The sequence below is a fragment of the Camelus ferus genome, chromosome 21 (assembly GCF_009834535.1).
Source record: "Camelus ferus isolate YT-003-E chromosome 21, BCGSAC_Cfer_1.0, whole genome shotgun sequence".
In the NCBI taxonomy this organism is placed as follows: domain Eukaryota; kingdom Metazoa; phylum Chordata; class Mammalia; order Artiodactyla; family Camelidae; genus Camelus; species Camelus ferus.
In genome coordinates, this window is record NC_045716.1 from 23,193,432 (window position 1) to 23,333,886 (window position 140,455).

A 140,455-nucleotide genomic window follows, 5' to 3' on the forward strand; every position below is an offset into this window, starting at 1 on the left:
ATGGGAAAGGGTATCTCTGGGGAAGGGAAAGGCGAGATATTGTGGCTGCACATTATAGAGTAAAAGAAGCTTAGAGGTAACAATAGCAGATGGACACAGAACAACATGGATACAAGTGGCAGTTCCGCTATAAACTTCTTTGAGTTTGCTTTGTTGGACAGCATAAGCTAAGGGCTCTCATGCTCTTTCTTCTATGCGATTTTCACAGAAGCTGGTTAGTTCAACTACACTGCATTAATTTAGCTTCTGACTCTCATTTGGGAGGTCATGGTAAGTGTCATAATAGAAGCTGTTAAATCGTTTTTGCATTACTCTTTTTAGCCTGGCTTTACTTTCTGGGGTCCTTTCCCAAGCTTCCCGGCCACCTCTGGGACTGGAAATTTTTAGATTTTGAATTGCTGTTAACTCTGAACCACAATTTGGACAAATACACTTTAATGAAAAATGATTTCAGGGTACTTATTCTGTGCTAGGACACTGCCAGGTACTAGGGGTCAGTGATGCCGAAGCAACAGTGTTTCCCCGCCATAAACTCAAGGTCTGGTTGGAATACAGGCACACGGGGAGGGGGACGCGGAATGATGTGATGTTATAATAGGACTGGGCTTAGGGGGAGGGGAGGTGCAAAAGAGGGAGAGGGCTTGTCTTCAGGGAGAAGGGAGGGGTGTTTCCTTCCAAAAAGAATCACTAAAGAGAAGCTGACATTTAAGCTCAGTCAAGTAATGTGATGTTAACCAGCAGACAAGGCATTGAAAGACATATCTCATAGAGGAGGAAACTAAAAAAATTGACATTGAGGCAGGAAACAAGGTATGTTAAGGTAGAGGCTGCAGTTCCTTGGACTCTCAGGAGCTAGGGTCTTAGGATGGGTACAGAGAGGAAATCAGACATCCACTCTTGGAAGCCAATCTGTTTCTCTTGGAAACATCTAGCGTGATGTTTCCTAGCAGGGACCTGCAGCCTTGGTGCAGGAGGAGAAGACAAGCGGAGGGGTTGGCTCAGGGTTGGAGGGTTGCAGAGAAGCTACGGCCCAAGAAAAGTAGGCAGCAGAGTTGAGAGCAGGTGGAAAGCTATTGCTGGGGTGGGTTTCGGGATGCAGGCTGCGTGGAGACGGAGCAGAGGCTTCTGATAGGAGAGAGAATGACAGGGCCCAGGGACTGCAGGTCTTCCTGAGTTTGAGGACAGGTGGAAATTTCCTAATTTCCCTTTTAGGTAGTTTGTTGTTTGTGTATAGGAACACGATTGATTTTGTATGTTTACTTTGTGTCCACAGCCTTGCTGAACTGATTTATTATTTATAACAGGGTTTCTTGTTGTTGTTTCGTCTTTAGGGTTTTCTATGTATATAATCATGTCATCTGCAAACAGAGATAGTTTTATTCCTTCTTTTCCTATTGGGGTGCCTTTTATTTCTTTCTCTTGTCCAGTCTCTCTAGCTAGGACTTCCATTATTATGTTGAAAAGTAGTGGCAAGAGTAAGCATCCTTGTCTTATGCCAGATCTTCGAGGGAAAGCTTTCAGCTTTTCCCCCATTGACTGTGAAGTTGCCTGTGGGCTTTCCAGATGTGGCCTTTATTGTGTTGAGATAAGATGCCTCTGTACCTATTTTGCTGAGAGTTTTCATCATGAACGGGTGTTGAACTTTGTCAAATGCCTTTTCTGTGTCTATTGAGGTAATCATGTGTTTTTTCCTTTCATTTTGTTAATGTGTTATATCACCTTGATTGATTTGTATATGTTGAACCATCCTTGCACCCCTGGGGTAAATCCCACTTAGACTTGGTGCACGATCCTTTTAAAGGCTATTGAATTCAGTTTGCTGGGATTTTATTGAGGATTTTTGCATCTGTATTCATCAGGGAGATTGGACTGTAATTTTATTTTCTTGTAGAATCTTTGCCTGGTTTTGGTATCAGGATGATGCTGGTCTCAAGAACTGAGTTTGAAAGTGTTCCTCCTTCAATTTTTTGAAAGCATTTAAGAAGCATTGGTATTCTGTTTTGGGTGTTTGGTAGATTTCACCCATGAAGCCATAGGCCCTGGGCTTTTTTTTTTTCTTTTCCCAGACAAACAAAAATCTGAGGGGGTTTTTTGCCACTAGACCTGCCTCACAAGAAATGCTTAAGAGAGTTCTTCAGATTGAAATAAAAAACCCCACTAAACAGCAATGGGAAACCATAGGAAAGCATTAATCTCACAGGTAGAGGTAACTATCTGGACACACATAGACTGATGTCATACCATAGAGGTATCTGCTGACTTCTGTGTTAGGGTGGAGAAGGCTGTTGGGTACTCCTGGTCTCCCTTCCTCCTGCAGAAGGAAGTCATGGCTGAAGGCATCCCTCTTGGTTCTGGCATATGGGTGTTCTTAGCGCAGTGGTGCTGCACGGGTCCGGGCATGGGTGTGTGGGCTGGCTGTGGAGCTGGTGTTTTGGGGACTTACATGTGGTAATGAGAGGTTGGTGGCAGCTGTGGCGTGGGGCTTTGGGGGAGTGTACATTGGCGGCTCTGGCAGGGGAAGGGGGTGTCAGGTCTTTTCTGTTCCCCTTCTCTCCAGCACCTAGCACACATGGTAAACTCCTGAAGAAATACTAATATTAAGGAATTGGTGAAAGTGTATACATTTAAAGTAATTTAAATGTCTACCAATAATGGATTAATAAAACAAATTTTGATACATGCAAACAAGTGATCACTACACATTCATTAAAAAGTAGGGTAACATTGATTAATGGTGTGAGAAGATGTCCACAGCATTAACAGTAAGTGAAAAGGGTAGTTACAGCACAGCTGTAATGCACCGTCGTGCACTGGGCTGGTGCGGGGAGTCATTTTTGTCCCAGACTGAATAAATGCAGGATGAAGAGGGACGCAATATGTCCTCCTATCCCCTTTAAGCTATGGGACAAAAATGGAATTCCTTTTGAGTGACAAATTATTATGCAGCAATTGTCCATGACGCATCAGCATGCAAAATTTGTTAATTAGTTGGCTTCAAGGTTTTTATTTTTATCTTGTTGCTCAGCAATAGATATTGTACTTGTGAACATTTTCCTACTTATTGCTTTTAAAAATCTGTTTAATTACTTTCTCAGGATAAATTCCCAGGGGAAAATGATTGAATCAAAGGTATCCAATAACATTCTCTGTGACTCTAGCCTGGCATTGCCACATTGTTTTACCATTTAGAAATCTGAGCCCTATTTTTTAAAATTGAAGTGTAGTCAGTTTACAATGTTGTGTTCATTTCTGGTGTACAGTATAGTGATTCAGATATATATGTATGTGTATATATATATATAATACATATATATATATTCATTTTCATATTCTTTTTCATTATAGACTATTATAAGGAATTGAATATAGTTCCCTGTGCTATACAGTAGGACCTTGCTGTTTATCTATTTTATATATAGGAGTTAATATCTGCAAATCTTGATTTCTCAATTTATCCCTCCACCTCACCCTCCTTTACCCCCGGTAACCGCAAGTTTGTTTCCTATGTCTGTGAGTCTGTTTCCATTTTGCAAATAAGTTCATTTGTCTCATTTTTTTAGATTCCACATGTAAGTGATATCATATGGTATTTCTCTTTCTCTTTCTAGTTGTTTTTATTTTAGAAACTCAAAAGCATTGATGAACCTCTCGTTTGCTGAGGAAATCCTTAGGTTGGGTAGATGAAGACTCAACCTGCAAATTGGAAAAGGTTTTGCCTTAAGGGTTTACCTATTTTCCCCCAAATCTTCAGGGGTGCCCAGACATACTCTCGAGTTGAATTACCTGTCCTTTAGCGCCCTCTTCTGGGAGATTTACTCATCAGCCTGTGTGGCTCTGCCCAGGGGAGGTAAGAAGGTGGCTGAGAGAACATTGGAGATGGGGTACAGCAGTTTGTCTGTTACCTGAGGACCTATCACCCTGATGTCACCTGTATGGAGGCCAAGCCTACACATCTGGGCTCCCTTAGAGTAGGTCACTGCCACCAGCTGCAGTCGGTTATTTCCTTACAGCAAAGGTGTTCCCATCACTTCGCTCTCATCTCTCATCCATCACCCAACTCGTGAAAAACTCAAGCGAACGTATTTACAAAACAGGAACAGACTTACAGACATAGAAAACAAACTTATGGCTACCAGGGGGGGAAGGGGTAAACTGGGAGTTTGAGATTTGCAGATTCTAACTAATATATATAAAGTAGATAAACAGCAAGTTTATACTGTACAGCACAGGGAACCATATTCAGTATCTTGTAGTAACTTATGGTAAAAAGAATATGAAAATGAATATAGGTATGTTCTGTATGACTGAAGCATTGTGCTGTACACCAGAAGCTGACACAGCATTGTAAACTGACTATACTTCAATAAAAATATATTTTAAAAAAACTCCTCTATAAGCGACTTTCTTTGCACAGGAGGAAGTGGTAGCTCTAGCCTGGCCCACAAGGCCCTTCACGTCTTGTCTCCACCCTGCCTCTCCAGCCTTGCTCTTACTAACTGCTCGGGACGTACCCTGTGGACAGCATCTTCCAAGCAGGCCATTCTCTTCCATGCCCCCGTGCCTTTGTCCGTGCTGTTTTCTCCGTCTGGAGTGCCTGCTCCTCCATGCTTTTCCTTGCAGCCAGATCTTCAAGTGCCACCTCAAACAGCACCTCCTGCAGGAAATGTTCCACAACTGCCCAGGCAGAAGGTGCTCCTTCCTGGGTTCCCAGGGTATCCTGTTCATGCCTCTTAGTAGTGTTCCCAGTGCATTGTGCCCTTGCATAACTGTCCCCCGACTTGTCCCCACCCTGTGAGCTGGCCCCACATCTTATTCACATTGCCTAGAGAGGGCCTGGTGCTCGAGAAACATTTGTTGATGATTGAATGTGCTTCATGACTGTAGAGTCTGGGGGTTCACTAATGGAGGGAGGACATTCAAGGCAGAGATATTTAAGTCGTGTGTCTGACCCCACCCAAGCCCTGGAGCTGGGATGATGAGCTCTGAGGCAGGGAGATGGATAACGTGACCCTCTATGGTTCTGAGATGCTTCAGATCAGGCTCTGAGGGCAGGTGGGTCCCTGAAATGGGCTGACTTAACCACAGGACACAACTGAAGTGTGATGTCATCTCAGGAAGGCAGTGAAGACGCAGCCGTGATGCGGAGCACCTGCGGAAAGTCACAGCACTGGCTGCCATAACTGGAGGCACCGAGGGCGGGCAGGATGTAGGACTCGGTGTGGGGCCCCTGCTCCCACAACTGCCTCCTGCCTGAGCACCGGGGAATCTCTGGGATAAAACACTGGTCGGGGCTGAGGACTCGGAGCGGCCTCACCCAACAGCGACAGGTCAGCACCCGGTCCATGACAGCTGGCGGGGGGGTGGGTGGCGGGCTGTGAGGGGTCTGCGCAGGTCCAGGGAAGCAGAGGGGCTGCTTCTCTGTTTGGGAGACGTGTGTTGTGTAGATGGATGTCCCGAGGGCATAACTGTGGGTTGAAGACGTTTAGGGCCTTAAATTAAAAACACGTCTGTTGGGTTGTTCCAAAGGGGTTGGACTCCGGCTCCAGGCGGCGAGTTGTGTGATTTGGGGAAAGCTACCGTAACTTCTCTGAATTCCTTGTCCTCCTGGGAAAATGAGGGGAATGATGCCTGCCTCCTAAGGTCATTGTGAGGGTTACATGGGAAGCTGGACATAAAGTGCTCTGTCCAGTGCCTGGCTGGCTCGGCAAGAGTGGGAACCAGTGGTTGTCATGACTCTTCTCCTTACGGAATCCAGGGAGGCCTGCCGACCCAACGGGACAGCCCTGCCTCCTGAGGACAGGCTCTTATCCCCGCAGGACGGGGGAGGGCACCCGCCATCCACCTTGTGCAGAGCACCGGGGTGGGGCTGCGGGGGCCCCTCCCACCCTGACACTGAACAGCCCAGCGCCCAGAGGCCCGGGGAGGCCCAGGAAGTTGGGGCTGAAGGGCCCGCGCCGGCGGGACGCGGATGCCTTCAGAGAGGGTGAAGGCAGGGGCAGGAGCAAGCTGGGATCCCCCGTGCGGTCTGCACATCGGACTGTGAAAGAGAGACAGTGCTCGAGCAAGCGGGGGCCCGGGCGGTGTAATTCTTTTACTATTCCGTTTGGGGTGTAAAAGTCTATGATAGTGGCAGTCTTGCCTTCTCAAGACGTTTAAACATATTTCCATTGGAAAAATGCTGTCTTGCTTTGAAAAGTCTCGTTTCTTCTCATTCTTGACTTGGGTGATTCCTAGGCAGAGGGCAGGGCCGGGGGGTGGAGGACACAGCTCCCATCCTCAGGGAGGCCGCCGTCTCAGGGAGGGTCAGAGTCCTGTCCTGAGGGCTCGCGGCAAAGCTTCCCGCAGGGCAGGGACTAGCAGCCACATCTGCAAGGGTTCAGGTGGAGGTCAGGGAGGGGGCCTGAGACCAGGTCGGCAGGAGGGAGAGGCCAGGAGGTTCCTGGAAGAAGGGTGCACCTGCTGTGGCCTGGCCTCAGCGTGGCCTGCTGGGCTGTGTTCTCCTCCCAGACTCCCCACTGTCCCCCGCTGCTGCACCCCTGCATCTCCAGAACTACCCCCATCCTGGGCCCAGGCCCAGCCACCACGATGGACACGCCAGTGGAGGGACCCCTCTTCCAAATCATCCACTGCTACCACCAGCACGCGGCCCGGGAGGGGGACATGGAGGCCCTGTTGCTGGAGGAGTTGAAGGCCCTGCTCATGGACAATGTGCCCCACTTCATGGAGAGCTTGGTGCGTGGGGTTTGGGGTCACCTGGGGATTAAGTAGGGGGTTGCTTTTGTGGTTGGAAGTGAGTGGCCAGGGAGTCGGTCACCGCCCAGGAGAATTTCCACTCAGGGGAGGGTGTGTGAGGGAGGGCGGAGGGCAGGATCTGTGAGCAGGGGGAGCACAGGCCTCGCCCTCCTCTCTTACTGCCCTTCCCTCTCCTGAAACTCCCTGCCTGGCCCCACTCCAACCCAAACACAGCTAATCCCTGAAGCTCAGTCCTGACCCCAAACCTGTTTGTTCCCTTACCTGCTTCCTAAATCTCCCCTCTGCCCTCAGGCCGGTGCAGTCAGTGACCCGGCCCCAAACCTGCCCTTCCAATCCCAGCCCCTCCTCCTGGGGTCTACACAGGCCTCCTTCTTCCCCACCCCCTCCATGCCCGGGGAGGACAGGTCGGGCTGTGGTGGCTGCCCAAAGCCTGCTGGGGGTAGGAAAGGTAGCTTCGCCTCCCACCTCCTGTCCGAGGGGCTGAGTCCCTCAGAGCAGGCTGGGCTCAGTCACCCGCGTCAGGCGGCCGCATCTCTGACATCAGGCCCAGCTCTGTGATGACCGGGCTCCTTGGGGACTTCAAGGCCGGCAGGAGTGTCTGTGGGGCACTGCCTCGGCCCTCGGTGCCATGTCCCTGGGGTCTCTGGGCTGTCATGCCCAGGGGGCTTCACGTCATGCCTGACTTGAAGCCCTGCATTCCAGGGGAGGTGCTTCCTGTGGTCACTTCTCATGTCCCCTGCCTGCCTTTGGAACCCATCAGAGGAGACAGCCTTACCCTCAGTTTACTGGAGTGTAGCCATGAGGGTCACAGAGAGGGGACTAAGATGAATGGTTAGTCCCCTGTTTCTAGGGAAATCCTTTCCTGTCTAGAGCCATTGCCTGTACCCTGGGGCTGTGAAAGTACCCTCCAGGCCTGCCCTCGGGGGCTCACAGGGCAGACATAGCAGCCTGGGTTGGGGCTGAGGTGAGGGAAGCAGGGGGAGCCCGCCCAAGGCCGCAGGCCTCCAGTCTCCCGGGTCAACCAGCTTCACAGAGGAGGTAAGATTATAAGGAGTAGATGGTGGTGGGCAGTGGAGTTGACAGAGGGGGCAACCCTGCCACGGGAACGAGGGCCGCCCCCAGGCTCACAGCTGCTTGTGGATGCGGTGACTTTCTTGCCAGACACTGTCTGAGAACTTCACACCGGCTTCCCCATGCCCAGCCGCCAAATCCTGCTGAAACCTGCTTTTCCAGCCCTGCCCAATTCTCCCACCTCGCCTTCGCCTGCCCTCTGACCCCTGACTTCCTCCCTGCTGTCCCTTCCACCTCAAATCTCCTTTCCTCTCCTACACCACCCTTGATTCTCAGCCCTCAGGGTCACCTGCTCAGGGATGTCCTGGCCAGCTCCAGGGCCCATGGCTCTGTCCTTCCCTTTTTCTGCACTTCCCGTAGGCGACACGGGCACAGAGGCCTCATCAGATGTCACAGCACGCAGACGTCCGGTCCCATCTGTGCTGCCCCTGCCACCGTGCTGGGGATGTGGACACGAGGACAGGTGGGCTCTGCCCTGGGGAGCTCCCAGTGTGGAGGGGGAAGGCGCCGCCGTCCACCCAGCAGCCCTGGGCTGGGCTGTCTCTGCGGGGGAGACAGGCTTAAATGGCCACTGACAGTGAGCAGATGTGAATTGTGTCAGCCGGGAAACAGAACCCAGTTGCACCCTCTGTCTGCGCACGCAGCCCCAGGTCCAGTTAGCCGAGGTCCCCACCGCATCTCTGCCTTTTCTGCTGCTGTGTGGTGTCCTGGCCACTGAGTGTCTGAGCGAGAAGTTGTCTCCCACAAGCCCCCGGCAGGCAGGCCCAGGGCGCAGTTCCCCACCCCACCGCCCACCAGCGGGCAGTGGAGGCCTGGACATCGCTGTGGGCCCTGCCTGGGTGCATGGCTGACCCTCTGCCCACTCCTCAGGGCCTGAAGAAGCCGTGCTACCTGACAGAGTGTTCTGGGCAGCAGACGACCAGATCTGCTTTGACGAGCCCCTCTACGTCTTGGGCAAGCTGCTGACGGACGACCACCTGCAGTACCACCGCCAGCTGTGCGCCCACTACCGCGCCCAGCACAGCCTCTATCAGAGGGCGCGCAGGCAGCCTGCAGACGGGCCTGCCGGGGAGCTGCAGGGACAGCTCTGCCTGTGTGCCTGTGCAAAGGATGACTGTGAGGGAAGAGAATAAAGCAACTTCATAAATATGTCTGGGGATTGTTCAGTTCATGGTTCTGGGCATCTTCTCTGGGTCCAGAAAGAGGAAGTTTGGTCCTACCTTGGGGATCATCCACCTTGGGTGAGAGATACCGCTCCTGCCTCCAGACGCCCCTGTCTGATGGGGGAGACAACTCTTGCCCTCAGCTTCCAGCTGAGAGGGAGGGGTCTATTCTTAGGGAGCTGACTCTGATCACTCATTCACTACACATACAGATGGGACTGGAACCAGGAGGGCAGAGGCACACTGGACAACACGGACCCTGCTTTTGTAGTTCTCCCAGACTCAAAAGAGAGTCCCAACAAAGGTAGAGAGTGTTCTGGGCCTGGGGAAGGGCCAGGACAGGGCAGGGAAGATGATGCTGGTAATTGACATCAGGTGGTGGGTGGCGGGGCCGTTCTGAAGGAAGATGGTGAGGTGAGTTTTGTTCATGCTGAGTCAGAGAGGGGACAAGGGCAAAGCTGGCAATGCAGCCTGCCATGGGAAAGATCGATGAGTAGAACCCGGGTGACTGTCAATCAGGGAAGGCTTCCCGGAGACAAGGGTTGGGTCTGGTTTTTACTAATAGAAAATGATGATGAATGTGGGCACTGTTCTGACTCAGGGCTATTTGTGACTCCCTGATTCTTTCCTAATAAGACCTGCCCCTGCCCTGTCTCTGTGTTGTTTGTTTTTGTCTCTCTGTGGGAGCCCAGGAATCTGGTGAAGAATCTTTTGGGGAGGATCTCTCCTGCCTTTAAGCCCTGCTTGGTGGGTTTCTTCTCTGAGGATGGTCTGGAAACCTCTGTACTGAGCTCACTGTGATAGAAACAATGAGTTTTAAGAATAATGGGTGATCTGTGTTGTTTCCCTGTGCAGGTGATTGGGGGTGGGGTCATTTAAGGGACTTGGTTCGATTCCCTCCCCTATCTGGGTCCATGAGCCAAATGTGGGGAGCAGCACCCTGCAGGCTGAGCTGGGGACCTCGGTCCCCTGATCTGCGGAGCTCAGAAGCAGGCCCGCCATGGACGCCCCAACCATACTTGCTGATCCCCAGTGCTCGCCTTTCAGGACTCAGCGGGCCCACCCATCTCCCTCTGGACCTCCTGGGCGCTCCCCAGGTCTGAATCTCCTCTGTGGAGGTACATGTCCTGCTGCACTGCGGTTGTGTGTTGCAATCTATGTCCTCCACCCAGCCAGGGACCACGTCCTGCCATCTCTGTGTCTGGGCACAGTGTGTGCTCAGCGAGGATTAGAGTGAGGGATGTGGGAATGGGGCCTGTGGGTGGGATTCCCAGGACCTGGGTCTGTGCTGCCTCCTGCAGGCCTATTAGTTACTTGGAAACAGTTGGCTGGGTGACCCAGGCCACCCTTGCCCCAGGCCCAGGTGGATGCTCCCTGCCTGTCTCACCTGAAACATGTTGGGCTCCAGAGGCCTTTGAGTCTGAAGGGGAGGCTCAGCCCAGTGCTCCGAGCCCCTTCCTGGGGGGTTTCTCCACTGGCCCTGACTGCTCTGTCCTCATTTCCGCAGCCCCGGGCCTGGCCGGGTCGGGTCTATTGGGACATCCTGGCGGGACCAGGTTCTGCTTCCCGAGGTTGCCCCACATCCGTCAGGCTGATGGCAGACACTGCCCTCCCCTATGTGCTTGCCCAACTCCCGACACCTTCTCCTGCCGGGTCAGCCCACCCTGGCCCCTGCTCTCCCTGAAGCCCCCAAGGCAGTCTGTCCAGGGAGAGCGTCTCCGGGGACGGTGTTTCAGCAGGTCCACTGACAAGCACATGGTGCTGGAGGAGGTCAAGGCTTGTGTCTCCCTCGCTGGACCTGGGACCTGTTTCCCTTACTCTCTGGGCGAAGAAAGCTGTCTCCACAAGAACATTCTCAGGGCAGTGGCTTCAAGGGAGGCATTCCTAGGGGGTGGGGGTCCATCAGGCTCATCATCACGCCCCTGAGCGAGGTCAGCGCGAGCGCCCTCCCGGGCTGGTGAACGAACCCTAATTTGAATCTCAGTAAAGCCACCTTGCTTGTGCCAATGTGTGCATTTTTGGCACTTAAGCACCAAGACAAAGAAGAAAACAGGCCCACAGGACTTGGAGTAACTCCCGATGCCTGTTTCCTCATCTGTCCCATGGGGATAATTGTACCTGTGATGTTCAGTTCACAGGGTTATGACATGAGTTAGTGGATATAAAAACACTTTGAGAATTTGATGTGCTGTTTAGGGTAAGATGCTACTGTGCCAGCACATACAGGAGAGGGATTGGTGAATACTAGGTGTGCACCCAGTGCTTGATGGTTGCTTGAAAACTTGTCATGTTAAATGTCAGAAATAGCTTTATTTTCCTGTCAAGGGGTTGACCAGCCAAGGAAGTTAGACTGCATTCGTTTAACGGATGTATATCCTGCCTTGTTCTAAAAATGATTTAAAGCGGCTGATTACAATGAAGGAAATTCCTGCATTGGATCAAGGATAGACCATTGTTCAATTTTGCATTCATTTTTCCCCTCAGTAAGTATTAATTGAGCACCTAGTATGTAACCAGGCCCTGAGGTGTGATGTGGTTTATGCTCTAAAGGGGCTCCCAGTCTTAAATAAAAGGCAGACAGACAATGAACGGGTGAGCCACACTGTAGTGCGGCAAATGTTGCAATGTAGAAGCATTGGGCAGCATGGAGGAGAGAGGAATTAACTCAGTGCGGATAAGAGTCGGGGAAGGAGAGCCAGGATGGACGAGGAGGACTTTACCGGCAGAGGGGCATTCCAGGCAGCCGCAGCAGGGGGATGACATCAAAGCGGGTCATAAGTCACCCAAGGCACTTGATGCCCCCATTGTTGTGTCTCTCTGCTGGCCTCAGTTTCCTCACCAGAAAAGTGGGATTTATGACCGTTCCTACCTCATAGGATTATTGTGGGAATTAAACGGATTGATGTAAGTAAAGAACTTACAACAGTCCCCGGCACGTGGCAAAAGCCCATTACATCTTGGCTATTATTTTGTTACTGTTTGTCCTTGTTGATTGTGTGGCTGTTGTTGTGAACATCAGCCACTGTGCTGGGTCCTGGGGAGGCAGAGGTGGATGACCCAGTCTGGGTCCTGGAGGACTCACCGTCCAGCTGGGGAATCAGACACATTTACAAGGCAGTAGTCACGCTCACACCGTGCTCGCTTGCTATGAGCTGCCCTAAGCACACGTTTTTTGCCTAAACTTTTAATTAAAATAGAATACATATTTTAAAACCTTTTATTTTTATTATTTTAAAAAACTTATTTATTAAAATTTTTTGGGGGGGACAGGTAATTAGGTTTATTTTATTTATTTATTTTCCTGGAGGTACTGGGGATTGAACCTAGGACCTTGTACGTGCTAAGCACGTATTCTGCCACTGAGCTGTAGTCACCCTCCCCAGAATACATATTAATAAAAGCCCACAAATCATAAATATTTTGCATCTATTATTAATCCCCACAATGATACCATAAGGTAGATTTTATTATTTTTTTAGCTGAAATCATTTAGAATTTTAAAACATTTTAAATCGTGGTACTAGACATGTGACATAAATTTACCTTCGCAACCATTTTAGGCGTCCAGGTCAGTGGTGTCAAAGGGTCAAGGGTATTCACATTGCTGTGTAACCAGTCTCCAGCGCTGTCATCATCTGGTAACTGAAGTCTGGACCCAATAAACAATAACCGCCCCCCCCGACCATCAGCCACATTCTACTTTCAGTCTCTGAGTCTGAGTACTCCAGGTACCCTGTGTAAGTGAGACCACACCGTATTTGTCTTTTTGTGTCTGGCTTCTTTCACTTAGAATAGCACCCTCGAGTTTCATCCACGTGGTAGCACGTGTCTGAATTTCCTTCCTTTTTTAAGGCTGAATAACATTCCATTGTATGTGTAGACTCCATTTTATTTATCCATTCATCTGTGAGTGGACACGTGGGTTATTTCCACATTTTGGCTATTGTGAATAATGCTGCTGTCAACGTGGGTGTGCCAATATCTTTTTTGAGACTCTCTTTTCAATTGTTTTGGATACATATCCAAAAGTGGAATTGCTGGATCATATGGTGATTCTGTTTTTAATTTTTTGAGGAGCTACCATCCTTTTTTCCCACAGTGGCTGCACTTTTACCTTCCCATCTGCAGTGCACAGGGGTTCCAATTTCTCTACATCCTTTCCACACTTGTTATCTTCTGTTTTTGTTGACAGTAGACATTCTAATGGGTGTGAACTGGTATCGCATTATGGTTTTGATTTGCATTTCCCTAATGATTAGTGATGCGGAGCATCTTCCCGTGTGCTTACTGGTCATTTGTACGTCTTCTTTGGAGAAATGTCTATTCAAGTCCTTTGCCCAGTTTTCAATTGAGTTGTTTGTTTTTTTGTAATTGAGTTGTAGGAGTTTAGATATTCTGGATATTAATACCTCACCAGATATATGATTTGCACATATTCTCTCATATTCTGTAAGTTGAAGGTTGTTGACTCTATTTTCAACCTCTACTTAACAATTGAGGCAACTAAAGCACAGAGAGGGCAAGTAATTGGCTCAAGGTCACACAGCTATAAAGGTAAAGATATAATGAAGCCCCAAAGGCTGTAGAAACATGGAGAGAGAGGCTAATCCCTCTACTTCCACCAGGAGGCGATAATGGCCTAGGACTTGGAGAAGGGCAGGGTAAATATCTGTTGAATGCATCAAGGAAGGAGAGAGGAAAGGAGTTTTCTCAGCAGAGTCATGTTCCTGTCAGATCATGCTCTGGAGGCCGATGCTCTGGGATCCTGTGCGGGCTCGGACGCATCCACCCTGGGAAACTATGTGTGAATCACTTCACCTTTCTGGGCCTTGGCTTCCATGTGCGTAGACTGAGTGGGTTCTGTGCCCCACATTTCTGGTTAGGCTCTTAACAGTTTATGTGAGTGTGAAGTGCTTCATAACAAGAGAAATGCACCACAAATCTTCAGTGTTGGAAACCGGTTCGTCAGAGTGGCCTTTTGTTGGGTGGGGGAGGGGCTTGCTCTTGCTGAAACCCACCGACCGAGAGCTGGGATGGGTCGGGTGATTGGCCACCTCCTCTTCTCCTCCTGGACATGAAGCACTTCTCCGAAGATCCCCTCATCCTCGACCCCCACCCCCACAGACGGGGTTCCTCTTCAGCCCAGCCTCCACAGTCATCCCAGGGAGGGCTGGAGGGTCCCTGCTGCGTTTATGCAGTGGCTCAGTGCCTCATGCATGCGGAGGGACCCCAAGGCAGCCTCCGTCTCCCTGGACACAGCGCACCCCCAGCTTCACAGAGCAGGAGAGCTGCGAAGGGATGTGGAGAGAAATCAGGAGAGAAACTGATTTAGCCCTTAGCAGCACTAGTCCCCCGCTTCCTGTGCCCCCGGTCCAACCATGCACAATACAACAACAGAAACACTCCACATTTCATTACTGGGACAAGTGTTCCTAATCTATTAAGGGTCTTTGGACACTTTTTAGAAAGCAATGAAAGCTATAAAGGAATGAGATTATACACCTGCACTCAAACTGATGCGCTCAACTTCAATTCCATTTCAGGGAGGCGCAGACAAGCCACAAGGCATGGGATTAACCACAGCCATAGTGGGAAGGACTGAGGAGTGGGCATCCTGGTTGGCCAAGCCAGGGGAAGCGAGCAGCCCACAAGAGGGGTCCTCACCATGCCCTCTTCCTGGCTTCTCCTGCTGGGCATCCCTGTCTGGCAAATGCCTTCCTCCTTTCCTCCTCTGGTCCCCCCGCCCCCTGGAATTTCTCATTCTACACTGTGATTGCCCCATTCATCTGGTTGGGAAACCAGAGGCTGTAGCAACCCTGGAAAGGAGCAGATGCCTCCGAACAGCCTGAGGCCTCGGGCAGCTGGCCAAGTCTAGCTGCTATAAAAGGGAGCGGACACTCAGCCGGGCATATCCTCTGGCAGCTCTGTTTCGAGTAGACCTGGTAAGTGGGGCTGCCCGGTCTGCCCCACACAATGGGCTTCCCCTGGGGAGGGCCGAGGAGTGCAGCGGCCCTCTCTGCGGGAGGGGAGAGAAAGCTCAGGGAGGTCTGGCCCGAGTCCAGAGCTGAAGAAGGAGCTGAGCGCTCTAGCAATTTTGGGTGAGGGCACATTTGTTTCCCAAGCCTGGCCCTTCTTGGGCAGAGGCTGGGGGCGTGGGGAGAGCCGGTGGGCTCCCGCCCCATGCTTCCCACTGGGGCCTTAGCCATCGGCTGGATTTAGTTATTTAGTTGATGAAGCCCAGGACAAAGCCACTCCCTAGGGTATGAGCCTTCCGAGCGTGCCCCTAGGCACCCCCTCCCCAGGATTCCTCATTTGCTTCTTCTTCCAGGTGGCGCAGATCCTTGGACACCATGCTGACAGATCTGGAGGGCGCCATAAACAACATCATCCAAGTCTACCACAACTACTCCTTGCTGAAGGGCAATCACCACGCCATCTACAGGGATGACTTGAAGAAACTGTTAGAGACGGAGTGTCCTCAGTTTCTGAAGGTGAGGAGGGGCTGGGTGTGGCCAGGGCTCTCTGCGCGGCTCTGAGGATGCCCTGGGTCGCCGGTCCCTGCATTGCCCTATGCAGACAGCCATGCCTTAGCTTCCCTGAGACCTTTACACTCTGGCTTCTTTCTCCCCAATTTTCACAGAAAAAGAATACAGACACCTGGTTCAAAGAGCTGGACATCAATGAGGACGGCGCAGTGAACTTCGAGGAGTTCCTCATCCTGGTGATCAAGGTGGGCCTGGCAGCCCACGAAGACATCCACAAAGACACCCACAAAGAGTAGCGGAGCTCCCACGCCCGGGGGCGGGGCCCGGGGCCTGTCCCCTTAGAGGAATAAAGTAGTTCGTACCTCAGGCCTCTCCTGGTCTCTTGCTTTTTCTCTTGCGGAAGGAGATTGCAGGGGAGAGGAGGCAGATGGAGGGAGGGTTGGAAAACCCAAACGAAAAATAAACTTGTTACTCCGCCTCCCACTCTCCGTGTGTCACGAGCCTCCAGTGCTCCCACTTGTCTGGTTTCCTCCCTGTGTTCTTCCCAAATGATTCCTGAGTCTCTTCCAGGCCCAGGATCCCGCGTTTTTGGTTCTAGGGCTTAAGGATTCTAATAAGTCCATGACACTATCGTGGGTGACTTTCCTGCTTGTTTCTGCCGATTAAAAAAAATGCACAACCTAAAAGTTGAGAGTTATATTTTATTCTGGGGACTTTCTGAGGTCTTGAGCCTGGGAAGTGGCCTCTCAGATCGCTCTAAGGGCCTGCTCCGGAGAGGTTAGGGAGGAGCCAGGATATATAGAAGTTTTTGCAACAAAGACCAGGCAGTCAGCACATTAAAAGATTACTGTCAATTAAGAAAGCTAAGTAGCTCAAGTTAAGGAACTTAGTGCTTTTTAGGTACAGAAGTCGGGGCTCATTAAAATCATTCCTTCGATATGACCTAGCATCTAGGGCCAGGGTCCTGCTCTTTCCCATCCTGAGTTCCCCCAGGGGGCACTGCTGGGGGTGGCTGCAGAGGCCCGGCTGCCTGCTTGTCTGCACCCTGAGTTCCCTCTGCTCATTGTTGGGGGTGGTGGTAGCGACTGGTGACTTGATGGCTGCAGCATCCTTTGTTTACTGATGTGGCAGGCAATATTTTTCATCCACATTTCCAAATGGGTAATATGAGGACAGGGTGATGTAAGGAAAGCTCATACTATTCTCTAAACTAAATTTTAATTTCCAGATAAATGTTTGAGATGAGACGGTGTGTGTGTGTGTGTGTGTGTGAGAGAGAGAGAGAGAGAGAGAGACAGAGACAGAGACAGAGACAGAGAGAGAGTCTGTGTGTGGTGTGACTTTAGATGGATGCTTAGAGTCTTACATTAAGTGACAGTAATGAGACCCCTGGCCCCACACTTATAATTTCTCCTTACGAGATTTTTGGAAGCTGCCCTCTCTCTATTCCCAACTTGATTAAATAATAAAGGAATGGGCAGATAGGCCAATACATTAATAAAGCTCATCTCAAAGAATAGGGCTTTCAAGTGCGGGGGTGAATGCTCTGGTGAGCAGTAGATTACCTAAAATAACCTCCCCATCATTACTGTGGATTTCCCAAGGGGCTGGTGAGGTGGGAGGACTGGAAGATGAATGGGCACCTCTCCCCAGAACCCAGCCCCCAACCTGAGTTTCCATGCTGTGCACTGGGAGATTTCCTGCTGTCCCACTTAGATGATGGGGCAGTGGTGTTAGGAATGGAGAAGGGAGTAGGGAGCTGTCACCAGCATCTCTATACCAGGGTTTTAACTTGGTCTGCCAGGTATCTCTGGAACAGGATCGAAGTTGAGTGCAGTATTTTGAGTGCAAGTGTGTAAACTCATCACTCCGTGTCTTGCACCAGATTCTAAAAAAGGATCCAAAGACCCCTAAAAGGTTAAGAACGCTTGTCCTAACTGCTGGACTTCAGAAATGAAAGGTGGAGTATTTCTGTTATTGCTGTTTTGGGTGTGGTTGCACTTGGGGAGAACGGGGACATGTGCTGCTAAGGGCTGAATCAGTTTCTCTGCTACCCGCACCCCTTCACAGCTCTCCTGCTCTGTGAACCTGGGGGTGCACTGTGTCCAGGGAGATGGGGGCTGCCTTGGGGTCCCTCTGCACGCACAAGGCACTGAGCCACTGCATAAACACAGCAGGGACCCTTCAGCCCTCCCTGGGATGACTGTGGAGCCTAGGCTGAAGAGGAACCCCGTCTGTGGGGTGGGGGTGGAAGAGGAGGGGATCTTTGGAGAAGTGTTTCACGTCCAGGAAAAGAAGAGAAGGTGGCCAATTTCCCCCAGTTTCAAGAGGAGCAAGTCCCTCCCGCACCCAACAAAATGCCACTCAGATGAACTGACTCTCCTCAGTGCTGAAGATTACTCACCTCACGTCGCTGGGCTTTTTGTTTGTAGGAGACTTTACTCATGTGAAATGCAAATGAACCCGGAAAAGTAACAGCTTAAACCCTTGTTCACCAACCAAGGCTCTAATTATCAGCCAGTTTTATTATGAGCTAACATATTAGTGAAAATGGTTTGGCAGCCAGCAGAGAACCAAGGCTGGGACATAACATGGGATGGGGCAGGGGTCTAGTCATCACACGTGGAGATGGGCTCCCGCTGGGCGAGTGTGTGAAGGCCTGGGGACAAAACTGCTTCCTTCTCAGTCTTCAGGAAGGATCGCTTTACCGAATCCCCAAAGCAAGTGCTCCCACCTAATTCAGGAGTGTGAACAAACTCCTGGCATTGAGGAAGCGGAGCTATGCAGCTCTGAGAGGCACCTTAAAAGTGAGCTGTTGGCCCAAATGTGGCCCAAGCCAAAAAGATGTGAAGGATTGGCAGGGTTCACCAAGCCCCATCTCAGATCTCACTCAGCGTTCAGAGAGTTTAATCGGTGAACGCACAAAAGGAGAGAGTGACCTGATTCTGCTTCTCAGTTATATATACCTTAGTGGTGATGATGATGATGATGGGATGTGTGTGTGTGTGTGTGTGTGTGTGTGTGTGTCAGATTCGGAGTGGAGAGCAACATACCCCAGTGAAAATGCCCTTTTGGACTTGGTGTTAATGGATTCCTTGGGGGAGATTTACCAACATTAATTGCTTTGTCTTTAGTTGAAAACTCAGAGTCTGCTTTCTCTGAGCCTGTTCAGAGGACCATGGGGAGAGTAGCCAGAATGCCCTTTGGATGGGCCACTGGTTGTGAAGAATTGCTTTGACCCTGAGCTATCAATGGTTGATACCCGAGCTCATGGTGGACAGGGGAGGTGGCCCAGGAGGCAGTGGCAGCCTGGATGGAGAATGAGGTGGAGGTGAGAGATGCCATCCTTGGAAGGTCCATGGAGGAGGCAGGCTTACAGACTGTAGTTTACACACAAGGCTGTGTTCATTGCAGGACCTACTGGGCAGAGTCAGACAGGCCGGTGGCCTGGAGCAAGGTGATTTATTTTTCTGTTTTCTCAGCTACAAAAGAAGAACAAGGCATTGGGAAGTTGAGAAATAAGTAGTTTAGCAGGAAACCTCATGCAATGTTTGAGCCCACAAGGGAGACCTGGGCTCACCAATTGAGGCAGATCCGGCCACCGAGATTTCCGGGCCCTGTAAGGAGGATCTGGCTGAAATCTTGCTTCTCCACCCAAGGTCCTGACTTCAGCCAAGTTCCTCACAGTTGTGACAAAAGTCTTAAAAGGCATGGAGAGGATCTGGATTGGGCAACTGGTGTCTAACAGCTGAACACAGAGCTTATTCCAGTGGGAAAGACTTCCCCATACATCCTTCTGCTTGGGAACCAGAACCATTCTGGTTGGGTCCAGATACCAGCCTCTTTCTGGTTTCCTGACTTGGAAATTCAGCCGAAGTTCAAACGGGCTGCGAAGGGGAGGGAAAGCTACCAACACTCACTGGGCTTCTGCTGGGTGTCACTGTGAAAAGGGAAAAATCATCTCAGACCTGGAGAAAGACAACATGATGATTCTTAAACCTTTGATCTCATGCTCGAGTCTGTCCAAATGGAAGCAAGTCCTTGCCACTTGTTAATCTTCCATCAGCTGGCACTTTGGGGAAATGTAACATGGTTGGCACAATATATTTGATTAACAAGACACAACACATAAAGAAGCAGGCAGTTGACAGCTGCTTGATGAGGTAATATGATTTTACAGCCCAGGAGAGATGTTAAACCCCTGACTGTAATTTTTATCACCCTGTTGAAAGTTAAGAGTCTTACACTTACCTTGAGTCTTATTTAGGCATTTCTTTCCTGACTGTCTTTATATATTCTCAAATATTCTTCCAACCTACTTTAAAAAATCTTTATTGATTCTTCCGTTACTGAATTACGGAAGAATTTTGACAGGGGCCCACTATGTTTGTTGATAAATTTGCTTTCAAGCACTAGACTTTGTAATTGTTTATCTCGCATTATTTCTCATTGCAACCCCATGAGACAGGTAATTACTGTTCCATTTTGCCTACGAGAAGTTTCAGAGAAGTTAAGAAACTTGACAAAGTTTAATCATCTGGCAAGTGGCGGAGCTGGGATTTGCTCTGCGTCTGTCTCCAGATGAGAAACCCTGGTTAAGACACGAAAGTGATCTCCTCTGGCTGACTTCCATCATGTGGGTGCAGAAGGCCTGCCCTTCCTCTGCTGGCCTTTCTGGTCTCTCCGTCTTCACCCTCTATAGGGTCTCTGCTGTCCAAGGGAGAGGAGCAGGGCCAGTAGATGCCAGAATGAACTTCTCTCTTGGGTCCCTTATTTTCTGTCCAGGACTTCACCCTGCCTTGGGCCTGAATTACTGCAAGTTTTTCTTCCTGGTATGAGCAATCCTCCAGACAATGACAGTAGAAGAGAGGATTAGCATTTTGAGTTCCCTAAGCTCTTAGGGCTTGTCCCTCCTTCTGGGCTGGGGAGACTTCTTTCCAGTCCTAGGAGTGAGGGAAATTCCCATGTGAACAATTTTCTTGTTTGCAAAATCACCATCTGAATTGGCTGCTGAGATCAGGGCATAGATCTTTAGCAACTTTTTCAAATGATCTGTACTCATCCCTCTTTCAGTGCACATAAGCCTCCTCTTCTTCCTCCTCAATGGGCCCTATTTGCAGCAGAAGGCGTGGGACTACCCAGGAGTCAAAGCCCACACAGAAGGTCTTTCTTCATCAGCCTCGCCCAGCAGGGGCTCCAGCCGGTTCAGCCTGCTCAGCATGTGCTTTGCCATGGCACATTTCCCCCCGTGCTTTCTAGAGCAGCACATCTAACCCGCATAGGATGCTCTGGATGTCTTTCCTGCTTTGGTCCTAGAACCCTCCATGATCATGTGTATCTGTTAAGACCTACTCATAATTATTGTACTTAATGGAGAAACATTAGACATTCATCTTTAACGACAGGAAGAAGACAAAGATGCCCCCATTACCGCTTCTATTTAAATCTATAGTGGAGGCCCTAGCCAGTGTTACAAGACAAGAAAAAATAAATGACAAGTGATGGGAGATCTGGAGACATTGACCAAGTAAAGCGCACGAATACCCTGCAGGGCACTCCCATTTCTGTATTTCATTGCCTCTCGTATTTCTTCTTCTGAATAACTGCTACTCTTGTAGATTTTCAGGAATGTGTCCAGCCAAGTTGGACTTAGTTCTTCCTTTGAGGCTATCAGTGTCATTAATGGAAAACACACTGACTTGTTGGTGTCTCAGTTTTCTCAGTAGGCTGAACGGTCTTTTCCATGGCCTGCGTTGGAACTCCCTGGCTTGGAGCAGGATAGAGGGTTCCATGTTCTAGGACCCTGGAGACATCAGATACTATGAGTCCCTCTCCTCTAGGAAAAGGCTTCAGAAATTTAGAAATCCACAGGGACCTAAAAGAATCATTTCTGATGCACTCTCCTTTTCTGTTATCTCTTCTGGGTCTTACAGAGAATTAACCTTTCAGTAAATTTAAAAAATGCTTGATTTTCCTTCTTTTTACTCCAGAATATTCTGCCAACTGCTCTGTGCTATCCAAGAGTTTAGAGGTATCCTGCAGGAATCCTTCAAACTCAGCCCACCTCTGCACTGACGTTTGACAGGTAACGTCACATCCATCCCCAGAAACCATACATTCAACAAAATGACAGCTGCTGTCTCAGAAAGCAGCTGACTCCAATTCCAGGGGAATCAATTGCTCCACACGGTAGATGAGAGGCTCCCAAGGAATCTCCAAATGCCACAGGTATGGTTTGATCAATCATAGTTATGTGTCTTTAATTTTTCCAGTCAGTTGCTCATGCTTCCAACATCCCCTGTAGGAGGATGCCTGGTATCTCCTCCTTGAGCCCAGGGCTCGCTCAGGCCGGTGGGGGCCAGGGGGTCAATTCTGCTCTCATGAACTGGGGGACATCCAGCAGCAGCCCCTTTTGTGGTTGCTTGCGTTTGCTGTGGGAGCTGATGTTGCTGGCCAGGGCACACAATTCCCTAGAGGACACGTCTCTTGCAAGCTGCTGGGGCGCCCTGTACAGGGCCAGGCTCAGCAGCGCTCTGTGCTGGAGAACAAGCTCTGTTGTGTTAAGTCACTACTCTGACGCTCGGGCACTGTCACCGAAAGCACACAGGAAGGCTGGGTCTGGGAGACTTTCCATCCACAGCTCTTATTGCCCCCGTGTCTTCCCTGTCACTGGCACGGCCTCCCCTTTTCCTCATGGTAATCTGACTTCAGGAAGCTTTTCCTGTCTAGGAGTCTGGATAGGGCCGATGCGTCCCTCCCTCTCGCCTCATACCCCCAGGAGACTTCTTTCCCCAAATCAGCCAACAGCGCCAACAGCGCTGCTGACCAGCTGCTGACCAGGGGTCAGAGGGCAGGCATCTCAATGCCGCTGCACAGCAGAGCAGAGCAGAATTACTTCAAGACAGCGCTCTGCCTTCCCTATGCTGAAAACAGGTGAACTGCTCCCATCTCAGGCTTTAAGCCAGTGGTGTGGCGATTTGGATTTGGACACAAAATCCAAACCGGTGGCTGAGGGGCAGATCACATCCTCACTCCATGCTCACTTGCAGGGGTGTGGACCCCCCCAGCCCCTTGCTGGGGGTTGGCTCTGCTCTCTGCAGTGGGGTGCGTCTGGGGGAGTGGAGACGGCTACTGACTTCCTTTTGGATGGCTACTTCTCCCCGCGACCTGAGTTTTTGTCGCCTTCCCCTAGTATTTCGGCAGCTGGGGCAGGGGGAGGCCCTTGTATTAACTAAGCTGAATCTTGTGTGTGTGGGAGCTCCTCAGGAGCCCCCGTCTCCTGTGCACGTTAGCCTTAGTCTCTGGAATGTTGCTACAGGCAGATTCACCGAATGGGGTCGGGTCACAAGGAAATGACCAGCTTTCCTATAGGTAAGGTGAGAGGGTGGCCATTCTCATTTTTTCAAGGCCCTTGGAGGTTGTCTCAGAAACAGTCCCCTTCCTTCAGACCTTTAGGTGACCCCATTGATTGATGCTCTGAGTGGAGCTCAAAGTCCCGCCTGGAGCCTTGGCTGCTTCTCAGATCTGATGTTTCTCTCTTTTCCCTCTTGCTGTGACCAGAGCCTGCCCCACCCCTTCTGGAATTAGCCTCAGTGACTCCAGTCAAGCAGGAAGCCTCCAGCGCCGAGCCTCTTGTGATGGTTCCCCTGCCCTGCCCCCATGACTCAGCCTGGGTGAGCCTGCCTGGCGCACCCTTGGGCTCTGGTGTCTTCTCCAGCAGCTTCTGGAGTGCAAGATCTAGCAATGCTAATCACCTTCCCAGGTTTCTAGGAAATCCACTGGGGCCAGGTAACTCTTCATAGCTTCCCCTTCTCCACTGCGGTCACTGAGGCTTTGTCTACACGGAACCCACGCGAGTCCCGTGGGGGCTCACGACCTCCTCCATCTCTTCTTTCCTCTTACAAATTTCAGCCAGGTTCCCAGTCCTGTCTGGAATGCACGCTGCCCTGAGGCTATAATGTCAACACTTGTCTACCGCACTCCTGGTATCTCGCCAGCTCCACCAACAACCCTGGGGGGTGAGTCGAGCTTTGGGGCGGCCTCCTTCCCAGCACCCTCCACCCAGGCTCTGTGGGCCAGCCCGCCTTCTCCAGGAAAACATTCTGCACCTTAAGAAACTCAGAGTCTAATGAATCATTCTTCTTCTTTTTTGTTTTAATTGAAGTATAGTCAGTTACAATGTGTCAATTTCTGGTGTACAGAACAATGTTCCAGTCATACATATACATAAATATACTTGTTTTCATGTGCTTTTTCATTAAAGTTTATCACAAGACACTGAATACAGTTCCGTGCTACACGGAAGACATATGTTTTTTTAAATCTATTTTATATATAGTAGTTAATATTTGCAAATCTCAAACTCCCAAATTTATCCCTTCCCGCCCCCTTTCCCCTAGTAACCATAAGATTGCTTACTATGTCTGCGAGTCTGTTTCTGGTTTGTAGATGAGTTCATTAGTGTCCTCTTTCCTTTTTTTAGATTCCACATATGAGTGACATCATGTGGTATTTTTCTTTCTTTTTCTGGCTCACTTCATGTACCTGGAGATCGTCATTTTAACGAATCATTCTTGAAGCAGACTTGACTACTCTGCTACCTGGTCTGGGGGCTCTCAGAGAATTTGATTATTTTTAGCAAACAAAAAGTTCTTTACTTTCTTCCTTCTTTGCTCTGTGGAATACATTACCAATAACCTGGTTTCTGTCTGGAGGACTAAAAGCCTCCTGTAGATTCTCATATGTTTTGTTTTGTTTTGTTTTGCCTTAAAATGAACTTATACACTCTCCTTAGTCTTTTCTGTATCTCAAAACAATATAGGGGGTAGGGTATAGCTCAGGTAGTAGAGCGCATGCTTAGCATACACAGGGTCTTTGGTTCAAACCCCAGTACCTCCTCCAAAAATAAAATAAATAAGTAAACCTAATTACCTGCTCTCCCCCCCACCCCAAAACCCAATATGGAATGTATTAGTAAAGGGAGGGAAAGAAAGTCAAACAAAAAGACAGCATTCTGCCAGAGTTCTCCCAGCACAGTCTCGTCCCCTCTGAGTGGCACCCGTAAAGACAGCAGTGACTGTTATTGGTCAGTGGCGTAAAGTTTCAGTACTGCAAGATGGAAAAGACCTGGGGGTCTGCTATGCAACACAGTGCCTACAGCTAGCGAGACGGCATTGTGCACTGAAACTTGTGTTAAGAGAGTAGCCTCACGTTAAGTGTTCTTACCACAAAACCCAAAACCCAAACCGAAGGCACTCAAGGAAACTTTTGGAGGTGATGGCTCTGCTTATGACCTCGATTGTGGTGACACCATCCCGGGTGCTTGCATATGTCCAAACTCATTAATCTGTACACATTAAATGTGTGCAATTTTAAAATACCAATTCTACCTCAACGAAGCTGTAAAAAAAAAAAAAAAAGAGTTAATTTCACCAGAAAAAGAAAAAAGAAAACGAGCAGTGACCTTGGATCGTCTCTGTTTAGGGTTTCCTAGCAGAATCACAGTCGTGGCTCAACATCAGTTCTCTAATTCCAGAGGGAGGGGCGAAGTAACCCAGGATGCTGAGTGAGCTGAATGGCATTTCAAAATCTAACTGTGACATACATGATCTGTTCAGTTCAAGATAAACATACCATTCCAAGGATCTTATTTCCCGCCAATTTGCTCATTCTCCCACCTGTCCAGTTTCTCCTCTCACAGCGTCCCCATCCCTGAATTGTCCAAACACCCAGAGGTTTTCTTGTTCCATTGCTGGGATCTGGTCTTCCTCCACAGGCAGAAGGCGGAGGGGGCTGGGGTCTCACTCGGTCCTCCCCCAAGAGCAGGTGCTTCTTGTGGTTATGCAGTGTGGCCGACAAAGCCTGGCCGTGCAGTTTTAGGTACCAACTGCTAGCCCACTTCTGCGGGGCTGCCCTGCACAGGGTGGTCCTGGCCCACGTCCAGGCCTCGGTGGTGCCCCTCTATGGGGCTTGGGTCCTGCTCTTCTGGTTCATGTTGCCACGGTAACCGGGTTAACACGGAGCATGCAGGGGAGTCCGGGCTATTGAATGGAGGTTGACAGGCTAGACTTTAAAAGATTTTATTTCAGAGACCTTGATAGCCACTTCCCACCTTGGCGCTTGAGTAGTCATCTTCGCCCAACTTGACAGCTCTTTCTAACTGACAAGTTCAGGGATTAGGACGGGAAAGTGAGGGAAGGCACAGAGGGATTGATGTCTCACTTGCTGAAAACCCTGGGATCCCTTTTGAAAGCTGGTCCAGTGACTAGCTTTGCATCCCAGAACAACTGAGGGAAAGGTCTCCCTCCCCACATAGGCATAAAGGATTTTTGACAAAGATATCATACAAAAAAAAGAAAGTTACAGATCAATGTCACGAACATAGGTGTAAAAATTTTCAACAAAATACTGGCAAAGTGGCTGCAACAACACATTAAAAGGATCACACAGCATGACCAATGTGGCTATACACCACATCAACAAACTGAAGCATAAAAACCACATGATCATCTCAATAAATGCAGAAAAAGCTTTTGGTAAAATTCAATATCCATTTATGATAAAAACTCTCCCGAATGCAGGCATAGAGGGAGTAAATGTCAACATGAAAAAGGCTGTATATGACAAACCCACAGCTAACATCATACTCAATGGAGAAAAGCATTTCCTGTAAGTTCAGGAACAAGACAAGGACGCCCTCTCTCACTGCTTTTCAATATAGTTTTGGAATGTTAGCAATCAGAGAAGAGAAAGAAAGAAAAGGAGTGCAAATTGTAAGGGAAGTAGTAAAACTGTCACTGTTTGCAGATGACATGACACTAAAACAGAAAACCCTAAAGACACCACCAGAAAACTACTAGAGCTTATCAATGAATTTGGTAAAGTTGCAGGATACGAAATTAATACACAGGGATACACTGCGTTTCTATACACTAGCAATAAAATATCAGAAAGAGAAATTAAAGAAGCAATTCCACTTACCACTGCATCAAAAAGAATAAAATACCCAGGAATAAACCTACTTAAGGAGGCAAAAGACCTGTACTCTGAAAACTGTAAGATGCTGATGAAAGAAATTGAAGACAATTACAAACAGATGAAAAGATACACCGTGCTCTTGGGTTAGAAGAATCAACATTGTTAATGACCATAATACCCAAGGCAATGTACGGATCCAATGCAATCTGTATCAAACTACCAACGACATTTTTCACAGAACTAGAACAAAAAATTGTTAAATTTTTATGGAAACACAAAAGACCTCCAAATAGCCAAAACAATCTTGTGAAAGAACAGAGCTGGAGGAATCAGGCTCCCTGACTTCAGACTATACTACAAAGCTACAGTAATCAAAACAGCATGGTACTGGCACAAAAACAGACATATCAATCAATGGAACAGAACAGAAAGCCCAGAAATAAACCCACGCACTCATGGTCAATTCATCTCTGACAAAGGAGGCAATAAGTGGTGCTGGGCAAACTGGACAGCTAAGTGCAAAAGACTGAAATTAGAACATTCCCTAACACCATATACAAAAATAAACTCAAAATGGATTAGACCTAAATGTAAGACCAGATACTGTAAAACTCCTAAGAAAAACTTAAGCAGAACTCTTTCTGACATAAATTGCAGCAATATTTTTTTGGATCTGTGTCCTAGAGTAATGGAAATAAAAGCAAAAATAAACAAATGGGACCTAATTAAACTTAAAAGCTTTTGCAAGGCAAAGGAAACCATAAACAAAACAAAAAGACAACCTACAGAATGGGAGAAAATACTTGTGAATAATGTGACCCACAAGGGATTAATTTCCAAAATATACAAGCAGCTCACACAGCTCAATATAAAAAAAAAAGAACAACCCAATAAAAAAAAATAGGTAGAAGATCTAAATAGACATTTCACCAAAGAAGACAGCCAGATGGCCAACAGGCACATGAAAAGGTGCTCAATACCTCTAATTATTTGAGAAATGAGATCAGAACTACAATGAGGTATCACCTCACACTGGTCAGAGTGGCCGTCATCAAAAAGTCTACAAATAATAAATGCTGGAGAGGGTGTGGAGTAAAAGGAACCCTCCTACACTACTGGTAGGAATGTAGGTTGGTGCAGTCACTATGGAGAACAGTACGGAGGTTCCTTAAAAAGCTAAAAATAGACTTACCGTATGATCCAGCAATCCCACTCTTGGGCGTATATCCCGAGAAATCTCTAATTTGAAAAGATACACGCACCCCAATGTTCATAGCAACACTATTTACAATAGCCAAGACATGGAAGCAACTTAAATGTCCATCAACAGATACCAGGATAAAGAAAATGTGGTATATATACACAATGGAATACTACTCAGCACTTAGCCATAAAAAGGAATGAAATAATGCCATTTGCAGCAACATGGATGGACCAGGAGATGGTCATACTAAATGAAGTAAGTCAGACAGAAAAAGACAAATATCCTATGATATCACTTATATGTGGAATCTATTAAAAAAAAAAGAAAGAGACACAAACGATCTTATTTACAAAACAGAGACTGTCAGATGTAGAAAACAAATTTACAGTTACCAAGGGGGAAAGGGGATTGGGAAGCATAAATTGGGAGTTTGGGATTGGCAGATACAAACTATTATGTACAGAATAGATAAACAACAAGATCCTACTGCATAGCAAAGGGAAACTATATTCAGTGGCTTTCAGTAACCTGTAATGAAAATGAAAATGAATATATAAACATATATAAAGAATTGACTGTATTAGGAAAAAAACTGGAAGAAAAAGGTCAGGGTCTGTTATAAGATCGTGTACAGTTACCAAAAATTACGTTTTTTTTAAACAAATAGTATGAGCATGTATTATTTTTTAGAGCAAAAAGCCCACCAATTCTCATTTAAGGGAAAAATTACAATAATGGCAAAGGTTCTGAAAGCAGACAATTTGGAGGCTGACATTTAGATAAGTTACTTAACTTCTCCAAACTCATTTTCTTCATCTGCAAAATGGTCTTACCATTAGCACCCACCCTACGGGACTGTTTGGAGAACTGGGTGAGGATTTGTGTACAGCTGTGTCTGGCATGTTGTGAGTGGCCAATACATGCTCACTTTTTAAAACATACAGTTCCGGTCAAGATGGCGGAGCATTAGGACCACGAACTCGCCTCTCCTTGTGACTACAATGAAACCACAACTAAATGTTAAACAACCATCGAAAAAAGACTGGAACCTAGTGAAAAAGATCTGCAACTGGAAACATAAAGAGGGAGCCACAGCAGGACAGTTGGAGGGGTGTGCTCATGATATAATTGGGCCCCATACCCCCCGTGTGGGCAACACACAAGCTGAAAAATAATTAAGTCGCAGAGGCCCTCCCACAGGAGTGAGAGCTCTGAGCCCCACATCAGGCTCCCCAGCCTGGATCCCAGCATTGGGAGGAGAAAGAGATCCCAGGACATCTGGTTTTGAAGGCCAGGGGAGCTTGGCTCTGGGAGCCCCATGGGACTGGGTGAAATGGAGACTCCATTCCCTTGAGAAGCGTACGCGGAAACTCACGTGCACCAGGTCCAAGGGCAGAGGCAGTGATTTCATAGGAACCTGGGCCAGGCCTGCCTGCTGGATTTAGAGGGTCTCCTGGGGACGTGGGGGATGGCTGCGGCTCACTTAGGGGACGTAAAACCTGGTGGTGGACATTCCTGGAGTGTTAATCTACATGAGCTTTCCTGGAGGCCGACATCTTGATTGGATCATCAGCCCCAAGACCTAGCCCCACCCAACAACCTGTGGGGAAGCCTCAGGTCAAACAACATACTGGGTGGGAACACAGCCACACCCATCAGCAGACTTCCTAAGCCACAAAGACCTCTAGACACAGCCCTACCCACCAGAGGTCCAGGACCAAGCTTCACCCAGCAGTGAGCAGGCACCAGCTCCTCCTGCCAGGAACCCTGCATAAGCCTCTAGTCCAGCCTTATCCACCAGGGGTAGGGTACTAGAAATAAGAAAACAACAATCCCAAAGCCTGTGGAAGGAATCCACAGATACATAAAAGATAGATATGAGGTGGCAAAGGAATATCGCCCAGGACAAGGCATAAGGTAAAATCCCAGAAGAAGAAATAAGTGGTGAGGCGATAGATAATTTATCTGAGAAAGAGTTTAAAGTAATGACAGCCAAGATGTTCAGAGAACTCAAGAGGAGTATAGATGAGCAGAGTGAAGTTTTTAGCAAAGAGTTGGAAAATATAAAGAATACCCAAACAGAGTTGAAGAATAAAATCATTGAAGTGAACAATATATTAGAAAGAACCAAGAATAGACTAAATGAGGCGGAAGAACAGATCAGTGAGCTAGAAGACAGATTAGTGGAAACCACTACTTCAGAACAGAAAAAAGAATAAAAAGGAATGAGGATAATTTAAGATAACTCTGGGACACAAGAAGTGCTCTAATATTCGCATTACAGGGGCCCAGAAAGAGAAGAGAGAGAGAAAGGACCTGAGAAAATTTTTGGAGAGATAACCAAAAACTTCCCCAACCTGGGAAAGGGAACAGTCACCCAAGTCCAGGAAGCACAGAAAGTACCACAGAGGATCGACCCAAAGAGGAACCAAGGCACATAGCAATCAAATTGACAAAAATTAAGGATAAGGAGAAAATATTAAAATTAGCAAAAGAAAAGCAACAAATAATATACAAGGGAACTCCCATAAGGTTATCAGCTGATTTTCCAGCGGAAACTCTACAGGCCAGAAGGGAGTGGCATGATATATTTAAAGTGTTAAAAGGGGGAAATTTACAACCAAGAATACTCTATCCAGCAAGGCTCTCATTCAGACTTGATGGAGAAATCAAAAGCTTTACGGATAAACAAAAGCCAAAAGATTTCAGCACCACCAAACCAGCTTTACAACAAATGTTAAAGGACCTTCTCTAGTCATCAAACTCTAAGAAAACAGAACAAAAAGAAAGAGAGAGAGAGAAAAAAAAAAAGAGGCCTACAGAAGATTGCTTTGGCTGTTCGGGGTTTTTTGTGGTTCCTTATAAATTTTGGAATTGTTTGTTCTAGTTCTGTGAGGAATATTGCGAATATTTTGACGGGGGTTGCATTGGATCTGTGGATTGCTTTGGGTAGTGTGGTCATTTTGATAGTGTTGATTCTTCCAATCCAAGAGCACAAGAAATCTTTCCATTTCTTTGTGTCATTTTGATTTTCAGAGTATAGGGAACCTACTTGGTTAAGCTTATTCCTAGGTATTTTGTTGTTTTTGATGTAATGGAAATGTCTCTGCCAGTTATAAAATTCTGGTTTTTGAAGTGAAAAAAAAAAAAAGTGAATGAAGAACGGCAAATGGCAAAATATCCTCCTTTTTTATGGGTGAGTTGTATTCCATCACATATATATATGCTGCATCATCTTTATCTATTCAACTATTGATGTGCACTTAGGATGCTTCCATATCTTGGCAATTATAAATAATGTTGCTGTTAATAGCAGGGTGTATGTATCTTTTTGAGTTAATTCTTATTTTGTGATTGGCTTTATTCCTTTGATAACTATGTAAGTTTAAAAAGCTAAAAAGCTCTAGAAACAATGAACAGTACATAATATGTAAATTAAAAAATATATGTGCAGCAAAAAAAAAAAAAGACCTATCAAGCCATGAAAGACATGGAAGAAACTTAAAAGACATATTACTAAATGAAAGAAGCCAGTCTGAAAAGGCTACAAACTGTATGATTCCAACCAAATGACATTCTGGAAAAGGCACAGCTATAGAAACAATAAAAAGATCATGGTTTCCAGGGGTTTGGGGAGAGGGAGGGATGGATGAACAGATGGAGCACAAGGGATTTTTAGGGCAATGAAATTATTCTGTATGATACTGTAGTGGTGGCTACATGCCATTATGCATTTGTCAAAACCCATAGAATGTACAACATCAAGGGTGAACCCTAATGTAAACTATGGACTTTGGTTGATAATAATGTGCCCATGTTGGTTCATCGATTGTACCAAATATGCCACACTGATGAGTGGTGTTGAGGGTAGGGGAGTATATATGTATGGGTGGGGAGGGCTATGTGGGAACTCTGTATTTTCTGCTCAATTCTGTTGTGAACTTGAAACTGCTCTAAAAAAATCAAGTCTATTAAGAAAAATAAAGACTTTATTTTTATTTTATTAATTTTTTTTTTTTTTTTTACTGGGGAGAAGTAATTAGGTTAACATTTACTTACTTGTTTTTTAGGGGAGGTACTGGGGATTGAACCTAGGGCCTTGTGTATGCTAAGCATGCGCTTTACCATTTGAGCTATATACCCTCCCCCTTGTTTTAGAGCAGTTTTAGAATTATGGAAAAATTGAGGGAGAGTATAGCTCAGTGGTAGAGTGCGTGCTTAGCATGCACGAGGTCCTGGGTTCAATCCCCAGTACCTAATTACCCACCCCTCATCCCAGAAAAATATCATTAATAGGTAAACAACAAGGTCCTGCTGTAGAGCACAGGGAACTATATTCAATGTCTTGTAATATCCTGTAATGAAAACATCGTCTCCCCTGTTATGAACGTCCTACATTCATGTGGTACATTTGTTACAGGTAGTGAACCGCTCTTGGCACATTATTATCAACTAAATGCCATACTCTATGTTCAGATTTCCCCAGTTTTAAACCAATGTCCTTTTTCTGTTCCAGGATTCCATGTCCACTTGGATTGTTTTTATTATTATTATCATTTTTTGTTGCAGAGACGCTCAGCCAATGCCGCTCCCCAGTCCTTCCCTTTCCGGGTGTGAGCCTTCCAGGCGGTGAAACTTGTTCTCTTAGCCTTAAATTTAGCAGGGAGCAGAGGACGGAGCTAAACCTGAAGGCTGGCTGGGTCCTGCCCGGGAGCTGAGAGGCATGTGGGGCTCCTGGGTGTGCGGGTGGGGTGGGGGCCGAGTTGCAGGATGAGGCAGGGGTGGCACATGGTACGGCTGCAATCTGAGCCGCCTGTGTTGCAGTCAAAGCCACAGTTTTGAAGCTTCTCTTGAGCAACAGGGCATTGTCCTGTGATTGCCCCAAGATGAATCAGAGAAGTTTCTTCATTTGAAGTCAAAGGTGAGGCCCTAAGGGCCTTATAAAAACCTCCCTGGCTCAGAGCTCCTCACCAGTGCTGGCTTCTGCTACCGTTTCACACTCCTGTGCATTGAGGGTAAGTTTTTTCCTTGGCTGGGCCCTCAGGGGGCCACTTGGTAGGCTGTTGGAAGCCGTAGCCCTCTGCCTGCTGGATACCCTCTGGGCTGACTGCCTTCTTGGCCCAAGCAGGCCAGCCCTGGCTGCGCTAGGAAGAGCCGGTCTGAGGACTTGGGGATGGCAAAGGTGGGTGGGGCGGCTGGCATCTGTAAGGGCCCTAAAGTGCTGTTACCTGGGGAATGGGAATAGGCTGGCCAACCAAAGAGCCCTTCCCAGGTGAGCTTGAGTGAGCAGTTCCCTCCGAATTACACTTCCCAGGAGAGAGCAGGGCGTGGGACACGGAGGCACTTAAGGCTGGTTCTCTGAGGTTGGGGTGGTTTATATGCTCTTCTCCCTCCATCCTATCCACAAATGAAAATACTCATCATGGGCCAAACACAGAGCAGAGAGAATAAGAGCAGATGCTGGGGAAGTCACCCCTTGTCCCAAACCCTGATGCAGAAAGAGAGGGGAGAGTGGCTGTGCGGGGTGGGGAAGGAACAGCCTGAGACCTCCTCTGCCTCCTGAAGGTTAGCGTGAGGTGGGAAGATGACGAAGCTGGAGGAGCACCTGGAGGGGATCATCAACATCTTCCATCAGTACTCAGTTCGGGTGGGGCACTACGACACCCTCTCCAAGGGGGAGCTGAAGCAGCTGATCACCAGGCAGCTTGTGAACACCCTCAAGGTAGGTCACGCCCCGTCATGGCAGCCCTGCCCACCCCTCTGCACTGAGGGCAGTACCAAGGCCTGAAAGGGTGATGGTGGGGCAAGGACAGGGGTGGGCTGGCCCCTGCTTGAGCTCTCAAGGGTATCCTCCCCCTGCGGTGGGATGGGGCTCCCTCCATCTCGCAATAACTCGCTCTGTCACCTTGGGCTCTGCTCCCTCCTCTCTCTGTGAAGTGGACAGGGGCAGGGCAGGGTGGAGTTGGATTTGGGGGCCACACAGTACCTTCCAGGTCAAGACTTGATTCTAGGCTGGCTCCTGAGGGCGCTTCTCTCCTGCTTCTGTTTTCTCACATTGGATTCTCCCACATGGTTTTGACTAATGAGTTAAGATTCCTGGGCTCCCTAAGCTGAGCTCTGAGGGATGAGAGGCCTGGAGAACAGGGGAGCTCACTGCCCCTGCTTCCCTTCTCCTAGAACACCAAAGATCAGGCCACCATTGACAAAATATTCCAAGAGCTGGATGCTAATAAGGATGGACAGGTCAACTTTGAAGAATTCATAACCCTGGTGGCCAGAGTGCTGCTGACTGCCCACGAGGAAATACACAAAGAGTAGGAAGCCCCGAGGGGCTCTTCCCAGTGAGCCCCCACGAAGACTCTCCCCACATTAATAAATGTGCCCTTGAGAAGTTCTTAACAGTGTCTGTGCTTTTTTTCTTCCCGCAAACTTGATCCCTCGTTATCCCTGCTATTCCAACAGGCCCCATTTCAGCCCCTGGAACCCCCTCTCCACGTGTTCATTTCTTCACCAATGATGTATTAAATGTAAAATATTTGTTCATTTATTCACTTATTCAACAACTGTTCACTGTGCGTCTATGAGAGCTGGAGGCCAAAGACACAAAGTCCCCGTCCTCTTGAGGCTTGTGTTCTATTGGGGAGGGGATAAAAAAGAAACCAGATAAACCAGTAAAAATATATCATATGATGCACTGGTTGGTAATGATGAGAGGTGTGAAGACAGCTGAAGCAGGGAAGTAAGGTTGGGGCAGAAGGGAAGGTGACCGGTTTCGATGTGATGACCAAGAGATGCATCTGAGCAGAAATCAAACAGAAGGGAGGGAGAGCAGCTTGCAGGTGTCTGGGGGCCGAGAAGTCCCGTCAGAGAGAGGCTGAGGCTCCGAGGTGGGTGTGTGCTGGACCTGCTCAAAGAACAGCATGGCGGTGGGATGCAGGGCTGAGGTGGGGCTGGTGGGAGGGGAACGTCTGCAGGAGACGGGGAACAGGGCGCAGGGGCTACAGCCTGGGGGGAGGAGCTTGGACTTTGTGTCTAGGGTGCTAAGGAAGCCACAGGGGCCTTTGAGGCAGGGAGCGAGATGATTGCACTCACGTTCATTGACGGCTGTGTCTGTAGAGAAGAGATTGCAGGGACAGGTAAGAGAGGGTGCAGGGACCCCAGCCAGGAGGGGTTCCCCAGAGTAGCCCTGGCCAGAGAAATATAACCTGGGCTACCTTTGTAATTTTAAATGTACTTTTAGTCACGTTAAGAGCATTGAAAATAAAGAGGAAATTAATTTTAACAATCTACGTTATTAACCCCATAGATCAAAGTATCATCATACAAAGTTACTGAGCCCATAAAATCTGACAACCCCCCACCTCGTGGCGGCTCTGCCTTCTGAGTGAGATGGGTCACACTCTGTCTATGGCATGTGTAACCACTTTTACTTTAAACTGAGCACCCAAACCCCACACCTCGTGGCCTCTCTCTTGCCTTCTGAGACAGCCTGCACCCTGTCTGTGGAGTATATATCTTCCTGAATAAATCTACTTTTACTCAACTATGGCTCACTCTTGAATTCCTTCCTGAGCAAAACCAAGGACCTACACTTGGCAGGGTGGATCCCAGGGACTCCACCGAGACCTGGGACACGGCCATCCTCTCGCCCCACGTTTCCTGTATCACTGGCAGACCTGCCAGTGGCTGCTCCCTGGCTCGCCTTTCACAGGGTGCAGGAGATAAAGGCAGAGTTTGTGACAAAATTTTAAAAAGATGGGGTAACTCGCTGGAGCCCAGGCATGGCAGATATGAGGAAAGTGAGAAGGGGAACTTAATATTGAGGGAAAAGGTGGGTTTGTCTTTTGGTTTATTTGGTGCCAAGCCTTGGGGAGATGATGTGCAGGAAGCTGGGATTCAGGTCTGAGGCTTGGAAGAGACAAGTGCCAGCCACAGAGGCCCCAGGGTGAGGCTGGGCGGCGCACCAGAGGAAACTACTGCATATGTGAGATGTGAATCGGAGGCCCAGTCGAGGCAGTGGGAAGGTGGGAAGTACTCCAGGAAGCAGGAGCCTGGGGAGACCCTCTCCTGGGGATGGGGCAGGGTGGAGAGGCTGAGCCGGGGTGGAGCGGGATTGGCAGAAGATGGAGGAACTCAGGACCTGGAGAAGGCGGCCTTGGAATGGCCCAAGTCTGGAAGGCTTCCATCACGGAATGAGAAGAGGGGAGCATTCAGAGAAAGCCTTCACTCGCTGAATGACCTTGGGAAAAATCACTTTGCCTTTCCGGATCTCTGTTTTCTTTGTTTTTGAAGAATTCAAAGGAATTCAGGAAATTCATTTGAAGAGTTTAGACTAGATGAACACTCAGGTGTCAACCAGTTTTAATATCCTCAGATGCTTGGACGGAATGGAGGGCTCTGGGTAGGACCTCAAAAGGTGGGAGGGAGGGTGTTCTTGGCACTGAGAGGGTGGTGGTCCAGAGGACGAGGGGGAAGTTATAGTTCCGGATTCAGAACCTGGTTTTACCACTTACTAATTGTCAGACCTCGAACAAGTTACCTAAAGGCTCTAAGCCTCAGTTTCTCCATCAGTAAAATGCAGATCCTGTTACACCTTTCTCAGAGTTGACGTGAGGATCAGCTAATCTAACAGCACGTGCACAGCACTTAGCACAGCCTCTGATGCCAGGTCGGCACTCCGCAGGTACCAGCATTAACGGTCAGATGCTAATTTATATAGGAGGTAGTTAGTTACAGCAAAGATTTAGGTGATTTTTAGGGGTAACTTGGAAAAGTGTTAGGTAAGTAACCGAGGGCAGTCGGGCACTGTCTTTCTCTAAGGGCTTTTGAGCTGGGGCCAAGCTGCTGTTCTGCGAACGGGTGCTCTTGCTCAGTGCACCCACGTGTATCTGTGGCCCCTTCTGACATATACGGTACCGTTAGCATGTGGTGAAAAACAAGCACTGAACCAAGCCCATTTGCTATTCAAATAGCCATGATTTTGTTTCAAAATAGCCACCTGAACCACAAATTGAACTTAAATCGTATTTAGAAAAATTTTAAGGGATCTCACACTTGGTCAAAATCCATCCATCAGAGGCACCAGAGGGCAATGAAAAAAGCCTTCAACCTGGAATCGGATGCACTTGGCTAGCCTCCCAGCTCAACTGCTCCTTGGCTCTGTGAGTTTGAGCAAGTGACCTTCCCTCTGTGAGCCCATATTATCTGTAAAGTGCAGTGGACCAGGTAATCTCTAGGCCCTTCATGAAAATGATGAGCCTGGTCCCCTGACAGTGGCCGCTACCACAAAACAAACAAATGGACCTGAGGACAGTTAGAAGCATGACCACGGGGGCTGGACTTGTCCTCTCCACCATCTCTCCACCAACCCCCTGTCCACCACCAGGAGCCTGAGTCCCCAGCCACTCCAGAACATTCTCCAGTTTCCCCACAGACTTTCAGAGTACTCTGATTTGACATCTGTTCTCTGTCTGAGGTGCCCTCTCTTCCTTTCATTCACAAACCCTTTATTTAATTTATTATTTTTTTAATTTTTAAAATATTTATTTATTCATTTTGTGGAGGGAGGTAATTAGGTTTATTTCCTTACTTTAATTGAGGTACTGGGGATCAAACCCATGATCTCATGCATGCTAAGTGTGCTCTCTACCAGTGAGCTATACCCTCCCCACAACAAACCATTTAAAAGTGCCTTGTACTGGGCTCTAGCTACCAGGCTACTGGTCCTTCTTTGGCTCTGGAACTCCTGCTTACTCACCAGAGCCCGACCCAAACATCAGATCCTCCAGGGAGCAATTCTGCTCACACCCCCTCACGTATTTCCACGTGTCATTCAGAGTGGATTTCAGCCTGGGGACTCTGGGACTTACCGGCCCGTCACGGCGTCAAGCCCCTTTGGGGATGGCTGGTAGACAGAGCCCTCTGAGCGAGAGTTGCTGTGTGATAAGGGGCACTGACGGCAAACGAAGCCAACTGGCCCATCCGGGCTCTGGCAGTCAGGGGGAGGGTCCGGATCTGCTGGGACGGCCCCCGGGAGCCCCTGGTGCAAGAACGGCTAGGACTCGCCATTTAACTCAGCCGGTAAAAACCATCTTCAAAGTTAAAAGGGAGCAAAGCAGACTTGTAAAAATCTGCAGGGCAAGCAAGACCCTGACTTTCTATGCGTCTCTGATTTCTCTCGTTACCTAACCCAGCCCTGCACACACAGAAGTTCAACTCTCGCCCTTTCAGCGTTAACCTGAAGAAGTTTAATCCTTCCTCCCGACAGAGGCCTGCACCCCGCCCGAGAGGACGGAGGAAAAGCTTGTCCTCCGTGCTCGGGGGCATCATCCACCTTTGCTCTTCTTTTGGCCACAACATCATATGAAAATAATTATTTGGGTGTCTGTCGCCCTCATTAGACTGACGGCTCCTTGAGGGCAGGGGACCTAGCAGCGTATTTGGCACAAATGTCGGGCTCAGTCAATCCCTGCACCAGCCTCCCGCCTGGTCCCCACGCTTCTACCCTGGGTCCCCCAAGTTGTCGTCCACACAGCAGCCAGAAGGATGTCTAAACGCGAGTCATACTGGGTCACGACCTGGTGAAGACCCTCTAGAAGTTCTCCGGTGCTCCTTGTCACTCAGGTCTCATTTCCACTGCCACCTCCCTGGGGAGGCCCGGTCTGGTTCCCCACCTCACCTCGCAGTCGCTCCAGCCCATCTTCGTCTTACTGTGGACTCATTGCCCCCTGAAACGTTCTACTCTGTCTCCCTTGGCTTGTTCCTGCCTGAGTCTCCCTGGACGCAAGCTCTAGCGCTGTGGTGACCGGCTGTGCTTTGCTGGCCTGTGACAGTGCCTGCCTGCAGGTGCCCCTCAATGAATGAATACTTGATGAATGTTGGTTTAGTAGAATTGAATTACTGTTTGCTAACTGAGGGAACCCACGGCTGTTATAAAATGAAAGTGCGATGCTTGCAGTGGTGGTGGTGGTGGTGGGGATCGGGGTTGGGGGAGGACCTGGCGGTAAGTACACCCCATCACAGTGGGTTTTGGAGGCCTAGCGGTGGAGTGGCCCCCTCTCCCCAGACCTCAGCGGTATTCGAAGGCAGTTGTCATGATCCTCTCTGCTTCTCTTTTCCAGGCTCAATACTCTCAGCCCGTCAACTATTTCCTCTCATGATCTACTCCTTCCATTGTTAACAGGCATCTCGGAAGCTCAGCATCTTCTGTTTTAGAGGAATCATCCCTGCTGAGACGTGGGCCTGTGTTAAGGCACCCCCCTCCTGGAAGCACCCCAGCTGCTTGGGACTGCGCCTCAACCCTGAGACCAGGGAGGCAGAAAGCAGCAAGTGAGGGAAAGGCTCAGAAGTGAGAAGGGAAGAGAGAGAAAGAGAGGGGCAAAGCAAGAAGGAAAGGAGAGGAGAGGGAGGGGATGGACCGGACCCAGACTGGGCTGCCCCACACCACCTGCCAGCATCCTGCCACCTTGATGCCTCTGCCTCGGGTGCCACCCTCCTCTTCAGCCTTCACTTCGGGTCCTGGCAACAATTGCCCTCCTCACTGTACCATCTCACCACACGTGTGACAATTTTGGGCACATGGCAAAAACAGGAGAGCTCGCAGAGAAGAGGGCAACCCTGAGGCGCTCCCTGGAGGAGGCTAGCCAGCCGCCCACCAGGGTGACCACTTTCCCTGTCCCTTCTGCTCAGGAGGGGACCTCTGAGGACAGGAGTTGGGGGACAGGGAGCTGAGCAGAGGCTCAGGGTAGCAGAATTGTTTCAGGCCGGAGACTCAAGAGGTAACAAAACTTGAGCAACAGATTGTTTCAGTCCTGTTGTCACTTTGGTAATTGGAATGTCAAAATCCATGACACAGGGCTTTCTAAAACATATGTTTTCAGCAACTGCCGGGAGGAGGGGCAGGGCGTTGAGGCTGGATCCTGGTGTTTGCTTCACAGCTGGGCTTGTGTCAGGCTTGTGTAAGGTTGCCTCAGTGGGCTGGCGAAAACAGAGGCCTTTCTTCCCGGCAGGGTCTTGGGAAACAGCACACAATTCTCCTCTTTTTCGTACAGGGGTGGCGGGAAGTGCCTGCCTTGCTGGCCTGGGGCGTGGGGTAGTTTGGGACCCCAGGTGAAAGCAGCTCTTCTCTGAGAAGCACCACGTCTCATCCGCCCTCCCTGGACTATTGCAGCCGTCCCCTAACCGGTCTGATTCCCACCTCAACTCACCCCACAGGCCCCAGACAGACTGCACTAAAATATAAGTATGCTGTGTCGTTTCCGTCCCCAAAGCCCCACGGCTTCCGTTCTCCGTCCTCTCGCTGAGAGTGTAGCTCCAAGGCCAAGCGTCTGCCCCGCTCTCCTCTGTCTCCCACCTGCCCCGCTCACGCCCCCAGGGCTCCTCGTTCCTGCTCACGCCCCACGTCTGACCAGCCCCAGGCCTCTGCACACGTGCTCTCCTCCTTCCGAAGCATCTTCGCATCTGTCCTAGGATGCCTGCAGCCGCCAGCCTCCACTCAGCCCTGCAGGGTTTTAGCCTCACTGAGGGACAGCCCCACCAGACCTTACCCCTCTCTGGCCTTTCATTTCTATGGAGCTGTCTGGTCTGCCCTGCGGTTCTGGGGGCTCCTTAATGACAGGGTGAAGCCTTATTTATCCCGGGGGCCCCTCAGAGCAGTATACAGAGCCCAACACACAGTCAGTTCTCAGTGAACCTCTGTTGAGTGAAGGAAGGGACCAGTAAGTGAGAAAGAATTCATCTCCGCGCCCAGCTCTGGAAGCGTCTCGCAGCACCAGGCCCCCGAGCATGTTCAGGGAGCTGCTAAGCCTCTGGGCAGGATCGGGCAGAATCAGGCTGCCCTGAGTCTCCTCACCCCTCCCAGAAAGGTACCCAAGAGTTCAAGCTTCCCTGCCAAGAGGGCAACTCCCTCTTTCAGGAACCGGGGGATAGGCATCTGATGACAATCAATGACTGGGATGCTGGGGAAACCCCGAAGTTCCTGCTTCCCTCAAAGACTCATTCCTCCTGGAGGCAGCCACCCTTCCTCACCTTGGGAGGGAATCTTAACCCCAACGCCGATGCTCTCCTTCTTTATCTGAAGGAGAAGCCGGCTCCCCTCTCTTCCGTACAACCAGCTTTGTTTTTGTTTTTGTTTTGGAATGGAAGTGCTAGTGGGATGTGAAAAAAAACGCACCACCTAGAAGTCCAGAGCTATGTTTTATCTGGGGGGCTTTCAGGACTCGAGCCCGGGGTCGGGGAGCAGCCTCTCAGATCGCTCCAAGGGACTGCTCCGAAGAGCAGGGCAGACCAGGTGTCCAAACATCAAAAGCTTGCTGTTGATGAAAGAAAACCAGCTCGCTCAAGCTCAGGAACTCAGCGCCCTTCCATGTGTGGGAGGGTGCAAGAGTCTGCGCCCGTCGATGTTGTTCCTTTGAAGTGCACCTTAGCCATCGAGGGCCAGTACTCTGTGCTTCCCACCCTGAGTCTCCTCTGGGTGCCCCACTGGGGGTGGCTGCAGTGGCGGAGGGCTTGGCAGCGGGTGTACTGCTTGTCCCCATCCCGAGTCCCCTGCAGCTCGCTGTGGGTGGCAGTGGCTGTGGTGTCCTTTGGTTCCTAACCTGGCAGGCAATCATTTTCACTCACAGATAGAAGAGGCCTTGGTCAACTCTTTTAAACTATTTTTAAAGAAAACCCCACAAAGCTCTGTGACAGTGGCTTGCTGTCAGACCTTCCCCGGGTTTTAGAACGACCTCCTCCTCTTGGACTGAGCTAGCAGAGAGATGGGGGAAAAGGGAAACCTCTTGGCATCCTGCTTCTCAGCCGCTCCACCATCTCCCGGCCTCCAGGTGGCCAGACCGTGGGCATGCCCCTCACGCCAGAGCTGTCCCCACCTCGCCCTCTCCCCGCCACGAAAGCTCCAGCTTCACCCTCCAGCCCCGCAGGGACGTAGGATCACCCTACCTTTACCTGCTCACGCAGAATGCCCACCGAGAGCTTGTTCCCTGCTGGCACCTGGGGACACGGGGCAAACAGTCATAGTCCCTGCCTCCAGGGCCACTGCCAGACTTGCACCTAAGGAGTGTGAATGAAAAATACAGCTGTCAAGCTGTCACATTGCTTGCGGCTGGGGATAGTGAGCCCTGAGGAAACTCAGGATGGAAAAGCACAGGACACTGGCCTAGAGAGCTAAGGTGCACATCAAAGGAATGACTTCAATGAGCCCAGACTCTTGCATTTCCCATATATAGAAAAGTGCTAAATTCCTTAATTTGAGATATCTGTTTTTTTTTAATTAACAGGAATCTTTTGATGTTCTGACTACCTGATCTTTGTTAGAAAAACTCTTATGTATCCTGGCTCCTCCCTTACCTCTTTGGAACAGTCCCTTAGAGCCATCTGAGAGGCTGTCTCCTGGGCTCAAATTCCTCAGAAAGTCGGCCGAATAAAACACAATTCTTAAATTTTAGGTTGTGCTCCCCCTCCCCCAGTCAACAAGGGTTACAATTCCCTATTGTAAGTGCAAAGGTAGAAGTAACAGAGAGTTCTATGGGCCTGGTGCAGGAAGCCTCTATGTACTTAAGGAAGGTGGGTAGTCAGGGGAGTCTTCATGGAGGTGGTGACAAAGGCTCTGGGCCCTTAAGGACTCCCTGGAGACCCCAGGGTGGGGAAAGCATTCCTGGTGCATGGTGCGGAGCCTGGAGAAAGTCTGGATGTGATTTAGGAAAATGTTTTGAAGAAGTGGATGGGTAGCTATGTGCATGGAAGGAGTTAGATTTATTGTGTGTCCCCAGTGATGTGGGAGGAAATGAGGATAAATGCTTAGTGGCATGAGGAGATAGATTTTGGCTTGGTGTAATGAAGGACTTTGTAAGTGTCAGCACCAGAGGAGGATGCTCCCTTTCATGGAGGAGTTCAGGCAGGGCTGGACTGACTGCTTGCTTGGCAGGAACGTTGGGGAAAATCGCTCAAGCGTGAGGGTGGGGCAGTTTGGGTGAAACCAGTAATTTTCCAACTTCTATCAACACAAATCCCCCTCTCTTCAATGCTTAGCAGATGAAAGCAGAGTGAGTGAGACTGAATCACGCTGGGGAGGGGGCTTCAGATTCCCATCCCCTTGCTGCCGTTCCCTCCAGTTTGAGATGCCAGAATCTTCTATCTGTTTTGTTTTTTCTTTTTCCTGTGGTTGAGGCATTTTATTGGACCTTTGGCGACCAGATGTGGGGACCATCTGCTTCCCACCCCCTCCTCCCGTCTTTCTTCACATCTTGCCCAGAGAAGGGAGTGCGGAACAGGTGAGGAATTTTAGAACATCTGCACCGTCAGCATTTGTTGAGAATTGACTGTGTATCAGCCACTACTCCAGGTGCTGAGACTAAAGCAAGCAGAGAATAAGACGATGCTATGGACTTTGCTCCCATGGAGATCATGGTCTAGTGGGGAGGCAGAGTCATAAACGTGTTTCTGGCACATTGTGATGAGTGATGGTGGGCGGAGGTGGGGGGAGAGCCTACCCTATCTGAGACATCTAGTCCTGGTGAGGCCACTGATGGAACCCAGGCTTCCCACCTCCCAGGCCAAGCTGCACAGTGGGCACATGCTGGTGGGGTAGCAGGGCTGTTAGGAGGTGAGTCACCCCACCCCTCTCTGGGACCCCCCAGTCAGGCAGGGAAGGGACTAGGAGCTTCCAAATTCTGCTCCCTGAGCTGAGCTCACAGCCTGGAGGAGTTCAGGCAGGGCTGGACCGACTGCTTGCTTGGCCAGGTGGTTCCTGGAAACACCCTTATGCCCTCAAGCGGGAGCCCTGACATCCCCGTCCCCACAGTGGAGCCGAGGCCTGCCCAGCCCAGGCAGGGGGGCTGGGGGCCAGGCGAGAGCCAGGCAGTGTGGGGAGAGCTGCACTCTGACCCTAGCTGCTCTTCCTTCATGCTCAGCCCTGGGGAAGGAGCTGGGAGAGCCAGCCCGTGGAGAAGATGTAAGTCAATCTCTCTGCAACATCTCCACAAGCCACCACTGTTTAACCTTGAACTGGCCCCTTCTCCACTTGATGCCTCACTTTCTTCACTTGTTACACGTAGGAGAGATGACTGCTTATCTTTCCTGAGGGCCCCCAAGTCATCTCGTCAGAGTCTTCTCCCTGCTGAAGGCACAGGGCCGGGCAGACAACCCTGATCTGGGCTCTGGTTTTTGGAAGGCCCAGCCCAGCCCGGTGACGCCCTGGGAGAGGGACTTCAAGGGGTTGCTCTCAGGCCGGAGGGCAGGCAGTGAGGGCAGGGGGACCGCTAGGATGTCCCTGAAGTGAGCAGTTGGGTCTGGAGGCCACCTGAGTCAAGGAGATGCAGGGAAGCTGGGAGCCAGGCCTGGCCATGGGTTTGCAGAGAGTGGCAGGTGCTTCCACTGGCCTGAGCCCTCAGCTGCTGACCAGGGCCTGGAGGAACCCTGGCCACCTCAGGGAGGTCAGCTTGCCCTCGAGGCAGAGAATCAGAATCTTCAGGCCTGAGAGGCTCTCTGGACCCAGTGTCCAACCTCCTCATGGCTTTTTAGCTGCAGAACCAGGGTCAGATCTGGTTCCTTCTAATGGGCAGGCAGGCACCCTTCTCATGCTCCGCTCCTCCTGGGGCTGAGCGGGTGCAGGGCCAGACCCCTGACTCCCATCCATGTGCACACCTGCTCCGGTCTCTGTGGTGAGGACGCTAGGTCTGCTAATAGACACCCAGATGCCCCGTGGAGTCAGAATTCAATCTATGGGGAGACACACCCCATCTGCCCTTGCTCCCACTGCCCAGACCCCAGGGTTCCTCCTCAGACCCGGCTCTGTCTGGGTGCACTTCTGTCTGGTGGGGGAGACGGTCGTGAGGACTGCTCTGGGTGAAGAGGGGCCTGGGGCTGGGTCGGGATGGGGCTGGAAGGCTGAGGGGAAGAGGTACCCCCTTTTGCTTTCTGTGGTGACAAGGGCCAATTTGACAGTCTGGACAGGGAGATCCTGAGCTGGGGCAGGGGGACTGGGACCCCAGCAGTGGGGTCTAGAGTCAGAGATGAACCCAAGGAGCCCAGAACAGGCCCATATTTTTGATGCTTCTCATTTTTTTTAAAAATTATTGAATGAAGAGGCTAAGGCCCAGTTAAGGTGCAGGGCTGTCTAATGCCCAGGTTCCCAGGAAGGTCATGCTGGGAAAGGGATCAGGGAAGAAGCAGGCAGAGCACTGGCTTGGAGGAAGACTTTATTTTGCCCCTGATCCTCCTACCCAACAGCAAAGGCACTCCGTGGCCCTAGGTGGGCAGGGGCTGGTGGCCTGGCCTCCTTATTAGTGGCTGTGGCCGTGGCCGTGGCCACCGTGGCTGTGGCCATGGCCGTGGCCGTGGTTGCCTTGGCCTTGGCCACCACGGCTGGGGCATGGGCCCTGGCCACCGTTCCCGAAGCCTGGCCCATGTCTGTGGTCATCTCCTCGGGGGGTGTCCTTGTGCATCTCCTCGTGGGAGGCTACCGTCAGCCTGGCCACCAGCATGCAGAACTCCTGGAAGTTCAGCGTCTCATCTTCATTTGTGTCCATGTCCTGCATGATGTCTTCTATGACTTTGTCATCCTTCTTCTGCTTCTGTGAGGGGGGAGAACAAGGCAGTCAGGGCTGAGTGTGGCCAGGGCTGCGGACGGGGAGCATGGCAAGCGGCCCAACAGCAAACCTGGCTCCTGGACCTCAGGTCAAACATGAGACATGACTGTCTGCTAAGCGCCTACGATGTAGCAGACACTGAGCATCTGCTGGACACGTTCTAACTCCTCCCACAAACAACCGGGCACTAGGACTCTCCGTTTCACAGAAGAGGGACTGAGGTCGAGCGACGTGTCCGAGGTCACACAATGAGAAAGAGCAGAGAGTTCGCCTCGTCTGGTCCTTACAGCAATGTCGGCAGGGGGGCTGGGACTCTTCCTTGAGGAAGGCTTGAGGAAACTGTCTTATGAAGGGTGATTCGTCTGGGTAGAGGAGTGGACATGCCAGTTCTGCTCTAACCCAGAGCCCAGTCTTGTCCCGTTCCCTCCACCCCTGCCAATGTCATATCTCCCCTTCCCGCCTCCCCAGGTTACTAATTAGTGACACTCATCTCAGCCTGCCTGGCGGGGAAGCACCTGAGGGGAATGAGATGGTGTAGGGACAGAGAGCTGTGCTGTGTGATGTGTGCAAGGGGGCCTGAGAGGAGGTGAAGGATCCAGGCCCCGGTGGGTTCCTGCTCTGCCACCCACCAGCTGAGGCCCCTCAGCTGAGTCTCCTCCCAGGAACCTGCAGGTGCCCAGCTCATTGCCCGGGCCCTTCCCCCTCCTGCAATGCTTCAACACAATCTGCTTTGCTGCACCTTTGCCATTGTCCAGGCAGAGCCCTCGCTCCCAAGCAGCCCATGGGCAAGGCGCCCCCTTTTCCTCCTGTCCTATGTCTCTCCTCTGGCAGAGGATGTGAGGGGTGGGGGATGGGGTGGGGTGGGGTAGGGGTCACGCAGAGGAAATTTGTCCACACAACCTCCTGACTGTATTCTCTCTTGTCTACCCTGAGCCAGTGTCCTGCTTGTACAGATCTGCCCCTGCAGGGAGCTGTCAGCATTCCTAGTACCTCCTAGGGGCAGAACTGAGACCGGGACCCAGACGTCCCTTCCTTCTTAGTCCTGGCTTCTGTTTCCCCAAGGTCACCAAATTCATAAGGAAAACAAAAAGATCTGGTGGAATGAATCCTCCTTTTCCTGGAGCAGCCTGATCATTTTCAGATCGGGGAAATGAACATGCTACTGTCAGTGCTGGGCTGGGTCCTGGTCCACACACTGTTTGTTGGTTTCCTACCTTAGGATGAGAAAAGCCCTCTTGGGTCTTCTACTCCAAGTCCATCTGTGGCTTACATTATCCACGGCTTCCTGCCATGGGTCGTCCTCGCTTGCTTCCATCCTCAACATTCAGGTCTCAGCTCAAAGATCACCTCCTCACAGGGGGCTGTGCTTGTCCACCTAACTAGTCATCTCTCCCACAAACAGCCCACATCACCCACAGGGACTGGATTTATCTGTGTTCTTGACTGGTCAACACCTTTGCTGTGTGTCTCTCCCATAGGACACTGGGTCCCTGTTGGCCACTACATGCCCTGCCCAGGACAAGACCTGGCACACAGCACATGCCCAGTCTGTCGGTGCTGCCTAATGTGGAACACCTCTAATGAAGGGGTCCAAATCCCGTCCCAAACATAGAGCCCACTGCCTCTGGAGGCTGAGTTGAAGGAGCTGGAACTTCCCCCTTGAACACTGCAGATCACAGCCCCGTCCTTCATCCTTAGCCCAGGCTGTCATCAGGCTGGGTCGGGTGCGCCGGGAGTCCAGCCTTACCTTGAGAAAGTTTGGCAGCTCTTTTTTCACCAGGTCTTTGAACTCTTTCTTGTTCAGGGTGTCGTAGTGCCCCAGCCGCACAGAGTACTGGTGGAAGATGTTGATGATGGTTTCTATGCTGCATTCCAGCTGCGACATTTGGTCCGCCATGGTCCTGCGCTCTGTCTGAGCAGTGGATAAGCAAGGGTTCAGGTGCTTAGAAGAAAAGGCTGTCAAGCTTCCTTGATACCCCTTACTGGCTGCAGGCAGGTATGAAGGAGGAAACAGAATAAAAAGAAAGCCTGGGCTGCAACCTAACTGGGAGACGACCCTGTTTCACACACGAGAAATGTTTTAGAGAATATCTAGGGGATGCCAGCGAAGCAGAGCATCTGAAGACAGGCGGCTCCAGCAGAACATGACCTAAGAAAATGTGAAATAAGCTTTAAAGTGGGCAGTCAATCAAGGAGGGCTTCCAGCAGGAAGTTTGAAAAGAAAGTAGATGAGAGGGGTAAAGAGTCGGCAGGCAGGCTCCGGCCTGAGAAAGTTGGCCGCTCACTTACCCAAGCTGAGGAGCCACACAGAGGGATTTGACAGTGAGATGCGGGCCCAGCATTTATAGGCCCCTGGCTGAGGCGCTCAGCCCTCTCCCGGGAAGATTGCTTCACAGGTGAGCCATGTGGTAACCCCAGGCTGGGCTGTCACTACCAGGAAGGGGGCTGGGCCAGGACGGGAAGTGTTCACATAGCTCCTTTTGCCTTTTTGTGAAATCCCCAGCCTGGCTTGGAGCTGGTTTGGGAGGAAGCTGGTTGGTTAGTCCACTTCCCCTCCACCCCACACCCCTGCCCTGCCTGAGCAAGCCAGTCAGCTGCCTCTCCTCCAACACCCCCTTCCCCCTGCCCCCGCGGAGGCTGCGCTGGCCCACCTGCGGGAGCCAGTGGCTGATGACAGGCTGAGGACCGGGTGTGTGTGTGTGTGTGTTTGTGTGCGGGGTGCGACCCCCTCTGCCTCCTCCAGGTGGGCAGCCCAGCAAGGAGGGCTGAGCTTTCCCGCACCTGCCTGACTCTGTGATAGTGCTCTCAGGAGTGCAAGGGGTTGACATGGGGTCTTAAATTCCTGGGGTGGGATGCATCGGGGTTAGAGGGGCTCTTGGAGGTGGTCAACCCCTTTGTATTGCGATGAAGAAACTGACACCCAAGCACCCGAGCAAGGTCAGCAAAGTCACATAGCTGGTTGGTGACACAGCAGGGACTGGGCTCAGACATCCTGGTTCCTGGTTAAGACTGATTGTGATTACACCTCCCTACTGCAGTCTGTGAGCTGTCCTTAGGGCCAGACTCTTTCTAGAGGTTCTCTGAATCACGCTTTTAACTGCTCCAAACATGGGAGCCACAGCTTCAAGGACAACCTAAAAGACAACTATTTTTGTGTAGCTTTTGGGTAGGCAAGGCCTGACCCTCCCCTGTTACAAACCTTCCGTGGCTCCCCATTCACCAGGGGAGGAAGTGGAGTTGCCTGGCACACAGAGCCCTGTGACAATGACCCCTCCAGTCCCTCTCCTAGGGGCACACCCAAGGCCCACCTGCACCCCCAGTCTTTTGTCTTTGGTGCTGCCACCCCAGAAGTGCCCTTCCCCCACCATGGGGTGCAGCCCTACCCACCCTCATGGCTCAGTTCAAATGCTACCCTGTCCAGAAGCCTGCTCTGTTTCTCCCAATTGGAAACACTCTCTTCCTCCCAGACAATCGCTCCCACACCGCTTCTGACTCTCAAGGGAGACCTCACACTTGCTGAAGGATGGTGCCCTTGCTGCCCCACCGCCTCGACCTGGGAAGCGTGTCTAAAGGACCTACTGTGGCCCCCTTCCCTTAACCTCCAACCGCCCCCCCCCACCTCCATCAGGCTCTCCCACCTCTGCCAGTCCTTTTGTCCACTCTTCCTGAAACCTTTCTTCCCTGCCCTGGCCCCTTCTGACCTCTCTGCCCTCCGAAAGCCCAAGGCAGCTCCTGTGAGTGCTACATGTTGGCCATGAGTACCTCCTGCTTTGCACTGCACATGGAATAGTGGTTAAGAGTTCAGACCGACAGATACACATTGTGACGTATAAAACATAAAAACAAGGACCTACTGTATAGCCCAGGGAACTATACTCAATATCTTGTAATAACTTATAATGGAAAAAAAAGAGTTCAGACTGGCTGTGTGACCTTAGGTAATTTACTTAACCTCTCTGTGCCTCACTTTCTTAGTGAAATAGGATAACAGGACCTACCGTGAGAAGTGAGACAGTGAAGGTTGGAAGAGCTTAGTAAGTCAGAGATATTACTATTAGTTATCTTTTCATTCATTTGTGCAAGTTATCAGTCTGGTGACCACCTACTATGTGCCAGACACCAATGTTAGACGCTGGGGAACTTGGTGAATGAGCCACAATACGCGAGGGAGACATAACCTCATACCCTAAATTCCTGATCACATTTTAAACTCGAGAGCTAAAGACACGGCCTGACTGGCACAGTGCCAAGCACACAGCAAGTATTTATTAAATGCTTGCTGAATGCATGCTTGAACGAATGAGTACACCATCTGTGAATGAATGATCAGTGCAGGTATAGCCAGGGATACAGGGATGGAAACTTCAGGGCCAGTCCCTTATGACGTCTGCCCTCCATTGTTTGAGCTAATGGAGGAAGCAGAGACTATAGCCTGCGTGCCCTCCCTCCTCAGGCTGTTAGGAAGTTGGGGCAGGTGTCTGGGCTGCCTTTCCCATGTGCTCCCACAGCGCCCTCTGCTGCGTCTACCAAAGCATGCTTCACTCTCCTTGAGACCAAGGATCTCAGACACAAGCTTGCAAAACAAGGGACCTGGAGGAAATCCGTGAAACTGGGCCTGGGAACACCAATGGTACCACCAGAAGCATGACTTGTGGCAACTGACATGGGGCCTCGGGGTTGGGGACACTAGAAAGTGGTGAGGACTGGGACAAATGTGAGAATTCCTCACTTGAAGGGACGGCTGGCACTCAGCCTCAGGTGAAGTCAGCGGCCTGGGAAAGTGGACCAGGTGTCAGTGGACCTCCCAGAGGTCCGGGAAATCTGAATTTTGACATGAGAACTCCTGCTTATAAAATTTGCCCAAATACATGTATGTATATGTACGACTGAAACACTATGCTGTACACCAGAAATTGACACATTGTAAACTGACTATACTTCAATGAAAAAAAGATTGTCAACTCACTTTAAAAGCAAATAAAAACATTAACAATGAAGAACCATGTGTGCTGAACAAAGCATGGCTGCAGGCCAAAGCTCTTGGCTTTCAGGCCTGTCGCCTCTGCTCTGCTGAGGCTCCTCCAGCCCAGGACTCACCTCTGCAGTCCTAAAACTAGCAAGTGCCCAGCTTGGCGGGTGTTGGATGAACACATGTTGAATTAATAAATGCAGAAGTGTGCGAATAAACGAAGAAATGAGTGAGCGTGAAATACACACTGGTCTGTTTGTTGCCCTGTGACTTTGTGCAGAGGCGCCGACTGTGACCATATAGTGTTGATTAGGGTGAAAAGTAAATGGGGAGGGTGAGGAGAACAGGGTCAGGGGCCCCGACCCACCCAGCCCCTTTCACTGTCAGTCAAAGCCAGAGGCTGGAATGAAAGGCGTTGGGGAGTGAGGTCTTCTCCTTGGGGAAACTCGGAGCCTCCTGTAATTAGGGCAATTTTCCCGGTCCGGACAGCGGCTCTGGAGAGTGCCACTGGGAGACAAGGGAACAGTTTCCTTGGCTGCATTAAAAACAAGCAAGCGGACAAGTAAGCAGGCAGAAGCTCCAAAGCTCCAGTCGCACCCGTGTGCTCCGTCCCCGTGCCCAGGACCAGCAGCAGTCTGTGTCTGCCCTCTCGGCCGCGCTGCCCCGTCTGAACACTCCCTGACTCCCCCGGCTGTCTTCACTCTTAATCCTTGTGAGTTCTGGGAAATTCACCTCCCACATCGACAAACCCGGTGTTCCTTTTCTGTTCCCTGGCTCCTGGTTTCCCGTCCTCTCTTGTCTCTTGCGGGACCTGGTTTTTGTTCTCAGTTTGTCCCTGAGCCTTCCAGAAATTCCTGGCTAGCTCCCTGTGGGCTTCCTCTGCCTCACGGGAATCCCTCCGAAATATACCGTCCTTCATAGAAAATAAAGGGCTTTCACATACATCACCGAGTTGCATTCTAAGGGCTGGTCTTTGGGTCCACCTCCCCACTAGATTCTTTTTCCCAGTTTATTTCCCTCATTAGGTTATTAACTCCTTGAGAGCCAGGACCTCTTGCTTACTCCTCCCTGGATGATAAACGGCATCTGAGAAACTCCTGGTAAACAGTAGCAGAATAATATGTGACTGACTTGGTTTTGATGGAAACCATACTCAGAAGATGATCATTTCCTGTAATTAAGAAGTTGTGCAGCACGGGAGAGTGCAGAGAAGGGGAAAAAGGAAGTAGGAAGAAGACGCGGAGGTGGGGGAGATTGCGTGGGTGAACGGCGGCTCTGGGATTATCAGAGTGAGTGCTGCCCCCTTGTGGCCAATCTGCATCAGGACAGCCTGTGGCAGTCCCTGGGCACCGATTCTTAACGTTTTGGTTCTCAAGACATTTTCACGCTTGGAAAACAGTACTGAGTACCGAAAAGAGTTTTTGTTTCTGTGGATTACATTTATTAATATTTACAATATTAGAAATTTTAAAATTTAAAATTCTTATTAATTCACTTAAAATAGTAATAGCCAATCCATTGTATATTAATATATTTTTTAAAGTAAAAAAAATTATATTTCCCCCCAAAAAGGCTAGTGAGAAGAATGTAATTTTTTACATCTTTCACAGCTCTTTAATGTATGCCTGACAAGAAGGCAGCTGGACTCCCCCACCTACCTCTGTATTCCACAGATAAGTGGTTGGGAAGGGGAGAAATACGTTAGTAGTCTTTAAAAATTGTTGTGTGTATTCTTGGATAATTTACCAAAACTCAACAAATGGAGGCTTCATAAAGGTGAGGTGCAATCTAGAACCTGAAACCATATCAATGAACTTTTTTTAAATTGAAGTATAGTCAGTTTACAATGTGTCAGTTTCTGGTGTACAGCATAATGTTTCAGTCATACAGATACATGCATATATTCCTTTTCATTATAGGTTTCTACACGATATCAAATATAGTTCCCTGTGCTATACAGTAGGACCTTGTTGTTTACCTATTTTATATATAGTAGATAGTATCTGCAAATCTCAGTGCTTAATTTACCCCTTCCACTCCCTTCCCCCCTTTGTGAATAAGTTCATTTGTGTCTTTTTTTTAGATTCCACATATAAGTGATATCATATGGTATTATTCTTTCTCTGACTTATTTCACTTAGAATGATGATCTCTAGGTCCATCCATGTTGCTGCAAATGGCATTATTTCATTCTTTTTTATGGCTGAGTTGTATTCCATTGTCTATATATACCACAACTTCTTTAGCTAGTCATTTGCCGATGGACATTTAGGTTGCTTCCATGTCTTGGCTATTGTAAATAGTGCTGCTGTGAATATTGGGGTGCATGCATCTTTTTAAATTAAGGTTCCCTCCTGATCGATGCCCAGGAGTGGGCTTGCTGGATCATAAGGTAAGTCTATTTTTAGTTTTTTTGAGGAATTTCCATACTGTTTTCCATAATGGCTGCACCATCAATGAATTCTTTGTTACATTAGAATCCATTGGCCTATCATGGAACTTGAATGGATCTTGTATGGTTTTGTAACTGACTATATGGGTCATTTGGAAAACATCAATTCACTGACTTATCTGCATCTTCCAAATGCTGACACATTTCATTGTCTAATATGATACACATACATAAAGTCACATTTATTAATATCACCACCGAACTCATCAGAAAAATCTTTAAGTGTTGGGAGACTGTCAAACTCATGATGGCAGACACAGAATTTTCAAATCCTAGTTTTTCTTGAAAGTCCCAACTTTATTACACGAACACATCCTGTTGGTTGTTCTCCTTGCAGTAAAACTTTCACTCTGTTCATTTCCTAGAGAATATCTGCCTTATATAGCCTAGAATGAATATCCATAGTTTAGCTGTTATTTGTTCTTTCAGGTAAAAATGGTGTTTTATGAGAAAAGTGGCTAGTTCAACTCACCTCTTAATCACACAAGTGCTTTTCCTGGAGACAATCATGGTTGAGATTTAATACAATAAATAATTTTCACTTCTTCATCAAGAAGCATTTTCAAGTGAAACTATTTATTTTTTTATGTTTTTTTCAGTTTGAAAGAATACCTGGCGAGGAACACACTGACTGCCGGTGCAGTTTGCTGCCACCGCCTTGGCTCTGGCTAAGATCCTGACAGTCCTTACCTACTGTGGTTTTGTGCCACCAGTGTAAATATCAGCGCCCTGGGGAGGGGGACCTGAGGATTCTTGGTTGGTGGGAGGGAGGCTTCCCGTGGTGGGCGGTTCAGGGTATATTATTCTGGAAATAGTTTTGCCCTCAAGGAGCGCCTGCAGGGTCTCAGGGCCTCCCAGGTTTGAGAACAATGGCCTTGGGCAATGCCATCCTTAAAGCAGCCTGTGTGCCCGCCTGCATTTCTTTTTCCTTTCTTCTTTTCCACGGGAGGCCTCTCAGAAGCAGCCAGGCTGAAGCGGGGCCTCTTGGCCCCGGGGGAGGAGTGAGGCGGGGACCCTCAGGAAGGGAGCTGCTCTAGTGGAGAGAGGCGAGGGCGGGCAGGGGAGGGCGACCAGGGCCGGGCTGCTCAGAACTTAGTGGGTCCTGTTCGGATTTTGGTCCTAAGTGCACAGACCCAGAGAGCAGGGCCCGCCTGCTTCGCTCTCCAGAACAGGGGTTTGCCTCAGGGAGCCCCTCTGCCTGTTAGTCCCTAAGAATTTGTTGGTCTTGGGCTGACCAGGCTCTACCTGCTCCCCCTCCTCTCTTAGGCGGCCACCACCCAGTCCCTCCTCCGGTTCGCCCCCCCAGCCCCTCCGTGAGGGGAACCGAGCTCCTCAGCCCCCTCACTTGACGCCCGCCCGGGGAGCGGCCCGCAGGCCTCACTGACAGATTCCGCGCTGGTCCGAGCGGAGACAGCAGGGCCTGGGAAACCCCGCAGCAGGTTCGGGGAAACTCAGGGCCCTGCAGTCCCCGCCCCCAGGCTACTGCTCCCCACCCCCTCATCTGTCTGCAGGCCTGCTCCCCCGCACCCCTGGCCCAGGCCCCTGCTCTCCATCCTCCCAGCCCCGGGCCTGGGTGGCTCGGCTCAGGAGGAGAGCAGGCTCATTCGAGGGGCCCTTTCCAGGAAGCTATTCTGTCCCCCCAGGGCGACTCTGCAGCTCCGCCAAGGGCAGCTGGCCTGGATTTGGGGCATTCCCTCAGCAGTCTCAGGAGGCTGCCCCACCCACCGGGGGCTGGGAGCCCCTGCAGGTGCCCGGGGAGACACATGACCCACTGCACTGGTGGAAAGCGGCTCGTGGGGTTTCCTCCGTGGAGATGCAAGAGGTCTGGCGGCCAGAGCCACAGACTGCGGGGCCTGGTAGGGGTAGGGGTGACTGTGCCCTCTGCGCTGAGAGTGGCTGAGGGGCTGGGACGTCTCGGTCTGTGGGAGGCTTCCTGGGTGGGTGACTGAGGCTGAGGTGCGGGTGGTGGGTGAATGGCCGAGTTGGCCACTGGGCTGGAAGAAGTTCTAGTAATGAGGACGCAGTGTGTGCTGCCTCCTGGAATGCACTTTTCTATCTCTCTGCCCCCATCCTGCCCCTGCTGGTGAGCCTGGTGGTGGGGATTGGGGGGGGGGGGGACTGGGGGGGAGGCAAGGTGTTGGTGAGTGACCTCCAGCCACAGCCTTCAGACCCCTGGAGCAGATCTGTCCCCACCGGCAGGAAGTTCCCAGAGGTCAGGACACGACCCCCAGGTCCCCAGGTTGGCCGGGCTTCCAGGAAGCTGGGGATGAGGAAGCAGCTCAGCGAGCCTTGGGCAACCGCGTCCTTTCCCAGGGAGGAGGCAGCTGGGCTGATTCACAGGGCGGCGCCCCTGCGGTCAGCACCCGTCTGGTCTCACCTGAGTTCATCTCGGCGCTGTGCACTGTGCCCAGAGCGGCTCAGAGCCTCAGAACCTCAGAGCCTCATAGCCCTGCCCTCCTCCTCCTCTCCTCCTTTTGTTAGGGCTCCTGGCCTTTTCCTTTCTCTCTGGAAAGCCGGGCCGGATGCTCCTTTCCCGGGGAGGGAGTGCCCTCTAGCGGACGGAGAGTGAGGCCGCAGGAGGCGGCAGCTGGAGGAGGAGGGCGGGGCCAGAGGCCGAGACTGAAAGGGAGGCGCCGGCAGCCGATGAGGGGTGAGCCTCCTGCAGCCTGACCCGTGGGGCTAGGACAGCAGGGACCCACAGGTATTTCTGAGTGTGCGTGTGAGTGCGTTTCTTCTTGAGAAGCCCTCTCCCAGCGGAGGGACTGTCAGTGTAAAAGGTTAACATGGTGCAGAAAGTTCCCCTGATCTCCCCTCTTGAATTCTTCTTCCAAGCAAGAAAACGTTCTCTATCCTAAATTCTTCTAAGTGGGTTTGGTTCTATCACTCCTGGATCTTTCTTGCCAAGGCTGTGGGTCCCAGGCTTACCTCTACCAAATTTCTCCCTTTTCTGTCTAACCTGGAAGCCCCATCCATTATGTCTCACTTGTCTCCTGTTGTAATAGTTCGTCTTCATTTTAAGTCTAGAGATTGCACAGCAAGCGGTGTGAGCCGTTGTGTCTGCAGCCTGTCCTGCCTGCTCAGTGTTTGCAGTTGGGGTCGGGGTAGGAGACACCACTGGCTCCTGCTCTGGCATGGTCAGGGGCTGGGCTCAAGCCTGGCAATTCCAGCTGTATGATGTGATAAGCTCGGGACAGTGTTCATCACATTAACACTCATGTTTGGGACACACCATGATCAAGCAACCAGGGTCTCCACCTCCTGTTGTTCAGAATTGATTTCTGGTTTCTAAGTACCTCTGCCAGAGGCCAGCTCCTTTCCTGGGAGGCCAGCCTACAGAGCTTCCATCTTGGGCAAGTTAATCCTGGCCTCTCATTTGGCCAGCGAGGGAGGCTGAACACTCTTCCGTGTGCTCCTTAGGTGCCTGCCCTCCTCTGGGATGGGCTCATTTGTTGTCAGTACACAGTTTTCCTGAATGAATGGATTCCTGGGTGTTATTCGCCAAGAGATTGCTGGCTGGGATACAGGAAACTCCTATATGTTTGTCTAAAACTGAGAGTCTAAACATTTTCCAACTGGGAACTACTGATTATAAAAACTCTGGAGGGCAATGATCTACCCCCATTTTATCTCAAACCTCCCTCTATAATTTCTCTGTAAAATAATTGGGAGAAAAGTTGATGTTTTCGTCTATATCTCCAAGAGCTGATATTTCATTTGGATTGAGCACAAGTAAGCAATTCATTTCTGCCTGGGAGAGCAGAAGATTCCTACAGCTGGAAAGGACCCTAATGATCCTGGAGTTTCACCTCTTGGGGCCTCACTGAGAATCTCCGCAGATTGTGGAGAAGTTCCAGGTGGAAGTTCCTGGGTATGAATCCTGATCCGCCCCTTCTGGTTGGGTAACTCTGGGTGAGTGGCTTCAACTCTCTGAAGTCCCATTTCCTGATGTTGAGTCCAGGTCTCGTGGGTCATTGTAAGGATACTTAATTAAGTAACTGTGAAGCCCTCAGCGAATACTTGGAATGGAGGATGTGATCAGTAAGTGGTAGCCGCTGTTATTATTACTGTACTCACTCAAGAAGAAGTTCGGTGAGCATCTGTCAGGGACCTTTCAGGATGGAGGACCGAACTGGATGCTCTGACTGTCAATAGTGCTGCCCCCAAGTAGTTCACTTCTTTTGAGCCTCAGTGTTCGCACCTGAAATAAAAAGTAGGGATAAGAATGTCTTACAGGAATTTTGTAAGGATTAAATATAAAATTGCAGCACTGGGTGTAAAAATATCTGCACAGGTTTGTTCATAACAGCTACTAAAGGATTTTAGAAATTGTTATTATCTGCGCTGGAAGGTTGAGGATGAGGCCCTGGGCTCCCAGGAGGGACCAGGAGTTCCCAGGGTGATAGGAGGCTGGTGAGGGTGGTGGCTAGACAAGGGTGTTAGCACCCTCACCTTTGCTGAGTACGTGCTGGGGACCCTGAGAAGCCTCGCCAGGTGCTGGTCCCCAGTCTGGTGAAGAGGCAGATGGGGCCCATGCAGTGGGGTGAGGGCCCCGTCTGAAGAGCGAGCATGGTCGGCTTAACTGTCGGTGTCTCTCACAGGGCTGTGGCCCACACTCCCCGTCGGCGTCCTGGGTCCAGTGAGGATGCTGCGGTGGCTTCTCATCTTCTCTGCTCTGGATCTTGGGGCCTGGGGTGAGTTTTCTTTCGTGAGGTCAGAAGTGCTTTTGGAATCTGCTTCAGACGGTTTCATTTGTTAATCATCCTCTCTCGGTCCTCATGCCACCCCACCAGCTGTGTTCCCCTTCAGAGCGTGGCTCAGGTGCCCCCTCCCCTGCTAAGATGGGCTCCAGTCCTCAGCAGCCTCCCCAGCCGGCCCAGCTCACCTTGACCTCAGTGTCGTGGGCATGGATTCGCTCCTGATCATTCCGCAGGAGAGAAGAGTCTCAGAACCATGGGAGAGACCCTTAACAACCTCCCTGTTTTAGAGAAACAGGCCACATTGTGGCAGTGACTTGCCCAAGGTCATCTGACCACCTTGGGGGCGGCTGCAGAATGTCACGGTTATGAACACAGCTCTGGGGGCAGACAGCCTGCGTTGGAATCCAAGTCTGTAGCTTCAAACCACATTGTCTTAGGCGAGTAACTTAACCTTTCTGAGCCTCAGTTTCTCATTTGTATAGAAGGAGTGGTCGTTTTGCTTGGCTTATCTCATAAAGTTGTTTCAAGCCACAGATCTGAGAGGGCCCTTGAAGATGTCTTGTAAATTACAGAGCTAGCCTGTGGGAGGCGATGTTGGTGACGTTGAGGGTTCTAGTGGCTCTGGCTCCCGTGACCTCTGGTACTGAATAGGCAGAGGGGGATAAGCCACGCTGGTGATGATTAATCTTCAGTTAATACTATCTAAAAGGGAGGGCAGGCACCACAATCTGCAATTTTCTGTATTTCAAGAACCTTGTCTGGACCAATAGGCGCTTAATATATGTGTGCATGTTAACATGACGGTGAGCACCTTGGTACCTGACAGTCTGATCTATTAATAAGGCTGAGGTGAACTGGGAAAGGCAGAGCCGCTCAGGTGAGGAGGCAGGAGAGAGTGCGTTGAGCCTGAAATGGGGTAGGGAGGGAGGCCTGGCGAGGGTGGGAAGGGGGAAGGCCTCCCTGGGGCTGATGTGAGAGGCAGAGACAAGCTGAGGCCAGACACATCCGTGGTTCTCCTCTGCGCTGTTCCCCAAAGGAAGTCAGGTGACTTGGGGGAGCCGAGAGGCCTTGAACTGTAGGGTGGGGATGTTGAGCCACGCTTCTGAGCTGGTCCGGGCGCTGCCCGGGGCCCCACACCGAGTGCAGTGTTCCTCCGTAGGGGGGTCCCCACGGTTGCCCTGGAATGAAGCCCAAGCCAGAGGGCTGTCAGAGGGCCTTTGGGACCCGGTTGTTGGCATCTCACAGCTCATTCGCAAGAGTCACAACGGTGAGGTGGTTTAGGGGTCGCCTGGGGCTTCTTAGCGGGCCAGACATGTTTCCCAGGACGTCATTATGGCTGGGCTGGGTGGGTGGGGCGGAACCCCAAGAGGGGCGTCTGCCAGCTACTCCCACGGGCTGTCCTGAGTCCTTAGGCAGAGGTGGGTTCCAGGAAGGAGCAAAAACCCAAGGAGAAAAGACGAGGGCCCTATCCTTGGCTCTCAGTAGCGGGGTGCAGACACTGCATTCCTCAGAGAGCTCCCGGGAGCGCCCAGGTGAGGACAGTGAGGGAACCCTTGGGGTGCTGGTCCTGGGTGGGGCTCTCAGCCCTGCTCACGGTGAGACTTCATCTGAAAGAGGGAGACCCGATGTTCATGGGACTTCCTGTGGGCTCTGGCCAGGAAGCCCCGGGTTTGAGGAGGGCGGAAGAGCTTTCTCAGAGCCGTGTTCTCAAGGCACGGCTGATGGAAGACAGTCAGACACAGGGGCAAATGCCAGTGAGGACCATGCGTCCCAGGGCATCCATGCTGAGATGCTCCTGGAGAAGTCAGCTCAGAGCCCTGGGGTGGGGCGTGGGGTGTTGCTGGGGCTGCTTTCTGAAGGTGGGCGCATGAAGCAGGCCAGAGAGGAGGTGAGGATGGGAAATGCGCTCCAGGAAAGTCCAAGGAGGAAGTGTTTGGAGAACAAGGCAACTTGGTTTCCTAGGCTGAATTCAGGGTCTGCAAGGGGATTTGTTTTAGCCCAAGTGGGATGGGGAGATGCGGAGTGGAGGCTGTGGTGGTGAAGGCCTCCTCCCAGGGCCTCTCCCACCGCAGAGGACTCAGGGCGGCGTGGACAGCCTGTGGAGGGAGTGCCACCCCGCCATCCTCCCCCCACCGCTGCAGGTGCGCCCACCATTGTCTCCCGCGAGGAGTGGGGGGCGAGATCCCTGACCTGCAAAGCACGGCTGACCCTGCCTGTGGCCTACGTCATCACGGACCAGATGGCAGGGATGGAGTGCCAGGGGCCGAACTCGTGTGGCCAGAAGCTGCAGGGCCTTTAGTCCCACTCCGTCTACACCAAAGGCTGGTGTGATGTGGCTTACAAGTAAGAGGCTGGTGGGGACTCTGCAGCCCACATCCATATTACCCCTCGGAGGGGGCCTCTCACTTCCCATCCTCTGTTTTCCTTAATTTCCTGTCCATTTTGCTTTTCTAATGAAGAAAAAAATGTTAATACAAACACAATCCAAAACCCCCCAGGGGTCAAGAGGAGGGTGGCTCGGAGCCATTTATTCAGATGTGGTCGGGGCTGCTGGGGGCTCCCGGAGCTGGAAGAACAGTGCAGTTTACAAAGGTCTTTTCAAGCGTTACTCAAGAGGCTTCCCCAGCCATTCTGACAGATGGGCAGGAGAAATACTGCCACCCGTTTCCCAGATGAGAACGAGGAAGTTAGTGCTCAAAGTCACACAGCGATAGGCCTGGGCCCAGAGCTGTTCCCAGACTGCCTGCTGGTCCTGCCCTGTCCCACCCCCAACACCGACAGGGCTTTTACCCTGAGCAGGGTCTCCACCGGGTACCTTGAAGGGCCTTCGCACAGTGAGACTGGGCTCCCACAGGAGGAGTCCCACTGGGGATGCGGGGGGAGGGCCCGGGTTAAAGCAAGTGTGAGGCAGGGAGGTGCTTCTGCTGTGTTTTGAGTGCCCACTCTGAGGGTTATCAGTGGAGTGGAGGCCCGGCATCTCCCCTTTTCCCTCTGTAGATGAGGATACACATGCATTTGTAGAAGAGAAAGAGAGAGTGGGAATGGTGCTTCCCTCTGAATTCTAAAGACAAACATAAATGCTTTCTTTTTTTAAAGTTTTTATTGGAGGGAAGGGGAAGGGAGGTAATTAGACTTGTTTGTTTAATTTTTAGAGGAGGGACTGGGGATTGAACCCAGGACTTCCTGCATGCTAAGCATGCGCTCTACCACTTGAGCTACACCCTCACCCAAGGAACACTTTCTGAATTATCCACTTTGGAAGAGATAACCTGTGTCTTCTTATTTATTTATTTTTAGCTGCAAATAAGAGTCCCTGGGGACTAGGGTGGGGGCGTCTTCCCGCCCATCCTCTGTGGATGCTGTGTTCACTACAACTCAGCTGCTGTCCCCACCACTAGTGCCCCCCCCCCCGCCATTGTCACTGCTGTGTAGCCGACTTCAGCCATGGCATCTTGAAGTCATGTTTCTGCAGCGGCAGTTTGACACTCTCCGGTTTGCACCATGCAGCTGCTGCAGCCATAGGGACTAGTCACGTAGGACTGACCAAGGGCTGCAGGGGGACAGAGCAGCCTGTTGAAAGCCGGGGACATGCTGAGGCCCCCGCCGGGTCCTCAGGCCGAGGTCAGCGCAGGGTGGGAGGTCGGCCTGGCTCCACTGAGGGTCTTTGACACCTTAAGGGAAATGTTCTTCCTGTGCTCAGTTTGCTGTGGAAATTCATGGTCTATTAAAAGCTGAATACGGCAAGAGTTGTGGAAACAATTTTGAACACTGACTGGAAAGTGGAGGATGAGAAAGTTATAAAGAGGGGGAAAGAAAGGAAGACGGAGAACAAGAGAATAGATACGTTTGTTTTAAAGAATAAATTGAGAAAAGGAACATCCTAAACAAATTTCCATGATAAAGAAGAGCTTAGGAATTCCTACAGAGAAACTGAAGGAAAAAATCAACATAAAGGAGTTCCTGAATTCTGGCTGATTGTGTTCCAGGTTCAAGTACTTGGTCCTCTAATTTAATAACGTGATGAATTCTCATGCCCTTGAAAACTGTTGAACTAATGTTCTCAGGTTCTTAAGAGTCACACATTTGAAATCCACTTTGAACCAAGTGAATGTTTTTCAAGTGAGTTTCTGGGAAACGCAGGTAGGCTAAGTCACAGCAAAGTTACAGTATATTCCCGCATCTCTTGGAAGTCTAAAATGCATTGTCCACCTCCCTCCCACTGTTGTGTCATTGAAGCAGAGCATTTATGAGCCTCTAGAACACTTCTCCCCACTGAGGATGGGTGCGAGGTTTCCTGTTACAGGGGTTTGCCATTAAACCCGTGTTTCCTTGCCCGGCAGCTTCCTGGTTGGGAACGACGGCAGGGTGTATGAAGGTGTCGGCTGGAATGTCCAAGGCATGCACACCCAGGGCTACAACAACATCTCCCTGGGCCTCACCTTCTTTGGCAATGAGATAGGTACTGGACACCCCCACACCCTGGCTCCCCAGCCAGGGGGTTGTCTGCACTCTCTTCCTTCGTTCCCTAGTCTCGGCCCTCACGTCTTTTCAGCCTCCGTCACATTGTCCTCTCCGATATCTGCCCCTCCCTGGAAGCTCTATTTCTCCCTTGGATTCTGGGGCACAGCATGCTTTCCGTCCCCTCTCTCCTCTGGTCTGCGCTCCTGTGAGATTGCCGAGGCCACCACTGACACTGCTTGAGCTCACGGTGGTTGCCGTCTCTTCTGGAGTCTGAGGTTGACATTGAAGCTGGGACTGGCAGAGACAGAGGAACACGGCTTCTGTCTTCCTCCAGTGTCTCCCGTTGGTAGAACCCAAAGGGGAGGCCAGCAGGCAAGGAAGTCTGGGAAATGTAGTTTGCAGGTTTCCAGCCCCCTGCAAGACAGCGAGCTCAGAGCAGGAATGGAGTTGAGAGCTAATAGATAAGTAAGTGTCACCTGCCAGGATCCTCATCTGCCAACTGGGGGCTAGTAATAGTATTTATAAACGCAGAGGTTTTCCGTGAAAATTCCACGAGTTAATGGACGTAAAGAGCGTTTGCCACATGTCTGATTGTGGGAGCTGCTAGGTAAATGCTGTCACCTTTCTCACCATGCTAGGGCAGACCTGACTTGGTCTCTGCGTGTAGCTTTTACTGCCCTTGGGGCCTTCCACTTGGAGATGGAGTGGATAAGTAAAGTTTAGTTTGGCACTTGGAAGAAGTTACCAACTTCGCTTCTAAGAGCTGTGTGCAACTCCTTTCTTGCCCTGGGCCCTCTGTCCTGGCTACTGGCCCAGTTTCCTCTCTTCTCATCCATCAGTTCTTTAGGCTTCGGTGGTCATCTTATCCTCCCTCCAGATCTAGACCAGGTTGGCGTTTCCTGCTGACTGGTTCTGTATTCCGTGTCATCCTTTCTCAGGTAGCAGTCCCAGCCCTGCTGCCTTATCAGCTGCAGAGGACCTGGTCTTCTATGCCATAAAGAAGGGTCAACTGTCACCCAGGTATATTCAGCCACTTCTCTTGAAAGAAGAGAGCTGCCTGGTCCCTCAACAGCCAGTGATGCCCAGAAAAGGTAAAGCCCCTCAGTCCTGCCTCACCCTCCTCCCAGTTACCACCCAGCCATGTTAGGGGATGCTTTTTTCTAGGGGCATTCACTGGCTTCTTGGAACAAGAGCATCTCATGCTGAGATCCGGAACATTCTGAGAGGGCACCTTCCTGGCCTCCTCTCCTTTCCATGAGAGCAAATTGGCTATGAAACCATTCTTGACATAAAAATATATATACACACATTTTCACTCAATCAGCAAATATTTACTGAATACCAGGCAGTCTTCTAGGTACTGAGGATACAGCTGTGAACAAAACTGCACACTTCAGGGGAGGAAGATAGAAAATGAAGAAATCAATGAGTAAAATATGTATGATGTCAGATGGCATGAAGGCCGTGGAGGAAAATGAAGCATGGAAATGGGGGGGGGGGTAAACACATGTACATATTTGTGTACACTACATGAATACACACACAGACATGCACATGATCTCTGTCTTGCTCTCTCTCACACACACACCACACTCCTCTTTCTAAATGCAAAAACCAGCCAACCTTCAGCATGACCATAGCACTGAGAAAAACCTGAGTTCAGATTACACTGACATGAATGTAAATATTCCAAGAAGCTGGGTAATAACAATCAGGCACTGTTTTGGAATGAACAAGCATCAACCCAAAACCAGGACAGTCACAAGTACTTCCAGCCATTTAACTCTCTCTGGCAGAGTGGACCTTTTCTTGGACTCAAGGGTATTTTTCATTAAGCTTTTTAAATTTGTAAATCTCTGATTCAAGTATTTCGTGCTTTTAGACAGGTGCTATGTTCAATCATGATAGATTTTTTAACATTTGTAGAGTTCTTTAGAGATTTCAAATGATCTCCACATTGATGAGATCAGCTCACGAGCCAGCTGATGTCTGCATATTGGCCCTGTTCCGTAAGTCCACACACCTGCATGTATTTGCAATGCATATTCAAGCATGTAGGTGTACTTTGTCTCTTGAACAAAATGGCCATCCCTCTGTACGATCAACAGTCCTTTCCCTCATGCTCATACGCTGGTTTCCATAGTTGTTATCAGACTGTAGATTTTTGCCTCTGCCTCTTAGCTCCAGCCACCTGACCCAGGCAATCCCTGTCCGACCTCAGAATCCCACAGAGTCCCACATGTTATATGTGCCAGTGGGTGCCAGGGGTTGGGGAGATGGAGGAGTAACCAGCTTGCCGTTGTGAGCTGGTCTACCAATGAGCCCAGGCGACTTCCCATCTCCTTGGTTTTTCACCTCATCACAGATTGCCCCAACATCGTCACCCGGTCCGCTTGGAAAGCCAGACAGACACACTGCCCTACAATGAGCCTCCCAGCCAAATATGTGATCATCATCCACACCGCGGGGGCGACCTGCAACGTATCCATGGACTGCCAGATCCATGTCCGGGACATACAGTCCTACCACATAGACGTGATGAACTTCTGCGACATTGGATACCAGTAAGCGGGATCAGTGGAAACTTGACCCTCCTTTTCTTCGGAGCTGTAGGAAGGGAGGCTCAGGGAGGGAGCCAGTATTCACTGAGCCCTTCCTTTGTGCCAGGTGCTTTACATGAGACATCATAGTTTTATTTGCACAAGACTCCGAACTGCGCATCCTTCAGGGCATAGCTGAGGGTTGGATATCTCCCCTGGGCATGTCCTCCATGAGTGTTTGGGAAGACTCTGGAAAGAAGCCATTAAAACAATAGCGATAAAGCAAGACTGTGAGACCCTTATGGAAGGCCATCGAATGGTTGTACCTTGTAAATGCAGTCCCTTCTAACCACCAAACCTGCTCTCTCTAATGTTGGAATCCTGCAATCCTCTGGTATTGTTCACTCCATTTTGTAGACACAGGAACTTTGAACCTCTCTGGACCTCTTTTGCCTCCTCTACTACAGCAGAGACAACAATGCCTTATCTATTTGAAGATATAGAGTGAAATAAAAGTGTTCTCGTTTGGTTCCTTTAATGTCAGGTCTATAATAAAGAAACATATTAAGCTAGTAGAATAGCAGAAGCTACTTGGAAGACGTCTTGGAATTTTCATAGCAGGGATTTTAGGGTTAGAGTATGATTAACTTTCAGTACTTCATCTGTGACGTCAATCACAACAGATTCTACGCAGTCTCAGATGGATTTGCTTTTGCATATGTCTTGTTCTGGGCTGGCTGCCTTTCTCCTCTTAACTCCCATTTTAAAAGCAGCCTTTGCAAACAAGAGGAAACTATTGCTAAAAATTTTGCAAGTTCCCACAGTCTCGCTATGGTTATTAAGCACAGATAATAGAGAATTGACTGTAATGTGGGAACTCCAAATGCAAAATGCCAGAAGCTGAGGGAATGTTAGTTTTCCTCTTCCATTCAGCCTTGGGGGACTTGCTGGATTCCTGTTCCTTGACTTTGGAAGCCTGCTACGGTGCCCCGCTCCCCCTCCAGCCTCTGAGCACAGCATCCCTTACTCCGGTGCTGACTGTAGTCAGTGTGGACACAGCACCCACTTACTCACTATTTTCTAACCTTTTAACCAGTATTTATTGGGTGTCTGCTATGTGCTTGGTGCTTGGCAATATGGATGTGGTTCTTTCCCTTGTGGAGTAGAGAGCGGGGATGGTGAGCTAGTAATGATAATTCAGAGTGCTGGGCCCTGTGACGGGTGAGGAACAGGACATGCCTGGGACGGACTCTAATAAGAATTGAGGGGACTGAATGGTGACAGGGCAGGGCTTCTGGAGGGAGAGGCATCCTAGCTGGGTTAAGGTGTGGAGGTAAGCCCGGCAAAGAAGGATGAGGAGTGTTCTGGGTAACGTACACACGGGGCCTGGAGTCTGCACAGAGCACATATAAAAGAAGCTTAACTCATACCTAAAAATAGATTCCAAAGAGGGGAATGGTGAGAAGTAAGGCTGGAGAGGCCGACAGGAGCCACATCACGAGGGGCTTTGGAACTGGTCCTGACAGATTGACTCTATATGAAAGGCAGCTGGAAGGTCATGCCCTATGAAAGGAATTGTGTTTTAGCAAGACCACTCCAGGTGCTGTTTTGTATTTGGAAGTAAGAGATATTCTGCCAGAGTTCAGTAGGTGTTCTGTGCAAATTGATCCGTCTACAGTTGTGACTTTTGGTGTCTTCGTGGGAGAGGGTGAGCTGGTGTCCTGCTCCTCCACCATCTTGGATTCTCCCCTCCAGGTGCTATTTTAAGGATGAATTGAAAGGAGGTAAAACTCTGAGCAGGGAGCTTTTGCAGTGATCCAGACAGCAGGTGGCAGAGACCTGGAGCAGCGTGGTAGCTGTCGGCAAAGAGAGGAGCGGAGGAATTTGAAGTAGGAGATACAACTGACAAGCTGTAACTGATGGCTGGATGGGGCTGGGAGGGGGGGAGGGAGGCATTCAGGACGATGCCCAACTTTCTGGCCCAGGAAACTGCAGAAGAAGGTGGGTTTGTTTGGGCATGTTGGCTTTTATAGATAGTAACTGAAGTTCTAGGACTGGTTGATTGTCCAGAAAGGATATGTTGAGTGAGAAGAGAGAGGGGGCGAGGCCAGAGTCCCAGGCGAGGAGCACCGCTTTAAAGAAAAGGAGGTGGGAAGACAGAGGGACCCAAGGGAGGGGGCAGAGTGGAGGGACAGCAGGACCCTGTGGGCTTGTGGGAGCCCCGGGAAGACAGCATGTCAAGAAGAGAGTGGCCAACAGGCCAGAGAGAACTGAGGTTTTCATTGTGCTAGTGTCGTCACATTGCAGGGGGTTGACTGTTATCATTGCTTGTCACTGTCTGTCTTCGTTTCTTGGGTTCAGGGACTGTGGTTGTTTTTTTGCTATTGTTTTTCTGTCTCTGTTCACATTGGCACATAAGATAATGGTATTAATAATAACAACAACAATAATAATAAATGGATGAAAGGATGAATTGATGATTAAAGGAGTGAATGAAGCCAATTCTCCTTCCCAGAGTAACTTTCTCCATTTTCCTTTGCCTGATCCTAGCTTCCTGGTGGGTCAGGACGGCAGTGTGTATGAAGGAGTTGGCTGGCATATCCAAGGCTCTCACACTTACGGCTACAACGATATTGGCCTAGGAATTGCCTTCATAGGCAACTTCGTAGGTAAGGGGTGAATGTGGGGCAGAGGGACTCTGGGCGGTGAAGTATTCTGTGAAGCTTCTGGGAAGCAGCGGGGACAAGATGCACTGTGGTGCCTGCCAGTGTCGGTGGGACTCGATACAGGTGGCAGGTCACCCCCCAGGAGTCCCTCTCAGGCAGAACAGTTTCCCCAAATCCACCCGTACCCATTCCAGCCCCATCTCTCCTTATAACCATACCCAGGGCAAGCGTAGAGCAAGAGAGAAAAAATCTTTTGTAAACTTTGTTGCTTTTATGGCTCTGTTGGCAAATGTAGCTTCTTCCTCGGTAACCATGGCAACAGGGTTGGGGAGCACCTTCTGTTACTGCTGAGAAGAGGTGGGTTGAGCTGCAGTTTTCTTCCAGAGCGGTTTTGAACTTTCTGGAAGAAGCACTGCAAGGAGGAATCGGGGAACACGATGACCTTGTTTTCCCTCTGTGCCTGGCTGCCGAAATTTATGTGAATTTGTTGGTTTTGGTGGTGGTGGTGGGGGCGGGGGACAGAAGGAGTCTGGATAGCAGTCTTTTTCTATCCCAAAGCAAGTGACCTTGAGACCCTAATGACTGATGGGCTAAATCTGTTTTGCAGAAAAGCCACCGAATGCCGCAGCCCTGGAGGCAGCCCAGAACCTGATCCGGTGTTCCGTGGTCAAGGGGCACCTGGTTCCCAACTACCTGCTGGTGGGGCACAGTGATGTGGTCAACGTTCTGTCTCCTGGCCGGGCTCTGTACAACATCATTAAGACTTGGCCTCATTTCAGACACTGAGGGAGCCCCTGCTCCTTCTCAGACCCTGGCTGCTGGGCCTCCTCCATCCTCACCCTCCATCCTGGCCCCACACCTGTGTCCCCTCCCTGCCAGCCCCACCCTGTCCCTCTGTCTCGGGTTAGGATGATCCTCTCCTGCCAGCATCCTCCAGAGTCCCCCAGGCCCTGTAGCGGGGCATTCCCAGCCCTCTGCGGCTGGCCCAGCCTTCCCCCTCCTCATCTTCCTCTCCCCTGGGCACCCCCTCCTCAGCCAGGTGAGACAACAGGGTGGCCCTGTGAGACTCTCGCTCAGCAGCCCCCAGCCTCACGGGTGACCCAGGTCAGTGTCCTGGCCCCCCTCTGCTCACACGCTGACTTGTCCGTATTTGGATGCAGCCCTGATTTCAGGGTGGTCATTGTTTACAGAGGTGTCTGTTCTCCCCACTGGCTTGTGAGGCTGTCCGGATTCGTTCATGTCTGTGTCCTCAGTTCTTCAGCCATGTCTGGAGTCCAGTAGGTGCTACAGATGTTTGTTGGAGAAATGGGTGAATAAATGGACGACTGGACCAAGCCCCTGCTCTCCTTTCCAATTTGCTAGCCACCCCCACCTTAGGGGAAGCCTTGCTGGGCGGCCCCTCATCCCCTCAGCATTCTCCCTGTCCCCTTCCCTCCCAGTGCCAGGCTCCGAGCTGGCATTGGTGGCTCCTCTGTAATGTTGCTCTGTCTCTAGGGCCCCATGTCCCCACCCTCCCAGAGCTCCCTGAGGGCAGGGGCTGTGTGCACACAAGCCTCTCGGTGCTGCTCCCTGGCCTGGCCTGGCCTGGCCTGGCCTGGCCTACTGGACATCGGGCCGAGTGTGGACCCCGAGCCCGGGGGCTCTGCTGCCCCGCCTTCTTGGGCTCCTCCTGCCCAGAGGGAAGCCCTGTCCTTTCGCTGGGGGAGGGGACGTGCAGCTGTTCACCAGCAGCATGTGAGCGGGCTCTTGTTCCTCCTGATCTGGAAACGAGGGGAGGAGGAAGACGGGGAGGGAAAAAGGGAAGGAGCCAGAAGTGTGGACTTTTCCCCCCATATACCTTCGGTATTCACACTGTGTCTTGACTTTCAAAGTGTTTCACATCTCTTGGAGCAAGACAGGTTCTAACAGCCTCACATTTTTATAGCTCTTTGTGCTTTTCAAAGACCGTCCCTCTGATCTCACTGGCTTCACTCTGTCCTCAGGCCACCTGGGCATGTAAGCAGGGGATGGGGTGGCTTTCTAGAGAGTCAAGTAGGCCCGGGTGGGTGGGGACTCAGGGCCTCTTGCCAGTGTACACAGCCCAGGGTAGGGGTGGGGAGGAGGGAGGCGGCCCCAGGAGGAGACCCCCTGGGCTGGGAGTCACTTGACCAGACCAGGCGCTCTGGCCAACCCAGTCCTTCCTCGGTGAGGGCTGGCCACAGATTTCCCTGAGGACCCTTCCCCAGCTCGCCGCGTGTGTTCCCTCTTCTGTTACAACATCGAGGGTGAGTTTACCAGCCCTTCGTGCAGGGAGTAGCCACAGTGGTGAATGTGAGGTGATGAGCGATGGTCTCGTGCCTGCCTATGATTTGAAGCACATTCTTGGGCCTCAGGGTCTCATTGGCCTCCTCCCCGCACCCCACGTCCCCTGCCAACCCTGCTCCAGGCAGGCTTTGTGGGGCTGTGGACCCCCATCTCCATCTGCACTCATCAAGGCCTCCTCAGATCAGTGTTATTGCAGGGCCTGGATTATGGTCTTCTCAAAATTATTTACTTTTTTGGTCTTAAAGACACAATCTAAGTGAAATCAGAGCCCTCAGCTGGCAAACGCGTTTTCAAGGTAAATCCTGAGGCAGCCCATTCCATGCAGTTGCCTCTTCTGAGTCCGTCATACAGAGGAATTCTTCCCAGGCCCCCTTTAACCCGTCAAAGTGGGGTTCGTACTAATGCCCTCCCCTCAGAGGGTAGTCGCGAGGATTAAGGGAATTAACGTCTCAGAGTCTTCCTCACGGGTGGCATGTAAGGTGACCCTGTGCGAGTGAGTGGGGGGTCTCGGGATTTGCCGTGCTGCTGCGATTGTTGCGATTCATCGCTCCTGTTTGACCCCGGCAGGAGGATGCACCATCCCGGGTACTGGCCTCAGCTGCCCTGGGAGTTTGGCGCAGGCTGCTGAGAGCAGGGAGGAGCCGGGTGCCCCCCAGGGCGGGCACGTGTGAAGGGGCCCTTGGTGAAGGAGGGACACAGCTCCCCCGTGGCCCTGGGCTGTCAGGGCTGGAGGGCCTCCAACCTCATCTTGTCCACTGTTTTCTACAACTGTAAGCCGGAAAAAAAAAAAAAAAAAAAAGACGTCACACAGACTTCTCTTCAATTCTAGAATAGAATACTAATCTGGTTCAAGCCTATTTTCCAGAAAACTGAACCCAAAGAGGGCAGATGAGCTGCTCAAGCTCCCCCAGTGAGTTGAATAAAAGGAACCCTCAGGTTCTGAGCACGGCACTGTTCCTAGCACCCCTCTGGTCGAAGTCACTTTATGACCCCTCCTTTCCATCAGAGTAAAGTAAAACAGCCTAGCGTGCCATCGAGGGCTTTCGGCCATCACTCCAACCTCCCCGATGGACGAGCCCAGTGAGCAACTTACATGCTCGCCTCCTGGGCTGCCCATCTTGGGGCCTCCGCCCTCTGTCCCCACGTCCTCTTGACTCCCCGACTTGCACCATGTTTCCAGACTTACCAAGGCTCGCTCTTCCAGAGGCTTCCTGCCTCTCCAGACCAGAGATGACATTTCCCTCCCCCAGGTGCCGGGGGACTTTGCCTGGGCCTCTTGGTGGCTCCTCACGTCCCCCCTCCCTTCTCCCTCCCGAGACTGCGCCCACACCTCCCTGGTCCCTGTATTCCCAGGGCCTGGTGCACTGAGGGGCCAGGGGCAAGTCTGTGGGATGGAAGGGGACGAGCCACGCCCAGGTGGGGCAGGGTGAGCAGAGGCAGCGTTCCCACCTGGGAGGGCAGGCCGCTCCTCCCCTGGCTGCTTGGGACCTTCGTTAGAGCGGAAACTCCCAGTGTCTTTATGCTGCCTGAAACCGCCCCCGCTGCTGCAGCCTGTCAGAGTCCTCAGGTTAATTCCAACTTGATTCCTGGCCACCCATCGCCCCCTGACTCTGGTGGCCTCCTCATCCGTGTGAGATTTGGGGGAAGAGATTCTCCGGCAGCAGTGTCCCCCATCCCTTGGGGGCTTCTGTGACCTTCTCACTGGGGGGGTCCCCGAGGCTGCTCCCTCCCAGCTGGCCCATCGGGAGACGCTCTCTCACCCAGGTTCCTTCCCCGCCTCTCCCTGTGCTCTCTGGCCCTTCCTCTGTTTCTTTGGCCTCTTTTGTGTCTCTCTTCCCACACTGTTGTGTCTTTCTCTAGTGTCTCCGACTCCCCCTGTCCTCTTCGTGGCTCTCTATCTCCTTTTTGTTCTTTCTCTCGCTGCCTCCCTCTCTACCTCTCATTGCTTCTCCCTTTCTCCCTGTCGGCCCTCCTGCTTCTGTGTCTCTCCCTGCCTCGGCCCTTTCTCTTCTGCTCTCACCAACGTCTAGGCTGTGACCGCGTGGAAGAGCTGGGGTAGACTCCCACCAGGCCAGTAGGCCCCCAGCCAAGCCCCACCCTGCCCCAGGGCTGCCGGGAGGGGGAGGAGGGGGCAGAAGGTCAAGGGTGGGGTGGCTCTGGGGAAGGCACAGATTTTCCAGAAGCTTAGAGCGCACCCAAGCAGGCAGGTGTGTTTCTGGTCCAGCAGGTTCAGCTGGGGCCGGCTGACTGAGGACCAGGACCTTAATTAGAAGTGCTGACTGTGGACGAGGAAGGTGTTGTTAGCTGGGAGGAGTGGTGGGCGGGGGTGGGAGCTCCTGGGAGGTGTGGCCGGTACCTCTGGGGACTTTCTGCAGCGGGCAGCAAGAAGTGCCTCCCCACGGTGGGGAGCTGGGGGCTCCCTCTCAGGGTGGCCTCGCACCCAAGACTGACACAGCTGCCTGCAAGGGAAGGTGAGCAGGGGCGCATCTCACTCATCCTCCAGCCCTCAGCTCTCCTGTCCCTTCTAAGAGTCTATCTCTTGAGGCCCCCCAATTAGTACTCTCCTCTTCTGGTCTCCTTTGGCAGTCTGTTCATTTGTCATTATTTATTTATGTGTTTCTGTTTGTGTATGTACACATTTTGTTCTCTGTCTTTCCCACTAGATGACAAGCACCCTGAGAGTGGGGACCGTGCGCACCCATTCATGTCTGTCCCTGCTCCCGGTGCCTAGCAGGTGCTCAGTAAACGTCCAGACATGTGGAATCCCAAGGTCTGGGTGACAGGGGCTGTGGCTGTTGACTTGCCTTAGAGCAGGTGGCAAGAGCAGCCGATTTGTCTCCTCTGTCCCCGCCAAGCCCCCACCGGTGCATCGCGTGGAGGTGGTGGTACGAAGAGTGTGCAGATGGAAGCTGCCCTGGGATCAAACCGGATTACAGCAGACCCCCGGAGCAGACACCTGCAAGGGGCTAACAGAGAGGGCTGAGTGCCTAGTGCCAGGCAGCGGTCCCTTCTCTGTGCAGACTCTGCTGGGCATAGGATGTTCGTGATTTCATTTAATTCTCCAGACAGCTCTGGACAGGAGCTGTCATTTCTTTTTGACAGCTGAGGAAACTGAGGCTTGGTTTGGGGAGATTGTGACTTTCTGAAGGTCATGTAGCTCATGCATGGCAGTGCTGAGCTGAACTTCTGTCCCTTTGTCCACACATCAGGATGTCCTCCTGGTTGCTCACACAACTTTCACAACTGGTGACCGGAAGTGGATGAGATACCCAGGGGTCCCTTGACTCAGAGTTCACTGGAGCAGTTATTTCCCTTGATCCAACAATATCTTTCAATTAATCAGGTGATACGTGTAAAACCTCTGTAAGTGGTATAGATCTGAATTCATGTTGTAATAATAATAATAATAGTATTAATAGTAATAATAGCAATGCAGTCCAAGATTGCATTGCCTTTTGGTTACATTGTCAGCCCCACTGGCCCGCTGAGTCTTCCCATCACAACGGCTATTAACTCACCTCTCACCCCACCGCGCCCTCACCAGGCCTGTTTTTCAACCTCAGTGCAGGACTCCAGTGTGTCTTGATTCAGTGTCATGTTAATAGTGTTTCCTCATAGTTAAAATCTGTTGAAATCTTTTTGAATTTTGATTTTTATCCTCATCTGTGAGCCATCGCTCACATCTTCATCTTCAACACTTTAATTCAAATCCTTCATTACCATCCCCCAAACACCCACATGTATTGGACAATGAGCGCCAGGCGCTCCTACAAACGTCACTAAACCTGAGAAGAGATGCTGTGATCCCCATTTCACAGATGAGTAACTGGGGAGACATGGCCACCATCCTAGACTGAGTGCCCACTTCCCTGCAATACCATTGCCTTGCAGTTTCCCCGAAATCGACCACTTTCCAGGAGAAAGTGACCCATTAGCTACAAGCCGCCCAATATTGCTTCCCTTAGGGAGGTCTTCATGCGGAGACGGGCGGGACGAGGCAAGGGAGGAGAGCTGCCAGGGAAACGACATGAGGTGGCTGTGGGCTGTGGACCTCAGGGTCCCCTCCATTTCTTTGCCTGGTCAATTTTTATTTATCTGTCGGTTCCCAGTCTAAATGTCATGTCTTCAGAAAGGACCAGTCCCCGTGCCCGCTGCCCACCAGCTCTACACTTACTCAGAAACTGCCCCTTCCTGGCACTGCATGATTTGGAGCTGTATTTTAATTCTGTTGTTATTTATTCTATACCTGTCTTCCTCACTTGACCTCCCCCGTGTACCCTTAGCTCCTGAGATGCTGTCAGCTACACCAGCACAAAATGGTAGCCTGATACATATTTGTGAATGAATGAAATGTCCTCAGTATCTTGTCTGAAACAATGGGATTGAATCCAGTGACCTGGGCATTTTTCAGATCTAAGACCTGGGCTCAGTTTAAGGGTCTGAGTAAGGCCTCTGACTCCGCAGGTCTTGAGGTGGAAGGTGGGCGAGGGAAGAGCAGGATAAGGGAGCTGGAGTCCCACCCTGGTTGGGCCACTAGGTGGCGCAGGTGAGCTGGCTGCCTGGCCCGGGCTGGGGGCTGGGCAATCCCTGGTGGGTGTGGAGAGGGCGCCTCTTTGCCAGAGCTGACTGCCTGGACCTGCTGGGTGAGGAGGCAGGGTGCCCAGCTGGTGCAGGTGCAGGGAGGAAGCGGGAATGGCTGGAGATGCAAACGTGCCGGGGCAATGGCTGCAGGGGTGAGTCAAGGGTTGGAGTCCCGGTATTTCTGGCCATAAAACTGCTCTTGGCACACCAGGAAGCAGAGTGGCAAGGCAGCCTGTCCTGAGACTGGGAGGTCGGAGAGGAGCCCGCCCCGTCTCCCAGATGGGCTCCCAGCCCTGCCTTGGGATGAGTCTCCTTCTTGCTCCTGGTCAGCTCCTGCTCCCACTGCCCTCGCAAATGTTCCCACATTTCACTCCTTCCCCGGGCTTCGGTCCCAGCCCTCTTACTCTCAGCAGATTAAGTTGAGGCCCATGCCACAGACCCTCTCTCAGCTTCCTGTGACCTTGCAAATGTCCCTGCCACCGCATTCCCAAATGTAGTTCTTTATACTTTTTTCATTCTTCACATCAGCCTCAGAAGGTGATGAGTTCCCTCCTCTGTTTAAGTCCAACTCTCTGCTTCTTCCCTTCATTTCCTCCTGTTCATGCTCTTTTGGGATCCCTCTTTTTAACTCATCACCTTTACTTCCCTAATTTATATTTATAGCCAAAACATCTTTCTTTAACACCTGGTTCAAATTCTAACTCTGTGCTTGTCTCCACTTGTATATTTAGTAGGCATGTAAACCTGTAATGTCCAAAGCTGGGCTCCTGGTCTTTCTTCTGAAACTGCTCCACTGCAGTTGTCCCCGGCTCAGTAATTGGATGCCATTCTTCCAGCTGTTCAGGTAAAAACCTTGGGACCATCGCTCACTCCTTTCGTTCTCTCATTTCTGTCTTCCGGCTGGCTCTGCCTTCAAAATATATTCAGTATTCAGCCATACTCAGTACTTCCCTGGCTACCACTCTGGTTTCAACAACCGTCTTCCATCATTGAAGAGTTGCAGTGGCTTCCTGACTGGTGTCCTTGATTCTTTTCTGTTTATGTATGTACACATTTTGTTCTCCCCCAGCCCTTAAGTCTGTTCTCGACACAGGAGCCAGAGAGAACCTGGTAAAATCCAAGTCAGATCATCTCTCCCCTCTACTCAAAATCCTCTGATGGCTTTCTGCGTCCCTCAAAGTAAGAGCCAACGTCCTTACTATGGCTTAAAAAGTCCTACGCAGTCTGGCTCGTCATATTGCCTCTGACCACATCTCCTGCTGTTTCTCCCCTCTCTCTCCACACTCCAGCCTCACTGGCCTCCCCCTGCACCTCCAACACACATTCCATTCAATTTCATACACTGGTAATACAGTTAGATTAAAAAAAATATATCCTGTGCTCTATCTTGGAATTGCTCCTGCCTCCTAAATGATTGGAAAAAAGACTTGCAAGGATTTGCGATCATTCTTGGTGCTCAGTGGGCTTTGACAAATGCACACTCATGTTTCACAACTGCAATATCATTCAGAGTAGTCTCACTTCCCTGAAAAAACCCTTTGTAGTTCTCTTTGACCTGATTGACCCTGATCTCCTGGCAACCACTGATCTTTTTACTGTCTCCATAGTTTTGCCTCTAACAGGAAGTCATATAATTGGAAGCAAACAGTCTGTAGCCCTTTCGGACTGGCTTCTCTCCCTTACTGATATGTATTTAAGGGTCACCCATGTCTTTTCCTGGCTTGATAGCTCATTTTTAAAAAATTGCTGAATATAGTCCATTGTATGGATGTACCACAGTTTGTTTATCTCTTCCCCTATTGAAGGACATCTTGGTTGCTTCCAGTTTTTGGTGATTATGAATAAAGCTGCTATAAATATTTGCATGCAAGTTTTACATAGAATAAGTTTTCAGATCAGTTGGATAGATCCCTAGACAAATGGTTGCTAGATAATGTGGTAAGACTGTGTTGAGCCTTGTAGGCAACTGCCAAACTATCTTCCAAAAGAGCTATTCCATTTTGTGTTCCCGAAGCAGTCAGCAATGAGTGAAAGTTCCTGTTGCTCCACATCCCCCCCAGCTCAGTTTTTTGGATTCTAGGCATTCCAGTAGATGTGTAGTGGTATCTTATTAATGTTTTGGCTTTCAATTCCCTTTTTTATGTTTATTTGCCATTTGTATATCTTTTTTGGTGAGATGTCTGTTCATATATTTGTCCACTTAAAATTAGATTGTTTGTTTTCTTGTTGAGTTTTAAGAGCTCTTTGCATATTGTGGATATAGGTCCTTTACTGGAGAGATGTTTTGCAGATATTTTCTCCCAGTCTGTGGCTTGTCTTTTCATTCTCTTATCGTTGTCATTCACAGAGTAGACATTTTTAATTTTAATGCAGTCCAATTTATCAATTTATCTTTCATGAATTGTGCTTTTGATGTTGTATCTAAAAACTCATTGCCAAATCCAAGGCCACATAGATTTTTCTCCTGTTTTCTTCTAGAAGCTTTCTAGTTTTGCATTTTACTTCTAGGTCTAAGATCCATTTTGAGTTATTTTTGTAAAAGGTGTTAAGTCTGTATCTAGGTTAATTTTTTTCCATATAGACTGTCCAATGGTTCCAGCACAATTTCTTAAAAGGCTATCTTTTATTCATTGAATTGCCTTCATTCCTTTGTTAAAGATAAGTTGACTATATCTGTGTGGGTCTATTTCTGGGTTCTTTGTTCTGTTCTATTGCTCCATGTGTCTATTCTCTTGCCAATACCACACAGTCTTGATTACTGTAGCTTTATAACCAGTCTTGAAGTTAGGTAGTGTTAAGTCTTCCAATTTTGTTCATCTCCTTCACTATTGTGTTGGCTCTTCTGGGTCTTTTGCCTTTATGTATATACCTTAGAATTAGTTTGGCAATATTTCCAAAATAGCTTGCCAGAATATTGGTTGGTATTATATTAAATCCATAGATAAAATTGGAAAGAATTGACATCTTAACAATATTGAGGCTTTCAATCTATGAACACAGAATCTCTCTCCATTTATTTAGATCTTTTTTGATTTATTTCATCGAAGTTTTGTGTTTTCTACATATACATTCTAAACATGTGTAGTTTGATTTATACCTAAATATTTTCTTGGTTTTGGTGCTATTGTAAATTCTATTATTTCAAGTTTCAAATTCCAATTACTCATTTCTGGTGTATAGGAAAGCAATGAGCTTTTGTGTATTTGTATATTAGCCTTGTGTCCTGTGACTTTGCTATGCTTATTAGTTTCAGGAAGTTTTTTTTTTTTCTTCTTTCAATTCTTTGGGATTTTCTACATGGACAACCCTGCCATTTGTGAACACAGGCAGTTTTATTCCTTCCTGATCTGTATTCTTCTGTATACCTGTGTCTCTCATTCTAAAGGGGTGAATATGCAAGTATAACCTGTGGACTTTGAAACACATGTTGACAGCGTCCTACACCAGTGACTCAGTGTGTGGCACTGGGGCGACTTTTTTGTCACTTGCAAGGGTCTGTCCTAAGTACAGAAATCAAAGCTCTTATGCAAGGCAGAATGTAAAAGGTGGCGTTTTTGAGAGATCAGCCCTAGACTGGTATAATTTCAATGTTTTCATTGAAATTTTATCTTGTGGGTAGCAGAGAACCATCAAGGGACAGACAGGTCACCCGAGTTTTTATGTTCATTTGATTGATAGTTGGGGCTGTATTCTGAAATCCAGGTTTGCAGACTATTCCCAGCTTTCCTTGGCAGAGAAAACCCAAACCGACAGGAACACAGTGAGGGGACATGCTTCTTCTGCTTTTCCTCTTGCCTCACTGGCTGCCTCTTATCACCCTCCTCTTTTCCTCCAGCTGTTTGGAATATTGACGTTCCCCAGAGCCCTGTCCTTGTCCCTCTCCCCTTTTTCCTCTGCTCTTCCACAGATTATCCTATCCGTTGTCATAAGTCTAACCTCTCATCTGTCAAGAGTGCTTAATTCTATGGCTCCAGACAAGCTCCATCTCTGGGCTCCAGATCCACATGGGCAGTGCGATGACCGTCCCAGGGCTCACATGTCCAGCAGTGAAGGCACCCCTCTCCCCAAGAGTCTTTTCCAAGCTGGAAAACTCCACGTCATTCTTTCCTCCTCTTCTTCATCCACATCCAATGAGGGAGGCAGTATTGTTACTTTGGAGATGGACAGAGGTGGGGCCAAATCTAAGCCTCTGTTTCCAGATCTGCAAAATGGGATACACAAGTGCACAACTTATAAAGCTCTTGTGAGGACTGAATGATATAGTGTAGACGCAGTGCTTTGTATTGACCAAGAGCGTAATAAGCCTTAATAAATATGAGCTATTACTAATAAGCAGTTAGCTGCAAGTCTTACGGTTTTGAGCTCAGAAATGTCTCCTGACTCTCATCCCTTTCTCCCTCGCCCATGCCAAGGCCTGAGTTAATGTCATCATTTCTCACCCAAGTGCTTCATTAGTCACATTATTGACTATTTATTTCTCATCCTGCTGCTGATGTAACCTTGCTTAAAAAAAACAAAAGAAAACAGATGAACAAAAAGCACGTCTGACCTGTCAGGCCCTTGCTGGTTCCTTTTGCCCAGAGAATAAAACCGAAACTTCTTGTTCTGGCACAATGAGCCTCTCACTCTCCACGCTCAGCCCTGCTTGTGTGCATCCACTCCCAACCTCGTTTCCTTGGTTCTCTCCTGACTCAGCCAGCACACCCGTTCCCTGACCGCGCCAGACCCATTCTCAGGTCAGTGCCTTTGAATGTGCTGTCCCATCTCCGTGGGTGTTCCTTCCCTTGCTCCTCTGCCTGATAACTGAATGGTTCAAAAACCCAGCCCAAACATCATGTCTTCTTTTATCCTGCCTCAATCCTTCAAGACAGAGACGCCCTAATTTGGGATCCTGGGAGCTCCTGCTTTTTGTATTGTGTTGGGATTTTGGCTTGTTTCTCTGTATCACCTGTGAGGTTGTGAACTTGGAGAGGCTGATACTCGGTCATATTTTGAGATGTACTCCTAACTCCTAAGGGACCAATAAGCATTTGTGGCGCGGTTACTGCATTAATGGTATTGTTGGTCTACCTGGTTGTCTCCGCACTGGAACTTGAGCTCTGAGAGGGCTGGGACCGTGTGCCTTTCATTTTTGTATCTTCAGTGTCTAGTTGGGCTCCTGAATGTCATAGTAGCTTAATAGCTTATGTGAGTGAGTAGGAAAGTCGGAGCTGAATGTTTTCATGGATAAGGGCTCAGGGATCCCTCAGGTTAAAATTGCTTGGCTAATACTTAGAAGGTGGGGACTCCGGCTGAGTTAGACCCCAGCAAGGGCCCCAGCATCTCTCCTGGGGGTTGCCGGAAGCAGAATTGCCTTCTTCCACGGGAAATGACCTCCTGGTTGTCCCTTTGCTCCCCATCCGGCACCTACCCATTCCTCCTCTACAGTAATGGGTTTTTCCTTGAGTTTAAGATGATGATCACAGTTAAAATTAGCAGCAGCAACAATAGAAATAAAAATAACCTTGGAGCCTTTGGCTAGATTAACTAATCTCTCCGAGCCTCAGTTTCTTCATCTGTACCTATAAGATGGTTGCTGTGGGAAATTTATTCTGTTTTCTGCAATAATAATTTTTAGTAATATGAAATTGTTCATTGATCTCAGCTAACACATTTTTCTTTCTCTTAATATTTTGGTATTTTCTTAAAAGATCTAGTGACTTCAGAAAGGGGACAATCAAATGGTTCTCAGTAAGTGTCAGTGAAGAGCCCAAGGTGGTCCAGTTGGTAAGGGCACAGAGTGGGGTCTACAAACTCAAGCCTGTCTGACTTCAAAGCCAGTGCGCTGTCCTCTAGTCTAATGGGACACTGTACCTCTCTTTCGTGGGAACTATGACTCAGCCCAGTGAGCCCTTGTCAGAAAATACTGATTACCCACAGGGCTACCTTTACAGCCCCGAGGCGGAATGAGACACATGCTTGCGGCAATGGGAAGGAAACCAACCTTGCGGGCACCACAGAGATAATGTGTGGTGCCGATGTTCACCAGCAGGGGGCAGGCGAGTCTGTCCTGTTCACCACGTGTGGGGTACAGAAATACTGGAACCTTGAGTCAGGGACACTTAGGTAGATTGAGAACATAAAATGGCAACAATGACCTCTTTCCATCTAGATAGGGATTTGGAACTGTGAACTCCACAGTGGCTGTGTAAGGTGGACTTTATTGTCCCCATTTTACAGAGGCTCTGATAGGTAGAGTGATCCGTCCAAAGTCACACAGCCTTATAAACCCTGGGTCCCCAAATCCAGTTATTTTACTGCACATCTTGGGCTCTTTCTGGAACATCACACTGACTTTTTTTGTAGATCTGACAATTTTACAAATATGTAAACATTTATATATGTAACATTATATATTTATAAAACACTTTCACGTACTTAATTCTACCTCCTATTTAACTGCCCAGTCCACCAAAGAACTGACCCTGTTTGAAATTCCTAGTGACAAGGAACTCACCACTTCCAAATGCTTTCTTCAGCAGCAGAGGGAACGGCTTTGAAGGGAAGTGTTTGGTACTTCGTCTCCTGGGTAAGGCTGCAGAATTTAGGAGAGGCTTTTATATATTCATTTATCAAATATATGCTAGTTATCTACTAAGTAGTCACAAATTCCATGTCTCAGTCAACTTGGGCTGCCATAACAAAATACCATGGACTGGCTTCACCAACAGATACTTATTTTCTCACAGTTCTGAGATCAGGATGCCAGCAAGGTCAGGTTCTGGTGAGAGCTCTCTTCCTGGCTTTCAGACAGCTGCCTTCTTGCTATGTCCTCACTTGGTAGGGAAGGAGAGAGAGAGAGCGAGCACATCTCTTCTCACAAGGGCGCTAAGCCCATCGTGAGGGCTCCATCCTCTTGACCTCATCCAAACCTAATCATCCCCAAAGACCCCATCTCCAAATACCATCACACTGGGAGTTAGGGCTTCAGTATATGAATTTGATGGCGGGGGGCACACAATTCAGCCCATAGCTGTTCAGACGCCAGTTAGTGTGAAGCTGTATCCTGTGACATTGTGATTTATAAGAAATATATTTAGTCTTCATCCCTGATTCTGGCACAGCTTCTAAAAACCTTGGAATTTCCTCTGATGATAGCTACAAAACCTTTTTTGTTATGTTAGTGATGGGATTTTTGGAAAGCACCTAAGGATGGAGGCTGGTTGCCAGTGGAGCCAGCCATGTGATTATTGGAAGGTTGTGACTTTCAGTGCCACCCCATATCTAGAGAGGGGAGAGGGGCTGTAGATTGTGTTCAGTCATCAGTGGCCAATGATTTTAATCAATCATGCTAATGTAATGAAGTCGCCATAAAACCCCAAAGGACCTGAGTTTGGAGAGCCTCTGGGTTGGTGAACACGTGGGGATTCAGGAGAGTGGCACTCCTGGAGAGAGCATGGAAGCTCCACACCCTTTCCCGGTACCTTGCCCAGGGCATGTCTCCCATCTGGCTGTTCTGAGTTATATCTTTTTTAAAATAATAAACTGGTAATCCTAGCAAGTAAAATGTTTCTCTGAGTTCCGTGAGCTGTGCTAGCAAATTAATTGAACCCAAGGAGGAGTTTGTTGGAACCTTTGATCTACAGCACAGGTGACAACCTGAACTTGTAATTGGCATCTCAAGTGGTGGTGGTGGTACAGTCTTACAGGACTGAGCCCTTAACCTGTGGGATCTGACACTACTTCCAGATAGATAGTGTCAGAATTGAGTTGAATTGTCAAAGCACCCAGCTGGTGTCAGAGAATTGCTTGGTGGTGTTGGAAAACTCACCCCTTAGAATTTGTGTTAGACGTTAATTCCCCTTGTTCTTCGTACAAATTTTAACCGTTCCCCCATCTGTGTTTGGACATTTTCCTCTATGCTCTTGAATTAATTAGTCAAGGTAGGCTTTGCTAGCTGTCACGGTCCTCCAAGGTGCAGTGGCTTAAAACAGCAAACATTGACTTCTCACTCATAGCAAGTCCGATATGGGTCAGTGTGGACTCTGTCCTGTCAGTCAGGGATCTAGGCCCCCTTATTCTAAATGACACGACAATTTTAAAATGTAGCTGGTGAATAAAACAAACATCCCAGTGGGCAAACAATGCAGCTTGGTCAGTGCTACCGCAGAGGTCTGTGGGGTCCTAAGGTAACAGCGGTGAGGGGCGGGGGATCGGGAACGGCATCCTATAAGGAACAGGAAGTAACTAGGTGCAGGATGAGAAGGGCTCATATGAAGCCATCAAAGAAAACATCAAGTTTCATGGGATGGGCAGCACTGGACATGATCGGCACGAAGAATGTGAGTGGGAATAATGGGAGATGGGGCAAGTAGGTGGCAGACTGGATGGCTTTCCATGAGAAGCTGAAGAGTTGGGATTAAAGGAAGGGATAGTTCACAATGAAAGTCAAAACATTCTTTCAAACTCTTTTGATAAACTACAATTTTTTTGAGCATCCACAGTGGGCTGGGTACTTGTAGCTACATTATCTCATTTCAGTTTCACATTTTCCTCTACCTAAGAGTGATTATATGCATTTTGTGATTGAAATCACAAAATTAGGGGAATTAGGTGCCATGTCAATTCTCTCACACCACATTCAGAATGCTTTTTGCTGTGTCTCACCACCTTAACACCAAGATGCAAAAACGCTAAAGCAGACAACATCCCTGCCCTGTGATGGTCAAATCTTAGAATTGTCAGAGCTGGAGGATACTTAGATAAAATCTAACTCTGTGTTTTTCATAGAATGCACCTCAGCTCATTCTGCCAGTGAGAATTAATGAACAGAAACCTCAATTAAAATAGAGTCATGAGACCAGAATGGGAGCTCTCATGTCCTACAACAGCAGCTGAGCCTAACAGGGGTGGGGGTGGGGGTGTGGAAAGAAAGACTTCCTCTAGCTTGGCAAGAGCTCAGCCAATGAGAGACTGTCACAACTCAGCCAATGAAAAGACTCTACACTTTGAACTCTGAATTCCTTCAATGGACACTTTTTAACTATATCCCTCCCGACTTCCTTTTCCCCTCTATAAAAGTGTTCTCTTCTTCTTGTGTGGGGATGCGCATGTGGCTCACTGTGACTGCAGACCCCAAATTGCAATTCTTTGCTGATCCTGAATAAATCCACTTTTGCTGGAGAGGTAACTGGCTGTCTTATTAGTTTTAGGTCAATATGCATCAGAAATGCCTTGGGTAATCATTAAAATGCAGATTCCTAGGTTCCACTTCAGACCTATTATCTCAGACTCTCTGAGAGGTGAAGCTTGAAAATCCACAATTAACATTATCATCTCAGGTAAGTTTCATGTGCACACAAAGATTTGGAGGTGCAATTAAGAAATTTAGGTTCAGAGATGACACTGAGCAACTTGCATGAAGACACGCAGCTTTCGCTTGAATTTTCATTGGGATTTGGATCTCTCAAATCACCTCACCCAGTACTCTAGGTCTGACTTCAGCCCTGAGGTGTGACCTTAGGTAAGTGAGTTTAACCACTCTGAACCTCAGTTCTTCATTCATAAAATGGCAATAATTTCCACTCTACCTACGTCACAGGAGTGAAGAGTCAAATAGGATGCTGCTGTGAAAGTGCTCATTTGTCATTGTTATTACATTGCTGTGTGTCTGAAATCAGAGTTCTGGATACAGGTCAAGAAACCAAGGAAGAGTGGCAAGAAAGGTAAAAGCATTCATAATAGGTAGACCCAGAAGAGAAAATGCCTGGAAAGGCTAACCTTTAGCTCTGTGTGTGTGTGTGTGTGTGTGTATGTGAGCCTCTTTTAACCATAGACAATTAAGTTAGATTCTCCTTTCAGCAGGGAGTGGGGGCAAAGCAGATGGAGTCGGACGTCATTACTTCAAAAGAGGTGTGTGGGGGTAGAGTTAGCAGGTTCTACTAGGGTTCCAGAAATAGAGTTTTATAGATAGAGCACTAAAAGAAGCGCTCACATGCCAATGCTTTTTGTAAAGCTAGGTTATTCTTGACACCAAAACCACAGATGGGCAGTAACACCGAAACATTGCAAACCAATCTCTCCTATGTACACAGATGCAAAGTCCTAAACAAAATTATTAGTAACCTAAACCCAGAAATTCATAGAAACAATATGCAGTAACTTGACTTTCACTCCAGGAATGCAAATCCCTGTCCCTTAATCTCTAGAACCCTTATGATTCAACTAGAAAAAGACAGTCAACCTAATAGAAAAATGGGCAAAATATATGAACAAACATTTTGTAATAGAGAAAGTGACTGCCCAATAAATATATGAAAAAGCTTAGTTTTATTAGTGATCGTGCTGATAACTGAGCTGACTATATAATTTGAGAAGTCTGAAAAAGAGCAGTGGAATAAACTCAAAGTTCATGTCAAAACTGTAAGATACTCCACAAATTAGTAAAAATTAAAATGTCTGAAAATATTATGTACTGGTTAGGATGTGGAGGGACAGGAACTCTAATACAATGCTGGTGGAGATAGAAATTGTAACAACCACTTTGAAGACAAATGGAATTGGTAAGACTAAAGCTGAAGATGTGTGTAGTCTAAAACCTGGCAATTTTGCTAATTCCACAGAAACTCTTACACATGTACACAAAGAAATATGTGTTAAAATGCTCATAGTAGCATTGTAAGGCTTGAAAACAATTCAATATCCTCAACAATATGATGAATAAATATACTGTGCTATAGTCACATGTAGAACACCATACAGCAGTGAACATCGATGAAAATTAATTTAATGCTTCATAATTGATGAATCGCAAAAACTTAATGATGTTGAGTGAAATAAGCATATCATAGAAGACTGCATAAAGTATGAATCCACTTACATAAACATTACAGTGTGGTCAAAATGAAACATGTGATTTGGGTATATATTACACATATTGTAAACATTTAAGGAAATGATCTTCACAAATTCAGGATGAGGTGGGACTGGGAAGTTGTGATTGAGATGAGGAATCCAACAGGCTTCTAAAGTACTGGGAATTCTCTATTTCTTAAGATGTGTGTTTGGTATATATTAATTGTTGAGGTATTCATTTTATTATTATTTTTAGACTAACTATACAATGTATACCCTTTGAACATATATGAGATAGTTAACAATTTTTAAAGGAAGACAGAGAAAGGGTATATTTTCCCCATAAAAAGAACTATAATGCAGGGAAAAGAGTTCCACAAAATTAAGGTAGTAATGTAACTGCCTGCCAGAAAGAAACAAACAAAAAAACAAAAACAAAAACAATGACAGTCTTCTAGAGAAAGAAAGTAGAACCCAAAGTCTCAATATTCTTATATGTACTCCCCCCTGCCACTCAAAAAAAGCAGATCAAGAGATGACCAGGTGGTGCAGTTAGCAGACTTTACAGCAGGTAATATGATAAAGAATTGATAGGAAAAGTGGTCCAAATAGGTAATCAGATGTGAAATCTCACTAGTAAAACAGCCTCTTTACAAAAGAAACAAATGGACATTCTAAAATAAAGAGTCCAATATTTGAAATGAAAAATTCAGTGGATCAGCTACCCAGAAGATTGAATTTAGCAGAAGAATCAGAGAACCTAAAAAAAGGTAAGTAGAAATTACTCACACTGAAATAGAAGAGGAAGATAGAATGAACAAAATAGAACAGAGTGTTTAAGACTTGTGAGATAATATCAAATTAACTAACAAAGGTGTTGAGACCCAGAAAGGAAAGAAAAGAGTCAAGAGAGAAAGGGAAGAATAAATCTTTCAGGACATAATGTTAGAAATATTAAAAAATTAATGAAACACATCAAACCATAGATCAAAGAAACTCAGAGAATACCAATCAGGACAAATACAAAGGAGACTACACTCAGCCTACTTTAGTCAAGAACTACGGAAAAACAAACATGGAGAGAACACATGTAAAAAGCAGTCAAAGAAAAGGAAAACATTACACTCAGGGGAACAATCATGATTCTTTACTCTGTCATTTCCATTCTGCTGTTGAGCCTGCCCAGTGAGTTTTATACTTTTCAGCTCTAAAATTAAATTCTATAATTGGTTATTATATGTTTTAGTTCTAAAATTTTTTCCTTGATTTTTAAAAAACATATTCTGTTTCTTTGGCAAGACTTTGTTTTTTCATTTATTTCAAATGTATTTGTAATTTCTTGCTGAAATATTTTTACTATGTTGGATAAAACCCCTGTCAGATAATCCCCCAAGTTGGTATCATTTCAGTGTTAGTATCGATAACATCTTTTCTCATTCAAGTTCTTGGAATGATGAGTAATTCTTGATTGTGTGCTAGACATTGTTGGCATTGTGTTATGAGACTCTGGATCTCCTATTGCAGCAAGCCTCTCTCTGCTAATACTGTACCAGTGAGGCATGGGGGGGTATTATTTCCTTACTACTGGGTACAGGCGGGAGTCCAATATCCCCAATCTTTTTTTCTGAGATGGTTGGCTAAAGTAGGGTGGATATTGTCAAAAAAAAAAAAAATTTCTGCCTTGCTAGGTTACCTCTTTTTTGGTTCTATGAATGGAGAAAGATTTTCTTGGGGCTGCTTTCTGTCCACATTTGCTGGCATTTCTTGGTTGCAGACTATCTAGAGCCCAATCTGGGATATACAGAAGGCAAAAAGAAAACCCAGGAAACTTACCATGGTGTCACTCCTCAAGTCCTGAGGACTCTAGCTACTCTGCCTTCTTCTCCCCACCTTTCAGACTCTGCTTGTGTCTGTGTTATACATTATGACTGGATATTTTAGCTACACTAAGCAGGGGCAGTATGGTGAAATGCATCTACTCTATCTGGTACAGAACTAAAAGTCCTACTTTCATTAAAAAAGATAAAAATAATACAGTGGGTGGACTCTATGATCTTTAAGGCTGGTACCTGTTTTGATTTCCGTAAGTTACTGTTATAAAATGATGAGGGTGGTGGTGACTCTGTAAATGGAAAAGGTGGGGAGGGATCATCTGTCTTTCTGTCTCCAGCAGTGACTGGGTAGAGTGAATATCTTAACTTTTTGAGGTTGCAGGTGTGTTGTTGTTTTGGGTAAATCAATAAGTTAGCATTTACCTAGAGCTGGCAGAGTGCCTGACCAGGCTGATGGTTTACATGTCTTTTGAGGGCTAAGCAATTAACAGAGCAGCTGTAACGTCTTCCTTAATTGGAATGTTTCCTGTGTTTCTCCATGATCTCTCTGGTGCTGGAGTTTAACATCTCACACAGTTATGCTGTATTCCTTAAATGGGGTGAAGCTCCTTCAAGAGACCGGGAAACAGCTCCTCTTCTTCCTCCTGTCCCTGCAGGCGCCTAGTAAGAGGTCTTACACACTGTAGAGGCTCATAAACATCTGATATGATCATTCCTTTTCCTGTGAGTCTGGGTAGCATGAGCTGCTTCTTATGTGCAGTCACCTGCTTTTAGACCTTGCAGACAAGGCTCTGGACTATGAGAAAGCATCTTCCAGGGTAGCCTTGTCTTAAAAAGGTACTGAGCTCAAGGAGGAAACCCATGGTGGCTACCCCAACCGAGCAGGGGTTGTTTGTTGAAGTCTTTCCTCAGGATCTTTGTGTTTTGGAATCGCCTCATGACTTTTAGCCATAAATCAGAGAATTCACATGTTTGGTCCTTGGTTGCTAGCCATTCCCCGCCTCGCTGGTTCCCAGCTATCCACTCACTTTCCCCCGACAGAATAAACACAATTGTTGAATGACTGTTTCAGTGGATGAATGAATGGACGGAAGAGGAATGGAATGGAAGCTACAAAGATGCATGGAAACCCAGAAATTCTCATGAATTGCAAATTTATTGGCTGAGGAGGTACTGGGATTGGGAGGTAGTTGTACGGAAACCAAGGAGGGAAAACTGCAGAACAACAAGCAGTTTGGGAAGTCAGTGGCTTCTGGGCGGATTAAGACGTGAAGGACTGAGAAACCTCAGGGCAATATCATGAGAGCGCTAAGCCCATCGGCGCCCACGGAGCATTACACCTCCAGCTCCTTCCCCTCCGTGGCGTCCAGGAGGCCTTATTTGCATGGCCAGGTAGGCGCTTGCTTCTGCTGGGTCTGGTGGCAGATCGGGACGCCCTTGCCGCTCCCAGAGCCACCCCCGGAGGAGCCCCCTCCGCAGCTGGAGCCGCCGCCGCCCCCGCCCCCGGAGGAGCCACCGCCGCAGCCGCCGCCCCCACCGCTGGAGAAGCAGCCGCCGCCGCCCCCGGAGGAGCCGCCGCCGCAGCCGCCGCCAGACGACCCCTCTCCGTAGCTCTGCTGGGGCAAGCACGAGGACTGGGACTGCTGCGAGGAGGAGAAGTAGCCGGAGCCGCCCCCGGAGGAGCCGCCCCCGGAGGAGCCGCCGCCGCAGCCGGAGCCGCCCCCGGAGTAGCCCCCGCCGCAGCCGGAGCCGCCCCCGGAGGAGCCGCCGCTAGATATGCCTCCATAGCTCTGGCACTGGACCTGCTGCCCGGAGGAGCCGCCCCCGGAGTAGCCCCCGCCGCAGCCGGAGCCGCCCCCGGAGGAGCCGCCGCTAGATATGCCTCCATAGCTCTGGCACTGGACCTGCTGCCCGGAGGAGCCGCCCCCAGAGGAGCCGCCGCCGCAGCCGGAGCCGCCCCCGGAGTAGCCCCCGCCGCAGCCGGAGCCGCCCCCGGAGGAGCCGCCGCTAGATATGCCTCCATAGCTCTGGCACTGGACCTGCTGCCCAGAGGAGCCGCCGCCGCCGCCGCTGGAGTAGCAGCCGCCTCCGGAGGAGCCGCCGCCGCCGCCGCTGGAGTAGCAGCCGCCCCCGGAGCCGCCGCCCCCGCCGGAGTACTTCCCACCAGAACCTCCTCCGCAGCCTCCAGAGCCGCCGCCCCCAGAGGAAGACCCGCCGCAGCTGGAGCCGCCGCCGCCGCCAGAGTAGCCTCCGCAGCCGGAACTGCCGCCTCCGCCGCCGGAGTAGCCTCCGCAGTGGGAGCCGCCGCCGCCGCCGCCCCCCGAATACTTGACGCCTCCGCCCGAGCCGCCTCCGCCCGAAAGCCGCCGCCGCGCCGTCGCCGTCGCCGCCGCCGCCGCCCCCCGAATACTTGACGCCTCCGCCCGAGCCGCCTCCGCCCGAGCCGCCGCCGCAGCTACCGAAGCCGCCACCGCCAGAGTAGCCGCCGCAGACGGAACTGTAGCCTCCTCCGCCGCCGCCAGAGCCTCCGCCGCCGCCGCCGCCGCCGCCGCCGGAGGTCTTCCCGCAGATCACTGGGGGTATGGGGGTGGGCTGCTTTTTCTGGTGAGACATCTGTCTAAGGAAGAAGGGAGCCCTGGAAGGAGAACAGAGAGCATCACTGGACCAGCTGCAAGATGCGGTGGCAGAGGCAGCTGCATCCATGGCAACGCCCATCATCCTCTGAGCAGCGCTGCCTGGGCCAGGCTTGATGCTCTCTCTGATCGGATCTGGGGAAGCTCTCAGCCAGGAATCCCAGGGTTAGAGGTTTTAGGGAAAAGTTGTCTTCCTCCTCCGAAATTCTTTACCAAGCTTCAAATAGCCCACTTAGCAGTGCCCATTTCTCTTTCTCTCCCTCTGGCCTCCGTTGTGTGATCCTGGGGCCAAGTGACCCACACTTTGCCTGTTTCCTCACTTCCTGTGAAATGAGATGGTTCAAGCATTTCACCGCTTAGTTCTCCTCTGATCCTGATACTGATTCTCTGAGTGCAAATAGAAAATTACCACAGCCTCCACCTCGGGTGGAGGATTTTACCCATCCCTGGCACAACGGAGGGAGGTTTGTCTGAATGTCACAGGACTGTTGCACCCCATTCTTTGCAAAATAGAATTAATTCAAACTCTTGGTCTGTTCCACTGAGCTTAGCCATGATTTGGGGCCAATTATCAGAAAAGGCAGCTCCCCCATGGTCCTGTATGGAAACGGGAGAGGACCCCAGTGGGCCTTCAGACCAGCATCTCTGACCAGAAGATATCAGCTTTGCTTATGTCCAAGCTTGGTTGAGGGGACCATAATTAGCAGGAAATTGCATCTGGGCATCTCACAAGCCATTTCCCTCTTAGAACATCTGTGTAAAACAGGCATTGGGTTCCTGTGACTCCTAAAATCTCTCCCATTTGCGTCTCTGAATCATTCATCCTGTTTTCTGAGAGTACACTCAGCTTCTCCTCCTGACAGGTCCGCGGGATCCATCCAGCCCATGCACAGGCTGCCTGGGACAGTCTCTGCAGAATGCCCGTCTGTGCCTAGCACCGGGCAGGCTCCTACAGATGTGCCAGAGAGACAGGAAATGGTCTTGTCTTTGTGCAGTTTACATTCTGGCCAGAAGATCAGAAACATCACCTGCACAGCAGCAGCTTGGCTCTCTTTCCTGCCTGAAGCCCCTCTAAACATGAATGCAATTGGAAAGGCAGAGGTCCTGTAGGTCCCAAAGGGGAGCAAAGCCTTGCCTGTTTGTCCCCTGGTCCACATAGCCCATGCAGGCCTGGGCAAGGCCAGTGGGGAAGATGAGAGCTGGTAGAACCCACACTTACCCAAAGCACTGGGAAGGCTGAATGAGGAGAGGAGATGCTGGCTGTGTGAGGAGCACTGGAGCTCCTGAGGTTTTATACCTTAATTGCTGACTCATCTATTGATCCCGGCCCAGCCTCCCAAGTTTGACCTCAGTTGCATGACCTATGGCTGTCACCCCACCTCCCTGTGATTAAAGCCACAGGATAGCCCATTCATGAAGATTTTGGCATTCTTGAGATGGGCAGCCTCATATGTGACCGGCCCCTTGTCTGATGCAACTGTGTGGCAGGCTGGCCAGCGGGGATGGCCAGTCAGAGTGGATTACAGACATCGTTTCCAAAACCTCTGGTGCAGAGCACATGCTGTAGTCAGAAGGCTGTGCTTGAGGAATAGGTCTCAGACTCTTTAGGCAACCCTAAGAGAGTCACACTGGTTATCTCAGTCCTTGGTGCAAGGAGTAGGACTTTTAAAATCCCGCTGTTTGGCTTCTGATCCTATTGCTTGGAAATTCTCTGAACTTTAGAGAGCTTCCTTTGCCAAAAGTTTCTCCCCCAGGGTTTCATGTGGCCTTCACCAGGCTGCTTCTCTCTTCCTTCCCGGCTTAGAGAGTGACCCTGTAGAAGCCGGTTCTGGGCTGCATACCAGAGACAGTGCTACAACTAATGATTGTGACTACTTTGATTGATTCCTGGAGACAGTGTATGTCTGAAAATCTTGATCATCACTACTGACTTTCTTTGCAGAGGAGCAAGCTAAAGAGAGGGACCATGTGGTCCTTCCTAGCATGGCCCTTTGGTTCTGGGATCCCGCTGTCTTGTGCAGTAAAACTGACCTCAGCCTAAGAGGCAGCCCTGGAATGGAATGGACTTGAGATTAGGTGACTGGGTTTGGGTGCTCTCTATGCTACTTGCCAGCTGTGTCACCTTGGTCAGAGTCACAGCAGCTTACCCGGTGCCAGCACATAGGAAGCACTTAGTAAGGATTTGTTGGCTGTTGAATGAAGAAACCTTCTGATGCTCAGTTACCCCGTCTATCAAATATGAATGGTAATACCTGTCTCAGCAATGCCAGGAGGGCGTCCCCAGATGGCTTGGGGCAAGCTCTTATCTAGGAAAATAACTCAAAAATTTCCGGTTGATGTTGGGCCAGTCGCATCAACTCTGTGTATGAAGATTGGCATTTTGCCCTCTTCTTTCATCACTGGAACTCAGTTGCTGTTGTTCAGATAGCACATTGAACTTTATTCCACCCAACTCTGTGTTGAAATGACAGCACCAATAGTAAGTGGATGGTTAATTATGGTGAAGTTGTAATGATCCAAATGATCCTGATTAGACTGTGACCTTTGGAAGCTGTGGCACTGGTTTTAGCTTGAACAACATGAACCCTGGTGAACTCGGGAGGAGCCCGGGTGCTCCCCTCCTGAGAGAAGAGTCAAGGGAGAAGCCAGGATCTGTGGGAGAAGGCACATTTCAACTTGAAACTGAGCCCCCATGTAGATTTTAAAGGGAACCAGGCTCCAACTAGATGGTGGCCTTGGGTATAACAAAGAACAGTTTATATAGTCGGTTCACTGGAGAAGAGAAGATGTGGTCTATGGTTCCTGCCCTGATCTGTGGGCCCATGTTGACCCACTACTTTGTGTTCCTTAGTCGTTAGGAAAATATAAGTCAAAGGATGTCAGCAGTGCATTCAGGAGAAGCAAGGTCTTTAATTCTGAAATCACGGCTCTCCTACCTTTTTTTGTTTGTTTGTTTATGTGTGTGTGTTAAAATATCATTTCTTTTCTGTATAGCACAGGGAACTATATTCAATATCTTGTAATAACATTTAATGAAGAAGAATATGAAAACCAATATATGTGTGTATATGCATGACTGGGACATTGTGCTGTACACCAGAATTGACACATTGTAAGTGACTGTACTTCAGTTAAAAAAATCATTTCTTTTAAAAATGATGATGACAAGAGGGTGTAGTTGGTCCTTTCATGTCCTTAGTTGTCAAAATGAAAATTTGGCTATCATATAATAGTTATCACTTTTTTTTTGGAGGGTGATATGACTTCTTTATGAGGTCCCAAAGTTTGGGAACCTCAAGTGCAGGTGACTCCAAGAGCTAATAATCTTGAAATGGCCTGTGTCGGTGCAGAAGGTTCCTGTTCTTATAAGAAAGGTATGATCTTTTCTTTCTTTCTATCAGATTTAATGTCCCGATGCTTTATTTGTTAATCCAGCCAACACTAGTGTACTGGGCACAATGCTAAGCATTAGAGAGGAGCTGTATCAGACCTTTGCATGGATCTCCCTGGTAGATTTGGGAGAGGGGTACTTCCTATTTGCCTCTGCCACACTATGTGGGATTTAATAAGGGAAATCTTTGAACTGGTGCATCTACTTTGTTAACATGTAGGAGAGGCTGATGCAGCATGGTCCTGACAGCAGTGCTAGATCCTGTGGCTGTGAGTTAACCTTGCCTGAGGTGTGACTATGGGAACCATTTTCTCTCTCTAGACCAGAAGTGGTGGGTTATCTGTGTGGACGGCAGTTGAAATCACATATTATCTTATCAATGAGGAAATGAGGAAAGTTTGTAGAATTATGACACTTAGGCATTTGGGGTTTTGTAAGACTTGGCATGTCAGGTTTCTAAGATTTGCAGCCTTGAGACACTTAACCCTGCATGTGTGCTTGCTGGCCTGTCTGAGTTCTGCAGCCTCACAGATTGGTAGGTGCTCAGTAAATCTCAATGGAATTGAAGGGAATTTTTTTTTTTTAAATCAAAAAAAAATTTAAACAATTTTAATATATTTATGTATTTATTTTACAATGTCATATTTTTAAAATCGAAGTATAGTTGATGTACAATGTTATATGTTACAGGTATACAGAGTAGTGAGTCACAAATTTTTTAAAGGTTATATTCCATTTATAGTTATTATAAAATATTGGCTGTATTCCCCATGGTGTACAGTACATCCTTGTAGCTTATTTTATACCTGATATTTTGTACCTCTTAATCTTCCACCTCCATCTTGCCCCTCCCTCTTCCCTGTCCTCACTGGTTACCACTAGTTCCTTCTCTACATCTGTGAGTCTGTTTCTTTTCTGTTATATTCACTAGTTTGTTGTATATGTTTAGATTCCACGTGTAAGTGGTATCTTACAGTATTTGTCTTTCTTTGTCTGACATTTCACTTAGCATAATGCCCTCCAAGTCCATCCACGCTGTGCCCCAGAAACTAATACAACATTTTAAATAGACTGTACTTCAATTAAAAAGCAAACAACTAATCAACCCGTTTAAAGTATTGGCAGAAGAACTGAACAGATATTTTTCCAAAAATTTTTTAAAAATTAAAAATTTTAATTTTTATTATTATTTTTCAATGGCAGTACTGGGGATTGAACCCAGGACCTTGGGTATGCTAAGCGTGTGCTCTACCACTGAGCTATAGCCACCCACCCTCCCAAGGGAATTCTTGAGACCCATTAACTAACAGCTCTGTCAGAGGCGGCACATGGTCCGTGTCCCCAGGTCCTCGGTGTGAGGGGAGATTATGGCACTTGAGCTTGGGGAGCCCCCAGTCTGATAGCAGCCTGCTCATCACAGTCCTTACATATCTAAAGCTTCCCACGTGTGTTCTCATGACTGAGTGCTGACGGCCTGCCTAACTGAGGGGAAAACAGCACCGGATGGTTTGTAAAGAGTAAGATGGACACAGGAAGGGGTTTGGGAGCACTGGCAAGGCAGGCATAGAACTTGGAAGCCCTTAGTGTTGTTTCCATTCAATGGGAAAAGTTCTCTCTTAGAGTCCCAGCCCAGGAGGGTCGCAGAGCCCCGGGCACCTCCTGGGCTGCCATGTGCCTTCAGCCCTCCTAGGTCAGCAGTCCCTGGCTGTCACTTAGAGGTCTGGGAGGAGGACAGCTCTATGGTGGCTCCCAGCTGCTGGAATTCCTTCACCAGGAAGCTTCCCTGGGTTATCTCACCGGCTGGTTCCATCTCCCTTACTGCTTTTCCTTTTCAGGACCTTAAGGAACGACTGTACTGTTCCAGCGTGCTAATGACACATCCAGTAGCCTTGTCCTTTTTGTCGAGTTATAACTGTCCTTGAGACCAGGGTCCCCAGGGCTTCTTTATTCTGCATCCTAAGATTTAAAGAGAGTCTATAACCCACTGGGGCCTTATCAGGACGTGTTGACTCTTGAGAAGAGCTTCTTTTGGGTGTTCCTGGAGCCCATCCTTGCAGTGGGAGGACCACAGCTGAGTTGTTCCGCGTTCCTGAAGAGGCCGTAGCTGCGTGCGGGGCGAGCAGTGCACCCAGGGACTGCGCTGGCCTGCTCGCACACTTCCTGTGTGGACAGACTCTTGGGTTTACCGATCGCTGTCTCATATGTGTCTTGTTCATCCCTCACAACAGTCCTTTGTGCTCAGGGAGGTGCTATCCCCATTCCCCAGAGGAAGACGTGGTTCACAGAGGCTAACGCAATTGCCCAAATTCCCATGGGCAGGATTCAGACTCAGTTCCTTTGATTCTAAATCTGGTGTTCTTTCCAATCACTACATACCTCTTCTTTTTGGATCAATATGGACAGAATGAAGGGACGATCTCCCCCCGCCTCAATCAGGCTCAGGGTCATGCCCTGTGGGAGGTGAGGGACAGAGGATGCTCTCATGGGTGCTCCCAGCTCCTCAGGGACCATGCTATGTGTTGGTGGGCGGCAGGAGCTGGAAGGACTGTAGAGATCATCCAATCAGCTTCTATCATTTGTAGAGGTAGATGAAGAACCCAAAGCCCAGAGAGGCTAACCCACTTCCCAAGGCCACACGGCAGGGCCAGGTCTAGAACCCAGGTCTCGGTCTCCCAGCTCAGTATTCCTACTGCAGATTCAGGTTGTGGCTTTCTGCTTCTCCTGAGAAGAGTACCTCCAGGTGTTGGCAGTGAGACTAGGGAGTCAAAATGATAGTAAAAGTATTTCAGAGCTGAGCAGACAGGCTCAAGGAAGCTGCTGGGCCTGGGTGCTCTAGCCTCTGGGCCTGGAAGTAAACTGCTAATGTCACGAGGCCCTTTCATAGACGGGCAGCTGCTCCGTAGCCCGAGGGCTCAGGGCCTACCTCCTGAGCTGACAGAGGAGCTTTACAAGCAGGGAGGGGAAGTGAGCAGCACTTGTGGGCTCCAGTCCTGCTCTGAGGTAGGCAGTGTGGCACGAGCCCTCCCAGGACTCCCATGCGTGGTGGTAGCTGGAGGTCCAAGAACGTTGGCTCCTTGACCGGCCCGTCCATTGGTATTTGCGGGTGGATAATCCATGTTGTTTTAACTGAACCCCAAGTCAGATGGAATCTGGAAATCAATATGACATGAAGGAAGAAGCAAAAGCATTTCAAAGCCATGGACTTTGAGGCTGTTTGGCCTAAAGCTTTAACCTCAGTCCTCAGGTGTGTGTTGCTTTCGGTGACCGCACCACGACGCTTCTCCTTTTCTGCACGCCACTGAAAAGCTGGGCGAGGTAAGTGCGCTTTCCATGTGGGTTTTGAATCCCATTTTGGTGCCTGCGCGCTAGGCAGGGGCCCCTGGGGTGCGGTGGGCCTTGGGTGTGACTCCTCTCTTACCCACAGACTGTTAATAGGATTCACTGCTGAAGATCAGAAGCTGGACCCAGTCTCTGTCTTGGCCAGCAAACCTGGTTATTCTTAATTTTTGTTCATTCTTCAAACTATACTCTTTATTTCAGTAGTTGAACCTGTTGAAATTAGATCTGTGACTTGGGGGTAAACCTTCCCACCAATGAAAAAGCCGAAGTGATCATGATTTGGTTGATGGGTCTCTAGGGACTTCCTCGTTTGGTTCCCTGCATGTGCTCAGAGAATCCCCAGGTGAGGGACGATGGGGCCCTTGTTCACATCTGGTGTAGGTTCCCAGGGCCTTTCCTTCTGGGCCAGGAGCACCACCCAGGCATGACTGCATCCTCCTAAACCTCCGTATCCCCATCTAACTCAGGGCTGGGCCTCAGGGTGAATATTTGACAAATATCTGTTGCTCAGCCAAGCAGATAATCCCAGGAAAGTAGCTCACATAGACTGGCCGTGGCAAGCTCCTCTCCCCGACCGTCCCCCAGCTTTCATCCAAGTACCTGATGCCCCTGTTGTCTCCTGCTTCTTAGTTTTCAGAATATCCCTTGGATCATGACTTCCAGAGACCCTGACCATCCACGGGAGCAGTGGTCAGCTTTTTGGCTGGGCCTGAATCAGCACGAGGGGAGCTACGAGGTTTGCCGGTCTCTAGTCTGTTCTGAACGGTAGGGATCAGGATCTTCTCTGAGGTCTTGGGACCGTGGGGACCTGTGCTCTAAACTGGGCTCAATCACCAATGACCTGTGAGTTTGGCAAGGCACTGTCCTCTCAGACCTCAGTTTCTTCACCCATAAAGTCAATCTCCTTCCTCCTTCCCGGGGCCCCTCTCTGGACAGAGAGAAGGGAGAGATGGGGAGGGTCAGAGGCAATAGAGGGAAAAAAACCAGATGGAATGACAAGAGTCCTGGGCATGGAGGGAACTCTCATACCTCCCTGGATGCCAGCCTCGGGCTCAAATCAGAGGCACTCTGGGAACTTTTCTGCCCCCCAGAGCGTTTCCTCACCTGAGCTGCCTGTGGAGGAGGAGGGAGGGGTAGAGCAGGAGGGCCGGGTGAGGAAAGTGGGCCTGTGTTATGAGTAACCTTTGCAGGGTAACCACCCAGGGTGGGTTTAATTGCACGGGATTAAAACAGGCATGTGGACAGGCTGCGTTGCTTAGATCCTCCTGCAATTAGCATCTAGCAGTTCAGGCTCGGAGGAAGGATTAATTTGGCTCCCGTGTGCTCCTTGGCAGTGAAGCCCCTGGTGGTGGATCTGACCTTCTTACCCTCTAGGAAGTCATCCTGCTGTAAAATGCAAAGGAAAAAAAATTAGCATCACTACAAATAATTTGAAAAGCAAAGCAAAGGAAAAGTCACCTCTAACTCTGGTTTTCAGATACAACTGATGTTAAGGTGTTGGTGAGGATTTTCATCCTGCCCTTTTTTTCTTTTCACGTATCCTTCCCTTTTACATAACTCCCAGTTTTGGGTGCTGATTTCCCATGTGATATTGATGTCATGCACATACCCCCATGTCCCTACGGTCTCTTAACCAATTGGTTTTAGTGGCTGTGCTCCACTGCCCACTCTGAGTCTCACCACTTACACCTTCCAGCTGTCTTCACACCCCTGTACGCTCAAGAACTCATGACTGAATTTTGTTGGGTCTTGATTGTCTCTGTGATGGATGACTGCAGGGTCTTTACCTTCCTTTATAGGCACAGTGTCCCTACATAGTAGCTAAGGAGAAAGGTGTGTTATGTGAGGATGCTCCCACCCACCCCTCCACCTCTCGTCTCCCCTGATGCTCCTTGTGCAGGACCTAGTGCCTCAGTTCCCCGAGACTCTGTCTAACTCCACAGAATCAATATTTCCCCCCAGTGTTTTCATCTTGTCCCCCTAAATGCCATTTTGTCTTTACAGGATTCCGGGCCATGAATCCCTTGGGAATGTGTGGCCTGAAGCAACACTTTAAGTGCATGTGTGAGAGGGTAAGCGGCAAGGGCAGAGGAGTCTGCAGTTTCGTGGGTGTTTGGAAAAGAAGTCACTTGGGATTCTTGAGTGCAGTGGTAACCGAGCGCCCAAGGGGCAAGGGGCTGCTGAGAAGGGAAGCAACTGGAAGACCCTTCTTGGAAGAGGTCAGTTTTCAGTTAGGATCGGACAACAGTGAAAACGGTGGGTAGGTTTCTCCAGATTTGGGCTTTGGCTCTCGTATTGCCTTCATGGGTGCATGGATGTGTGTAGTGGGATGTGTGCACGTTAAGTCCCTGCGTATGTATGTGTTCTGCCTCCTCTCCTCACGCCTGGCTCTTTCTTGCAGAACCTGTTCCGACCCTCCCGGGAAGGCGGACAGGATTTGTGGGCACTCCTCTCTGGCCCGGGGATGGCTCTCTGACCCTCACCTGTCAGTCAGCCCTCCGTGTCCACAGCAGCTTTACTGTGTGTGGAACTGACCCACATCATTCATCATGACCTGCGTGTCTAGCCGTGGCAGTAGATTTGTCCTACTACATCCTTTTTCTGCTAAAAATCTTCAGTGTCCCTACAACAGGATGAAGCCCAGATTTCTTAGTTCAGAGGGCTTTTTGTGGTTCAGTTCCTGCCCACTTCTGACTATTCCTAGAGAGAGGCATTTCGCTCCAGACAAACTCAGTGACCCCCTCCCCGACTGAGCCAGGCTGCGTTGAATGCTTTCATATTCTTTTTTTTTTGGCGGTGCAGGGGAAGTAATTAGTTTTATTTATTTATTTTAATGGAGGTACTGGGGATTGAACGAAGGACCTCGTGCATGCTAAGCACACACTCTACCACTGAGCTACATCCTCCCTCCAATGCCTTCATATTCATCCCAGTGCTTTCCCCCACATCTGTTGAATGCCCCCCTTCCTCTGTTTGTCTAGCTGCTATTTCCCCTTCCATACTCCATCAGACATCACCCCTCCAGGAAAACTTCCCCAACACCCCAGTCTGATGGAGAGAGCACGTCGCCTGTCAGGACAGTGGTCCTGTCTCCCACTGGGCTGAGGTCTCCTTGAAGGGGCTGCCAGGTCTTGCTCATCGTCCTGCACCTCAAGTGTAATCCCTGGCACAGCCCACGGTGAATGCGTATAGAACGGACAAGGCACGAATGAGCCACCGCCCATCTGCCCACTCCTGGGAATGTCAGCGGCCTGGATAGCAGGTGCTTTAGCCTAGGCGGGGAGGAGATTAAGTCTTTGTCCTGTCTTTACCACCTCAACCAGATTGCTTGCTGGGCAGGGATGGCAGCAATTTTTAGTAGACCTGGAGCCTGGGGACACACCAGGCCCTGAGTCAGTGTTTAGTAAAAGAGAAGAAGAAGAAAAAGAATGAAGTATAGAATGAAGGGAAGGAGAGGGAGAGGAATAGAAGAATTGTTTCAGGATTCGTAACCATGCTGGTTTGAGGCTGGTCTGATTGCCTTTCTCTCCCTACCCAAGTTTGGGTTCTCTGATCTAATTCCGGCAACTCCAAGAAATTTTAAGGCCTGTTTGGCCCCCAAAGGGGGAAATAATTGAGATGATATAGTTTTAGAAGTTTTTAAGTGGATGTCAGAACAGGTTTCTGAATTATTGATGTGATTGCATTATCAATATGATCGTGATAATATCTGATTAAATTATTCATGGAATTTAATTGCTCACTGTGATTCACTGGGCCGTATTATTCCTCATAATCCCCACTGGATCTTACATAGATTACAGAAGAGTTGCAGACACGGAGATGTGCTTGCCACTGGTTCACCCCAGACCCTCCTTGTTTTAATAGCTATGCACTACTTTTTTCCCCTGAGAAAAGTACTGAAGTTTGTGCTAGACTGTGTGTTTGGATCCTGAGTTCTTTTCTTTCTAGTCTTGGAATGTGGGGCAAGTCACTTGACCTTACCTCAGAACAGGGGTAAAGTAGTACCAACCTCACAATCACTGGGTTAGCATCTGAGAAGACCAAATTTCAACCCTGGACGGTGGAATGAACATTTTCAATCGGGAGAAAAGACTAAGAAATGTAATCTGGGAATAAATCTACTCACGTGAGTGTTTGAAAATGAACAGCAAAGGAGAAGAGGTACTCGCCCCCCTCCTTTTAAAAAAGAGATGACCTATTTGTGTTTGAAGACTGTGGGTGGAGGTAAACATTTATCACACAGGTGTAAATACATAACTGAGCGATACTTTGCAAAGGGAATGAATAAAGATGTTATTAAAATGTTACTTTTGACCTTCAGAAGATCTTAATGGGCTTAATATTCTCACACACTTGCTAACTTAGACTATTAAAGTGAACTTTTAATTTAATCCTTGTTTCGTGCCATGAATAGAATTCAAAGGTGATGTTTTCAAAACATTTGATACGCTTTCCAGAAATTTTTACAGCTATGCGCTACTTTTAATGTGTATTCGAAGGAGCACTTTCGGTTTAGGACTTCTGTGGATAGGAGCGTTTAGGATGAGGAAGAAGAAATTACTATGCGGTCCCATGCCTTTGACCAAGAGAGTAGTATTGACAATACTGGTGGCTATGGGCAAATCTGTGGAGGAGGTCTGTGAATTACTGGGGCCTCAGAAACCCTAGATCACAACATGGGACCTGCTGTTTCCACTGGGAGGGTCCCAAGTGTCCTCCTGGGCTACGCAGACTGCAGGAGTCCCACCCCCAGGTTCAGCGAAGGGCAGGGGGACGGGTCAGAAGTGGGAGGGCAGGTCCACGTCTCTCCCTGCGGATGCAGATCCCAGGCCTGAGGGGGATGAAGACCCAGGAGCTGCCGCTGTCCTTGGAGGCAGGTGAGAAGCGCACTGAGAAGTAGGCTGTGTGTCCTCCGAGCCCCTAGTCCTATCGTTGGTGCCCCAGCCTCTTCCGTTCTGCCTCCAAGTCATTCTTGAAAATGTTCCCTGGGTTGTAGTGAGGCTTTGGGGACTGAATCAGTGTCAGGAGATGTGAGGCAGAATCACGGTTTTATCACTCACTAGTGGTGGGACCACACATAACGAACGTTACTGAATCTTTCTGAACCTATGTCTTTGTGCGTGAAATGGGTTTGATTTGCTTATGTTTTGAGAATGTCCTAAGGATTAAATAAGATCTGGGTGTGGAGAAAAGGGAGCCTCCTGCACTGTTGGTGGGAATGCAGTTTGGTGCAGTCGTTTAGAAAAACAGTATGGGGATTCCTCAAAAGACTAAAAATAGACTTACCATATGATCCAGCAATCCCACTCCTGGGCGTATATCCATAGGGAACTTTAATTTTGAAAAGATACATGCACCCCAGTGTTCATAGCAGCACTATATACAATAGCCAAGACATGGAAACAACCTAAATGTCCATCGTCAGATGACTGGATAAAGAAGTTGTGGTATATTTATACAGTGAAATACTACTCAGCCATAAAGGGAATAAAATAATGCCATTTGCAGCAACATAAATGGACCTGGAGATCATCATTCTGAGTGAAGTAAGCCAAGAAGAGAGAGAAAAATACCGTATGATAACACTTATATGTGGAATCTAAAAAAACAAAAAGACACAAATGAACTTATTTACAAAACAGAAACAGACTCACAGACATAGAAAACAAACCTATGGTTACCAGAGACGGGAAAGAGGGTGGGAAGGGATAAATTGGGAGTTTGAGATTTGCAGATACTAGCTACTATATATAAAATATGTGAACAGCAAATTTCTACTACATAGCACTGTATTCAATATCTTGTAGTAACCTATAATGAAAAAGAATATGAAAAGAAATATATGTATTTATATGTATGATTGAAACATGAGGCTGTGCACCAGAGATTGACACAACATTGTAAACTGACTATACTTCAGTAAAAAACATTCCCTGGATTGGAACCTGAGATTCTGGTCCTAAACCAGTATTCTTTTTTTTTTTTTTTTTTTGTCTACGTTAAAAACATCAAAGTATAGTTGATTTACAAGGAATGCAATAATACAATAGAACCACCACCATCAGCATCATTATCATCACCACCTAAGATTTGGCTGCAGACAGGACATACGGATGCCACAGTTAATCCCCAGCCTTGCTCAGCATAGTGTCAGATCTTGGAAACCCAATAAAATCCAGAGGAAGGCACCAAAAAGAGGCAAGAGCAGGGTGACATGAATTGCTGTTCATTGTGCCTAAACCCCCAATGAGTCACACGTGAGACAATAGAGATGCTTCAGATAGAACTGACCTGGTTCAAGTCCAGCTTAATTGTTGTCTTTGCTGGGATGAGTCTCAGAAATGCCACTGAGTTCCAGAGATGCCAGGGCTGCTGTGGGTCCTGTTTGGACAGGCTGTTATAGGCACGGCGATTTGTTTTTCTTTAAAACATTTTGTTTTCTGATTTCTGAGCCTAATTGCTCACCTTGCTACCTGTAGCAGGACAGGCTGAGTGTCCCTCAGCAGGGCCCAGTGTCTGTGGGGGTGTTGGTCCAGGTGTGGCCAGTGGGGCCTGGCCACTGGGATGTGGCCTCACACCCCTCCTTGCTGACCTCTCCACATGGGAAGTGGCTACGAGCAGGGCCAGGCTCTGACAGGTCTGGCCGAGGCTTGCCCAGGGTGGGCGAGGAGACACTTCAAGAACCTACCTTGGTGGACTCACCTTACTCTCTACCCATTCTTCTTTCTGTCAAATTCACCCAGGAAATTGCCATCATGGAAAACCCAAAATGGAACAGACACAGAAGGCTGAGATCCTTCCACAAACTGCTGTGGCTGGGGAGGGGCAGGCGAAGTCCTGTAGACCACCCTGCTGGTGAGGGGTCATCCTGCTTGCCGTTCTCATCCCAGACCATGCACCTGTTCCTCTGCTTGTCCTGCCAAAAGCAGCAGCAAAAACAGGGGAGGGACTTTGATCTCAGTAGCCAGGTAATCAGCTTTAGATCTAGAGTTACTCTTTGCAATGTGCCTAGTTTTAGTTCAACACCTTTATTTCCATCACCTCCAACACCATTGCCACCACGTCTATATTGCCATTATTGTTCATACTGCATCAAACACCAGTCTGCACTGTCATCTGCTATGACAGCATCATCGTGAACCCCTGTCCCCAATGCCACCACTGCTGCCTCTGCTCATTCTCACCTTTACTGCCACCACCTCCACCAGCTCCATCCCTTCTGTTACCTTCGCCACTACCACCATCACCACCCCAATTACAAGTGCCACCACTGCTGTCTCCACTGTCTCACCATCAGTGCCACCTCTGTCACTTTCATCGTCCCCCTGTCACCACCTCCACCATCACCACTGCCTCCACCACTATCACGTCCACCACCTTTAACACTGCTGACACTGTCACCACCACCGTCACCGCCACCTCATCACTTACATCTCTACTGTGCCCACCAACACCACCATCGTCACCACCACCACCACTGCCACAATTCATTCTCTTCCTTACCATGACTGTCACCACCATCTCTGTTGCTGCTCCTGCTCCCCACCTCCACAACTAGCATGGAGAAGAGGAGACTTAGGGGCTGATGAATAGCCATCTTCAAATGATTAAAAGGCTATAAGAGAATAGTTAGAGTTACTTACTATGGGTAAAGAAGCTAGAGTTGGAAAAATGGACAGAATTAAAAGGAGTGATAGTTACATTTGGGTAAATGAAAGCAGTATTTTTCATGGAGCTAAGGGAGACAAGAGGGGTGAAGTTTGATGATAAAAGATGGAGAGTGATTTGGAGCATATTGAGTTTGCCTAAGGTGACAACCAGTCACACACTGGTGCTTGGATCTCTGCTATGGAATCCCTTCAGAGTGGCAATCTAAGGTGTATAGCGTCAATCCTTTTAGTATTTGGTAACTCATTTAATCCCGAAGCATCTGGTTCCTTCTGGCTATTTTTATTTTGTAAGTTTCTGATCATTCTGCAATACTGACTACATTGTCTTTAACAAATTTAAAACATTTTAGATCAGGATGACCTTCTTCTTGGTCATCTTTCCCAGTCCTTGTTCCTTAATCCTTGTCGCCTTTGCATAGGCAACCAGTGTTAAAATTTTTTTGGTAGATCATTCTCTTGCTGTTATGTACATATTTAGAAACAATGTAGTATTGTATTGTATGTACATTTCACACAATTAGTATATTTTTGTGTCTTTCTGCCCTTTGCTTTTTTTTTTTTAACTCAACAGTGTATTTGTGGACTAGTTAAGAAGATGTGCTCTGGAGCCGGACAGTCTGGATTCAGATCATAGCTTTGTTGCTTGCTATTTGCATGATCTAAATCAAACTCCCTTAGTCGCCGGTTTCCTCCTTTGTTAATTGGGATTACAGTGTATCTACATCTATAGAGTTCTTGTGAGGATTAAATGAGTTACCTTAGGTAAGCCCTTAGTGCCACAACCATACTCTTGACAGGTATAAAGTCACATTATTGCTGATCAGTATTCTTCAGTAATGGATAGGTTGGGTCTGCCCCAGTCTATTTATCCACTTTTAAATGGATGGACATGTAGATTACTTCAATTTTCACTATTGAAAGCAAGGCTTCCGTGCTTATCTCTATACACACCTCCTTTTACACACCTCCTTTTACACGTGAACAATAGTTTCTCAAAGCTAGAGAAGAAGTAAAATTGCTGCATGTATCACTTTAAATGCTTAATTAGAAAAACATAACCATAATGAGTAATCTGTGCCTCCTGTTCCTGCCACCTGTTGGTCTGAGTTCTGCTTCCTTGGGCAGCCCGAGCCACCCAGAAGCTCTGAGGGAGTAGACCCCAGGGGTTTGGGCTAATAACCTCAGCTTTAGACTAACCTCGAGGCTGAGGGGGTCACATTTTTGGGGAGGCTTACTAAATATTTATAGATAATAACTCATATCATCACTCTGATGTTTATGAAGCAGTAAATGCCATTCATTACTCTGGGTCACACAACTGTAAGTGGTAGATCCTTTGTGCAGGAATGAATGTTGAGTCCTTAGCCCATGTCAACTTCTTTGTATTCTGCTCAGTGCATAGAAAACACTAAGTGTTTGCATTTTTCTAGGGTTGACTGCTGTATTATTAGGGCCCCAGAAATATTGTTATCACCTTACTGCCCTCAGATTGTGGTGGAGCTCATCTCTGGGGTGGCGTTCACTTTGTTTGTCTTGACAAAATGACATGCAATTGTGGTTTCAAGCCTCAGCAGACCAGCCTCCCTGATTCTGTTCTCAATCCACAGATCACATTCTTACCCTTTGAGGGGACCTACTGAGAAAGTTGCCATAATTGGTCCTGGTGTTGGCCCACAGAGAAGATACATGCAAATATAGCTAAATGCAAATATGGTTGCATATAAATTCTCACTTGTGATGGAGCAGAAGCTGGTGGATGAGGAGTTGAGTTATGTTGGATGCACAGGAAAGAGATGAATGATGGGAACTCTGTCACTGGGACTTGAGAGGTCAGCTGGTTTGAGATGTCAGAGTGGTGGAGGTGGACTAGAAAAGGAACTTCCTTCTGACGCAGAAAGCTGTGCTGGAATAAGACGGAAATGGCATCCATCACTCGTTGAACATTTGCTCTGGGAGAGAAGCTGGAGACTGAGGGATGAAGAAGACACAGCCCCTCCAGGAGCTCACATGGAAGCACGAAGGACAGACATGCAGAGGAATGACTGCACTACGGGTGGTAGGCGGGGAACACTCTGCAGGCACATAGTGTGGTGAGGTCTTTCTAGAGCTCGGGTCCTTCGGAATATGGCAGATGGACAAAAGGGTGGAGGAGGAACTCAGAGGGGCAGAGGGAAGGGCATGTGCGAAGGTGTGGGTGTAACCCAGCAGGGCATGCGCAGGCCGTCTTGGGTTTGAGAAGACCTCTGAGGTGGCGCATGTGAGGAGCAGAGGGTGAGGCACCACGGGGTTGCATGACAGAGGGGGCTGAAAGCCACGTGGAGGAGTGCTGGCTTATATCTTCAAGGATATAGGCAAGTACCAAAGGGATTTTAGGAAGGAAAGAAGCCTGATTATATCTTAATTTTATAAACTAAGTTATTTCTTCAAATATTGGCACCCCGAGGAGAGGCTGAGCTGCCTGGAGGCGGGAGCGTGCATGTTGGAGAGAAAGCACAGGGGGACGGTTCGCGACAGGGGCTGGTGGTGGCCCAGGAAGTGTTAGAAGGTGGACCTTGTAACAATGACTGAGTTTGACCGGCTCCATTACTGTGTGGAACAAACAAATAAATCATTGAATACCTTTTCCCTGACCAGTAGTCCCAGAATTGTTTCATTTAATCTTTAAATTAACTTGTGATTTTGGCATTGTTACTCCCATGGTGCAGCTGAATAAACGAAGGCTCAGGAAGGCTGAGGAGGTTGCTCCAAACCGCACAGTGTGTGAGTTCTAGAGGGGTCATTTGAAATCCTGAGCCATCCAGGGCTCCCTGGCGGTCCTCAGAGGCCAGGAGAAGTGAGCACAGGGTTTATAATGCCACGTTCTCCAATGGGGCATCACTTGTGTAGCTGGGAAAGCAGCTGTGCCCAAGGACGACTGGTTCTGTGGGAAACCGGCCCCATGGGGCCCCACTTGACGTCTGAGGTGATGACCAGATGTCCCATTAAGGAGGAGGGGTGCGGGGAGACCCACAGAGCCCGCGTGTCCCCCAGGCTGCTCCCCGTCCCCACGGCAGAGGCGGCAGGCGAGCCCTCCAGGGTTCTCAGGGGGACGCGAGGACTGTGGCTTCCATCACGAGGGAAAAGTTAGATCAGCGTACATCCATCACCCCTCCTGGGACAGCTGCTCCCAGGACACTCCTGACTCTGCCAAGAAAGCTCAGCAGGGCAGTTGGCAACCTGGCCCCTCAGATGCTGCCTTTCTTTTGCAAAGTTTTGGTGACAAGGAAAAGGAGTTTCTTGACTGGCCGGCCGTAATAATGAATGGGTGGAGGGGGCAATGGTGAAATGGGCACAGCCCCACCCCACCCTGCAAGGCTTCCTGCACGTCAGGCCCCTGGGTCTCGGGAACTCGGCAGGCAGCCACGCCTCTGAGTTGCGGAAAGGGGGGTGCCTTCCATGCTTTAGTTCTTTGGTTCTTGAGATACTTTCATTAACCTTATACAGTGTGGCAGCCATCTGGACAAGGGTTTTCCAAGCGGGGCCCGATTTTATCTCCACGGTAACCCTGAGGGGTAGATAGTGATATCTCCATCTACAGACTATGTGATGCAGGTTACCACTGATGTCCATTTGATGCCATGTCCGTTGCCATTCAGTGCACACAGATAGGCGCTGTTCTGAATGCCAAGGGGACAGCAGCGAGAACAGGGACCCCTGGGATCCTGCTGCTGTGGCACCGGGCAGGCTGCTCCCAGGATGGAAAGAGGCAGTGGACATGGGCGTGTGTGATAGACCAAGAAGTGCCACCTGCCTCCAGGGACATCCTGGCAGGAGTAAAGGCTCGTGAAAGGTGGATAACACTATGGACCAGAAAGCTTAGGAGACCTGTCACTTGTGACTACCCCACCAAAGTACTTCAACCAGGCTGTTGGTGGTCTTGGCCAGTTGTAGGGGTCAGACAGTTGCCCAATTTTCACAAGCTGGGAGGGTGCATCCTCCCCGCCCTCTGGGCCCCGCCCCCCACATTCCAGCTCCCTCCGCAGTGCCTGCAGGGGCTGGGGGTGCTCAGCGGACAACGGTCATGTCCTCATCCTGCAGTGGGACTGGGGGCTGCTCCTGTCCACTTGGTTCTGAATCCCTGTTCCCTGGACTTATGCTTGAATGTCTGAGAAGAACAAGTGCATGGAGAAAGCTGGAGGGTCTTCACGAATTAACTCCGAATTCATAGACTTGTGTCTGTGATGAGCAGTTGTCTCCTGTTTCCTCAGACGCCTTCGTCAAGAACCATCCATTGTGCTATATTTTGTTCATTTGTTTATTAATATACTGTTCTCGAACCCATGGCCAAGCATACCTATGTCACAAGTTTTACGAAATAAAAATAGAAAATCAGAATGAGGGAAAGGAAGTCACATCAAAGATGGGAATCAAAAGGAACAATTTTTCTTTATCATTTTAAAGTGATAAAGTATATAACCTTCTATTATAAAAGCAATGCAGACTTTCTTAGAACACTTGTAAAATGTAGAAAACACCAATAATAAAATAAAAATAATCTGCAGGCCTAAATTACATTGGCATTACTTTAAAGTATATAATTGCATATTTGTTATTTTAAAACCAACTTTTTTCACCCAACAGTATGTTATTATTTTCCTACTGCAGGCTTGAATTACTAAGTAACAAATATCACACTGTGTGAATATACGTCAGTTTATTTAATCTTTTCTCCACTACTACTAATTTACATTATTGTCTTTTCCCTTGATTTTATAAACTTGTTGCAATAAACATCCTTGTAGATCTAAGTTTGGAAGCATCGCCAGTTGTTTCCTTAGGGTGAATTCCCAGAAGCAGGATCCTTGGATGACAGCACATCCATCCCAGGCGAGGACACAGGCTCGGGAGTCAGACCACCTGGGACTGACTCCCAACTCTGCCACCTGCCAGCTGAGTGGCCTTGAAGCATCTCTCAGGACCGAGGCGTCCTCCCTGGGGGGCGTGGGTAATCGCAGTGCCTCCTCGACTGAGTTGCAATGAGACGCGTGTGGCTCAATACATGCTGAGCCCTGTGAACCCGGCCCGGCCCACAGTGAGCACAGAGCTCTGGGCACTTACCACTATCATTATTGCTGTTATTGTTGCCAACTTGTCCTCCTGAAAGTGTCCCCATTTTAACTCCCACGAGCATTATCTGAGTGTGTCCATTTCCACACACCTTTGTCAACTCTGGGTATTGTCATTCCTCTCATTATTTCCTTGTTTGCCAACCTGACAGACAAACTTGTTGCTTTAATTTTACTTCTTTGATTACTAGTGTTGAGCTTTTTTTTGATGACTTTATTGGCATTTACTTATTCATGAGTGAGTTTCCTGTTCAGGATTTCATTCCTGTGTTGGGTGGTTTATCCATCTTTTCCTTAGGGATTTCTTTTATATTTTAAGGATATTCATCGTTTGCTGGTCACATATGTCATAAATGTATTTTTTACCAGTTTTCCTTATGCTATTTAATTTTGTTTCTATTTGTGGACGCAGAAATTGTATTTTTCCTTATTGTTCTTGCTTTTACACTGAAAAGCCCACTGTGAGATAAATTACCCATATTTTCCATATTTAAAATTTTTACATAATTTTTACTTTTAACTTTTGAGTTCAGATGAAATTAACTCGGAATTTAAATAGTTAACTTCCCCACTTTTTGTTTAATTATTTATCAATTAATTCTTATAGACTAAATTATACATTCTTGGTTTGTTTCTTGGCGGTCTCATCTGTTCCGTTAATCTCTATGTTTTTTCCTATGCTTGTATTTTAATTTTTTGTAGCTTTATAAAATTTTTTAATGTCTGTTGATACAAGTCCACTTTCACTGTTTTTTTTAAGAAATATTTTCTTGGCTATTACCATCTGATTACTTCTATAAATAAACTCTGGAATAATTTTGTCATTTCTAAGAATAATATTAATTTTGATTAGAATTGCACTCATAAGTTAATTTGGGGAGAATTGATATTTTTGCTGCTTTTGCACTTTCCTACCTAGAAATATGAAAGTTATTTCTGATTAAACAAGATAATTTTGAAATAAACTTTTATTTTCAGAGCAGTTATGGAGTTACAGGAAAGTTGCAAAGAGAGCACAGCATTCTTGTGTATTCTGCACCCAGTTTTTCCTTTTGTTAACATCTTACTTTATCATAACACACTTGTCACAGCTCATGAGCCAATATCGATATGATATTATTAACTGACATTCACACTTTTTCTTAGGTGTCATTCGTCTTCTCCTAGTGTCCTTTTCTATCCCGGCATCCCAGCCAGGACACCACGCTAGTTGCCACCCCTTCGTAGGCTAACCTAGACTGTGACAGCTTCTCTGACTCTCCTTGCTTTGATCCTCTTGGCCATTTTGAAGAGTGTTAGTCAGGTATTTTCTAGAACGTCCCTCAGTTTGGGTTTGTCTGATTTTGTTCATGGTTACACTGCACATCGGTTTTTAGGTCGTGGTAGCTAGGGCAAAAAGGGAATCAGGATAGTTACAGAGCCTCGTCTCCTCAAGGGAGACTTTTTAAAAAAGAAATGTCTGTCAGATGGGCCTCACAGAAGAGGCCCTGGGCCACGTGAAGCTCCCAATCCCCATCAAGAGCATGGAAACGTACAGAAGTCACTTCTCATGGCCTCCTTTCGTTAAGACCTGCATAAAATCCCAGGTCAAAACACGAAGTTTCGTTCCCAGGAATGTCCTTTTTTGAGCAGTGAGGTTAATGTATTTGACTGTTTAGCCTGACTCTTGTCTAACTTGCCCCCCAGATAGAACCTAGAGGAGTGGTGATGTAGCAACTTCCTGAGATGACCTTCCCAAGGGTTGGGGATGGGAGCTTCAGGCCTGGCTGTCTGGGTTCCCGCGCTGGCTCCATCTCCTCACTAATGCTCAGACTGTGATTTCGCTACACCGGAGAGCCCTAGTCTCAGAGGGAGGGAATCGCCAGCTCCCCTGCAGAGACCTGTGGTGTGGACCGGATGGGATGATGGAACATCACACATGTGACACGCATCACGATGCTGCTTATGGTCATAGTTACTATTCTCTCGGTGGAGCCTTCTGATGGGTTCTGGATCTCCGAGTTTAGATGGTACACTCTTCTGTACACCTGAGATGCTGGTGACAGTATTTGCACCGGATTTGGAGACCAGACAAGTAGGGAGCAGGCTTGCTAATCTATGATGGAAATTGAGAAGTCCAACCAGTGCTCGAACCTACGGGGAAGGCTGCCTCCCTCTGTGTGGTGCCGCCTGCAGGTCAGGTCTTCTCTAGGAAGCAGCTGAGAGCTTTCACCCTTCCAGAGGTCCTTGGCTGAGGGGTCCATGTCCCACAGCTCATGCAGAATGATTTGTCCTGAAAGCAAAAAGTTTGATTACAGAAATACCTTAGCAAGGCGTGGAACTGGTTTTGAGCTAACTGGCTTCTCTCAGGACCCCTCTGTTTTGAATTAGCTGCAGAATTGTCCCATCAACATCCCCACTGACATCCCTTCTAGGACTGCGTACAAGTTGGGTCCAAAGAATTACTGGGGCAACTGAAGAGGACCATTTTCAATAATGTTCAATTAATACTGGTCTGTGCTCTCTGGCAGTAATTAGATTCTAGGGCTAGTCTCCTCAGGCCTTACCTGAGTCATGCTGTAGAACTACAGACTCCATCTTTCAGTTCTGCAAAGTGTTATTCTATTATTAGTGTCTGATAGAGGGGCTGCTAAAACATGGCCACGCTCACTCACATTTGGACATGTTCGACCCCTAGAACGTTACAGTTATACTGAGATTTGAGAGCTGCCAAACGTGAAGGACGGAGCACTTACCTTAAACTTAGGTAGTGCCTGGGTTCGTGGCTGATTTTGACCTACAGAGACTGAATCATACTTGTGCCTGGGGCCCGGGCCTGGGCGTGGAGTCACCGTGTTGATTTTCTTGGTGGTAGACTTTGCGAGCTCAGCGGGCACGTACTTCAGCAGCTTCGTCTTATAAACCAGGGCGCTGCGGGCACAGGTGGGTCATAAGTACCAGGAGTGAGGGGTCGGGCTGAAGTTAGGGTCACAGATCTAGTTTTTAAAAAAAAGTCATACCTCAACTACCTCTCCTTTTGTGTACTCACTTCCTTGCCCACCTGGGCAGAGGGGCTCCCTCCCTCCCATGGCCTTTTTTTTTTTTTTTAACGACCGGTCCAGATGCAGCCCTCTTCTGAGAGAATGTGACATGGCCACCTTTTAAGCTAGATGTTTTTCTAACATTGAACTTTCATCATGTTTCATTTTTTTCCGTTTCTGTGTTTGCCTTTTCCAGTAGATATTTAGCCCCTTGAGGGCAGCATCTTTGTCTTAATTTTTTCTCAATTCCTAGGGACTGGTTCCACGCCAGGCACAGAAGGCTCCCATTCGATGCCCATTGAGTGGATGAACAGATGAATGGGCATGCCATGTCAGGTTCATGAACAACCCTTGCATTCAGAGTCAGCTGCCAAGCATCCTTTATGCCAGGGATTTGCCACTAGTCTGCAGTGTGGCGCTGGAGATCCGGCCTGCCTCCCCCGAGACCTTGGGTGCCTGAGGCCTGGGGACGCTGGCTGGGCTCCTTCAGTGTTTCATACATGTATGTGGGTGATTTCCCACTCCAGGACCCCTCTTGACTGCTGCCTGGAGCCATTAGATGTCCAAGGCGGAAGGTCATCTGGTACAATCCCCTCCTCTCACAGATAAGGGGACTGAGTGGGCTTTACATCCCTGATTCTTGTACCTGCCTACCTGGGGCTGGAACCAGAGGGGAGGCAGACGGTGCTGATGACTGGATTGCAGATGAAGATGAAGCGGAAACAGAGGGATCCTTTTATACTTATTTGAGGCCATGGGTGGAATAGTCAATGAGACCCGCCCACTTTTGCCTTTAGCAACATGGGCACTAAAGTGGATTTGTCACCTGGAGATTCTAGTTGGAGCAATGATAATTATCAGCTCGTGCTCCTTCTTGCTGCCTCACATCCGGCCCCTCCTCACAGCCTGTCAAAACACACCTTGCACAATTTTTCTCTTCTTCCAGATGTACTTGGGACAACTCATTCTATGAGTCAGCTCTCCTGAGCAGTGTCATCACTCAAGCAGCTGTGGCCCCAGGAGTGTCACCTGGGGTCTGGACAGCTGGGGGCAGGGATGGGAATCTTATGAGGGCTTTGCCTGTGAACACAGGACAAGCCCACATTCCGGGCATCTTGACACCATCCCCAATTCTTGACCCCTGCTCCACCTCTGACACAAAAATTCTTGCATTTAAAATTGGGTCAAGGTAATTTCTCCAAAGAAGACATCAGATGACCAAGAGGCAGATGAAAACATGCTCAATGTCTCTAGTTATTAGAGAAATGCAAATCAAAACTACAAGGAGGTATTGCTTCACACCAGTTAGAATGGCCATCATTAAAATGTCCACAAACAATAAATGCTGGAGACGGTGTGGAGAAAAGGGAAACCTCCTAGATTGTTGGTGGGAATGTAATTTGGTGCAGCCACTCTAGAGAACAGTATAGAGGTTCCTTAAAAACTAACAACAGAGTTACAATATGATCCAGCAATCCCACTCCTGGGCATATTATCCAGAGAAACTCTAATTTGAAAAGACACATGCACCCCAATGTTCATAGCAGCACTATTTACAATAGCCAAGACATAGAAGCAACCTAAATGTCCATTGACAGATGATTATATAAAAAAGATGTGGTGTATATACACAATGGAATACTACTCAGCTGCAAAAAAGAAGAAAGAATGCCAGTTGCAGCAACATGGATGGACCTAGAGATGATCATATTAAGTGAAATAAGTCAGACAGAGAAAGACGAATATCATATGATATCATTTATATGTAGAATCTAAAAAAGTGATACAAATGAACTTATTTACAAACCAGAAATAGGTTCTCAGACAGAAAACAAACTTACGGTTACCAAAAGGAAAGTGAGTTGGGGGGAGGAATAAATTAGGAGTTTGGCATTAACAGATACATATTACTACATATAAAATAGGTGAACAACAAGGATATACTGGACAGCACCAGGAACCATATTCAGTATCTTGCAGTAACCTATAATGGTAAAGAATCCGAAAATGAATTTACGTATGTATAGCTGAAACATTTTGCTGTACACCTGAAACTAACACAACATTGTAAATCAACTATACTTCAATACAAAAACCAAAAAAATAAATTGACACACACACAAAGATAAAACTGGCTCAAGGTGAACGTGGCTGATGGTGTTAACGGTAGATGTATTAAGCTGCAGTGACAGAAAGACTGGGAGTGTCAGAATCAATGTTTTGACCCCAGCCTGGCCCTCAGTTGGAATATCTAATGTGTGGGTGGAAAAACACTTGCCATATTTTGGACAGGGCTCTTTAAATATGAGTAAGTTAGGTTTTTTTTAAAAATTTTTTTTTTTTATACCATATCTTCTTAAAGATGGAAGTTTGGAAAGGGTGAGGAGGAAGGTGTGTGAAACGGGCATTCCCAGACTTTGTAGGGCTATCAGCATGTGGGCGCTTCTGAGGCCAGGGGCTTCTCCTTGTCCCTCAAGCTGTGGGCGGTCTCAGGCCAGGCCCATGCCTTGCCCCTGGCTCCGGAGGGCCCAGAGGGCGGGGCGGGGCCTCCCAGAGGCCAGCTGTCCCGTCTTCAGTCTGGGGTCCCTGACGGTCAGGGCTGGGTCATCAGATGGGACGATTTCTCCACCACCGGCTGAAATCTATGGCCACTCAGGCCTTAGAGGAAAGACCCTGCGACTGACACAAACGGCGGGGGTGCATTATCAAAGGGCAGGACGGTCCCTTTTCCTCTGCCTCCGCGGCCATCATGGCCTGTGCTCAGACTCAGGTAGAAGGCCAAGGGCAGGGGGGCAGACATGGTCCCAGCACCCAGAGTCATCTGCACCGGCTCAGGGTGTGTGTGCTTGTGTGCGCGTATTTTGTATGCATGTGCACGCGCGCGTGTGTGCATGTGTGTGGTGCGGTGCGGTGGGTGCTGTAGAGGGCATGTGTCTGTTTATGCACACGTGCGGCATATGGTGTGAGGTGGTGCAGTGTGCAAACCTCGTGTGTGTGTGTGTGTGTGTGTGTGTGTGTGTGTGTGTGTGTGTGTGTGTGGCTCTAGAGGGTGAGGAGGAAGAGGTGCGCCCTCTTCTGGGAGGACATAGTGGAGGCAGAGAGGCAGTCTTGGGCTGCGCGAACTCTATGGGGCAGCCTCGTGTGGAATGTGACTGTGGCCCGAAGCACGGATGCCATTTGGACCTGATTCAGCCTCACGTCCAAGGCTCAGGCGTGGCTTGTCTGTAACTGGGGCGCAGCGTCCACGCGAGCCCCACCCCTGGAGCCCTATAAATGGAGCCGGGCTTGGGAGGTGGCTTGTCCACTGCTTTGGGGAAGCGGCTGCTCAGCCCATGAGCCTGCCCACCACTGACACCTGCAGCCAGATGTCTTCCCTGAAGGCGTCTCATGGCCCCGGGACGCTCTGGTCTGGGGTTTTCTCTGAACAGCCAACCAATCCAACCGAATGCTCAGGCCCCGTGCTGACCTGTGGGATGGAGGGAGCAAATGACAGGCCCTGCTCTCAGGGGCTCACAGCCCAGGAAGGGGGACTGCCAGGCCAACAGACACATTGCACCCAGTGGGGTCACACCCAAGGGATGGCGTGTGTGTGAACAGGTACACTGGGAATACAAAGCGGGTGAGCAGAGCTCAGGCTGCGAGCAGGGACAGCCCCACAGAGGATGTGACACTTGGGCCAAGACATGAAGGTGCGTGCCTGACCGACAAGAGGGGAGAAGACAGCCCAGCAGAGGGAAGAACACAGGCGACGTCTAATACATTATAAGAACGTCCAGTAGTTTGGTACAGTTGGGGCTGTCAGTCACCGCTTATCACTGGATGAGTCTTTCATAACTTCTCTCTCCTGAACTCCTCCACTCCCTGCCCCTACCCTCAGCCCAAGATTTTGGACCTCAACTTGTGCTTCATTAAGAAAACAGAAGCCTTCATCTAGCAAGTCCCTTGCCTCCCCTCCATCAAATCAACCAGCCTACCTGCCTGTGCGCCTGTCTCCCTCACCCTCCTTCCTGCTCTGGCCGAGCAGAACTGCTTCTAAAGAACCATCCTTCCAAGTGGGCCCTTTCATTCACACATGCTTCTTAATACTCACTGCGGACCAGTCACTGCTCTGATAGTAGGGAGAGAGTCACCAACAAGATGGACAAGTCCATGCCTCTTGGATTTGTGGAAAACAGTATGGAGATTCCTCAAAAGACTAGGAATAGATTTACCATAGGACCCAGGAATCCCACTCCTGGGCATATATCCAGAAGGAACCCAACTCCAAGAGGACACCTGCACCCCAGTGTTCATAGCAGCACTATTTACAATAGCCAAGACATGGAAACAGCCTAAATGTCCACAACAGCTGACTGGATAAAGAAGTGGTATATTTATACAATGGAATACTATTCAGCCATAAAAACCGACAACATAATGCCATTTGCAGCAACATGGATGCTCCTGGAGAATGTCATTCTGAGTGAAGTAAGCCAGAAGAGAAAGAAAAATACCATATGAGATCGCTCATATGTGAAATCTAAAATTAAAAACAAACAAACAAAACATAAATACAAAACAGAAATAGACTCATAGACATAGAATACAAACTTGTGGTTGCCAGGGGGCAGGGGGTGGGAAGGGATAGACTGGAATTTCAAAATGTAGAATAGATAAACAAGATTATACTGTATAGCACAGGGAAATATATACAAGATCTTACGGTAGCTCACAGGGAAAACAATGTGACAATGAATATATGTATGTTCATGTATAACTGAAAAATTGTGCTCTACACTGGAATTTGACACAAGCATTGTAAAATTGTTATAAATCAATAAACAATGTTAAAAAAAAAACAACAAAAGAGCGCCCCCCTCACCAGACCCTGTCTCCTCATCGTTTTATTTTCTACATTTTCTTATTTACGCATTTGCTTAGTTGCCTTGCTGTCTGTCTTTCGCCATTCGTGTGAGCTCTGGGAGGTGGAAACACCATGTATCTAGCTCCCACTGTATCTCCAGTGCTTGGAACACTGCCAGCACACTTGAGGCTCACAATAATTTTTTTAAAGGAAAGAACAGAGGTGGTGGGGTCTAAATTTACAACCTGGCAGTATGATTCCTGGGCTTATTCCTGGGTGGTCCTGAACCACCATGCATGTTGCCCCCAACCCGTACGTCACTTAACACTGCCTTGCACCTTTTGCCTTCCTCCCACCCCTTTAGATGCGGCATCTCTGTGCTCTTGCCTCCGCCAGCTCCCAGCATTGGCTGGGCCCCAGTGTGTGCCGTCATCTCTGGCTGGGCCAGGCTAGGTGTGACCCACTGAAGGCCCAGTGCCTCCATGGCCAGTAGATGGTGCTGTTGGGAAGAGAAAAGGTGTTCCCAGAGCTTTTTAAAGGAGGGCCAGTTGGTTATGAGGCTGTTGAAGAGCAGAAATGGGGAGCTTCAGATTAGATGGCTCTGCCAGCCCACCTGCCTCTTCTTCCAGCCATCTCCAGGTGTGAGGCAAGAGTCTGTGGGAGAAGGGAGAGCAGGGCTGGGCAAGTCCAGACCTGGTGCCCCTTGACTGAGATGTCTTGAGGCTTAAATGGGAGTCGGGGTGGAGTGGGAGGGCATGTGATACCTGCACTGCGCTTCCTCTCTGGGCCATAACCTGCCAGTTCGTGCTTATACAGGACTAGCCTGGCACCTGCCTGGGCTAGTGTCCCTGACCGAACACACACACACACACACACACACACACACACACACACACAGAATGGGACTACGTAAAATGACAGGCAGTGGGTAATAAGCCTTCTGGACTCAGTTTTCCAGAGATGTCTTCCTATTCCCACCTTTATCTATAAATTTCTCCAGTACGAACAGTCCCATCTGCTTTCCCTCTGTGCTCCCCCCTGTACCATCAAGCATCATGTCTTATACATGCAGGTACCCTGTTAAGGTGAAGAGCTTGTCTTGGTTCATGGGTGACTATCCCAATGTTAAAACCAAAGTCCTGTATCCTGGGGAACCCCCTCAGTTTTAGGTCAACCAGCATGGTTGGTCATGAGGTGTGAAGCCCCATAAAAAGACCAGCAAGACCCCCAGGCAGGGCCACTACTCTCCTGCCAGCACCATCCGGTTCCATGGCCCAGAGGCTCTATCTCACTTTTTGCCTCTGAAACAGCTTACTTCTAGGAAAGTGGAACCTACCCCTAAAATTCTATTGGTTCCCTGAGCTCATTCATGATTGGTTATTTCCTTCACTCCTGATTGGCCCATTTCACTAACTTCTGATTGGTCCATTTGTAGTACTTCATTTGCATGGAGCTCACTCCTGATTGGTTATTTCTCTCACTCCTGACTGGTCCATTTCCCTCATTCCTGATTAGTTATTTCTGTCCTTCCTGATTGGTCCATTTCTACAAAGCTTGTTCCTAATTAGTCAACTTTTGTTATACCTTATTTGCATATGATGTTGCAAAGTGTAAACTGGTAGCCTATAAAAGCCTGTGTAAACCTACAAACGGAGTCCAGTGCTTCGAGTGCTAACTTGTCTGGGCCCTGTGGCATAATAAACCTGAGTTCTCCAACTCTCCGAGTGCTGCTCGGGCTCTGGCTCAGATCCAGGTTGCTGTCACAACTGAGCTGTAACATATTTTTCTGCAACAGTCACCCTATCAATAAAAGAAGCCTCCTTCATCTCTGCCTCAGAGGACATGCTGGATGGCCAACTGTCTACCGTGATTGGTCACTAGAAGCCTCATTCCTTTTCGGAAACAGTTTTACATAAGCTTATATTTTTGTTGCTGATTGGCTAGGGAGCTATGAGGTCAGGCTGACATGGAGAAAGCTTAGGTTTGCTTATGGTCAGAAGACAACATTTTGGGAAAATCAGGCTAGTTTTAGTTTAGGTTGTGTGGCTGTGGGTACTTGATGGAGGGATGCATTCAGATCATGGCATCCGGTTTTGGTTTTCTTTAACACTGGTCAACTAGGACCTCTAACATCTGGGACTCTCCTTGGAAATGTCCCTCCTCCCTTTTCTGAAAGGCTTCAGCTCAGACGTGAACAGCTGGGGGAGTCTGGCTGCCGTGGGGTCGGTCCTGGCCCTCCCGTGGCCCAGGTCTGTGTCACCGGGGCCCCAGCCGCAGCAGCAGCAGCACGGGAAGGGCCAGGCCAGAGCCCTGTAAGCACGGCGAGGAGTGGTGGTTCCCGTGGCAGAGCTGATGCAGGCCCGCAGCTCCCTGACATCTGCTCCCCTATCTGTCATCTGTAGGTTTGTCTCCTTCCATCTGCCAAGGCCACCCCTGTAATCAGCTGGTTGTCCTTTCTCTGATATGGCTCGTCAGCTCCGTGCTTCCGCTCAGCATCTGAGTGTCTGATCTTGGGCTCCACTTTGTGCAAGCTTTTAGTACCGGAGATCAAAGGGACTTCTCGGGCTTGAGCCAGGCTGGAGAAATGTCCCTGAGCCTCTTCTGCCCAGTCAGAAGCTTCCCTGCCAGCAAGGCTCTCTGGGGCCTCTTTACAGGCTGAGGCCCTGGGGAGCAGCCAGTTTATTCCAAAGTGGGAAAATGGAAGAGAAAACTTACTCCAAGCAGGCTGGTAGGCAAGAGAACTGTGATTCAGGCACCCGGAGATGTGCAGGGACTTTAGATGCGAAGAGGTTCGGGAAGGCTCCCTTGGCATGTGGCAGCTCTCTGATCCTGTGCGGGGACTCTGTCTGCTCCGGTTTTCAGCACCTGGCCCTTGGTGGGTGACCTGTGAGCACATGTTAGGTGGATGAGTGAATGAATGAGAAGACAGCGTCCTGAAACCTCGGCTGTGTGCCACGGGCCCTTTCCTCAAGCAGGTGAGAGTCTCTTCTGGAGTTCAGAGGAGCTCTGGTTAGAACCCACTTTCACCGCTTACTAGTTTCATGATGCCAGACCAGTTCCACATCAAAGGGGCAATCTACACCCCCACGGCTGCTGTCAGGATTCTTTAGAGACGGTGCTTAGAGTTCATGGCCTGGCACCTGCCTTTTGCAGACTCAGCGAGTGCCTGAGGGCTCCGTGTTGTTGTTTGAAATCTCCCTCAAGTCATTCCCCAGCTCTTTCTTGCCTTAGCAAATCTCTAAGATTGAGACACTGGGGTGATCCCTGTGCTGGAGAGCCCTCAGTCCCCACGGCCTTCAGGGAGGGGCTGCCCTGGCCATCCATGGGGGCACAGCCATACGGCCTGAGGAAGAGGGGGGAGCCAAGGGGATAAAGGAGGAGCCCTTTACCTAAACTTCAGGAGGTGGGCTCTTTCAGAAGCCTCAGGGCCCAGGTCCAACCTCAGGACGCAGTGGAGGAGCTTCCCTGGGTTCTCCTGTAAGTCTGGAGTCTCCCTGGCCATTTCCTGCAACCCCAGAGTCCACAGTCTTGTGTTTCTTCTGCAGCCAGAGTGCCAACACATATGGGGAGGCGAACCCAGCTTTTCTGAAATCTGGCCAGACGGCGGGGCAGACAATCTTGGTCTTTGAGTCTGTGTTCATCTCAGAGGGATGCGTAGGTCTTCCTTCTGATGGGGGTGCTATGCTTGTAAGTGTCATGGGTTGGTTGGGGCCCCTTCTTTCATATAGCTCCCCTGCTACTCGTTTTAGACCTTTGCTCTGGAAAGCGAGGATCAGAGAGGAGAGATACTATAGTAGAAAAAAAACCCTAGACCTGAAGCTTTGAGGTCCCAGCCCCTGCTGGGTTTTCTCATGTGTAAAATGTGTGCATAGATGAGCCTATGATTTGTCGTGGGTGGGGGTGGGGTGGTCCAGGGGCCCTTTAAGTAGGCCTCTTTCAGCATGGCTGATCTATGCACCTGGGAGGGCTGTTTTTTATTCGTACTCCACATTCTCAAAAAAAAAAAAAAAAAAAAAAAAAGAAGAGAGAGAGAAAAGAATCGTCACAAGGATAGCAGGTGGTTGGGTGTCGAAGAGGAATGAGCACACATCCAGTCAGATACCAGTTTTAGGATCAGCTTTATTCTACATTTTACCTTCACCAAGGAGAAGGCAGCAAAGAAGCTGGAGAACAGACCAGCCTGCCCCACACGGTCACAATTCACGTCTCAAGAATGTACAGTACATGGCAGAAATTAAGGGTCTAAAGCAATGAAATTCAAAGATCAACCACCAGGACTCCAGACATCTCATCTTGTCTTTCCTTGTTGGCTTTTTGGATTCTATCATTTACATTTCATTTTGTTTCATTTTTAAAAGCACAACCAACATTTCAACACCTAACCATTTTCTGTTCTTTTTTGGGGGAAGCTGAGACAAAATTACCCAGTTTTTGATTTTTGCAGCACTGCTAACCTCTTCTCCACACCCGTGGTGGTGGGTGGTGGGTGGCGGTGGTGATCAGTGCAAAGTCCATCAAAATTCAGTTCGTTTTGAGGCTCAGGTGAGAGGTTGACACTCTAAAAGATGAGTGGAGGCATCCTTGGCTGTCACATCCAGGGTCGGGTGAATTTTTGCCCCAAGGGAGCTCAACTAGTCTTCTTTGGTCTCCCCTGAGAAGCGCATCATTCCTACAGTTGCGATCTTCTGCTAGATTGCTGAGAACAATGCTTATTCACAGAGGCTGATGAAATACAGAGAGATCTGTCTTCAGAGACACAGATCAAGTCCTGAGGAAGCCAGGAGGCAAGAACAGGGTGCACACAGAGGTACCCATAGGGGAAGGTCACCATAGCATGGGCTGGGATTGCACTGGGATCATCTTCTTGACCCCAAATGGCGTTATGAATGGCTACTTTCCCTTGCCAGGGGGTAGGCACTTCTCCTGGACTTTCTGTGGGTAAACCTCCACACATTTTGTCTGACATGGCTCCTGGCATGGCTCCACACACTGAGACGGGCTTTGGTCTTGGCATGGAGGGAGGCATGGGTCTTGGCCCTGCTGTGGGCAGTTTTCTTGGTTTAACTCCTGGCACTGAGGAAGATGCACCTCTTGAGTTTGCACCTGGCATTTCTCTAGGCAGGGGTCCTGGCATGGGAGGAGGCACACCTCCTCAGCCTTTGCCTGGCACTGCTCTTGGGTCTTTTGAAGACATGGAGGAGGCACGCATGGCTGCTTGCACTGCTGCTCGATAAAGGACATCCTAGGGTGATTGGCAGAACCTAAAACAAACATAAGATTTGAAATGATCTGCATTAACAGTGCCTGCCAGGCTGGGAACTGGGGGATGAAGCGTAGATAGAGGGGGCATGGGGAGTGAATGATTATTAACCCTAAGAACTCATTTTTCTGCTGCTTTTCCCTTCCTTTCCCTTTTCTATCCCTGCCTCAGCTCTCTCTGACATCCATTTTATGGGTGGGAGTATTTTCGTAGCTTTTGTCAATATCAAAAGTCCAGCCCTACCCAAAGCCCCCATTCCTACCACAGGTCTTTTCCTTTTCTTCTATTTGACTAATCTTTTTGAAAATTAGATGCAGGAGACTAGATAGAATACATAGGATGGTTTGAGACGCCTAAGAAATGGCAAACCACCTCAGAAGTCAGTAGAAAGTACAGTCCAGTGGAGGAAGAGAAGAGTAGCCTCCTGGAGACAGAGAAGGGAAGGAGAGAGAGGGCACAGATGTTGCCACTTACCTGATCCTCAGCAAGACCCAACAAAGGACGTGGATTGAGGAGCCCAGCCAGGTAGGGACTTTTATACAGTGCTTGGTCCAGCCTCCTGCAAGACTGGCTGGCCACGTGGGCTGAGGTCCTAATTGTGGAGTCACAATAACGAGCTTCCTCTGAAACTGCCCGTGGTTTGAGTCATTGCTTGGGATGCCTGTTAATCAGCCTCCATTTTGGCCTCTGGGTCTCCCCCAGACCTCAGCAGGGAGGGGTTCCTTCTAGAGCTCTCTCATTAGAGGCAGCAGCAAAAGAACGTTCATAAAACGTTATCTCAGTCTCAAAACTAGGATTGGGTTCCTCTGCCCAGGCTGGTTCAGGATGTGGTGAGAGATAAGATCCACCTTGCTCATCTCAGTCTTGGGATGAGACCCGTGGGAAGAATTTATGCCTAAAGCTTGGGGTCTGTCTGGGTCCAGGGCACGTATGGCCTCTTCCAGGCATTTCCACTGGATGCTTCTTCATTGAGTCTGGAAAGTCACACTCCCAGACCCAAAGAAAATGGGTCCCAAGCAAACAAAGAACCTACAGCCTCCTGGAGAGAGTGATTTTCCTGAATGGAGGTCTTGAGGGAAATTGGAGTCATTTGTTACTGTTGGGTTGTAAAGTAGGGTGGAGGGGAAGAGAAAGGAGGGAGAAGACAGATGATCTTCGTCTTCTCAACCTTGATTTATGACACTTCTGAGAGAGGAGTTACTCAGAGTTTTCATAGTGACCAAGAAAACATGATGAAACAAGGTTAGTCTGTCTCCTTGCCTTCTGGAAAACTTTTCTTAGAACTCAGGTCAATAAAAGCCAGGGGGATGAAAGGAAAAGTTTCAAAGCAAACACACCCAGTTTTCTCTGCTTGTAAGTCTCTGTTTGGGTTGTCATTTCTATTTTGTGTGCCCTCCCTTTCCATGCCTGTTGAAATCCCAAGCATTTGTCAAGGCTCCACTCAAGTTTTCCAAGAAGACTTTCCTGGCTACTCTATAAAAGAAACTCATTCATCTCTTTCTGAACTCCCATAGTGTCTGTTGTTTATGCTATTTATATGACATTTACTACTGTTATGAGGAATTCCAGTTGGTTATGTACGAGATCTTGTTTCTATCCTGGGTTGTAGATTCCCAGAAGGTAGGGACTGTGCCATAGATATAATAAGTGGAAGAAAAATGATTGTTGATGGAGCAAATGCATTAATCAAATAATGAAGAAGGTGAGTGTGGGAGACAACGGGGTGTAGAGGAGGATCTCATATAATGAAAAATAAAAGATTCGTTATGAAGGAAGCCCTGAGACCATAATGTGGGGACTTGTGCTTGTTTGCTAAAGTTGACTGAGTTCCAGGGACTTTAAAGCTGATGATGACCCCCTTAACTTGAAAAGGTTCATTTAGGTCATTTCCTAAGAGAGGTATTTGGCTAAAAGCAGAAAATCCTTCAAAGATTTATATAGTTTTTGGATGCTTGATACTGAAAAAGCCAACAAAAGGTGAGCTGGAGCTGGGAGAGACCACATGACGTTTTGGCCTTTAGGACCGACGTGTGGAGGACTGATGTAGCAACAACATGCCCCGCCGATCCCCTCGTTGTCTTGGTAAGGGACAGATGCCTGGGTGGGGACTGGGTCAGAGTCTGGCCAGGGGAGTCATGCTGATGTTCCTGTGAGGGACATGATCTTCTGAAGGCACTGGTGTGAGTGAGGGAGGGTGGGATGAAGGAGAGAGATTTGCAAGACCCATGAGTGTATCTGAAGAGACAAGATCATTTAGGGAATCTGGGAACTGGGTGATCAGGTGTTGGATGGAGAGCGCTCTTCATTTTCCTTCTCTTTCTCCTTGTTTTTCATCTCCTCTTTCAGTTTCTACTCACCCTCTTCATCTCCTTCATCTTATCTGTGGAATGCTGTCCAAGAGACAAAGCAATTCTCCAGAGTCTTAGGAGGCAAGGAATTCTCCATTATAGAGTTTATTCATTTATTCTTTCAGTAATTTCATGATCCTGCTTTCAAGGGGCTCACAGTTTCATGGGGAAGACAGGCAGAGGTAAGCCCCCACACCCCCAGAAGAATGCCCCTTCTTTAGCCTTGTGTGGAAGGTCCTGGAAGGCTCCTGGGGGAAGAGATGTCTGTGCTGTGTTTTACTGGACAGTAGGAATTACCCAGGCAAGGAGGGTGGGCAAGGACCATCCAGGCAGCTTGGAGGAAGGAATCCTTGTTAGGAGCCTGTTGAGATGAAAGGAGGGACTGGGACTGACTTAGGAGAGATGGGTGAGAGATTAGGGGAGGAGACCAGCTCGGTTGAGATTTCCACAAGGTTTCTGCAACAGGGTGCCTGAGAAGACCTTGTTCATGCCACAGGGATTTCTGTGTTTTTGGCTGAGCCTAAGGGGAAGGAGACCAAATAGATGTGCAGAGCAATGGAGAATCCATGCCACGTTCTCGTGGAGGGGGTGCGAGCAGTTAGGAGGAGTCCAGGGCTCAGCTCCTCTCAAAGGACTCTCTGCCTGACATGAGCCGATTACATCGAGGTGGGCCCAGTGCAATCACGAGGGTCCTTCTATACAAAGAGGCAGAAGCGCCAGTGTCCGAGTGATAAGATGTGAGGTCGACTTGGCCGTTGCTGATTTTGAAGATGGTTGGAGCCCCTGGGCCGGGGTCATGGGCAACATCTACAAACTGGAAAAGGAAGGGGAACACATTCTCCCCTAGAGCCTCCAGGAAGAAAGGTTGCCCTGCGGGCAATTTGATCTTAGTCCAGAGAGACCCGTGTCTGACTTCTGATGCCCAGAACTGTAAGACAGTAAATTTCCAATGTTTAAGCCGTTAAAGTTGTGGTGACTTGTTACAGAAACAGAAAATCAACAAACCTCCCAAAGCCTGAAGCTCTTGGAGCCCTGGAGGAGGGAATCACAAGTGAAGAAGCGAGTCCCCAGCACAGCGCTCCCTCAGTTAAGTACCTCCATCAAGGACCAGGTTTTGGTGATGCATGGAGAAGAATGGACTCGGGACCCCACTGACCTAGGGTGGACTCTCTTACATAGAGGATGTGTAATATTGGATTAGCTACTTAGCCTCTCAGAGCCTCAGTATCCTCTTTTGAAAAGGAATAATACTATTTCACAGACTTCTTGTGAGGAATAAACTGGAAACCGTGGGCACCAACTTTTAGGGTTATCACGCTCCTTACAGAATGTTAGTGCAAACTGAATTTGTTCAGGACCCACCTCCTTCATGAAGCCTTCCTGATTCCTCCCAGGTCTCCGTGTTCTATTTCCTTTACTCTGTCTCCCAACACTCCAGTACCACCCAGTCTACCCGGTCCTCCCAGCACACGGTCTCTGACTTGTGCTTTTCTGCGCACTGTGGTGCAGTAGATAGTGTACTGCGCAGAGGCCCGGGAGACCTGGCTCTGTTCCTAACAAGCTGTGTGACTTGACGAAGGTCCCTCACCCTCTCTGGTCTCACTTTCATCATCTTTAAAATAAGAAGTTTAGACTAGGAATCAGTCGAGTCCATTCCAGCTCTGCCATGTGGTGATACTGTGCACATGACCGTGAATGATTAGCCCAGCATCTGCGTAACTTCGACGTGTGTGGACACCTGTGTGTGTTGTGGGCTCTTCCTCCTTGATTCGGTTATAATCCACCCACAGGAAGACCCAGTCTTCCGTCTTCTGCATGTGGCAGAGACCCAGCCAGTTGGCTGAATGCCCTTTTGTGACCCACCTTTTCCTTGGTGCAGAGTAGGAGTATTTGGGGTCCGGGCTCTCAAGAATCAACCTTAGTGGCACAGTATCTGGGTCTGGGCTGGGGCAGCTCTGGGGAAGTTGTCCCACCCCACATCTTAAGATAAGCTAAGTAGTTTCTCTAACCATTCCCAGCCCTCCAGCGAGATGGGGGACAATCTGATTTAATGTCACCTGAGATTTTAGATTTTAGATTTCTGCAGCTGTCATTATTGGGAGCCAGGGTATAATTACACAGGGTCAGCAGAAAAGAGTCAGGTGTTTGCAGGACAATGCTTTTCCCCATTGCCATCAAATAACTATCTCCTTTGTTCTGATCTTTAAAGTTCCCAGACTCCTCTGAATCACCCTGCTGGCCCCGTCGGCATATTAAAGGGCAATGGCTCTGATAAAGCTGAATGCTGCAGAATGTGGCTCGTCCTGTTTCCTGGGGAACAGGTGGCTCTGGAGAGCTTACTGAGTTTGTGGGTTCCTGGGGGAGAGCCCCCATCTCCTCTCACTCCCTTTCCTCCTAGGTCCCACACCCAGGGAGTCTGAATCAGTGGTTGCGAAGGGCTCTGCATCACAGACCACTGGCCCAGAAGGGACAAGAGAGGCCACTTGCTTCTACCTCCTCATTTTAGCCGAGCACATGCTTTAAACAGGAGGCACGGAATTATTTATTGGGCACATTTTTTTTAGATGAGGAGACTGAGTTGCAAGAGTGTTAAGGGCCTTGTTCAAGGTCATGCGGTGAGCTCGTGTCTGGACTGGTGGTGTCCGTATAAAAACATTTGGGAAACCACTCTGTTGGGGATTCGTTATCAACTTGTAGGAGGCAACAAAGACTAGTCATTAGATCTTAACAGTTTTGGGATGATGGAGAAATAGACATGTGTACATGCCTTCACCTTCAGGGGGTCCACGGCCCTCAGGGAAAAGACCACTGACACAGAGAATGGGGGGAAATGAGGTTCCCAAGCTGTTGGGGTTTGATGTTGGTCTTCAGCCCTTTTTCCTTTTGAGTCTGGGTCCTGGGTCATCTTAGCCTAAACCCAGGACTCTTCCAACAACCCACTCACTGTGACTTTGGTGAAGTTGTTTCCCCTCTGAAGCTTCATGACCTCACCTGAACACTGAGGGTCTCTTAAATGCCACATCTGGCTCTTGTATTCAGTGATGCAAAAGTCCCCTCTAGCTCCTACCGTAATTCGTGGTTGCTGGGGCCCCAGCTGGAGGATGGGCTTCAGAATCTTGCCGCCAAAGGTATTTGTCTTCCTCTCCTAACCCCCTCCCTCTCCCTCGGACTCGCTGCCTCACACAGCAGATGGCAAGCAGCTCTTGCCACAGCAGGTGCCAGCCTTGGTTCTTCTGCATCCTGGCTTTCTGAGGTCAGCTGCCCTCGCCGGGGGCTTTGCGTGTGTCGTTTCACTCAGTCACTCCTCTCCAAACCCTGGAAGGACTTTTCTTTTTAAGGTGAAGGGACTGAGCCCCCTTCTCCCATTGCAGTGACACAGCCTCCGGGGCTACGCAGCTGGGCGTGTGGCGCTCACTTCGGACCCACTCCTGTGGGTTGACGAGCCGCTCCCTTCACCACGCTGCCTTCCCAGGCGAGGCACCTGCTGGGAGGCAGGCTGCGCTTCCGGGCTGAGGCCCGGGGGGTGGGGGGGGTGGAGTGGGGGGGGGGTGGGCAGGGTCTGCATCTTGTGGCTTGAGGGAAAGTGACCAAGGCCTGCTGCCTTTCTCTCAGCCCCAGGCCACCCGCATTCAGCCTGTTCCCCTCTCCCCACCTCCGAATTCTGGGGAGGACGCCATGTGGCGAGGGGAGGGAGTACAGTCTACAGGGGCAATCCCCTCCTCTTTGGAAGGTGCCTCCAAAGCCGCTGAGCAGCCCCTCATTTACTATTATTGAATGTCTGCTCTGTGTGCCAGGCCGTCTCTATTCTATTTTCTTTCCCCTAAAGGAGGCACTGGGGATTGAACCAGGAACCCATGCACACCAAGCACAGGCTCAGCCGCTGAGCTGCGCCCCCCGCCCCGAGGCTGTCTCTGTTCTCAAAGAGCTTGCGGTCCCGTGTAAAGGGCTAACCAGCACACGGAGTGCTGAGTGACACAGGGGACGAAGGCATGGGAGCTCTAAGACCACAGAAAGGGGTGGAAGGTGAGGGGAGCTCCTCAGGGCAGGGGACCCCTGAGTTGGGCTCAGGGATGAGGACTTGCCCAAGTGGGTCATTCAGAGGAGGATCAAGGGAAGCAGGAAGGATGATGGAGGAGAAACAAGCCTAAAGTCACGAAGGCCGGAAGCTGTCTGCTGTGAGCCGGGGGACGCCGGCAGTTACAGCTGTGAAACTCTAGGAGGAGACAGAGAAGTGGTGAGGTAAAGCTGGAGGAGGAGGCAGGATCAGCTCCTGAAGAAGTTTATGTGACAGGTTAAGTCATTCGAGCTGTTCTCTAGGCAAAGAGGCGCCCTTAAGGGTTTTGGGTGAGAGAGTGACATGCTTAGATTTGAGTCTCAGTGAGACTTCCTTGGCCAGCTTCCTCTGGAGGGAGGAAGGGGAGCTTGAAGCTTCCGAAGCCGGTTAGGAGGTTCTGAGCAGTGAGGTGAGAGAGGATGAGGGCTTGTCTGCTGGAAAAACCATGAATCCTCAGTCTGAACAGAATTTCCTCTGGGCCTGGGAGACGGCAGGGAGCGCTGGAGGTGAGATGTCTGACATTTCCTGCATCTGGAAGACAGTTGCATCTGAAAATACCCCACTAGGAATTTTACGATCAGTTTGGTTCTTAGAATCTGTCTATTTTTGGCAACTGACTTTCTGTATTTATTGATCCATCTGTGAGCAGCAGCAGATGTGACTTCACTCACAGAGCCTCCCAGGAGCTGCCTGTGCTCGTGTCCCTGGCTGGAATATGTGGTCACGTGGAAGCCGGACAGGAAATTAGCACAGGTTTAGCAGCTGGTTGTTTCCTGCCATCTCCCCGGTTCCACCCACGTTGGCGGGGGGAATTCACGGACATGATCTCTAAGATCTAGCTCCAGAGCCTCCCCTCGGAGCTTCGAAGCAAGACATCCCTGTGTGCTGCGCCTGACCTTTCAGAGCGCTGGCCTGCTGTGCAGCCAGTTGCCTCCAGCCAGCCTCACTGGGGAGGGACAGAAGTCCTCTTCCAAGCTGTACGCTCCCTCATTCTCAAGAATGCACGATGCAAGGGGGTCTACGGTAGAGTGTCCTCTTGCTGCTGTCCTCATGGACCCTCAAAACGGCTTTCCCATGGAAGGAGAAGGCTTGAGGCTTGGCCCTGCCCCTCACGTTATCCGTGAGCCATCGCCTCGTGGTGCCACCCTCCAGATGTTGCTTATTTATTTACACACCCCTCTCCCTTCTGGGGCAGGGCCCTGCTGAGCGCCGCCGGGGCTGGCCAGGGGTAATTATGACATTCTGCAGGGAGGTGGCTTACTCATCACGTTCCAGCCATCTTCCCCCAAATTGCCTTTGATCCAGCTATTTGCTGGGCAGGTAGCCATTAAGAGATGTCTATCTTTGGTTTCATTTACATGGGAGAAAAGAACTAAATTGGCAAATGGATGGTCCCGTGTTCTCAGAGTTGGCCACCACTCAGTCTGTGCCGAGTCCTCGGCGCTTCCTGGGCAAGTGCCAGACCCTCACCCACCCGGCCGTGGAGCCGCTTGGTGGGGGGCCTACCCTACACCGGGAGGGCAGGTGCCCAAGGCGGGGTGCCTGCTACAGGCTCGTGCTCAGGTAGAGGAAGACGTTCTTCCTTCTTTTCCTTGTTTTTTTTTTTTTGTTGTTGTTCATTGAACAAATGAAAGAACTTCTTGGGGGGGGGCTCTCTGTAATATTCATGATTATATCATTTTTTTTCCATTACGAAAGATATAAGCCTATTAACAAAAATCCAGGAGATAAAAATTCTCCTCTTGTTATCTATAACTCCATTGTCCTAAAATGGCTGGAATGTTGACAGACTTCCTTCTATTGTTATTCATTATTATTCACAGAAGTTTTTGGTTAAACACAGTTGTTTATGCCACGCATTCAATTGGGGTCTTACTTTTTTATGTTTTAGTTACATTTAATACGTTTTAATGGTTATGTACTGTTGCATCAAATAGTAGGTCCAAATTTATTTAACCAAATATTCATGTTAGATATTAAAATTGTCTCTAAGTCACACTGTGATCATAAGCTTTGTTATAGCTTCTTTTCCTCTATTTTGGAATTATTTTTCTTTGCATAGATTCCAAGATGTGGAGCAGTTGGGTTAAAGGGTTGAATCATTTCACACTTTTGATACATATTTCCATGTTCCTCAAGTCATTTTCCAAAAGTGTTTTGTCTGTCTCTACTCTCACCAACAGTGGCACACTCTTAGCTCAGGTTCTGGGTTTGTTATTTAAAAGTGATCATTAAACAGATAAAAAAGGATGTCACATTATTTTTCTATCTTCTTTCTCTCTCCCCCTCCTTTTTTTCCCATTTTTTTAAAATGGGGGCACTGGGGATTGAACCCAGGACCTCACACATGCTAAGCATGTGCTCTACCACTGAGCTATACCCTCCCCCCTCTTCTTTTTGATTCCTAGGGAGGTGGAGGAGTTTCCCACCTGCTATCAGCAGTTGACCACAGCTCCTGCATGCCTTAAAGCAGGCTTCCAGAGGTTCCCAGCATCCAGGAGACACCTCTCTGCAGGGCCCTAGAGTGTGGGTGCCAGGCTCTCATTCTTCCCAGGAGACCCTAAGACCCCCCAGGCTCCTCATGGCAGAGAAAGCAACCAGTAGTTTTCACATCTGGAAAATGAGGGGTTGCACCTCAAAGGCCATGTTTAGCTCTTGGGTCCTAAAAGCCCTTCTGCAACCAGCTGATTATATGACCTTGATCTGGTTGGGGGTGGGGGGGCTCCAGCTGTCTTTTCTTGGGCTTTTTTTGAACTGTCGGTATCTACTGTGTGCCCTTTGCTGTCCTGAACCATTTGCCAGACTCAGAAGGATGGGAAGCTGTTTATGGGCCATGAGTCCACAGGGACTCCCTCAGATGTGGCCTCTTTCATTACCTCTGTGACAGCAAAGCATCCTAAACCTACTTCTGTTTGAAGTTTGTGGGCTGTAATGCTGAGCTGGGTTTTCGGAAAGAACCAATCAAGTTTCTTTCCTGGAAATAACAGGCGTGCCTCGTGCTCAACTCATCTACAAGCTTAGCCTGCGCCCGGCCTAGGACCTGGCCACCTGGAGGGGACCCTCAGGGGCAGAGGGCCCCATCATGAAGAGGAGTGGAGACTGGGGAGACGAGGGAGACTGAAATGGTGGCAGTAAGCCCGCCCTCCCAGGCCCTGAAGGCTTGCTTCCTACGGTTGTCTCTTTAACTCTCCGTGCCCTCTCCGTATCCTAACATCCTGCCCAGCAGTATGAGCTAAGTTCCGCTTTGTGAATTAAGCCACCCTGACTCCCTGTAGCTACATGTAAATAACCCCCACTGACACATCCGCTGTGAATCCTTTTTCTGTTCATTTCTAATTAAGGTCCTCCCAGATTTATCCTTTTCTATTTTTTGTACTTCAGTATTTCTTTTGAAATTTTTTAGATTCGCAGAAGGTTGCAAAAACAGAGATCCCATGTCCCCTTCGCTGGAATTCCCTCAGTGGTGACATGCTGCATAACTTTAGTCCTGGATCAAAACCAGCCAGCTGACATTGGTATAATCCACAACTCCTCTTTTATTTTTTATTTTTTAAAAGGATGCCTAGCTGTGCTTACAGGTGTAAGATAGAACCTGACTATTGCACTCAGGAGATTTACAGCCTGACGAGGAATAGAAGAACAGGGCAATTAAGTTCAGGTGTGGTGTGCCACCCCTGGGCAGGTGCCGTGTGCTCCCCTCACTGAGCGCTATGTTCCAGCAAACCAGGTACTTGGCTTTTGTTAGCTCCTTAAGCCACACAACAACCAGATAACACCAGTGCAATTGGGCATTTTCATTCCTTTTACAGAGAGAAGGAAACTAGGGCTCAGAGAAGTTAACCAACTTGCTTAAGGTCACAGTTTTTGGAAAGCAGAGCTAGAGTTTAAACCCAGGCAGCCTATGTTCAGGGTGTTCTGCCCAAGCATTATGCAGTGGGGCTAATAGCCAAGGGTAGAATTCTTTTCCTAAGCCTTCCTGGACCTTTCCCCAACATCCCTCTCTTCCCCCCCTCGAGCTCACTGGGTTCCTGGGGTTAGCCTCTTCAGCGGCCCCATTCCTGGCTCTCAGGCTGTGCTCTAGCAAGGGCATGTTCCCTAGGTGCATCTTCAAGAGATGTCACATCTCTCTACGCAGCAGGGGTCAGAAGTGCAGCTGTCTTCCAAGGTTGTTGAGTGTGCAGGGCTGGGGTCCTAGCCTTACTCTCAGGGGATTGCTTCTTGGTGGTATAAAGCTGGAAAACAACAAACACACTGAAAACTGCCAAGAAACCAGGAGAAGAAAGTCTTGCACAGCAGAGGAACACGTTTACTTGTCAGTTCATGGCTTCAGTTCTCAGCCCCGTGCTGGTGAGCACGGCGGCGGTGGTGGGGTTAGCGGGCTGGGTGGCGTCTTCAGCGCCTCACTCTGGGGGAGGGCAGGGCGGCGGGCATTTAGGAGGACAGGGCTTGGCACATGGCTTGGGGGGAGAGGAAGCTGGGCACGGGCATGACGGCGGAGGGCATGGCGGGTGGCACGGCAGGGGGCAGGGTGGGGGGCACGGGGGGCACGGGGGGCACTTTGGTGGTGCTGGGCACTTTTCTCGTGGGCACTTTTCAGTGCACCGTTGCAGCAGCCTCTTTAAACAGCTGGGCTGGCATTTAGTCTCACACTTTTGTTCACACCTGGGGTCACAGTGCTTGGGCTCATTCTTGGGTTCACTAGGTTTATTTTTATCATCACTCGACATTCCTTCTTGATTTTCTGAGCCCTGCAAAGAAATACGTGACAGGTTGTATGTGGGAGACCACGCTGCAAAGTGGGAGAGGACCAGTACAGCCTCCCACTCACACCCCCTGCCCTGCCCGTCCTTGTTCTTAAGAAAGCCTTTCCCGGGATGCGTTCAGGCCCTAGACCAAATTGTCACCTAAGGACTGTCCTCTCAGTCCTTGCAGTGCATCAGTGACAGCATTTCCTGATCTTTCCACCCTTACTATGCTTCCTTTTTATTTACTCCTGTCCCAATCCCATAGCACCTAGCAGGAATTCTTAACCTAGGGTCCTGGGACCACCCCTCCACCCAGTCATAAGAACCATATTTAACCATATGTTTATCAAAATAGTTGGCATCTTCTGTAAGCTGATGTATTTTATTTCATTCATTTAAAAACATTATTCTGAAGAGTCCATAAGTTTGATCAGAGTTCTAAAGGCATCCATGGTGTGATAAAGGTTTTTTTTTTTTTTTAAGGTTTATTTATTTATTTTTAGAGGAGGTGCTGGGGATTGAACCCAGGACCTCATGCATGTTAAGCATGTGCTCTACCACTTGATCTAATTACCCTCCCCCTTGATAAAGATTTTAAACAACTCCCGTAAAGCCACTTCCCCATCCCTCTGGAGATGGAATGGGAGGGCATATTAGTGAGCTTGGGGACCCAGGACACTATTGTCAATTTTGTGTCCTGCCTAAGCACTGAAAACCTTGAGAATTGCTTTCTTTACTCGAGGACTGAGGATGGGAAGAGCTGAATCCCCACCATGGCTGGGCTCCCGTGGACCACTCTAGGAACTCCTGCCCCAGTGATCAGGGTAAGGGAGAAGACAGGAGAAGACGAGATGAACTGGAAAATTCTAACTTCTCTGAAAATATGAATATTGGAGCTACACAATATGAGTTTAAAGAGGAATTGTTTCTTCTGCTCTGTTGAGTTTTGCCTTCAGCTAGGTCTTTCTCTAGAGACAGTTTGACTTCTAGATACGGAGAGGGCTGTTTAGTCTCTGCCGGTACTTGCAAGTTGGATCTAACTGGTACATCTTTGATTTCCTTTAACAATATAAAATTTTATCTAATTTTGTTTTAAAATTAGTATAGCTCTCTGGAGAGACAGATCATTACACTGGACTCCAAAATGGTTAAGAGTCTGCACTGGAAAAGAGGGGTAGCCAATTCCTGTTACTAAAAATGAGAGGGAACTTTCACCCAAACAGAGCCATCATCTCAGCCCTACTCAATGCCTGGGGTGCTGTCGGTCACCCCCTGGAAAGCAGAGGTAAAAGAAGGGGCATTTCCATTTGTCCAAATGCAACTCACCCCTTTGTGTTGGTATTGAACTTGACAAGTAGTCGAGTGAGGTGGATGTTACGGCTGTGCTCGGGAAGGTGGATTCTCCTTCTGGTTCCTCTGTCCAGCTCTGAGGAAGCCCAGGTAAGGGGCGAAGGAGGAACCCCCTTGTGACCTCATCACTGCATCATCAAGTAGCGATTGTTGTGTGACTCCAGAGCTCCCAGCTCAGATCAAGCCCCTGAACATGAGAATAGGCTATGATTAGCATCCCCTTTGCTGTCTCGCCCTCTCCTTGGGTCCCTCAAAATTCATGCCAGTGAAATCAGGCTACAGTGAAGGGTTCTGAACTTTAAGGTTAGGGAGGCTCATTGCTGCTAGGAGCAGAAAAGCTCTGTTAACACGTGGCCTTTCTCTCCTCCCCCAGCCTCCCAAATTTTAATTCCTTTGAACTGGTCCCTTTTTCATCGTTCTTGGAGAGCTTGGGTTGATCACAGCCATTTTTGACTCTCTGGTCCTCTGTTTTTAACATGAGATTCTGAATCCTCTTTTCTGCACCTCACACTCTCTGGCCCAAGTCCAAGGATTATTTTGGCACCTTTTCTCAATGTCTCTGTCTGTAATTCACTGTTTGCTGGGCTCTGTGATTATATTTTCAATCAGGGAGTGGCCACCCCTTGATATCCAAGGTAAATGTTGCCTATAATAAAGAAATTGAGTTTGATGGTCCTGACCAGTCCTGACCTGTTGGGTTAAGCCCAGATCCTGTCTTAGAGTAAGAAAGATTTGCCTCTGAGAACGTTCCTTCCTTGGTTTTTCCAGCACCGGGCCAGTGGGTCTTTGTGATTGCAATAGGGGTGTTTCTGGGTGATACTATGAGTGGGAAAGGCAACTGGGGCACAGGGTGCCTTGAACTCTGGTCCAGGACATTCGTCTTGGCCATCATTCCCTGATGAACCATGAGTGACTTTGGTTAAAACTGTGATACGATCATGTCTAAGGTGTTGAAAGATATTTCTGACAGCAAAGTGTGGGATGGATCGGAGGAGGGAGTGGTGGAGTGAAAGTTGAACTTGTCTGTTTCAAAGAAATAAAAATCTCTAAGCGTGAAGGAAGGCGGTGGTGGTGGGAGAAAGAGGGTGCCAGAGAGGCAAATTTATGGGACTGGTTTGTGGAAAGTTAAGAAGAAAATTAAGAAAGAGGACTCCCACGTGCTATTGTGAATGGGCACTGAGGAGGCAGAACAGGTGTTAGGAGAAGATGAGTTTGAGTCTGAGCGTGTTGAATGTGTTTGCAGCGGGGCATCTTGAATGGTGACTGGAAAGACGGTTCTGGCCTTGGTGCCACTGGGCAGACCTGAGACCTTGAGTTCACTTCAGTCCAACACCCGTTCACTGAGTGGATGGGAATGAGCTGGTCCAGAGAGGGGGCTGGAGGAGAGAAGAGAGACAGTGCTGGGAGGATGGGGAGTCCCAAGGCATGGTTTATTTGTATTCCCAGTGGACAAAGAATACCATAGACAATTGAAACCCAAATGAACCTGAATAAAAGGGGAGGGTGGGCCAGAGGTGAGCCCCCTGCCCCAGGATTACTGGTGTTAGACCCATTGTCTTGGTGCAACCCATTCCTCTCATTTTCTCTCCTCCGTCTTTTGTTCATGAGCTCCATCTCTTCAAAGGTGCTGAGAAGCAGTTCCCACACTCATCTCAGGAGTCCCAGCTCCACCTGCTGTTCACATCTGGACCGAAGCTAGCAATCTGGATATGGAGAAGGGAAGTCACTTGTGACAGTGATGTCAAAGGATGCAGTGATTTCCTGCTGGCTGTTGTCTGGCTGTTGTCACCTTCCTCTCTCTCCTTTCTCCCCTCTCCTATTTCTTGCTTAAGAAATTCCCACTGAATAATGAAAGTATATCATTCATTGGACAGTCACCAGGACATTTGTCCATCATCTTCTCATTCCTTAACACCCTTCTTTAAAGGATTACATTTAGTATGACAGCTATCAGCGTACTTTTGGCTTAGGGTTTGGAGACAGTAATAGCAGGACTTAGAAAAAGAAGAAGTTGCCTTTGGCCCATTTCAGACTCTGAAATCAACCAGTGGGGACATTCCTGGGCACCAGGAATGGAATCTACAGCCTAGGAACCTACAGTCAACTGGGAGAAAGGGAGATGCGTGGTGTTTGGGGAAGTCCCGCAACCCTTCCTGGTCCTGCTGGAGGTAAAAATTAGTTCTTTCCTCTCTTCCATACCTACCCTTGGTTGTTCTTAAAATCTGTTACCCTTCAGGTATATTTTTCAGTTGACTATGGCTTGATTTTTACCTTCATTGAAGTAAGAGATTCTATTGCGTGGCTGGTGGGAAAATAAAAATTGAGGTATTTGTGGACTATGATTAGATTCAAAGTTCTGTAATCACAGAATATGATTTGCTCCTAAGGAAGGTCCTGCCTGTGTCATGTAGGAACTCGGGGATGGAGCCCAGATCAGAAATCACGGAATCGTCCTCCACTCTGCTTTGCTCTCTACCTTCCACGTTCTGTACATCACCCCAGCACGACCCCTGCCCTGTGATGCACGCTCTTGTCAGATGCAGTCTGGTGGCATGTGTGGCACACGTCTGTCCCCACCACCCAGCAGACCGCTGGGGGGGCTTCTCTAGAGAACCTCAGTCTTCTCTTCATCTCCAGGTCTTATCAGTTCCGGATGCTTCACTGGTGCTAATCAGCGTCTGTTGAAAGCACAGAACTTGATTTAGCAGGGTAGCTTCACGACAGGCATACATAACGCCTCCGATAGGCTGAGGCTGAAGCCCGCGGAGGACTGCCTTTGCGTTTCCTTCCTGTGGTGCCATACTGCCCTTGGCTCAGGGACCCCGCAGGCCTGCCCCACTGTGACTCTCCAGACCAGTGGTTCCCAAAGGGTAGTGTGGAGATTCTGGGGGTTCCCGAGATGCTTTTAGTGGGGTCTGAGTGTCAAAAAAGTTTCATAATAATAACATGTTATTTGATTTTCTCACTCTCATTTCTCCACGAGTCTGCAGTAGAAATGACAGCAGAGACTGCATGGCATGTGATGCGGTGACATCGTCCATCTGACAGCTAGTCAGCGTCTCCTTGTGTATAACACGCGTTACAAAATTTCTCAGTTTTAAGTTTTAATGCAAGAAACATCAGTAGATAAAATCTACAAGAACCAAAGCTCTTTGGGCTCCTCGTTAACTTTAAGAGTGTAAATTCTTCCCAAGACCAAGCGGTGTGAGACCCGGGGCAGTGGATGCCTCCCTGGGGCCCCTCCCCTCCCTGACAGGCTCTGCACAGGCCAGGCTGGCAATTCTGGCCCCAGGTACCGATCCACACGTACCTCTCTGGACCTCGCAGAGCCCAGCTCATGCTCCACCCTGCCTGCGCCCGGCACTGACTGGTGTCTCCCTTGTCGACAGTCTCCGCCTCCTCTGTGTGGCGAGTCCTTGTCAAGAAGGAGGCAGGCAATGCGAGTGGTTGTGGACCTGGGAGATGGCTGGCCCTTTAGGGACATTGAGAATGGGTGACCGGAGAGGAAAAGGGGACCTGCTGGCTTGTGCAATGTCCCCTGTGTCCTCCTGTGGCCCCTGATCTCCAGGGTCCTCCCAACGACTTCCCACTCAGTCCCCACTTCCCCCCTCTGGCCCTGATTTGTCCCTCTGTGTCTTCTCTCCCAGCCCCAGCAAGAGAGCAGAGATGTGGCCAATCAGGAGAAAAGATTTTTTTTTTTTATTGAGAAGCAGGGAGGAAGGAACATTAAAGGGCTTGGAGTACTTTTAATGGGCTCAGAGTCTAGAGGGTGGGTGAACTTGGTTGGGAGTTGTGGAGAGTATTCGGGAAGAAATACAAACAGAAGACCTCACTGCCTTCACTGAGGAGCATGGAGCTGTGCTCTGAAGAACGCTGGAGAAATTTCTATCGGTTTAGCCAGTATTTTTTTTTTTTGTTTTGTTTTAATTTTTCAACTGCGTTTACTCCTCGAAACCTTCGTAAAGTTGTTGCATCCCAGGAAGGCCGACTGCTGAACAAGGAAATCTGTGTCCTTGTAATGATCTCATATGACCAGCAGGAGGCAGCATGGTAGAGGAGATAGCAGCTGGACAGTCTGGCCTCGTCCTGACCACAGCAGTGGCAGAGAAGGGCAAGAACTGGTCTGGCCCTCAGGGAAGAGCTTGGGAACATACATGTCTGTCTACACCATGCAGTCTCCTGGGAGAGGAGCACGGAGGAGTCGTTGATTTGGGAGGAAAACCCAATATACTGTGATGATATCTTTCTTCTTGCGTCTGAAGAGAGGCAGCGGCTTCTAAGCTGTCTGTGTTCCCAGCAGGTGCAGGCAGAGAGGGGATGGCGGGGGGCAAGGGTGTGCGGTATCTTCATGATCAGGTGGTGGAGGGCACTTCGGAGGTGTCACTGCTGCTTCGGCAGGTACTCCTGCTGCCTGGGGGGGCACTTCACAGGGGGGCACTTCTGCTGGCTGGGCCCCCCCGGGGGACACGGCTTGGGAGGGCAGGGCTCAGGGACCTGGGGAGGGCAGGGCACAGGGACTTTGGGAGGGGGCGGGCAGGGGACTTTGCATTGCTGCTGCTGCTGCTGCTGAGACATTTTCCTTAGATTGACGATAAACTGAAAGAAGGAAAAAAACCCTTTAGAATGAGACAACATCAGTGGAGAAGGTTATTTCCAAGTTAACACGAGAGACAAGCACTGTCTCTCATTACTTATTTCTCTTTTTTTTTTTAAACAATTTTTAATTGAGTTATGGTCATTTTACAATGTTGTGTCAAATTCCAGTGTAGAGCACAATTTTTCAGTTATACATGAACATACATACATTCATTGTCGCATTCTTTTTCGCTGTGAGCTACCACACGATCCTGTATATATTTCCCTGTGCTGTACAGTATAATCTTGTTTATCTATTCTACATTTTGAAATCTCAGTCTGTCCCTTCCTACCCCCCGCCCCCTTGGCAACCACAGTTTGTATTCTATGTTTGTGAGTCTGTTTCTGTTTTGTATTTATGTTCATTACTTATTTCCTTAATAGGAATGCTATGGCCATCTTATTTCACTCCCTCCTGAAACCACCCACCCTACAGAAGTCCCCATAGACCACAGTGGCCAAAAAAGAGAATTTTCTTAGGAGCTGCCCCACAGGTGCCAGTGCCTCTCTGTCTGCTCCACCTGGAAGTAGGTGCCTGGACTGTACCCTGTCCTTTAAATGGAGCATCTTTGCTCTGCTGGGAGTTGTGGGAAAGAATGAGTTTGGAAAGTGTGCTTGAAATAAAAGGTAAGATGCCTTTAGAGGAATCAGCTTGAAGAAAAGAAGTTTAGGGGGGACAATAAAGCATCTGCTAAATTTTATAAGACCAGTTGATGCAAAGAGACCAAACTGGAGAAGTTAGATGACATTTCTTCCAGGTATGATGGAACATTTTCTTGCCCTGAGACTGTCTGTATTGGTTGCTGAAGCATTTCTTCCCCTGACTTTGCCCTTTTTTGGCAATGTGTCTAGCCCTCCCGTATCATTCCTGACTATTTTAAACTTGACCCACTGCTTCTACAAGGAGAATTAATGTCCCTTTGTGTTGGCTGTCTTAAGAGTTAGAACCCAGAGCAGAGACAGAGTCGGTAGGAACCCCCAGCCAGGCACCCAGCTTAGACCCTCACTGCATAAATCCTCGTGCTCAGGCCTGTGGTAGAAAGCTTGACTTTAAAACAAGAGAAAGATTCAAGGAGGAGCATAAGAAAGAACAAAGACTGGGGATGTTGAGAGCTAAGTTCTGGCTTCAGCTTTGCCAACATCCATTAGGCCAAGCTGGAGCTTTTCCCTCTATACCTTCAATCACATAATCTCAAATTATTTCCTATTTTAGAACAACAAACTTTTCCTATAAAAGGCCAGAGAGTAAGTATTTTAGGCTTTTCAGGCCAGTCTTCGTCACAACTCTTCAACTCTGCCATTGCCGTGCAGAAGCAGGCATAGACAGTATGTAAACAGATGGGCCTGACTGTGTTCCAATAAAACTTTATTTACAAAGACAGGTGGGCTGAGCTCTGCCTGCGGGCTCTAGTTTGCTGACACCTGATTTAGACCCTGACTTTCTGCCTCGTGTTCCATCCCACTTCTCTCTGCTCATGGTCTCTCC

The 140,455-nt window shown here is 49.0% G+C and overlaps 8 protein-coding genes across 9 annotated transcripts in view; 4 read left to right on the forward strand and 4 right to left on the reverse strand.

Annotated features, from left to right (window-relative positions):
• Positions 1-5,212: 5,212 nt before the first annotated feature.
• On the forward strand, positions 5,213-8,957 carry LOC116658808 (protein S100-A15A-like). Its single transcript, XM_032464742.1, has 4 exons — positions 5,213-5,327; positions 6,508-6,732; positions 8,185-8,287; positions 8,695-8,957. The coding sequence occupies exons 2-4, from the start codon at positions 6,586-6,588 to the stop codon at positions 8,955-8,957; spliced, it is 513 nt and encodes a 170-aa protein (XP_032320633.1). The 5' UTR covers positions 5,213-5,327; positions 6,508-6,585.
• A 6,358-nt stretch (positions 8,958-15,315) lies between these two features.
• S100A8 (S100 calcium binding protein A8) lies at positions 15,316-15,949 on the forward strand. The gene is made up of 2 exons (XM_032464229.1): positions 15,316-15,478; positions 15,628-15,949. Exons 1-2 carry the CDS (start codon positions 15,338-15,340, stop codon positions 15,766-15,768), a joined length of 282 nt encoding a protein of 93 aa, XP_032320120.1. The 5' UTR covers positions 15,316-15,337; the 3' UTR covers positions 15,769-15,949.
• A 16,564-nt stretch (positions 15,950-32,513) lies between these two features.
• S100A12 (S100 calcium binding protein A12) lies at positions 32,514-34,052 on the forward strand. The gene is made up of 3 exons (XM_006177170.3): positions 32,514-32,668; positions 33,219-33,375; positions 33,831-34,052. The coding sequence occupies exons 2-3, from the start codon at positions 33,238-33,240 to the stop codon at positions 33,969-33,971; spliced, it is 279 nt and encodes a 92-aa protein (XP_006177232.1). The 5' UTR covers positions 32,514-32,668; positions 33,219-33,237; the 3' UTR covers positions 33,972-34,052.
• Positions 34,053-44,831: 10,779 nt separating this feature from the next.
• Positions 44,832-47,687, reverse strand: LOC102510341 (protein S100-A9). Of its 2 annotated transcripts, none has more exons than XM_006177169.3 (3): positions 47,528-47,687; positions 46,986-47,150; positions 44,832-45,223 (listed from the first exon to the last, which is right to left on the reverse strand). In XM_006177169.3, the coding sequence occupies exons 2-3, from the start codon at positions 47,133-47,135 to the stop codon at positions 44,933-44,935; spliced, it is 441 nt and encodes a 146-aa protein (XP_006177231.1). In that variant the 5' UTR covers positions 47,136-47,150; positions 47,528-47,687; the 3' UTR covers positions 44,832-44,932. The 2 variants fall into 2 exon arrangements, with proteins under 2 accessions (XP_006177231.1, XP_032320121.1); XM_032464230.1 differs by having other exon boundaries at positions 46,986-47,146; positions 47,528-47,673.
• Positions 47,688-57,364: 9,677 nt separating this feature from the next.
• On the forward strand, positions 57,365-68,358 carry PGLYRP3 (peptidoglycan recognition protein 3). Its single transcript, XM_032464231.1, is given in 7 exon segments — positions 57,365-58,623; positions 59,498-59,699; positions 61,697-61,815; positions 62,756-62,908; positions 64,183-64,381; positions 66,908-67,026; positions 67,631-68,358. Coding segments are annotated over 7 exon segments (1,152 nt in total). The 5' UTR covers positions 57,365-58,442; the 3' UTR covers positions 67,810-68,358.
• Positions 68,359-87,710: 19,352 nt separating this feature from the next.
• LORICRIN (loricrin cornified envelope precursor protein) lies at positions 87,711-90,480 on the reverse strand. Its single transcript, XM_032464232.1, is given in 3 exon segments — positions 87,711-88,933; positions 88,935-89,208; positions 90,426-90,480. Coding segments are annotated over 2 exon segments (1,236 nt in total). The 5' UTR covers positions 89,187-89,208; positions 90,426-90,480; the 3' UTR covers positions 87,711-87,949.
• Positions 90,481-120,678: 30,198 nt separating this feature from the next.
• Positions 120,679-122,396, reverse strand: PRR9 (proline rich 9). Its single transcript, XM_014552792.2, has 2 exons — positions 122,312-122,396; positions 120,679-121,838 (listed from the first exon to the last, which is right to left on the reverse strand). The coding sequence occupies exon 2, from the start codon at positions 121,816-121,818 to the stop codon at positions 121,468-121,470; it is 351 nt and encodes a 116-aa protein (XP_014408278.1). The 5' UTR covers positions 121,819-121,838; positions 122,312-122,396; the 3' UTR covers positions 120,679-121,467.
• A 10,128-nt stretch (positions 122,397-132,524) lies between these two features.
• The window catches only part of LELP1 (late cornified envelope like proline rich 1), an 8,268-nt gene continuing 337 nt past the window's right edge, over positions 132,525-140,455 (reverse strand). Inside the window, exons 2-5 of the mRNA XM_032464233.1 lie at positions 137,645-138,930; positions 136,811-137,012; positions 134,311-134,521; positions 132,525-132,987 (exon numbers count right to left, since the gene is read on the reverse strand). Coding sequence (XP_032320124.1) covers positions 132,640-132,966 — 327 coding nt within the window. The 5' untranslated portion in view covers positions 132,967-132,987; positions 134,311-134,521; positions 136,811-137,012; positions 137,645-138,930 and the 3' untranslated portion in view covers positions 132,525-132,639. The remainder of the gene's footprint in view (positions 132,988-134,310; positions 134,522-136,810; positions 137,013-137,644; positions 138,931-140,455) is intronic.

Bases quoted from the DNA above. Each gene is read 5' to 3' on its own strand.
- S100A12 (XM_006177170.3), top strand. From the start codon at position 33,238: ATGACGAAGCTGGAGGAGCACCTGGAGGGGATCATCAACATCTTCCAT. The intron at 33,376-33,830 runs GTAGGTCACGCC...CCCTTCTCCTAG, and splicing joins AGCTTGTGAACACCCTCAAG to AACACCAAAGATCAGGCCAC.
- PRR9 (XM_014552792.2), bottom strand. From the start codon at position 121,818: ATGTCCTTTATCGAGCAGCAGTGCAAGCAGCCATGCGTGCCTCCTCCA.
- LOC102510341 (XM_006177169.3), bottom strand. From the start codon at position 47,135: ATGGCGGACCAAATGTCGCAGCTGGAATGCAGCATAGAAACCATCATC. The intron at 45,224-46,985 runs GTAAGGCTGGAC...CCCCCCTCACAG, and splicing joins AGCTGCCAAACTTTCTCAAG to AAGCAGAAGAAGGATGACAA.
- S100A8 (XM_032464229.1), top strand. From the start codon at position 15,338: ATGCTGACAGATCTGGAGGGCGCCATAAACAACATCATCCAAGTCTAC. The intron at 15,479-15,627 runs GTGAGGAGGGGC...CAATTTTCACAG, and splicing joins AGTGTCCTCAGTTTCTGAAG to AAAAAGAATACAGACACCTG.
- LOC116658808 (XM_032464742.1), top strand. From the start codon at position 6,586: ATGGACACGCCAGTGGAGGGACCCCTCTTCCAAATCATCCACTGCTAC. The intron at 6,733-8,184 runs GTGCGTGGGGTT...CACTTCCCGTAG, and splicing joins CCCACTTCATGGAGAGCTTG to GCGACACGGGCACAGAGGCC. The intron at 8,288-8,694 runs GTGGGCTCTGCC...CCCACTCCTCAG, and splicing joins GGATGTGGACACGAGGACAG to GGCCTGAAGAAGCCGTGCTA.